The sequence below is a fragment of the Phascolarctos cinereus genome, unplaced genomic scaffold (genome assembly GCF_003287225.1).
Source record: "Phascolarctos cinereus isolate Bilbo 61053 unplaced genomic scaffold, phaCin_HiC Scaffold_4;HRSCAF=312, whole genome shotgun sequence".
NCBI lineage: Eukaryota > Metazoa > Chordata > Mammalia > Diprotodontia > Phascolarctidae > Phascolarctos > Phascolarctos cinereus.
The window spans coordinates 95,564,667-95,708,845 of NW_027555847.1; the positions used below are offsets into that span (position 1 = coordinate 95,564,667).

General features: G+C 42.9%; 1 protein-coding gene and 1 long non-coding RNA gene across 2 annotated transcripts; one reads left to right on the forward strand and one right to left on the reverse strand.

Moving 5' to 3' along the window:
• The first annotated feature begins 272 nt into the window (after nucleotides 1-272).
• On the forward strand, nucleotides 273-73,176 carry PLXNB1 (plexin B1). The gene is given in 39 exon segments (XM_078152471.1): nucleotides 273-378; nucleotides 18,463-18,523; nucleotides 23,447-24,589; nucleotides 26,727-26,909; nucleotides 27,246-27,374; nucleotides 27,936-28,036; nucleotides 28,516-28,648; nucleotides 29,507-29,663; nucleotides 29,925-30,033; nucleotides 30,743-30,851; nucleotides 31,777-31,861; nucleotides 31,864-32,606; nucleotides 32,885-33,010; nucleotides 33,711-33,833; nucleotides 34,301-34,394; nucleotides 34,760-34,926; nucleotides 35,099-35,250; nucleotides 36,216-36,321; nucleotides 37,305-37,441; nucleotides 44,222-44,398; nucleotides 44,568-44,751; nucleotides 49,125-49,367; nucleotides 50,125-50,292; nucleotides 50,376-50,524; nucleotides 51,021-51,121; nucleotides 51,245-51,462; nucleotides 52,665-52,843; nucleotides 54,333-54,399; nucleotides 55,247-55,393; nucleotides 57,198-57,366; nucleotides 57,589-57,692; nucleotides 57,789-57,873; nucleotides 58,073-58,245; nucleotides 59,405-59,565; nucleotides 59,828-59,975; nucleotides 69,211-69,275; nucleotides 69,469-69,544; nucleotides 70,974-71,048; nucleotides 72,239-73,176. Coding segments are annotated over 37 exon segments (6,585 nt in total). The 5' UTR covers nucleotides 273-378; nucleotides 18,463-18,523; nucleotides 23,447-23,452; the 3' UTR covers nucleotides 72,344-73,176.
• LOC110216968 (uncharacterized) lies at nucleotides 4,228-14,884 on the reverse strand. Its single transcript, XR_002326929.2, has 3 exons — nucleotides 14,764-14,884; nucleotides 12,710-12,796; nucleotides 4,228-4,297 (listed from the first exon to the last, which is right to left on the reverse strand). It is a non-coding gene; the product is annotated as an uncharacterized LOC110216968 (long non-coding RNA).
• Nucleotides 73,177-144,179: the final 71,003 nt, after the last annotated feature.

The following is a 144,179-nucleotide window of genomic DNA, read 5'->3' on the forward strand; positions in this document are numbered from 1 at the left end:
CTGGGGAAGGGACTTGGGGGTGGGGGTGGGGGTGAGGGTGTCTCTGTTCCTGGGCAGCCGGGGTCTGGAGGGAGGGAGGAAAGGAAGGCGCAGAGCCCGGGGGAGGACGCGGCTTTGTCTCCATTGTTCCTGGAGGTGAATGCGCCGGGCCGTGGGGGATGGGCGGGCGCAGTTTTCCGCCCCTTGGTCTCCGGGTAACAGCTGTGGCTTCGCCGGATCCACCTCCGGGGGCGGGGGTAGGGGAGGCCCGCGCTGCTCTGGGGCTCGGCTCAGCCCAGCTCAGCGCCGCGCCGCGCAGCGCCACTCGGCTCGGCGGAGCTCGGCTCAGTCCCGCGCAGCAGAGGATTCGAGCGCAGTGCAACGGTGTGCAGTGCAACGGTGTGAGTGCCTCCCTCCCTCTCTGTCTCTCTCTTTCGGCAGTTGGGGCTCGAGTGGTGAGTCCATGCGTCTTGCGGGGAGGCGGGGAATCGAAACACCCCGGCAAGAGTCCCCGAGTCTCCTGAGGTGGGGAGCCGGTATCCCTAAAGATAGCTTGGGGAACAGACTACTTGGGCCGCTTTGGGCTTTCTGTTGTGTGGATCTCCCACCTGGAAGGGGAGAGCTCTTGATCTGAGGACTGGCGGTTGGGCAGGGTGCTATTTTATCGGGGGAATTTTGCACCGAACTTCTCCGGTGGAAGAAAACTTCAGGGTAGTTTTGATTGGGAGAGGCGGGAGGCGGGATCGACTCCCCCTGAACTGGAGCTGAGTGCCCCCTCCCTCCGCCCCCGGGCAGCCCCTCCTCTCCCCCACCTCCATCCTCACCAGCCAACAGCCTTTCCCTCCCCGCTAGGACCAGATAGGGTCTTTACCCCTTGGTCTCTGGGAGTGGTATGCCTCTACTGAGGAACAGTGGAGGTATACCACACCTAGGAGTGTGGAATATGCGGGAGAGGAGGTTCGGGGTTGAGCACCCTGCCTAGGTCCGAGGAGGAGTGGGAGACTGGATCGTAACTCTACCTTTTCGATCCCACTAAATTCAAACGCTCTCAGGATTGTGATACCTCCCCCCCACACCTTAGTTGTGACCCTCTTCCCTCCTGCAGAACATACCCTAGATTGTGACTCCTCCTTCAGTACTCATACAGTAGATTTGATTTTGACACTCCTCTAATATGGACATCCTTAATGTGACCACCCTCCTCAACTCCCCCTTCTCCCTTCAGTATACACACCCTGGAGAGTGACACTCTTCAGTCAACAAACTGGATTGTGTCACCTATACCACCAAAACACATATCCTGGGTTAGGATCCTACCCTTCCCCCCTAGACATAATCTGAATTGAGACCTCTCTCTCTCCAAGCCTCTAAATGCTCCGACCAGAGTGTAACCCGCTCACATTCTGCTGTTAATGAGTAACTGGTCAGCTCAGAGACAAGGGGAGGAAGCAGTTTCCCTGGCCATTCCAGTGAAAGCTGGTTTCTCTTGATTGTGGCACCCAGGGAGCCAGTCAGGTGTAGGGCACCACCTTGGGTACAGGCTGGGGGAGGGAGGGGCTGGAGGGACAGGGACCAACTCAGGGTCTGGGCCTCTGAAGAAGGGGAGTGGAGTTCCCTTGCTAAGAGAAACCTCTCTGCACCCCTATCTCAGCCTTTCACGTCTTGTCTCCTTGGAATGGAGAGGAGGAGGGCTAAGCCTGGGCTCCCAGGGGAGGGAGGGGTGTTATCTGGGGGCCGTAGCTCTTGGGCATCTCCCTAACTGGTGGGTGAAGAAATCGTACTCCCCCTGGTGGATGAGATGGGGAGATGGCCTGGAAGAAGTGGGGAGCCCTGGAGTGACATAATCTGGTGCCAATTTTGACATTGTTGGAGAAGGGATTTCCTAGCTAGTTCGTTGGGGAGGAGTAGTGGTATACCAGTGGGCCCAGTTGGAATGTTAGGGTGCAAGGGGTAGGTAGGCCAATTAGGAGGCAATAGGGGCTTTGAAGAAAGTTTGGGGAGACTGAAGGACTTGCACTGCTCCCAAGTCTAATTTGTGTACAGGTCAAATTAACAGACTCTAGTTCATGGTCACTAATTAGTAAAACTTTCTGAAGTCACCCAGATCCTCCACTTGATCTTCGACTTTCTCTCTGTCTCTTCCCTTCATCCCTGTGTTGTACTCCCCTCTGTCTTCTCTGTTACTATGCTTGGCACACACTAAGCACTTAATAAATGCCTGTTCATTCTCATTCATTCTTCCCTGATTCTCTCCATATTATTTTCCTTGTCCTTTAGTCTTTCCCTCTCTGTCTCCAACACCCTGTCTCCAAGACTCTTGCCTGTTTCTGGTTTTTGTCCTTAGTGGGGAGAGGTCTATAGGGTAAGCAAGCCATAAGTCCTGGGAGGAAGCTGATGATAGAGAACAGAACAGGACCAGTCTGTCCTCTCCAGCCCCCTTCCCCTAGAGTCACTCTATCCATGCAGACAGCTCCTGGGAATCCCTTGGGAGGGGAAAAGAGAACTGATTGGCTCTCCAGGGTCAGTAGAGGAAAGGAGGGAGGAACATAGATGATGGGGAGCAGCTTTGGACCTGCCCTGCTCAGGAACCCTTTTCGGTTCCCAATTATTCCCTTTCCATTGGCCCTCTGGCCCCCTCTCCCCACCAGTGCCGCTGAGTGAGAGAAGTAATAGTTCAGGCCTTTCACTGTGGCACAGGACATGAGTTCTTTGAGGAAGCTCCTGCCTGTTCCTTGAACTGGGCAGCTATGGCAGTCAGCACCCTCATAACATTTCTGGATGCAGGGTGATTATCTTCTGTTGTGTTATATTATTATGGTTTATGTGGGCATCTGCCTCCACTCTCTCTCTGACAAACACGCTCCCTATCTGCTCCAGATGCCTGTGATATCTATTTGATCAGCCTTCTTGAGTTCTCATCTGCTTCCTGCTGGGAAGGTGGGGGGAGAGATCGGAATGGCAGAATACAGGGTGGGAGAAGAAGGTGCTAGAGAGAGGAGAAGAGCAGCTGAGCTGCAGGGGCAGTGCAAATCACATCCCTGGGGATTCTATGACCTTAGGTTCATCTAATACCCTTCCCCAGGTTCTGGCCCCATTAACTAGTCAGAGAACCAACTGTAACATTCTTTGGGGAAAGCCCCATCCATGCCTTTTGTTAGGGAGAGGTGCACTTGAGCTTTGAGGTACCTTCTGAGCTTGTCTGTTATCAGGTCTGTGTTGTAGGCATATCCCTGCAGTCTGTAGGGGTGGCGCTTTGCCAAGATCTCTCTCCTAAGGCTGCTGTCCTCCGAGATTGCAGTGAAGGCTGTTGGAATCTGGTGCTTTGGCTTAAAATAAAGCCAGAAGCAAGCAGCGCATCCAGACATAGACTTCCTTCCTTTCAAACTAGGAACTTTAGACCTCTAGATTCTCTCTGGCCAGTGGTGTCTTGCAGTAGTTTCTGGAGCCTGTGGGATCCTGGGAGAGAAGACATCCCTTCTTTGCCTTTCCCCCAGTCTGGTTCTGAAAATGACCCAAGTCAATGGCATGGGAAGCAGGAAATTCCCATATTCTCCCACAGTGAGATGGATGGGGGTAGAGGGAAGGTTTCAGGCAGCCCCTACTCACCCTTTTCCAGCCCTCCTACTCTCCATCCTCCCTTCTCAGTTCTCACCCCCACATCCTCTCTTCCATGCCACTCATTCTCCCCCCCTCCACCTTCATCCTTCCCCCCACCCGCCTGGGGCGGATAAACAAAGGCAGTGTTGTTCCCGCTCCCACAGAGCTGCCCTGTTCTCTCCACACTAAAAATGGAAACCCCTGAGCTATTTTGGGAGCAGTGCCCAGGCCGGGCCATGGCCTACTGCCTCCCCATTCCCACCCAGCTTGGTCCCCACCCCCTCTTTCCCAGCTCCTTCCTTCTGGGGCCTAGGCTCAGGGTCCAGCTCTGAGTCCCTCCCCTCTGGCCTCTTCCGTGTACTGACCCTTGCCTGCAGTGCTGTTCTCTGACTTGATTGGGTCAGGGGGCAGGGAGGATTGGTTAGTGGGGCGAAGACTTGAGTGCCAAGGTCATCACTGCCTCCTGATTGTTACTAATACTGGCAGCCGGTCTGGGGGGTCTCAGGAGCTGTGCCCTCTTGTATTTTCTCATATGGGAGACAAGAGATGTCTGAGTACACAGAAGAGCTTTTCTAAATAGGCCTCCCCAGGACACCGGAGAAACCTCTGCGGCTTCGCTGCTGTTCTCTTGGACTCTTGCTATCTGAGACAGACTGACCCCCTAGCCCACCAACAGCATACAGGGGAGACTCCCCAACCTCCAGTCACTCACGAGATGAACCTGTTGGAGCCAGACAGAACAATGAGAAGTTGAAGACTGAGAAGATTCAGGAGCTCCACCCCTACTCAGGCCCCTAATTATCTCCCTCATCCCCCACTCCTTCTCTTCTCAGCTCCCAAATCCCTGCAACGTCCCCACCCCCCTCAGAGCTCAGTTCTCTAATACCTTAGTCACAACTTTATTGAGACTCCCTCTGTGGCAGAGATTCTTAACTTGGGGTCTTTAAGCTTGTTTTAAAAATATTTTAATAACTATTTCAGAACAATTTGTTTCTTCCATGTCTTATTTTATACATTTAAAAACATGATTCTGAGAAAGGTTCTACCAGTTTGCCAGAAGGGTCCATGTCATAAATAAGAACCCCTATTCTATAGGCAACCCTGTGCAGAGTGCCCTGGAGTAGACACAAAGATGTGTCCTTGGTTGAGGAGATGACTAGAGATCAGTACCAGAGAGTAAATAATCTCCTCTCCTACTACTCAACATTTTTCTTTACGTATGACCTCCAGTACTTCTGACCCATCCCTGTTCACCCATTCTATTTTCACCACCCTGGTTTCACTTTCCTCTAGACCCAGATCATACCATGGGCTGCCTTTAATATTTCACTATTTGTTATCGTAGTGTGCCTTGATGTTTTGAACCTGTTAATCCTCATCAGTGGGTAACCCCTACTGTCTATTTTCTCTGCTGCTTTTAGGCTGAGGGGCAGTAGTCAAATTAAGCTAATTTTACCTACTACAAATTGATGGCACATAACCCCAGCTGGGCCCTTGCTTCTATTTGATAGAGAATTCAACAAACATTTTAAGTGATTTCTAGGAGCCAGAACCCGTTCCAGATGCTAATGATACAGAGAAAAAAGCAAAAGGAATTTATATTCTACTGGGAGAAACAATGTGTTTACAGATAAGTTAACGTAAGCTACATACAAAATAAAAACAAAATTTTTTTTTTGTGGGAAGAGGCACTAACAGCTGAAAGAAAGACCTTTTGTAGGAGCTGCTGAACCTTTGAAGGGAGTTAGGGATTCTAAGAGGTGAGGGTGAGGAAAATGAGCATTCCAAACGTGGGAAACAGCCTGTTCATAGGCAAGGAGGGGCAAGATGGAATGTCCTGAAGGAGGGACATGAAATAGACCAGTTTGGATGGAGTGCAGTGTGTATTTGGGGGAGTAGTGTGTAATTAGCCTAGAAAACATAGGCTGGAGCCAGCTTACAAAAAGCTTTAAATGCCCAGCAAAGAAGGTTTCTACTTTATCTGAAAGGCAATGGGGGAGCCACTTAAACTTCTTGAGCTGAGGAGTGACCTGGCTGGGCCTGTGTTTTAGGAATATCAATTTGTCAGCTGTGTGGAGGATGGATTGGAGAGGGGAGAGACTGGATGTAGAAGAGACCAGTTGGGAATCTATTGCAATAGTCTTCATATAGGACAGGTGATGAATGCCTGAACTAGTGTGGATATGGCATGAATGGAGTGAAGGGGATAGATGCAATTGGTGTTGTGGAGAAAGAAATCAAGGTAGGCTTGTTAACCAATTGGATCTGGGTAGCAGTGGGGCTGGAGAGGACGAGAGGGAAGAGTCCGAATTGGCTGCATCTCCTTCCTCATTGCTTTTGCCCGGGCTCTCTCTCCTTGCCTAGGATGTCCTTTCTCATCACCACCCTCCATCTCTTAGTTTCCTTCAAGTAAGGATTCTTTCAAGAGGCCTTTCCTGCTTCCCCTGAGTTGTTAAGGCCTCTCTCTAATAACCGAATGTGTATATCTATATACATGTGCACATATACATATACATATATACACATGTGTAGATATCTCCCTAATAATCTGATATGTGACTATGTATGTATATACATATATAGAATATTACAGCATATGTGTATATATATTATATATATGTCCTATGTTTACTCATCTATGAATAAGTGCCTCCCTAGTAGAAGGTAAGCTCCTTGAGGGCAATACCATTCTCACTTTTGTATCTGTATGCTTTGTGCCTAGCACATGACAGGCACTTGCTGGATTGAATTGTGACCTCTAGGTTGTAACCCTGGATTACTAAAATACTGGTGGTGCCCTTGAGAGAAATGAGGAAGTTTTAGAGGAAAGGAGGATTTAGGGGGAAAGAAAATTGGTATCATCTTGGATATATTGAGCTTGAGATGATATCCGACAGATGGTTGGAGATTTGAGAACGGACTTCAGAACTGAGAGGCAAGCTTGATGTGTAGATTTAGGAGTCATTGGCTAAGATATTAGCTGAACCCATCGGAACTGATGAGGTCACCAAAAGGAGGGAGAATATATAGAGAAAAGAGAAGAGGACTCGGGTAAAAGGGCCTTGGGATACATACCAGGGCTTAGATGTGGGTGATGTTTTCACAAAGGAGACTAAGAGGCGTTAGTCAGACGGGTAAGAGGAAAACCCCTACAGAGAAGTCACAAAATCCCGGGGAGGAATTAGTGTCCAGAAAGAGGGAGTGTTCAAGAGTGCGAAAGACTGAGGAGAGATCAAGAAGAGTAAAGGTTATTTAAGAATAAAGAACTCATGGTAACCTTGGAGAGATCACTTTTTTTTAAAATGTTAGCTGATACCTTTTATTTTTATATTTACATGTTAGCTGCACTTCTGATTATATTCCTATAAACTATCCCTTGTAACAAAGAATAAAGAAAAAAAGGAAAAAAAAGAATTCAAGAAAACTAAGCAACACACGAGTACCGTAGTCTGACGGTACATGCAATGTTCCACACCCATAATCCCCCATGTCTTCAAAGAAGGAAGGTTTTATATATATAAAATATATATAATATATATTTAATCACTTCTCTGGAGTCAAGCTTGCTTATAATAATTATAAAGTATGGTTTAATTTTTTTTGTTCTTTTCAAGTACATTATTATGGTCATCGTGTATATAATTTTTCGCATTCTCCTTCCTTTACTCTGCATTAGTTCATATAGGAGAGAGCAGTTTTAGTTGAATGGTGAGGTCAGAAGCCAGATTAAAAAGGTTGAGTGAGTGAGTGGCAGGTGAGACAGTGGAGACAATAAATTTACGTAGATTTTTTTTCTAAGAGTTTGGCTGTGAAAGGGTGACGAGATCTACAACAGTGAAGTTTTTGGGAGATTGAGCCTGTTTGTAGACAGTAGGGAAGGAACTAGTGAATAAGGAGAGATTGAAAATTAGGGAGAGAGGGGAGATGATTGAAGGATCGAGTTGCTTGATGGGATGGGATCAAGGGCAGAAATAGAAAAGCTAGAACCTAGTAAACAGAAGGGCAATTTCTTCTTTGAGGATGAACAATAGAGGAATGAAGGATTATGCCTGTCAATATTTATTAAGAACCTACTATGTACCAGACACTGTACTAAGTATTGGGGATATGAAGAAAAGCAAAAAACAGTCTCTGCTTTCAAGGAACTCACAATCCAATGGGTGAGACCATATAACAACAGCTCTGTACAAATGATATATCTCTACCTATGCATATATCTTGTTTGAACAGACAGATATTCTCTCTCTCTTCTTCCCTCTCTCTTCTACATATACATCTATTTCTATGGACTTTAGATGAGATGCAAAGGAAGCCAAGAGGTAAAGAAGAGGAAGGATAGAGTTGTAGACATGGGGGACAGCCAGTGAAAATGCCTGGAGGAGGGAGATGGAGTGTCTAGTTCAGGGAACAGGAAGAAGGCCAATGTCATTAGATCGCAGGGTATGGAGGGGCGTGGGAGGAAATAAGATCTAAGAAGACTGGAAAAATAGGAAGGGACCAGATTATGAAGGGCTTTAAAAGCCAAACAGGATTTTATATTTGATTCTGAACGTAATAGGATGTCCCTGGAGTTTACGTTAATATAGTGAGTGATGAAGTGTAGAATTGAAGACCAGAGGAAGCTCAGTTTTTCCAGTCAAGTATAATGCACAGTTCTGAGAGGTTTGGAATAGAGATGTTAAACTCCCTGCTCCCAAAACTCCCTAGTAAGACTGAAACCAAATTAAAACATAATTGGGAAATGTTTAACCAAACAAATAAAAATACAATACAACATAGATAATGTTAATTTGTGATTTTCTAAGTTTGACACCACTGTTTTAGAACACACCCTGTGGGAAGTCAGTCATGGAAAGGTGAAAGTTTGTCATGCAGCAGTGAGGGTCCAGCTGAGATTATATAACATAAATTAGCAATGGACTGAGGCAGCAAAATAATATGACCAGTTTCATCATTCAACAGCACATAAGTAGGAGTGGAGAAGGTGGATTGGGGGTAAGTCAGAGTTGGAATCTGAAAAGGGATGTGGGGACACTGCTAGGACAAGAGGACAAGGGACTCAAGGCTAGAGGTCAGGGTGCAAAGTTCAATTTGTTAACTATAGGGCTAAGATTTTGAAGGCAGACAAGTGAAGCCAGAGGAGACAAAATGAACTGGGAGAGCAGCGGACAGTGGAATAGCTGGAGGTTCTGATGAGGACAGAACATGGGTGAGGGGTGAGGCATAGGGAGAGACAGAAGGATTGGAGGTTATGCTCAGATAATTTCAGGGCTATGCATAGTGGAAGTGGACTACTTGTCCCCTGTGTGTGGCTAAGTAGAATAAAAGTGCAGACCAATGGACATAAAGAGTTGAAGAACTGGGAAGCAAGAGTCAGTGAAGGGACAGCAATATGTAAACTGAAGTTGCTAGCTATAAAAGCAGGGGTTGGGGTGGAGAGAAGACTGTGAGCCAGGTGTACTTCTTGAGAAAGGAGCGAGAATGATCTGGGAATCATTACAGAACATCCACTAGGATCTGGAGAGGGTGATAAATCTGGATGTAGTGAACCTCAAAGGAGATGATGCTGAATGATGGTGGCAGAGCAATAGGGAGGGGGCGGTCTGGAAGTGGCAATGAGGACTGAGAACTCTGCTTACTCTTCTTGGCTGTTTTGTGGGGCAGGAGTGAAGCAACATATACTACTGGACACATTAGCCAGGATTGCAGTGTCTTTTGGAAGGAGCAAGGTTTCCTTGATTGCAAGAGGGTGGAAGGAGTGTGAGAGGAAGGGTTTCAATAAGAAAGGAAGGGGAGGGTGGAGTGGGGTAGGGAGGGATAGGAATAACATGATTGCATAAGAGGGGTCAGAAAATGGTAGTAGAGAAAGCATGCTTTTGTCTAGGCAGTCTATGACTAAATTATGGGGATGTTGAGTGGAACCATAGGGCAAGAGATAGTCATATCACTCCCAGTGGCAATAGTACTGTTAATTTGAGTATCATTTCCTGAAAGAGAAGGGAAAAGTGGGAATTGGAGGGGTAGGGCTTGATCTTGGTGGTCAAAGGGGCCTGAGACTGGGTCTTAGCTGCTTATAGAGTAGTGAGTCATGGTTGAGTATTCTCACCTTCCAATCATCAATTGGGAGTAGTTCTGCCCCATGACCAGCTCCAATATTTAAATAACTATTTCCTCTTGGGTATGTGTGTATGTGGAGGTGGCTTAGGGGAGGGGGAGAGGATGGGCAGGTTGGAAAAAGTTGATCCTTCTACTCAATGCCCTATCTCATTTCCTCAGTGATGGTTCCAGACCATTTTTTCTCTACTCACCTTCCTCATCTCCCCTTATATCAAGTGGTATATCTGTTTACTTAAGAAGTTTACTGAAGACTGGATTCCTTCTTCCATTTCTCAACATTTTCCCACATCATCATCCATTCCTCTTTCCCTGAAAAAGTATCTCTATTTCTTGTTAGGGTTGTACCCCCAATCCCATTTCAACCTACCTCTTAGGATCTTGTTGTAGTAGCCATCCCTTCTATTTTATCCATCTTCAGTTTCTCCCTTTCTACTGGTTCCTAGCTATCTGCAGGCATGCCTAGATCTCCCCAATTCTTTAAAAAAATTCTTTTTGTTTCTTCTGCCATTCAGCTACTATCTGCCCTATCTCTTATTTTCCCCTTCACTATGAAACTTAAAAAACTTTGTGCCCAGTGTTCACCCTCTCTTCCTCTGGTTTCTACTTCTACCATACTACTGAAATTGCCTCTCTAAAGTCACCGATGGCTTCCAATTCCCAAATCAAATAAAAAGCCTTTTCTCAGCCTTTGGCATTGTTAACCACACTGTCCTAATGGGTACTCTTCTCCCTTGGCTGGAAAGACACCTAAATCTCCAGCATAATGCTGCTATTTCTCTAATCTTTTCTTCTGTCTTCTTCTTAGCCTCATCTTAATTCTCATCTAGATTTTGTTCTTGACCATCTTTCTTTCAATATTCTTTACCCTGACCATGTCATTCATTTCTATAGTTTCACCTATCACCTCTATGCACAGGAATTATAGGAATACAACTACAAAGCACTCTTTACAGAACTAAAGGAAGACTTAAATAATTGGAGAGGAATTAATTGTTCATGGTTGGGCACTGCTTATGTAATAAAAATGACAATACTACCTAAATTAATTTACTGACTCAGTGCCATACCAATTAGACTACCCAAGGATTACTTTATTGAAGTAAACAAAATTACAACAAAAGGAGGAACAAAAGGTCAAGAATTCTAAGGGAAATAATGAAGAAAGTGGGAAGGAAGGAGGCCCAGCAGTTCCAGACCTCAAAGTAAATTATAGAGCAGTAAATCAGCAAAATGATTTTGTGGTGGTTAAAAAAGAGAGTTGATCAGTGGAACAGGTTAGGTACACAAGATCAGAAACAACTGAACACAACAGTATAGTGTTTGGTAATCCCAGGGATACAAACTGCTAGGTTAGAATTCATTATTTGACAAAAAGTGCTAAAAAAATTGGAAGGCATGGGCGAAATTAGGCTTCTATATGATGCCATATTCCACAATAAGCTTTCAGTGGCTTCCATGACCCATGTATGAGTCATATAATAAATTAGATGAGAATGAAGGAGATGCTTTTCACAACTATGGATAAGGAAGAATTGACCAAACAAGAGAGCAAGGATGAAAGGAGATAAGCTGTACAGTTTTTGTTTCCATAAAATTGAAAAGTTTGTACACAGACAAAAACAGTGCAGTGAGAATTAGAAGAAAAACAACTTGAAAAAATGTTTGCACCAAATTTCTCTGGTAAAGGTTAATATCCAAGATCTATCTATCTATCTATCTATCTATCTATCTATCTATCTATCTATCTATCTATCTACCTGCCATTCTTTAATGGATATATTGGCCAAAAGATTTGAGCAAGCAGTTCTCAAAGGAGAAATCTAAGCTATCAATAACCATATGTAAAAATACTTCAAATCACTAATAATAAGAGAATTGCAAATTAAAACTGAAGTGCTACTTCATATGTCTATCAGTTTGGGAATGATTACCAAAAGGAAAACAACAATTGTTAGAGAGGCTTTGGGAGGATAAGCCCATTAATGTACTGTTGGTGGAGCTGTAAACTGGTAAAACCATTCTGGAAAGTAATTTGGAACAATAACCCAAAAGTTACTAAATTGTTCATATTCTGACCTAGTGATTGCTGTTGTTCACTTGTTTCAGTTGTGTCTGACTCTTTGTGACCCCATTTGGGTTTTCTTGGCAAAGATACTGGAGTGGCTTGCCTTTTTCTTCTCCAGGAAACTGAGGCAAACAGAGTTAAATGATTTGTGCAGGGTCACACAGCTAGTAAATGTTTGAGGCCAGATTTGAACTCAGAAGGCTAGTCTTCCTGACTTTCCTGGCACTTTTGCACCACTTAGCCACCCAATGATTAGCTATAAACATTAGAGAGATCAAAGACAGAGGGAAAAGACCGCTGTGCACAAAAAGTATTTATAGTGACCCTTTTTTTTCAGCACACAACTGGAAACAAAGTGGATAAAAACTCACTGGGGAATGGTTGAATGAGTTAGAGCAAATTATTGTGCCATGAGGGATGAAAAGTTTCAGAGAAACCAAGGGAGACTTGTATGAACTGATGCAGAGTGAAGTAAGCAGAACTAGGAGAACGATTTATAAAAATAACACAACATTATAAAGGCAAGTAAATGAGCAACTGATCAATGAACCAATCTCTGCTCTAGAAGGCTGAGCACAAAGTGTGCTTCCTTCTTTTTTTTTTATGTGACAGGTTGTAGATGCAAAGCAAGACATGCATTTTCAGACCCAATGCAATGCAAAATTCTTTTTCTTGACTTTATTTATTATTAGGGAGGTTTTTATTTGGCAGGGCAGAGTTGTGAGGGGGGAGGGTTGTGATAGTGATGCAAAGAAAGAAAAAAGAGCATCAGTGAGATAAAGATACAAAGAAGAGAACATAAGGCAGGTCAGAAAGGGACATAGACAAGTATGGCATTGTTGTGTTTTTTATATGTATATATATGTATGTATATATACATACACATACACACACATAAATACATATATGCATCTCACTATATATCTATATATCACTATAGAAAACTATTACCTTTATGTAGATGACCCCAGAATTTCTCTCACTCTCCAATTCTGTGTTCCAGATCCACATCTCTAACTTCCTATGGGACACCTCCTCCTGGAAATATGACATGAACCTGTAACTTGACAGGTCCCAAAGCAAACTTATTGTCTTTCATACTAACTTTGTTCCTCCTTTTGTTTTAACAGTTTCTGTGAGTGGCCTGATCATTCACTCAGTCAAAACCATAGCTGTTCCCTCTCACCTCTCATTTCCTATTGGGTACTGTTGAGTATAGCCCAGTTTTACACATTCTCTTGCCTCCATCCATCCTCTCTTCTCGCTTTGCCATCACCTTAGTACAGGTCATATTACTATCCACCTGGACCTTCTTTCTAACTTAATTATTTTAATTAATAGAAATCCATTTTCTCTCACTCTATTTAAAAAAAAGAAAAACAAAACCTTTGGAACAAATATACATAGTTAAGAAAAACAAATTCCTATATTGGCCTTGTCCAAAAAATATGCGTCTCATTTAGCACCCTGAGTTCATCACCTCTCCATCAGGGGGTAGGTAGTATGATTCATCATTGATCCTCTGGAATTGTGATTAGTCACTGTGTTAATTAGAGTTCTTAAGTCTTTTAAAAGTTTGTTTGTTTTTATGATGTTGTCATTGTATAAATTGTTCTGGTTATGCTCACATCAGTCCATACAAGGTATCCAAGGTTTCTCTGAATCTATCCTTTTCATCATTTCTTATAGCAAAATAGTTTTCCATTATGTGTATATACCATAATTTGTTTAGCCATTACTCAATTGATTGGCATCTCCTTAATTTCCAATTCTTTGCCACCATAAAAAAAGAGCGCTATAAATATTTTTGTACATGTGGATCCTTTTCCTCTTTCTTTGGTTTTTTTGGGGGAAAAGGCTGAGGAATGGTATTTGAAATGCCTTCTTTTTAAAAAAAATTTTATTAATCTATTTTGATTTATCAACAATCACTTCCATATGCTTTTGAGTTGAAAATTTTTCTCCCCTTTCCTCCCCCCACCCTCTGCAAGACAGCACACAATCTGATATAGGTTTTACATTTACATACCCATTAAACATATTTTCACATTAGTGAAATTGTAAGTAAAAATTAAAACCAATAGGAGGAGCCCTCAGAAAGATGAAACAAAACTCAACAGAAGGTAAAAATAAGTGATAGCAATTCGACTTCCATAGTTCTTTCTTTGGATGTGGACAGCATTTTCCATCCCGAGGCCTCTGGAGATGTCTTAGATCCTTGTAATGCTGAGAAGGGTTCAGTTTAACAATATTAGTCATTGCATAACATGGCTGTTATTGTGTACAAAGTCCTCTTGGTTCTGCTCACTTCACTTAGTATCAGACCATATGAGTCTTTCCAGGTTTTTCTGAAGTCAGCCTGTTCATCATTTCTTATAGCACAATAGTATTCCATTACATTCATATACCACAACTTGCTCAGCCATTCCCCAATTGATGGGCATCCACTCAATTTCCAATTCTTTGCCCCCACAAAAAGAGCTGCTATGAATATTTTTGTACATGTGGGTCTTTTTCCCATTTGTTTGATCTCTTTGGGATATAGCCCCAGAAGTGCTATTGCCGGATCAAAGGGTATGCACATTTTTGTAGCCCTTTGGGCGTAGTTCCAAATTGTTCTCCAAAATGTTTGGATCATTGAAATGCCTTCTAAGGGCCCCTTCCCCACTTCTCCCTTCATCCTCCAATCCATCCTTCTCACTATGACCATAATGCCTTACCTTTGGAATAGGTCTGGTCATTGAATTCAATTTAACAAAAGTTTATTAAGTGCCTACTAGGTGCCAAGTTCTGTTATGTCTTTCCTTTGTTCAAAACTCTTCAGTGACTTCTTGGGGCTTGCCAAGTAAATCACAAGAGTCTTGTCTGACATTCAAGGCCACCTACAACCTAGAGCCACTCTCTTTTTCCAGCCTTATCTTATATATTTCTTGCCTCAGTATCTTCTTTGCTTCAGACCAACTGTGCCAGTATCTTTCTTCTGAGCATACCCTCTACTTCCTTACCTGTGTACCTTTGTTCAAACCATTCCCCATGCCTAGAATATCCTCTCTGTTCCCCTGCCAGATTTCTACCCAGTCTTCAAAGCCAAACTCAGATGCTTAATGAAACATTCCCTGTTGCTTGCTGGCAATGAGCTTCCCCCTGGGGCATCGCATACCTAAGAGGCATTGTGGTGTAATGGGAAGAAGCTGCAGGTTTAGGAGTCACAGAGGCCTGGGCTTGAATCTTGCCTATCATGCTTACTAGTTGGGTGACTGTAGACTCAACTCTAGGTTTTTAACCTCTCAGAATTGTAGTGTACTCATGTCTAGAATGGGGAATAATAATATCGTAGTACTTACCTCCCAGGATTGTTAGGAGGACCAAATGAGACAAAGCATTTGGCAAACTTTGAAGTGTTCTATTAATGTAAACTACTATTTAAAAATATTGTTAATGTTTGTTTTCATATCACCTTCATTTCCCATACTCTTCTACTCTCCCCTAATCCGGAGAAGCATCTCTGGAACAAAGAATTAAAAAGAGAACCATGAAGTTAAACAGTATTAACTGGCATGTAAGTCAAGCCTGTCAGAGTATGCTGTGTTCTACCACCATAGACTCCCACTCATGCAAAGAATGGAGCAAAGTGCATTCTTATATCTCCTTTAGGGGCCAGGCTTGGTCTTATACTTACACAGTGTTCAGTTTTGTTGTTATTGTTGCTTATATGTACATTGTAGTAGGATTGTTTTTCTTCACTTTCTTCACTTCACGGCTTATTCACTTTTCAGTTTATATATCTTTCTATGCTCTTCTGTGTTCATATTTGTAGTTTTCATTAGCATGGTAATATTTCTTTTTTTTTTTTTTTTTGGCTAGGCAATTGGGGTTAAGTGACTTGCCCAGGGTCACACTGCTAGTAAGTGTCAAGTGTCTGAGGCCAGATTTGAACTCAGGTTCTTCTGACTCTAGGGCCGGTGCTCTATCCACTGTGCCTTCTAGCTGCCCCCACACACAGTAATATTTCATTACATTCCTGTACCACAGTTTATTGATAAACACCTCTTTGTTTCCAGTTCTTTGCTAATACAAAAGTACTGCTACAATTATTTTGGTGTATTGGATTTTTTTTTCTATCTTTGACCTCCTGGGGCATATGCCTTTTAGTAGGACCTCTGGGTCAGAGGGCACAGATAATTTAATCACTTTTTTTTATTCATATAATTCCAAATTGCTACCTAGAATGGTTGAACCAATTCACAGCTTTATCAAGAGTATGTCAGTGTGCCTGTCTTTCCACAACCCTTCGATCTTGATTATTGCTATCTTTTGTCGTGTTTGCTGATATGTTGGTTGTGAAGTGAAATCTGAGTTGTTTTGATTTGCATTTCTCTTAATAGTGATTTGGAGCAGTGTTTCAAATGGTTGTTAATAATACAAAATTCTTTTGAGAATCATTTATTCATATTCCTTTTTAAAGTCAGCTATGATTAGAGTGCTAGGTTTTGAACTTTCTAGTATACTTTTCATAAAATATTTTGTCATAGAATCATAAATTCTCAAAGTTGGAAGAGAAAACAGAAATAATCTAATCCATAATCCCTATCCTACCTGATAAGGAATCTCCTATTTGATTTCCTTGGCAGATTGTTATCCAGACTTTGCTTGGGGTCCTTTGTTTTATTTTTTCTAATTACAAGTAAACAGTTTTTAAACATTCATTTTGTAAAATTCTGAGTTCCAAATTCTCTCCCTCCCTCCTTGAAAAGGCAGGCAATATGATATTGATTATACACGTGCAGTCATGTAAAACATTTTTAGCCACATTATAAAAGAAAATAGAGACCCCTTCCCTCCCAGACCAAGAAATAAGAGTAAAAAAAAAACCCAGTATTCTTTTTTTACCCCCAGTATGCTTTGATCTGCATTCAGAGTTTATCAGTTCTTTCTCTAGAGGTGGATAACATTTTTCATAAGTCCTTTGGAATTGTCTTGGACCATTGTATTGCTGAGAATAGCTAAGTCATTCAAGCTGATCATTGCACAATATTCCTGTTACTGTGCTCAATGTTCTCCTGGTTCTGTTCATTTCACTTTGCATCAGTTCATCTAAGTTTTTCCAGGTTTTTCTGAAACCATCCTGCTTGTCAATTCTTATAGCACAATAGTATTTCATCACAATCATTTGCCACAACTTGTTCAGCCATTCCCTTGGGGTCCTTTATTGATGGATTTAGGAGTACAGGGATTCTCTCTTATCTAAGCTTTATGTTTCAGCTAAGGTCCAATAGAAGTCTCTGCACATAATAGTCATTTAATAAATGTTTGTTGAACAGATAAAAGTCTTAGAATGGCTCAGTCTTTTAAAGCAGTAAGCATTCTGAGAAGAGAAAAGCTACATATGAGTGTGCTGTATTGAATGGTAGATGAGAAGAACAGCATGGCTGGGGAGAAGAAGTGGTGAGAGATCGTGGGTATAGTCTGTTGAGGCTGTGAAAATCATGCAGAAGAAATTAGATTTGATATGATTGGTAACAGGTAGCAGCTGAAGGCATTTGAGTCTGAGACATAGTGTGGTGAAAGCGATACTTTAGGAGTATTAATGAAACCGCCACAGATATGCAGGCTAGATTGTAGGAGGCAGAAACTAGGGAGAAGGGAGGCTAGCTCGAAGCTCGAAGGTCATTGCCCTTGTCAGTATCTTGTAGCCATGGTTGGGATGCCATGGGACTTGAAAACTGAGGGCTCACCCTGATGGCATGGGGCTGGCATACCAAGCCCCTAGCTAGCCTCCTGGTGTTCCTATTCCCAGACTCCTTCTCTCTGATCACCTGTTCTAATTCCCTGCTTTCCCTTTTTATAGCTTGCCAAGGCTATAGAACTATTTCCTGGTTCTGTCTTCTCTGTGGGGTTTAGTTTCCCCTCCACCCCTCTCTCCACCCCACAGTCCAGACCACAGACTTAGACTTATTAGGGCTGGGATTCTTAACCATGGCTCCATAGTCTGAACTTGGATGGGGAAAAAATTTACATCTTTATTTTCATTAACATCTAACTGAAATTTAATGTTTTTTTTTTTAACTTTTGCAAAAACATTATTCTGAGGAGGGCTTCACCCAGGTCAGGGGTCCAGGGCACAGAAAATGTTAAGAGCTCCTGGACTAGGGCATCTCTTAATCCCAGAACCCATACTGGGTTGAAACCTGCCTCCTTCTCTATTTTTGATTAATTTACCTTGGGCTTTCTCCCCTAGAGATGCCCCAAGTATCTGCCCCCAGGGCCCTGTAAAGGTTCCTTTGGGGGCAATGGAGGAGAGTGTAGGGAAATTGAGAACTCTGTAATTCCATGGTTCTCTTGCCTGGTAGGTGTGGGGAGAGGGGAGGCAGTCCTGGAGTCCTGGGAGGGTTGCAGTAGCCTACTCTGGAATGCTAGTACCCTGCTCCCCTCCCCCACCCCCACCTCATTGGAATGTGTGTAGTGGCAGTCCTCCAAGCTAACTTCGCAGCCTCTCAGCCCTCTGTGGGGACAGTGAGGGGAAGGCCTGAGCACAGCCTCCTGTGAACCATAATGACCTTACTAGGGGTGGGGTGGCCCTGCTCCCTCCCTCCCATGTGCGGTGTTGGGATAACCTTCAAGCGTCTTCTCCATCCTTGCTGACACTGGCAGGGAGTGGTGTTGTAACCTCAGCTTTTCAGACTCATTATGTGTTCTTTCTTCAGCCCAGGTGACCTGATCCATACTGGCCATGCTGCTGTTTGCTTGCTTTGCCTGCTGTACCAGGTAAGTCCAGCCCATGGCTGCACTTGACTTTATGTAGAGGGTCTGAGTTAGTGGAGCCCAGAGGCAGAACTCCCTAGACCTGTATTTGTCTGCTGTGAGAGCCAGAGGTCATGTATCCTGAGGGGAGCTGGAAGGGTAGCAGTCCCCTGGGAGATCTGAGGGTGTGTGTTCCACTTAGAGAGCTGGTCTTAGTGTTCTCTAGGGGAACTGGGAGCTAAGGGGGAGATGAAGAAGGTAATGTGTACCTGGGGGAAAAGGAAGAGTAGTATACTTTGGGGGAACAGGGAGAGTAGTATTCTTGGTGGGAGCTGCTGTTCACTGGGGGAGTTGGGTGCTGGTGTTCTCTGGGGAAGCTGGTGTTCCCTGGGGGAGCTAGGAGCTGGTATTGCCAGAGGGGGAGTCAGGATTGTGGTTTTCCTCAGAGGAGAGGGGAAATCGTGTCTCCTGGGAAAAGTGAGAGGCAGTGTTTATGGGGACTTTATGTACTTCACCAAAGTTCTGGCACTACTAAGCTCTAGGCCCCCAAATGTTCCATCATCTGTCACTAAATCATTGGCCTGCCTTCCTGAGCTCAGCAGGTTCATTCCTTTGCCAGCTCTCCCTCTTTTCTGCTTCCCTCTCCATCTGACAGTGGTCTATTCCTACTACCCCTAAGCCTGCATTGTTCTCTTTGATCAAATCTCTATCCATTGATCCAACTGATAGTCTTCAGGACCTGTGATTATTTACTTTCCCACACTGGGTCACTGGTCATGGTTAACCAGACTAAGCTCCGCCTGTCCCCCTCCCTCCCCCCTCCCTCCTGTTCAGCCTCTGCCACAGCTGGGCCGGATACAACATGTCCACATCCTTGTCCCTCTGTCCAGGAAACATGTCAAGTTGTGGGAAGGCTGGGGGTAGGATGCCTCTCCCTCCCCTCTCCTCCCCTGCCCTCTTCTCTGAGCCTCTTCATGCGTTTTATCCTGTTCCACACCTCCTGGTGCCCTGATGTGGGTCCTGGTTGTTTTTGTTGTTTGCTTTCCTGCTCCTTCGGGGGGAAGGAGGGTGAAGTGTTTCTCTGGTGCTTCTGTCAGGGCTTCCTCTGCCTCCCATCTCCTGCCTCCTAACCTAGAGAAGGGAAGGGGTAGGCCAGTACTGGGAGTAAGGATCCAAGGTTCTGATTGTAGAAGTTCCTTGGGGTCATCTTTCCATCCTCTGCCTCCAGGCAGGATGACCATACAAACTTGTGGCGGAGTCCCTTTGGTTTGATAAGTTTCCAATAAAGGGCTTGGTTTGGTTACCTATTTTTAGTAACATTTGCTACCCTTATCTCTCACTAGTTCTTCCTTCTGTGTAACCTAAATTCCTACTTTTTCAGGAATTCTTGTATCCCAATATTAGTATTCCTAGTATTGAGTCCTCTCACCTCCCTTTCCCTGAAAACAAGATGAAATGACATCAAACCAAACCTCTTGTAGCAAATAAGCATAGTCAAGCAAAATAAATTCCCACATTGGCCATGTCTATAAGTTCATGTTTCATTCTGAATCTTAGTACATCACCTTAATGTCATTTTCTTCTTGTTTTGACCTGAGTTAGAATATTCATCTTCTCTAAGTCCCTTGTCAAGAGGAAGACAATCTTCCAATAATCTCTAACTTTTCTCAGACTAAAACATTTCCTCCTTCTTCCCTCCTCCCCTCTTCTTATCTCCCACTCTTCAGCCTTCCTTTCCTCTCTAGATGTCCTTGAATTCTCCACATTCTTGGGCTCTGGGAAGTCTCAGGCTTCTGACCATGATTTGACACCTACTCTGAACTTCCCTCCCACCTCCAACTCTAGTTCTCCGTTGCTTTTGGGGTGTCCTTTCATTCTCCATATACTTGGACATGTCAGGGGAGACCCTGGGCTTCTGGCCATGACTTATTAACTTATCTAATTCTAAACCCAGACAGCTGATCACAAGGATCCTGATTTTTTTTTCTCTCCTTCTTCTCTAGTGAGTACATCCCTATGGCCTTGCCCCTGTTCTTACTTACTTATTCAATTCAATTAACTTTTTTAAGGGTCTGCTAGATGTATAGGGGGCAGCTAGTGGTGCAATGGATAGAGTGTCAAGCCACAAGTCAGGAAGACTCATTTTCCTAAATTCAAATCTGACTTTGGACACCAGCTGTGTGATCCTAGGCAAGTCACTGAACCTTGTTTACTTCAGTTTCCTCATCTGTATACATGAACAAGAGAAGGAAATGGCCAACCACTCCAGTATCTTTGCCAGGAAAACCCCAAATGGGGTCATGAAGAATCAGACATGACTGAAATGACGGAATGACAAGATGTATAACATCATGCCACTGTGGTAGGCAGGCCATGAATATTCTAAGACAAAAAGTAGACAGTGCCTCTCCTCAAGTTTACGGCTTGTTTTTGTGTGTTTGGGGGAAGCAACCTGTACATGGCAAAGCAATCTGAAGGTGTTGAGAACACAAGCAACTGGGAAGACTTTCGCAGATGTGATGGTACCTAACTGAAGCTTGGAAGGAAGATATGGATGCCAAAGGGTAGAGATGAGGGAGGAGTCCATTCCAGGCATGGGGAACAGCTTGCCCGAGAGCACAGGAATGTTGAGATGGGCAGCAGCTTAAAGTCTAGCCCCACTGATCAAGGGCATGAAGGAGAGTAATAGTATATGAGGATAGAAAGGTAGGTTCTAGCTATCTCTGGAGGGCCTTAAGCCAGTCAGTTGGACCACAAGCATTTATGAACCACTTACTATGTGCTAGGCACTGGAGATAACAAAGAAAGGTCAAAAATCCCCTGTCCCTCAAGGAGCCTTCATTTTAATGGGTGAAACAACTTATCTGTATCTAGGTACATACAAAAGTTATGCATTGTATATGAAAGTAATCTGAAAGAAGATAATAACAGCTGGGGGAACCAGGAAAGCCTCCCAACACAGCGGGGGAATTAGAGCCGAGTCTCAAAGGAAGTCAAGGCACAGAGGCAGAGCAATATGGGCATGGGGCAGCCAGTGAAAAGCCATGGATATGGGAGATGGAATGTCCTGTTGGAAGAATTGTAAGTAGTTCAGTATAGATGGGTCATCAAATTCATGGAGGGGAAGTAAGGCATAAGACGTCTGGTAAGGCAGAAAGGGACCTGGTTATGAAGAAATTTAAATGCCAAACCGAGGAGTTTATATTTATTTCTGGAGGCAAAAGCCATTGGGGCCCTGTGTGCAGGGATGGTGGTGACATGGTCAGACCTACTCTTTAGAAAAAATCACTTTGGCAGTTGAGTGGAGGAGGGCTTGGAGTAGGGAGAGACTTAAGGCAGTAATCTTGATGAGAGGTGATAAAGGCCTGAACTAGAGTCAAGGCTTTGTGAATGGTGTGAAGGGGATGTATGTAAGAGATGTTATGAAGGTAGAAATGACAAGATTTAGCAGCCAGGCAGAGGAATTCATATTTTTTTCTAAGAGGGGCCATAGGCAACCACTGGAGGTTTTTGAATTGGGGAGTAAAATGGTCCTTTGGGTGACTTTAGAAGATTTTTGTCAAGGATGGATTGGAGAAGGGAGGGACCGGAGATGGTAGCTTGGGCATGAAGTGATGAGGATATGAATTAGGGTGATGCCTATGTGAATAGAGAAAAAAGGAAATGTATATAAGAGTCATGGTAAAATCAATAGGACTTGGCAGTTGATTGTGTCTAGGGGTAAAGGAGAGGAGAGAGTTAAGGAAGAATATGAGGTTATGAAGCTGGGTGACTGGAAGAATGGTGGTGCTCAGCAGAAATAAGGAAATTTGGTTTGGGTGTTCAGGGCACCATGAAGTGTGATCAACTCTGCCATTGTTTTTAGATGGGTATGTCAGCATACTTCTCTATGGCCACAATGACCATCCCTGTATCCAGACCAGTAGTGGCTCCTCTTTGACTACTATACTCTTCTATGTGTGCAGTTTCTCCTATCAGAGTATAAGCTCCTTGAGGGCAGGGTCTGCCTTTGCTTTTGTATTTGTATCCCCAGGGTTTAGCACATTGCTTGGCACATAGCAGGGGCTTAAAAATACTTTTTATTCATTCGTTTGTGTTCAACTTGAGATGGCAGTCAGTGATCCAAGTAGAAATGTCCAGCAGGCAATTTGCAGGCCTGGAGTTCAGGAGAGAAATGAAGGCTGGATTTATAGATTTGACTCAGTGATGAAAGATTCTGGTTGAAAAGCTAGAGAAGGTCTCTAAGCAACAGATGGACTCCTAGAGAGGATAATTGCATCTGCATAGAGATGATAATTGAATCCATGGAAGTGGATGAGGTCACCAAGGAAGGGAGTATAAAGAAAAGGGTCCAGGAGTGAGCTTTGAGAGACACATGTTTAGGGGAAAGGAGATTGCTGATGGTCCAGTAAAGGAGACTGAGAAGTGGTCAGACAGTTAGGAAGAGGACCAGGAGAGAGAGAAGCTAAGGGAGGGGAGAGTATCTTGGAAAAGCTGCAGAGAAATGGAAGAGGATGAGGACTGAGAAAAGGCCAATGGACTTAGCAGTTAGTAGATCTCTTTGAGAGAGCAGATTCAGTAGAGTGATGGGGTTGGAAGCCAGATTTTAAGGCACTGAGAAGGGAGAGGGTGAGGAGAAAGCTGAGGTAACAGTGCTTATAAATATCCCTTTGTAGGGGTTTGCTAGTAAAAGGAAAGAGAGATTCAGGATGGCAGAAGGGAATGAAATGAGATTAGGGAGAGATTGAAAATGAATAAGTGGGTGTGATCAGTGAGAAAGACCTGGGAAAGGTGAAATCAGGGCCCAAGTAGAGGGCTTAGACCTAGGCCCTTTCCCCATAGGCCTCCTTATCCAGACTAATTGATCTCTCTCTCTTCTTCTTCCTATCTGCCTCCCCTCTCTCCTTCTTCTCTGTCTGTCTGTCTTTCATATTTTACTCCTCTCAGGTGACCATGCTTATCCTTGGCTCAGCTCTTCTGCAGCTGCTCTGGGCTGTGTGTGCTCCAGCCTCTGTGATGCAACAGTCCACTCTCATCTCTTTCATCCCCAACAACACTCGCCTTCAGCATCTGGTCAGGGACCCAAGCTCAGGGACCCTCTATTTGGGGGCCACCAACTTCTTGTTCCAACTGAATTCAGAGCTCACGCTTGAGGCCACGGTGTCCACAGGGCCTGTGCTGGACAGCAGAGACTGTCTGCCCCCCGTGTTGCCTCTTGAGTGCCCACAGGCCCAACCCACGGACAACCCCAACCAGCTGCTGCTGGTGAGCCCCCGTGGGCCTGGTGGAGATGAAGGGGCCTTAGTGGTGTGTGGGAGTGCACACCAGGGAGTATGTGAACAGCGACGCCTTGACCACATCGGGCAGCTCTTGCTTCGTCCAGAGCGCCCAGGGGATACTCAGTATGTGGCGGCCAATGATCCAGCCATCAGCACAGTGGGGCTGGTGGGACAAGGTCCAGCTGGGGAGCCTCTGTTGTTTGTAGGCCGGGGCTATACCAGCCGGGGTGTCGGAGGGGGCATCCCTCCCATCACAACCCGGGCGCTGCGTCCCTCTGACCCACAGGCTGCGTTCTCCTATGAGGAGACAGCCAAGCTAGCTGTGGGCCGGCTGTCTGAATATAGCCACCATTTTGTGGCTGCCTTTGCCCGTCGAACCAGCGTCTACTTCCTGTTCTTGCGGCGAGACCTGCAAGCCCAGTCCCGAGCCTTCCGTCCCTACTTATCGCGAGTCTGCCTGAGTGATCAGCATTATTATTCCTATGTGGAGCTTCCGCTGTCTTGTGGAGGGGCACCCTATGGCCTGGTCCAGGCGGCAGCTGTGGCTGTTCCTGGGATGGGGTCCCAGGGAGATGGCAGAGAGGTGCTGTTTGCTGCTTTTTCTTCAGTCAACCCTTCTGCTGCTGGTCGTGCCCCTACTGCTGGAGTCTCTGGGGCCTCTGCACTCTGTGCTTTCCCATTAGATGAGGTTGACCAGTTGGCCAACCGAACACGAGATGCTTGCTACACACGGGATGGACGGGCAGAGGATGGAACTGAGATTGCCTACATCGAATATGATGTCAACTCCAACTGTGCCCAGCTGCCTCTTGTAAGTAACCCTGCAGACCCTGTACCTTTCCCCCTCTGATGGGTGATTCTACTATCCCCTGGCCATTTCCTGTCTCTAAGACTCATCACAGGTTCCCATGACCTCCTAAGTTGTTGGGAATTGAGGGAGAGTTTTAACAGAGAATGTATTTGTTGATTGCTTCCTGTGTGCCCAGTGCTGTGCCAGAAGTTCTGAAGGTACAAAAGAAATGGTCTCTGCTCAAAAGAAACTGTCTAGCTGAGGTGATAAAGTACATGCACTTGAAATGGAGACTGATATCAGATTCTTGATAATGAACTGATGAGTTGTATGATACCGATAATGTGTGCTGAAATAATTCAGAGAGGGATGATGTTCGTATGAGCTGGAATAGGCAGAGGAAATATCATTGTGAAGGTGGAGCTTGAACTGGGACCTTGAAGAAGGTGTTGGATTTGTGTAGGTAGAAAAGGAGTGGGGACGGTATTCCACATTCCAAGGGTGAGGGGATAGGAATAGCATGAACAGAATGAATGTGGAGAAACAAGCCTGGTGTATCTATTAGGGGGATAGTTGGGGTTAGGGGAACAACTTAGCTGGTTGAAGAGTGTTTGTGTTGGAAAGAGAGGTTAGGCCTAGGTAGCACTGTAGTATGGACTGTAGCATGGAAGATCATGAACATTGGACTGAAGAGTTTAAATCTGGGCCTGTAGGCACTGGGGAGCCATCATAGGTTTTGGAGTAGGAGAGTAATGCAAGGAAAGTAGTGTTTTAGGGAAGATTTATTTGGTACTGTGAGTAGGACAGATTGGAGAGGAGGAGACCAGAGGTCAAGGAGATCAATTAGAAGGCTATCGTAGTAATCCAGCCACTAGTCAAGAAGCTGGACTAATAATAATAATAATAATGAGGATGATGATAACTATCATTTTTATGGCAGTTAACAGTTGGCAAAGCCCTTTCCTCTTGACAATCATCTTTCCTTTTTTTCAAAAAAAAATTTAAATTTTATCTTATTTTCAGGTCTACTTTCTTTCTCTCCCCATCTTCTTTCCCCTCTCCATTGAGAAAGCAAGAAAAATAAAGGCCATTACAAACACATGCAGTCAAGCAAAACAAATTCTGTCATTGGCCGTATTTAAAAAATGTCTTATTCTGCACTCTGAGTCCATTACCTCTCTATCAGGAGGTGGGCAGCATGCCTCATCAGGAGTCCTCTGGAATTGTGGTTGGTCATTATGCCACATTCCTTTTTCTCTACTGGGGTTGTGGCCTTGGAAATGGAGAGGAGGAGACTAATCTGAGAGACATTTGGAGGAAGAATGGGAAGTATAAAGGAGATAAAGAAAAAGAGAAGAGTCAAAATCAGCTTTAGGTCTTTGAGACTGAGGGAATGGTGGTTAGACAAGGGAGTTGGGGAGATTTGTTTTGGTAGGGAAGATGGAGTTTGGTTTTTGACATGCTTGAGTCTGAGGTGATGTTGGCCTGTGACTAGCTGGAAATAAGGGACTAGAACTTCAGTGATAGTTTTTGGGGGATCTGGAGATGTAGATTTGGAAGATGTCAGCACAGAGGTGAGAGTGAGAGCCTTAGGAGGGACCAAAGTCTCTAGGGGAGAAAGTGGGGCCAGCTCAAGTATGGCAGCATGGGAGTTCCATGGTAATGTGTACCACCTTCACTGTGTTGTGGGAGATTGGGGTGGGGCAGGGATAGTGGTAGGGAACCCTGAGATTCTTTCTTCATTCTCAAGTCCTAATATCTCTCTTTCCTTTTCCTTTCCACTTGGGGACTATGTTGAGGGTGGAGGTGGTGAGGATTGTTTTTGAGGGGATGGCTGTGGTGGTGGGAACCTTTAGCTCCAGTGACCACAATATCCTAGATTTTCCAAGAAGAGCCAACTTTAAGAAGAGAAAATACACTTTTTCATGAAGCTTTGCATAAAGGACATATAAATTTTTTTGGTTTGACCAATACCTTTATTTTAGGTTCAGAAAATATGGTTATGTCATCCTATAGATACTTAGTATCCTCAACAACTCTACCCACTCCCAGGGATGTTTAAGGCTGTCTCCGGCATGTGGAAGGAGCCACCTGGGGGTCCTGGGCTAGAGTGTGGTAGGAGTTGTGACCCCATCCTAACTTTCTTCCTCCTGCTAAGGATACACTGGATGCCTACCCCTGTGGGTCAGACCACACGCCCAGCCCAATGGCCAGCCGAGTTCCCTTAAAGGCTATACCCCTGGTGGAGTGGGCAGATGTCCAGTTAACAGCTGTGGCAGTCAGTGTGGAAGATGGACACACCATTGCCTTCCTGGGAGATAGCCAAGGGCAGCTGCACAAGGTGAGGTCAGGGACTGGGGACACCCATGGGAGAGTAAGGGTATATTGCTGTGTGAAAGAAGAAAATCTTGGGTTTCCTGATCCCTCTCCCTCTTTTTTTTTTTGGCTATAGTACTTTTCTGGGGAGCCTATTCTGGAATGTGTGATTTCTGATCCTGGGACCAAGCCCATATTCTTATAAGCTTCTGAGGCAGGGTATACTAGCTCTGATCCCTGGGACGGGCCATGTAACCTCTGATCCCAAGACTGGACCCCGGTGGTCTTTGATCTCTGATCTCTGGGTTTGGGGCTTACCCCTTTACAGTCCTTACCCTGTTCGCTATCCCTGATTATCCAGGTTTACTTGGGCCCAGAAGGTGACCATCGTCCTTATGCAACTCAGCTCATCCAGAGTGACTCAGCAGTGAGCAGTGACCTAATCTTTGACTGGGCCCTGGAACATCTGTATGTCATGACTCAGAACACAGTGAGTGATGGGACTAGGGCTGGGGGTAGAACTGGACCTTCTTTATGTAAGGAGTAGATATGGTGTAGCGGAAAGAGCATCAGACTTGGAGTCAGGACACTTCAGTTTGAATCCAGACTCTGATGCTTACTGGGCCACTCCAGGCAAGTCGCTTTACTAGTCAGGGCTCCAAATCCTTCATCTGTAAAATGGGGATAATATCCCACATCCAACCACCATCACAGGGTTTGTGGTAGAGGAAGTACTTGGCAAACCTTAAAATGCTATAGTGGTTTTTGTGATTATTTAGATCATGATTTGAATGACTCATAATGAAGATGATGCTGGGTGTGGGGAGCATAAAATGGAGAAGGGGAGGAGGCCCAGTGGGCAACATTTTTTTTAAACCTTTAAGTGCTATTGAAATGGAAATCGTTATGTCCCTGAACATGGCTTATTAGAATAGGGTTTGAAATAGGGGGTGGGGTGGGGTGAAGAAGAGTTCCAGCTAATTTGGGCCCTTAAAAGTGAATTTCCCTGGGGTGTCTGAGCTCCTTTGTGGTGACCACCTTGTTTCTGCAGGTAGTGAGGGTCCCAGTGGCCTCCTGCTCTCAGCATTTGAACTGCACATCGTGTCTGGCCCCCAAGGACCCCTACTGTGGGTGGTGTGTTCTTCTTGGACGGTCAGTGCCTTGGCCCTCTGACCCTTGTGGATTGCTAATGTGTATGGGAGTGGGATGGGGGAAGTCCCTCTCAGACACTAAGGGTCCCTGACCCTTGGAAGTTCTTCTGTGAACTCCAGGGATCCCTCTGATGATGCTCAGATAGATACCTTTCTATGGCCCCTGAAGATTACTCTGCCGATGCTAGAGATGCCCTAATATGTGGGTTTGGGACATGTGCTCAAACACCCGAGGCCCCATCCCCAGGAGGCTGAGGTAGAAATGTGCCTCGGACAGTCAAGTCCTTGTGGGGTCAGCTGGAGGAGATCCTTTCACTGCTGTGATGCCTGGAGGCCCCTCGCCCTTTGGAGCCCTCTGGAGACCCTTTGTGATCCTTATCCCTAGCTGAAGGCACTTAGGGAGTGATTGCTTTCCTCTCCATGACCCCTGTTGGCTGGTGGATGCTCTGTGACCCTCTGTGCTTCCTCTGTCTGGTCTAGGTGCAGCCGACGTTCTGAGTGCTCCCGAGGCCGGGGCCCAGAGCCCTGGCTGTGGAGCTTCAGTCCTGAGCCTAAGTGTCTACGAATCCAGTCTGTGAGTCCTGCCAACGTTAGCAGGGAGGAGAAGAGAAATGTAAGCCCTCAAGAGACGCGGGTGGGGGTGGTCTCTGAGGGCTCCAGAAGATGTGTACAGGGGAAGGGCTCCATGAAGAGAGGGGCCGAGGGAGAGACTCCATAGGCCGGGTCTCTTTGGAGAGCTCTGTGGTGGGGTAGGGAGTGTCTGCAGAGCATTCCATGAGGGCTTTTCTGGGATAATTTTCTCTTTTGGAGGGAGGCATATAGTAGAAGGCTCTGCAGGGGATAATCATGTGGGGACTATGCTAGAGGAGTTTCATGAGGTATAAGGATGAGTGAAGTGGTGTTTTCCATGTGGGATATGTTGAAGGGTCTTCCATGATAGGTATCTTGGGGAACCCTGTGGTGAGGCATATTCTGGTAGGGGGAGCTCTATGGATGGTGTCTGTGGTAGTACTCTATGGGTTGGTAAATGTAGGAGGCTCTGTGGGGAGTATTTATAGGGAACTCCATGGAGTTGGGTGATTTTCTTGGAGGAGATGATGGAGACCTCTTGCTGGAGGGATATCTGGCGGGTCATTGGTGACGTATGGGGACACTCCATGAGGAAGTGTGGGGAGTGTCTGTGGGAGGGTTTTATGAGGAGCTGTTTGTGACAGGCTTCTTGGGGAGTAATTGTGGGAATACCATGGAGGACATTTGTGGGGCTCATGAGGCCCCTTCCTTCTGTGTATCTCCCTAGTCTTGGAGGAGTAGAATACGTGTGGAGCTTTGAGTCTCTCGGATAGGGGTGTGTGTTTGTGTGTGTGTTGTGTGTTGTGTGTGTGTGTGTGTGTGTGTGTGTGTGCATGCACAGGGTGCGGTCCTCCCTCCTATATGCATAGCCTGATGTGCTTGTCCTGCCTTTGATTGGCAGATATTCCTGTCAATCTCAGATCTGCCTGTCCTACGACCAGATGAGTCATATTCATGTTATTTTGAAGAGTATGAGAGTCCAGCGGTTTGGACTGATGCTGGCGTGATGTGTCCCTCCCCGGACCCCAGTCGGACCCCTGCCCTGCAGATGGGTGCTGGTCAGTAGGGGAGAGGGGCAAGTTGCGACAGGAATAGGATAGGGAAGATTCCCCTCTTGGGGATGGGGGTGGCAGGGCCAAGGATGGGAGAAGCGGGTAGCCCTGGAAGGGGGCTGGGTCTATGGCTCGTTTTTCCTCCATCTCCTTCCCTCCTTTCTCCCTGTGCCTTGGGTCTTTGGTTCTCTGTTGCAGCAGAACCTGTGGGTGTGTATGAGTGTGAGTCCCAGGCCCTGACTAGAGCTCCCTCCCAACCCCTCACAGATCATGTCTTAGTGCCTTTATTGCTGAAGTTTGGGGAAGTAGTAATTGCATCCACTGAGTTCTCCTTCTATGACTGTGCTGCTGTGGCTGTGCTTCATCTGTCTACACCGTAAGTTCACCTGCCCTGATGTCCAGGCTTTTTAACCTTGCCACATTTCTCTACCCTGGTCCTTCCCGCCAACATCACCCATTATATTGTAAGTCGTTTGAGGATAGGAACTGTCTTTTGCCTCCTTATACATCCCTAGTGCTTAGCATGGTGCCTACCCCCCACCAGTCCCTGACCTTGACCTATCTTTCCATTCCCCACCATCCCTTTCCCATCCCTGACCCTGATCTATTCCTCTATCCCTAACCTTGACTCATCTTCTCCTATCCCTGATCTTGACCCACCCCCTTGATCCCTTCCCCTGACCAGAGACCTCCTTATCTCTGACCCCCAAACCCAGTTTCCAGTTGACTGATTTTCCTGACACTGGTCCCTAATCTTGACAAGCTGTTGGGTGCGGTAGAAAGATTCCTGGGCTGGGAGTTGAGATACCTGATTTTAGGTCCTCCTTCTGTGTGTGACCAGCTGTATGACGTTGGACATGTCACTTCTCTCTGACTCCCTGCTTTCTCATTGACAAAACAGGGATCGTCCTAACAGTCCTGTTTCCCTGATTTCAAATATATGTGAAGTGCTTTGTGACCACGAGTCTGCTGTCTCTGGCAGTACCTACCCTTGACCTGGCTTCCTACCAGCCTCCACATCAGCCCTATCATCATCACCCTTCATGTGCTCCTCTCCTCCCTCAGTATAATTTGCCTTGTCCTAGATGCCAGGCCTGTGTGCAGAGCACCTGGGGGTGCAGCTGGTGTGTGTGGCAGCATCTGTGTACCCACAAGACAGCCTGTGAAGCAGGGCCTATTGTGCACAGCCAGAGGGTGAGTATGACGCAGGAGGTATGAGCACAGAAAAGGTGCGTGCGTGCGTGCATGCCTGCATGTGTGTTTTAGGAATGGGACAGGAGATTTCTTAAAGAGTAGATGTTCCTGGGAGGGAAGGGCTCTAGGGTTGGATGTGGGAGGGAGAGAGTGAACCCTTGTTCCTGAATCCCAGTGGCAGGGAGAATAACATGTTTCAGCAACTCCTCAGGGCCCTCGCCAGCATTTCCCAAACCTTTATCCTCTCCATTCCATGGCATGCCCATGCCCACGCCCTTGGTCTCAGCCCCAGCTCTTGTGCTCTGCAAGTGTCCTGGACGGGAGGGTTGGGGGAACAATTCCCTGAATCCTTGTGTCTGTGCTTTGTACGTGTGAATGACTATGACCCTTCTGTATGTGACCACCAAAGAGGCTTACCTCTTTGTCCATGTGACTGCCTGTGATCTTGTGCATGAGAATGTGTTAGTGTTGCTGCCTGTGTGTGACTGTCTATCTGTTAATGCAGTTTCATTCTGCTCACGCTTGTGTGACAGTATATAGAATTGGGACTCCGCTCCTCACTGTGTATGAGGCGATACGTGTTTTATGCATGTTTTTTCCTATGGTGGTTCCACTTGGGTTTACTGATTTGATTTGTGTCTGTGTGTGTTCTGAAGTAGGTAGGTTGAACATGTCCACCAAGCCCTCTGGTTGCCTTCCTTTTGTGACACTTTCCTGGGGCCCCTCCCTTAGTCACTGATGTTCCTGGGATTGTGTCCTCCCTTAGAGAATTAACTAGATTTTTTTGTATGTTTCTCTTTTCTTTGGTCTCCTTATCTTTTCTCTGCAACATAAACCTACCTACACCTCTTGGCCTTCTCTTTTCCCGATCGTGTCCTTTGAGTGTGTCTCCCTCCCCCCTTCCTTCTCTGCTTCCAATCCCCAGCTGCCTTTGTCAGCCTCCTGGCCACTCCTCTCTTCGGTGGCTCCCACAGGGGATGTTCACACTTTTACCCTTTCTGTGCCCCCAAAGCTCCTGTTACTCCTGTTCCTAAACTTCCCCCAACAGAGCCTGGCACTCTCCTTGTGGAGTCCACTTCCCCCTCCACAGATCCCATGCCTCCCCCAACAGAACAGACACCTAGGACACCTCCCCCAAAGCCTGGGCCTCCCCTCACAGTCCCCATGCCTGCCTCCACGGCCCCTCCAACGACAGAGGCCTTTGCCTTTATACCTAGCACTGTTGGGTCAGAGGTGACTCTTGGTCCAGCCCTGGAGACCTCTCTGACGGAGGAGCCTAGCCATCTCCCCAGCATCTCTGTGGATCCTGGGATCATGGAGGGTGTAGGTGACACTGTCACCATAGTGGATGCCCCTGGAGCAGTGACCAAACTTGAGGACATTTTGCCCCCGGCCCCTTCGCCATCTCCACTAGGAGGGCAGCCCTCCGATACAACGGTTCTGACCTCTTCATCTTGGGACCTTGGTACCCTGGCCCTTTCCTCCTCTCCTCCCTGGGATCATGCTCCCAGCACTGGCCCCTCCACCACTTTCCCAGGGGTTGCTGGCTCCGAGGAGCATGCCCCTGACTGGCTGCTCAGAGAGGATGAACTGCCGGAGGCGGACGAGTGGACAGGGAGTGACGCATCGCCCTTCTCCACTTCCACCCTCCTCTCAGGTGACGGAGACTCATCGGAATTCGAGGGCCCCAACGCCCCCCACATCCTCCTCCCTGACCTCGACTACCAGTATGACTCCCCCGGGCTCTGGGAGCTGGTGAGGCTGAGAGCCAGGAGGGAGAAAGAGCAAGGTCTTTGGGGCAGGAAGAGAGGGAGGCAGGACAAGGGGGTGGGCCAGGGGCGAAGGGAGAGGATGCTGCCCTATTCCTTCCCTCCCTCTTGTCATCTGGGGTTTCTGTGGGAGGAGAGGAGATGGCCTGATGGCTTCCTTCAGTGTCTGGGGTTTCTGTGGGCGGAGGGAAGAAAGGAATGGGTGGGAGGGCAGGGAGAGAGAATGCAGCCCCACACCTTCCTTCTTTCTCTGGGTTTCTATAGGAAGAAGCAGTGAATCAGGGTCCAGCTGCGTGTCCTTGTGTGGAGGGTATTGAGGGCTCTTCCTTGCTGCCTGTCCAGATAGAACATGAACTGACCCTTCTAGGAAGGAATTTCCATTTGTACCAAGTGAGTCTTTGGGCCCATTCACTGGCTCTTCCTATTCCTGAAGCTAGGAAGCTAGGTTTCCCTAGGAAACCTTTATTCCTTGTGTACTGGGCCCTTCAGGTTCTGGGCATTGGTTAGAAGGAAAATTTGGCACCCTCTGCATCTACTGTTTACTGATATCATCCTCAATTTGGGGAACTGGAATAGTGTCAGGACCAGAGGCAACCACCATTTAGATCTCTTACAGTTTGGTCTAAGTCTGTCTCCTAAGTATGGCAGTGCTCCAACCACATTGCCATAGCCCCAGAAATGTTCTTAAGATATCCCAGAGATGTCTCTGAGGCCCTAGCAATGTTCCCAAAGTCCCAAAGGTGTCCTTAAGGCTCCAGAGATGTCCCAGAGGTCCTAGACATGGCCTGTAGGTCAGTCCTAGAGAAATTGTTTGGAAGCCTCTGAGACACACCTAAGATCCCAGAGCTATCTGAACTGTCTTAGAGATTCAACTCTCTAGTCCTGAAGAAGCTTCTACATTCCTAGAGTTGTCCCTAAAATTCTTATGTTGTGTTCGTGGCCTTATAGACACCACAGAGATGTCCTCATGCTACCTTAAGACCCTCCAGCTCTCTTAATTTATAAAGTAGTTGAGCAAATGTTTATTAAGCACCCACAGGGTGAGTAATCTTCAATAGTTATGTGCCTCAATTTTTTTTTTCTTCCCCAGGATGGGCTAGGGGACTATGAATGTGTGCTGGAGCTGGAGGGTCATATGGAAGTGACAGAAGCCAGAGTGGAGTGTGATGGGGTCACAGGTGCTCTCTGTCGCATCATCTGCCAGTTGCACCAGGTAAAGGAATTGGGGATCCCGAGGTGGGGTGTGTTTGTCACCAACCTCAGGCAGCTGGTTATTCTAATACACTGATCTCCATAACAAGGGGGCCTCCGTCTGAAGAGAGAGAGAGACAGCTACTGCTCTCAGAGAGTCTCTTCTCTCTGTACCCCCCCCCTCATTTCTTCAGGGTTTTTTTGGCCTTAGAGAGCCTCCATGTCTGAAGGAGACCTGGCCTGTTGACCTTGGAGAGACCCTCAGTCTGAGGGAGGATATGGTCTGTGACATTAGAGAGCCCCCCAAGTCTGAGAAGGACACAGGACCTTTGATCTTGGGAGTCAGAAAACATGGTTGCTGCTCTTTGAACATTTGGAAGCTAATACTCCTTGTTCTGATCCTCCTCTGGGTGACTTCTCCTACTCCAAGCTGCTGTCATTCCTTTCCTGCCTTAACCCCTTCTCTCCCACCTTTTCTCCCCCCTTCAGCTTAGCTATGCAGCCCCACAGCCCGAGTTCCACGTGCCTATGTTCTTGCGGAAGTCGGGAAGGCTTCGAATGGACAGTGCAGAGGGGCTTCATGGTGAATACTTGAAGGGTGGGGGGAGGATGTGTCATAGGAGGGAAGTAGAGCAGGTGGTGTCAAATTCAAATAGAAATGGTAGCCACTAAGCCGCCCGTAAGGATCCCCAGGAGCCACAAATTGATTTAGAAAACCCCAAGTTAACATTATCTCATGTTCTGTTGTACTTTTATTTATTTTGTTAAATATTTTCCAATTATGTTTTGATCCAGTTCAGGCCATTTGTGTGTCTGACATCTCTGGAACAGGGGATCCTCCAGTTCAGGGGAGAGGAAGGAAGACCTGGAGGAGGACAGGATGGAGAAGACGGGGGACTAGTGTCTCTGTGCTCCATTCACTGTGGCTATAATTCTCTTCTCTCTCAGTGACACTGTACGACTGCTCTGTGGGACGCCCAGACTGCAGCCTCTGCCGTACGGCGGACCCTCGCTACAGTTGTGTGTGGTGTGATGGCGACCATCCCCAGTGTGCAGCCCGTGAGGCCTGTGCTGAGGCTGAGGCAGCTCTGTGTCCTGCTCCCCTCATCCACACGGTATGTGGGTAACTGGATGCACAGGGAAAGAGCCTCGGGAGGGTTTGGAGTAGGGTAGAGGGGCCTTCAGGCTTGGGGACAGACTCTTAATCCACACCTCAGGGAAGCCAGGGGGGAGGAAAGATGGAGCGCAGGGTGTCGCTCTCCTAGTGACTGTGGTGTAACTGGACAGGTGGAGCCACTGACTGGGCCCGTGGATGGGGGCACCCGCATTACCATCCGCGGATCCAACCTGGGCCAGAAGCATCAAGACATTGCAGAGACAGTCGCCGTGGCTGGAGTGCCTTGTGTTGTGGATGCCCGGGAGTATGAGGTCTCAAGCAGGTATCCTTTTGTAGGGAACTGTCACAGGGAAGAGAGGGCACCAGTGCCTGCTGATGAGCTAAAAGCAAGGCAGGGACCCCAGGCTCTGCGGCTCTGCCTTCACGTGCTCCTCCTGGCTTCCTTTTTGTGGGTTGTAATCCCTTCTTGCTTTGGGGCCCTGCAGCCTAGTCCTCGCTGGACCCTCCTCATCACAAGGATGACGATGACCAGCCCTTGATTCTTACCTCTGTGTTAGGCTTGGCACCACTCTGTCAGCATCTCCTCAGTATCTCTGCCTGGTTGGTCCTGACTGCCCAGGCCATGCCACACCTTTGCTCCGTCTTCACCTTGGCCTCTGTCCTGAGTGCTAAAGAGAGAGATTCTTTCTTTTTGGAAGCCCTGGCTTCAGGCCAACCCACATTGACCTTTATCCATTTGCTTAGAGATTTCTCTGAACCCTGACCTCAGAAAAGTCCTTTTTTCTCTTCTGTCTCGGCTTTCTGTGGCTTGAGTATAGGCTAAGGGCTGTTCTGTTGGTTTTCATTTTTGAACCCCCAGTGCATGTAGTAGGTACTTAATAAAGATAGATAATAAAGCTAGAGCACCAAGACCTGAGTTCAAATTCAGCCTCAGAGAAGTACTAGCTGTGTGACCCTGGGCAAGTCACTTAACCACTGCCTGCCTCACAATGCTGTCTGTGACTATCCCATTCCATTGTAACACTTAGTCTGCTCAGATCAGTGGTCATCTTCATGATTACAATGAAAAATCTTTAAATCATACAAGGAAACATGAGGCAAATGATTCTCCCAGGGTTCTTTCAGTATACTTTGCTTGTGGGAGAAGGGAAGGAACTTCTCCTTTGAGCGCTAATTCCTGGGAACTCCTGTTGGAGCCCTGCACGAGGTCAGCAGGGGCAAGAGGGAGGTGACGTGAATGGTCTGGTGAATGGAGAGAGGACTGAGTGGACTGCTTGTCTTCCACAGCATTGTGTGTGTCACTGGTGCCAGTGGGGAGGAGAAAGTGGGTCATGTGACTGTGGAAGTTCCTGGTGGAGGACATGGCATCTCTGACCACAAATTTGCCTATCAGGTAGAGTGACCCTCTCCCTGCTCGCCCGAACTACTGCATTTCTCTTCCACCCTTCTTGTGAGCCTCTCAGGCCTCCCTCCCAGGCCCCTTATTCTGGTGGGGGCCTGTGCTCCTCCCTATCCTGTCTTCGTCACTGTCTGACCCCCTTTGATTATGTGTGTCTCACTCCTTTACTCTTCCCTTACTCCTTTGCCTGACTCTGTCTTCTTTGGTCTCTGTCTCTCTGTCTCTGTCTATCCACCTCTGCCTCTCTGTCTGTCTCTGTCCTGTCTGTCTTTGAGGCAGCTAGGTGGTACAGTGGATAAGAGCACTGTATCTAGAGTTAGGAACGACCCAAGTTAAATCCTACCTCAGATGCTTCCTAGCTGTGTGATCCTGGTCAAGTCCTTTAGTCTCTAATCATTTAACCCCTCTTATTCTCAGTTTCCTCATCTGTAAGATGGGAATAATAATAGCACCTACCGCACAGGATTGTTATGAGAACCAAATGAGATAACATATGTACTGTGCCTTGCAAACCTTAGAGCACTATATAAATGCTATTATATTATTAATTAATATTCTTATCATTATACTGTTATGTGAACATATTATTATTAATAAACACATAATATTATAAACTATTATTATGATTCTTATACCCTCCTCCCTTCTTCTCGTCTCCCCATGTTTCTCTTCCTTTTTCCTCTTGTTTCTGTATCTGTTTTTCTGTCTTTGTCTTTCTTCTCTTCTCTTCCTGGCTCCATGTATGTTTCTGTCTTGTTTTGTCCATCTACTTTTTTTCCATTTCCTGTTATGTTTAATGTCTTTTTGTTTCTTTACCTGTATTTTTTCCTTTCTTCTCCTATTGTGGAGAGAGAGAGAGAGATTCCTGTCTTTCCTTCTCTCTGTTAAGCCTATCTGTTTTCTGGCTCTCCCTCCCTGTGTGCCTCTCTCTTCCACATCTCTCTTCCCCCATATTCATTGTTTTCTGTTTTCCTCAGGATCCCGAGGTGAAGTCTATCTTTCCTATCCGAGGTCCCAAGGCTGGGGGTACGTATCTGACCCTTCAGGGTTCCAAGCTGCTAACTGGACGATTGGAGGACATTCGAGTGTTGGTTGGTGACCATCCCTGTCAACTGTAAGGGCTGTTTCGATACTTTTTTTTTTAAACCTCTCATTTCCTTCCATCACTTCCATCTTCCTAATTCTCCAGCTTCCTTTCCCCCCTCTTTCTATACAAAGTCACAGAAATTCAGAGTTGGAAGGACCTTTAGAAGTCATATACTGTAACTTGTACTTGAATGGGAATCCTCTCTTCAGAGTTCCTGACAGGTGGTTGCTCAGTCAGTAAAGCTTATGCCTAAAGACCTTAGAGGCAACTCATTTTGTCCTGTTGTTGGGAAGTTTTTCCTGACATTGAATTGAAATGTGCTCTTCTTCAGCCTTACCCATTACTCCTACTTCTGCCCTCTGAGGACAATTAAAATGAGCCTGATCCTTGCTACATTACAGTTCTTCAGCTCCTTGAAGACAGCTATCATGTTCTTTGTTAAGTTTTTTCTTCTCCGTGCTGAACCTCTTTGGTACCCACGGTTGATGCCCAGATGGCATGGCCTCCAGATCTCTAATTGTCTTTGTCATCTTCCTCTGGATCTGCTCCAGTTTGTCAATGTCCTCCATGAACTATGGCACCCAGAACTGAACAAAATGCTCTGGATGTGGTGGAGTAGACAGTCCATCTCTTCTCTTGTTCTTGGCACCGTGCCTCAGTTTATTTAGCCTCAGTTGTTCAATTTTTTTTATTGGGGAGAGGCAATCAGGATTAAGTGACTTGCCCAGGGTTACACAGCTAGTAAGTATCTGAGGCCAAGATTTGAACTTGGGTCCTTCTGACTGCAGGGCCAGTGCTCTATCCACTACACCAGCTAGCTGCCCCAAGCCTCAGTTATTCTGGGTCACATGATTAGTTTGTGTTGAGTTTACAATTGGCTAAAATTCCTAGATCCTTTTCACATCTAGCCCCTACTCCATCCTGTATTTCCTTATATAAATATTTCTTCTTTATGTACAATGTTACTCTATCCCACTTATCTTCTCTGTTCCTGTCTAGGAAAGTGTGCCCTTTCCTAGCCATATTTTAATCATGAGCCATTTCATCAAGGTTTTGGGATATCTAGAAGGTTGGATTTACCTCTTTGTACTTTAAGCTCTTTAGTTTTCCGTGTTCATTATAGTTTATTGCCCACAATTTGTGCATTTATAGATCTGAGGCCCTGGCTTTTATTGTTTCCTTTTTTTTGGGAGTATTTTTTTTTTAATGAATTGCTGGCATTCTTCTTCCTATGTCCTTCCTTCAACTCTCCATTGTATCTAGTTTGGCAGATTTTTGTGGGTAGTTTTGTTTGCCTTCCTCCATGTTTTAAAAAATAAATTTTTGTTGATGGCTTTTGTTTTTTAACATTACCATAATTTCTGCCAGAATCATTGCCCTTCCAGAGAGCCATCCTATGTGGCTATATTTTATCTTTTAAAATGAAGATCTGCCCTCTCTTCCTAACTCTTTTCCCTATCGAGAAAGCAAAAATCCAAAAATTTCCTGTTACAAAATGTAAGTTAAACAAAGCAAATTCCTGGATAACAAATAGTATTTTTTAAAGACAAAAGAAGGAAAAAGAAGGAAAAAAACACAGTGTAACTGATCAATACATCAGAAAAGTCAGAAAATATGTACAATATTGATTGGTTGTTGTCCTTTGTTCTTGAAGAGGACCAAAATAACATCACCATGTAGGGGTCAAGGTACAGGATGTCCAGTTATAGGTGATGAGACCAATATGGGCTTGGAAGGCTCTACCACTGGTCAGGTACAAATAGTTCGCCAGTTGTGGAACCTCCCGCCTCTGAAAAGGGCTGGGTTCTCTTTTGGCTCGTGTTTGATCTTCATAATAGTGTAATATTCACTTTTGATTTTTTTTTTGGTGATCATTCTTTCCACTTACATTGTTGCGGTCACTGTGTAAATTGTTTTCTGGGCTCTGCTCCCTTCACTCTTCATCAGTTCATGTGGACCTTTCCATGCTTCTCTTTATTCATTACATTTGTCATTTCTTACAGCACAATAATGTTCCTTTTCATTCATGTACCATAGTTTGTTTAGCTGTTTCCCAGTCAATGGGCATCTACTTTATTTCCAGTTCTTTGCTACCATAAAAAGTACCACTTTGAATTCCTTCCCCTACTTTTTTCAGTTTGGAGCCCTCTTAATCAGTTTAAAATACTCTAGGCAAACATATATATATTTTTAAATCAGTTAATCAGTAAGCATTTAATAACAGTTCTAGGAACTGTGCTCAGCACTGGGAAGACAAAGACAAGAATGAAACAGTCCCATCCCTCAAGGAACTTACAGCCTTTATTGGGTATTTTCCGTCCTTGACCAAGAATCCATAATTCCCATATTTAAGTCATTGTCCCCAAGTCCACTAATTTATTAGCCAGTTGTTCACTTTTCAATTCTGCTTTTTCAAAAAAAATTTTTTAAAATTAATTCATTTTAATTTATCAACAATCACTTCCATAAGCTTTTGAGTTTTAAATTTTTCTCCTCCTCCCTCCCTACTTCCCTCCCCAAGATGGCGCGCAATCTAATATAGGCTATACACATACATTCCTATTAAACATATTTTCACATTAGTGATGTTATAAGTAAGAATTAGAACTAATAGGAGGAACCATCAGAAAGAGGAAACAAAACACAACAACAGAAGAAAAAAATAGCAAATAGCATGCTTTGATCTGCATTCAGACTCCATAGTTCTTTCTTTGGATGTGGATAGCATTTTCTGTCATGAGGCTTTTGGAGATGTCTTAGATCCTTGTATTGCTGAGAGAGGTTAAGTCTGTCAAAGTCAGTCTTCACTCAGTGTGGCTGTTTCTGTGTACAACATTCTCCTGGTTCTACTTCACTCAGCATCAAAACATGCAAGTCTTTCCAGGTTTATCTGAAGTCTGCTTGTTCATCCTTCCTTACAGCACAATAGTATTCCATTACATTCATATATCACACTCACAATTATGATTACTATTCTTGTCTTTCTCTCCATTCTTTTTCCCCCCGTTTTTGCTTTTCTTTCTCCTTTCTCCTTTTCCCTCCTCACTAATGTTTTGCTTTTGACCACAGCCTCCCTCAGTCCTACTTCCCTTCTATTAACCCCCTCCATTTTCTTTCCCCTTTTCCCTCCTACTGCCTATAGAACATGTTAGATTTCTATGCCTAAGTGATTATATTATTCCCTTCTTGAGCCAAATCTGATGAGAGTGAAGTTCAAACAATGATCATCTCCCTTCCTTCTTTCCCTCTGCTGTAATAGGATTTTGTGCCTTTTCCTGTGATGTAATTTACCCTTGTCTGCCTCCTCCTTTCCTTTTCTCTCAGTACATTTTCTTAGTTAGATCAGATTAATTCACTTTCTTGGATCCATTTAACCCACCTGATTAGATTTTTTTCATCATTACATCAAAGTCAATTTATACCCAACCCCTTTATGTATACCCCTTTGGCATGGTGTAATAACAGTACAGTTCTCAAGAGTTACAAGTGTCATCTTCCCTTGTAGGGATGTAAACAGTTTGCCCTTATTAACAACATGTATCTTTCTGTCCCATTTGCCTTTTTATGCCTCTCTTGAGTCTTGTATTTGAAGATCAAATTTATTGTTGAGCTCTGGTCTTTTTATCAGGAAGGTATGGAAGTCCCCTATTTCATTGAATATCCATCTCCTCCCCTGAAAGATCATGCTCATTTTTGCTGGGTTCAGTTTTGCTTTTCTTTAGCCTGTTCATTGGCAGCAGTGCTGGAAACCCCAGCCATATTGCTAAAGACCTTTGCTTGCTTGCTGAGACTTCCTTATTTTTTTCCACTTAATGGTATTTTATTTTTTTTCTGATTACATGTAAAGATAGTTTTCAGCATTCACTTTTATAAGACTTTGAATTCCAAATTTTTTTCTCCCTCCCTCCACTCTTCCCTCCCCAAGAGAACAAACAGTCTGATATAGGTTATACATGTACAGTTATCCTAAACGTATTTCCACATTAGTCATGTTGTGAAAGAAGAATCAGAATGAAAGGGGAAAATCATTAGAAAAAGAAAACAAACAAACAAAAGAGAAAATAGCATGTTTTGATCTGCATTCAGACTCCATAGTTCTTTCTCTGGATGTGGACAGCATTTTCCATCATGAGTCTTTTGGAATTGTCTTGGATCTTTGTATTGCTGAGAAGAGCTAAGTCAGTCGTAGTTGGTCATTGCACAGTATGGCTGTTACTGTGTACAATGTTCTCTTGGTTCTGTTCACTTCACTCTTGCTGAAGACTTCCTAAGCCCTAGTGATGCTTCCCAGGTTCCTTCTGATTGTGTTACTTGTCTGTAACAAGTGAATCACCAGGCAGTGGGAAGTGGTCATCAGGTTTGACAAGCCTTAGGACACACTTTTGTCATATTCAGAATACAGAGACCCTGATAAGATAAGAGACTCTTCTGCTGTTTGTGTCTGGCTAACGGGGCTACCTCTGTCCTCTGCAGAGAGTCACCAGGTATCATGAGTTGTCTCTTCTTCTGACTCTTGTTGGGTTCCTTCTATACTTCAGGCGCCTGTGGAGCCATATCTTCATTCCTTGGAGCACTGGAAGCTTCCTCTTCCTTCAGAGGTCTAGCTGGATCCCTTTAGGAAGACATATATCTATTGCATAGCTCCAAAGTTATCCTTTGTGTCATAGTCTTCTACTCTGGACACAGGCTAGGATTTCCTTTCTGTCTTTTTTTCCCCTTCAAAGAATTTATTCTTTGAGGGAACACTGGCTTCCCTTCACTAGTTGCTCATTTGACCCTAATTCTAGCCATCTCTGCACTGAAGCACCCTTCTTCACACCCTCTCCAAGTTTCATAAAATCATCGAGTTCTGTTTGGACCAATCACAATACACATTTGAAACAATGCTTTTCTACTTAGTTTAGCTCTGCTTATTCACAGTCCTTTGGCTTGAGCTAATTTGGCTTTATTTAACAGAAGCCAAAATAGTTCTCTATGAATTAGTCATTTCAAGATAACAGGCCATTCTTTTGGTCCCAGATAAATTTAGTTTCAGGTATACATCAGTGACTTGGATGAAGGCATAGATGACATGTTTCATAATTTGTAGATAATATGAAGGGAGATATGGCTACTAGGCTCAGATGAATGCTATAGATGTAACATATCTGAATTTCAGCAAAACATTTAATTTTAGCCATGCTTTATAAAAACTTAAATTTAATGTTTTTCAATGAACAAAAGTCTACTTTCTCTCCCTCCCCAAAATAGAAAAACAAAACCCTTGTAACAAATATGAGTCAAACAAAACAAATTCTTGCATTAGCCATGTCCAAAAATACATGCGTCATTCTGAATTCTTGGTTTTGTCCATGCTTTTTTCATTTTCTTCCCTATAGGCAAGATGGTGAGGCTTGGACTAGCTGTTAGCATGTTTAGGTGAGTTCAGAACTAGTTGAATAACTGGTTTAGGAAGAAAAGGCCTAAACAGGACTTGATAACTGCCTTCCGATATTTGAAGGGAAGGGCTTTTATGTGAAAGAGAGATTAGGTTTATTTTTCTTGGCTCCAGAGGGACGAATTAGGAGCAATGGGTGGGAGTTACTGAGAGGCAGATTTCAGCTGTAGGTAAGAAAAACTTGCTGATGTTTGGAGCTGCCTCCTGAGGTCTTGAGTTCTCTGACATGTGTGCCCTCAAGGGAATGGTGAAGGCAGGATTTCTTGATTTGGGTGGAATGGGAGGACTAGAAGACCTCTTGAGTTCCCCCTAAGCATGAAATATTATGATTATATGAAGGGATCAGCAAAGGACTTGTTTACCTAATCTTGGATTAATAGAGTCTCCTTTGAAGCCTGAAAGATGTAAGTTTAGGACAAAGAAATAGATTTTACACAATGAGGAATACATTTATGGAATTTGCAATCTCAAAATGCAGTTAAACTGGAAATATTTTTTATTTTTGTTTGGACCTGTAATTTCAGTGACTGTTAAGGAGCTTCTCTTTAAGGGCAGCTAGGTGGTGTAGTGGATAGAGTGCTAAGCTTGGAGTCAGGAACACTCATCTTTATGAGTTCAAGTCTAGCCTCAGACACTTGCTAGTTATGTGACCTGGGCTAGTCACTTAACCCCATTTGCCTCAGTTTCCTCATCTGTCAAATGAACTGGAGAGGGAAATGGCAAACCACTCCATTATCTTTGCCAAAAAAACCCCAAATGAGGTCATGAAGAGTTGGACATGACTGAAAATGACTGAACAACAGCAAAAAAGGAGCTCCTGGTGTAGAAACTGCTTCCACCAATGGAAATCTGACATTCATTTGTTACTTTTGGATGTAGAGTTATCTGAGGTAGTTAAATGACTTGCCTATGATCACACAACCAATATGTTAGAGGCAGATCTTTTTGACTCTAAGACTATCATTCTATCCATGTTTCCAACTTGGGAAACATAACTAATTAAAAAAAGTTTGATTAAACCCCTGGATGATACAGCCATACTATGTTACTGAGGGAATCTTAGATACTTGTATGTGTCCTGAACCTGGATAATGACTCCAGAGATCCCAACCATGGCCTGGCGGGGCACTCCTGTTCTGGGTTTTCCCATTACAGAGGCTATAATTCTTACTCTTTCCTCTTTTCTCCTCTTCCTCCCCATCCCCCTTTCTCTCCTGCACTCCTCTACCTCTGTCACTGTTTCCTTGTCCCCTTCCCTTAGTTTAGCAGATTTATAGAATCTTTCTCCTTCAGAGCCTGCCATGGGATCAGGCTCTCGTTACCTTCCTTAAACCTGACCCAGGTTCTCTTTCTTTCCCATTGGCTCTCAGTTTCTCAGTGGCCCAGATGGAACAGCTGCAGTGTCAGACGAGTCCGAGTCCTGTGTCTGCGGCACTGCAGGTGGCTGTGTGGTTTGGGGGTGTGGAGAGGCAGCTGCAGCAGGGCCTCTTCCAGTACACACCGGACCCTAACATAACCTCTGCTGGCCCAGCCAAGAGCTTCATCAGGTGCCGGGCGTGGTTGGGAGGCAGGGCTCTTGGCTGGATGGTGGTGGTATGTGGGTGTGTGCGGCTGTGGGGGAGAGGGCTGGGAAGCTCTTGTGGCTTGGTGTCCATGGGGCCATGGCTCACATGGCTATGTTGCAGTGGGGCCGTGGCTCACATGGCTGTGTTGCAGTGGAGGGCGTGTGATCTGGGTCCATGGGCAGAACTTGGATGTGGTGCAGACGCCAAGAATCCGGGTCACGATATCAACTCAGGAGCAGCATCTGCGTCAGCGACGGGGGCTGGGCCGAAGACGCCGGATCGTCCCAGAGACTGGGCCCGAATGTTCGCAGGATACTCCATGCAGCACACGACACGTAGGTCATCTCTTGGCTACCCAGGTTCTCACTGTGTCCTGTTGCATTGATGTGACTGTATCTGTTATATCTTCTTGTCCCAGAAACTCATCCTAACACAGTGCCTTGCATGACATGTGGTCTCCCCTATCTGTCTTGGAGACTTTACACAGGATCAGTCTGTCTCCAGCCTCCCGAACACCTCTTTCTGTCCCTAGCTAACTAGGACTATGTACCTCTAAACCCCTTCCTCTAACACTTCATTCTCTTCCCAGCTGCCAGCACCTCAGTCTGCCTCAATAAATTTTTCAAGATTCATGTATTTTTTAATATAAATTTTTATTGATGTCTTTTGCTTTTTTTACATCACCATAGTTTTCTTCCTTTCTTTTTTTTTTCTTTAGCTAAGCAGTGGGGTTAAGTGACTTGCCCAGGATCACCCAGCTAGTGTTATGTGTCTGAGGCCAGATTTGAACTCAGGTCCTCCTGAATCCAGGACCAGTGCTCTATGTACTGCACCACCTAGCTGCCCCTTTACATCACCATAGTTTTCCCCAGTGTTTCCTTGCCAAAGAGCCAGTATTGTAACAGTATTTTTTTTTATATAGTATCTTTTTTTTTTCCAATTACATGTCAAGAAAATTTTTAGCATTCATTTTTACAAGATTTTGAGTTCCAAATTTTTATATGTGCTATCAGGTAAATCATATTTCTGTATTAGTCACAGCTGTGAAAGAAGAAAAAGATCAAAAGAGAAAAAACATGCAAAAGAATAAAGTGAGTTAAAAAAATATGCTTCAATCTGCATTCAGAGTCCTTCAGTTCTTTATCTGGATGTGGATAGCATTTTCCTTTGTGAGTCTTTTGTGCCTGTCTTCAATCATTGTGTTGCTGAGAAGAGCTGAGTCATTCATAGTTGATCATCGCACAGTGTTGCCTATACTGTGTACAATGTTTTCCTGGTTCTGCTCATTTCACTTTGCATTAGTTCATGTAAGTCTTTCCAGGTTTTTCTGAAATCTGCCTGTTAATAATTTTTTTATTGCACAATAGTATTCCATTATATTCATGTACCATAGCTTGTTCAGCCATTCCCCAATTGGTGGGCCTCCCCTCAGTTTCTAATATTTTGCCACCGCGAAAAGGACTGCTGTAATGCACATGTAGGTCCTTTTCCCTTTTTTGTGATCTCTTTGGGATACAGATCTAGTAGTGATATTGCTGGATCCGAGGGTATGCACGGTTAGGTTACCCTTTGGGCATAGTTCCAAATTGCTCTCCAGAATGCTCTCCACCAACAGTGCATTTCCCCACATTTTTTCCACAATTCCCAATTTTCCCACATCCTCTCCGACATTTATCATTTTCCTTTTTTTTCCCATCTTAGCCAGTATGATAGGTATGAGGTGGTACCTCAGAATTGTTTTAATTTGCATTTCTGTAATAAAAAATTATTTAGAGCACTTCTTCATATGCCTATAGATAGCCTTGATTTCTTCATCTGAAAACTGCCTGTTCATATGCTTTGACCATTTATCAGTTGGGGAATAGCTTGTATTCTTATAAATTTGAGTCAGTTCTCTGTGTACCTGTGTAGTTGAGAAATGAGGCCTTTATCAGGCATGCTTGCTATGAAGATGTTTCCCAGCTTTCTGTTTCCCCTCTAATCTTGGTTGCATTGGTTTTGTTTGTACAAAAGCTTCTTATTTTAATGTAATCAAAATTATTTATTTTACATTTCATAATTCTCTATCTGTTGTTTGGTCATGAATTCTTCCCCTCCCCATAGATATGACAGGTAGACTATTCCTTGTTCTTGTAATTTGCTTATGGTGTCATCCTTTGTGTCTAAAATCACGTACCCATTTTGACATATCTTGGTATGCAGTGTGAGATGCTGGTCTATGCTTAGTTTGTGTCCTATTGTTTTCTAATTTTCCCAACTTTTTTTGTCAAATAGTGAGTTCTTATCCCAAAGGCTAGGGTTCTTGGGCTTATCAAACACTAGGTTACTATGCACATTGACTACTGTGTTTTGTATACCTAATCTATTCCACTGATCCACCACTCAATTTCTTAGCCAATACCAGATAGTTTTGATGATTACTGCTTTATAATATAGTTTGAGATCTGGTATTGCTAGGCCACCTTTCTTTGTATGTTTTTTTTCATTAATTCCCTTGATATTCTTGACCTTTAATTCTTCCAGATGAATTTTGTTGTTATTTTTTTCTAAGTCTATGAAATACTTTTTTGGTAGTTTGATTGGTATGACACTGAATAAGTAAATTAATTTAGGCAGAATTGTCTTTTTTTTTTTTTGCTAGGTAAATGGGGTTAAGTGACTTGCTCTTGGTCAAACAGCTAGTAAGTGTCAAGTGTCTGAGGTCAGATTTGAACTCAGGTTCTGAACTCAGGTCCTCCTAACTCCAGGGTCAGTGCTCTATCCACTGTGCCACCTAGCTGCCCCAGAATTGTCATTTTTATTATATTGGCTTGGCCTACCCATGAGCAATGATATTTTTCCAGTTGTTTAGATTTAACTTTATTTGTGTGAAAAGCATTTTGTAGTTGTGTTCATATAGTTTCTTGGTTTATCTTGGCAGGTAGACTCCCAAGTATTTTATATTGTTTATAGTTATTTTTATTTATTTAGTGAGGCAATCAGGGTTAAGTGACTTGCCCAGGGTCATACATCTAGTAAGTGACAAGTGTCTGAGGCCAGATTTGAACTCAGATTCTGAACTCAGGTCCTTCTGACTTCAAGGCCAGAGCTCTTTCTACTATGCCACCTAGCTGCCCCTGTTTGTAGTTATTTTAAATGGAGTTTCTCTTTCTGTCTTTTGCTTCTGGGCTTTGTTGGTCATATGAAGAAATGCTAATGATTTATGTGAGTTTATCTTATATCTTGCAACCTTGCTAAAGTCGTTAATTATTTCAAGTAGTTTTTTAGTTGATTCTCTAGGGTTCTCTAAGTATACCATCATATCATCTGCAAAGAGTGATAGTTTTGTTTCCTCATTGCCTATTCTAATTCCTTTGATTTCTTTTTCTTTTCTTGCCATAGCTAACATTTCTAGTACTATGTTGAATAATAGTGGTGATAATGGGCATCCTTGCTTCACCCCTGATCTTACTGGGAAGGTATAACAGTATTTTTTCTAAGACAAAAAAAGAAAAAGAGGACAAAATCCATATAATTGATCAATACATTGAAAAAGTCTGAAAATATGTGCAGTACGCAACACTTGTAGACCTCCCCCTTTGCAAAAGGGTGGGCTAGGAGTGTCTTCTCACATCTCTTCTTTCAAGCCATGTTTGTTCTTTATAATTTTGTAACAATCACTTGATTTTTGTATGTGTGTGAGATTGTTATTTTGATTCACATCATTGTGGTCACTCTGTATATTATTTTCTTGGTTCTGCTACCTTCACTCTGCATCAATTCATGTAGATCTTCACATGCTTCTCTGTATGCATCATACATCATTTCTTATAGCGCAGTGATATTCCATTATATTCACGTACTTTGGTTTAGCCATTCCCCAGTTGATGGTTATCTACTTTGTTTCTAATTCTTTGCTATCACAAAAAGTGCTGATATAAATATTGGGTGTATATGGGGACTTTCTTCTTATCAATGGCCGCCTAAGGTATCAGCCCAGTAATGGGATCTGTAGGCCAAAATGTATGGACATTTTAATCACCTTATTTGCATAATTCCAAATTGTTTTCAAAAAATGATTGTACCAATTCACAGTTCTAGCAGCAATGCACCAGTGTGCCTATCTTCCCACAACCCTTCCAACATTGACTATTGCTCTCTTTTGTCAACTTCGTCAATTTGTAGGGTGTGAGGTGAATCCCCAGGGTGGTTTTGATTTACCTTTCTCCTGCTATTAGCAGTTTGGAGTATTCTTTCACGTGGTTGTTGGTTTTTTTTTTCCAATTCTGTTTCTGTTTGTCTATATCCTTTCACTACTTATCTGTTGGGGAGTGACATTTGTGCATGTTAAATGTTCACAGTGAAGATTGTGTGAGGGAGGAGAGAATTTTGGTCTGTATGTTTATCATGTGATCTGGACAAACTCTAGATTTTGCTCTGTTAGGTTCTATCTTGATTTTCCTGTGTAGCTGGAGCTTCCTGAGGGGATTGATGGCACTAAGAGAGGAGTCATGACTGCCTTATTAGATGAGGAGCTTCCCCAGGGCAGGGAGCACATCTTTTTCTGTATTCCCTCAGCACCCAGTTGGGTGTGGGGGCCCCCACACATAGCAGGTATTCAGTGTGTGGGCTTGGCGTGCTAGCTTGGAGGTACTGGGACTGAGTAGCTGAGGCAGATATAGTCCTGCTGTGTCCCTCTCCTCATTAGCCTCTTTTCCCTTTCTCTCAGTTTGAGGAGCCATGCCATATCAACTCCTCCCACCTGCTTGTGTGCCGTACCCCAGCCATCCCTGGGATCTCAGGTGGTACATGGGTCCAGCTGGAGTTTGTCCTCGACAATCTGCTCTTTGACTTTGCTACCCTGCATCCCACACGCTTCTCCTATGAGGCCAACCCCATCCTGAGGCCCCTCAACGTGGAGGACCCCTCCTCGCCGTTCCGACACAAGCCTGGGAGCGTGCTTTCTGTGGAGGTATCTATCCTTCCCTCACAGCACTGTGGCTTCCAGGGAGGTCATAGCAGAGATCCTGTTCCTCACTCTTCTTGCCTCCTGCTGGGTCTGTGATTCTTTTTTTCCCAGGCATCTCTGCTTCACTGCTTGTTCAGTAAAAAGAGTGCATTGGCCCTAGCCATGTGAGCCTACTGCCTCGCTGGCTTTGCTGAGTTGTGGGAGATAGAAGGACAAAGCAGAGACTTGAAGGCTGGTCATTGTGGGAGGGTTGTAGGAGCTGAAGGATTCCAGGAGCATAGAGGGTGGAGGCAAGGTTGTGAAGAGTTACGGTGTGGTAGGGTAAGAGAGAATCATGGCGAGAGAGGAATACAGGAATAGGAGGGAGAGACTGAATATGCAAGGAGGGGGCGGGGACCCTTTTGTGAGGTCTAAAAGTTTGAGATGCCCATTGACCTTCTATTCCAGGAGGAGGGAGGTGGAGCTGAGTGACTCATTCTCCCTCTGTTGCATGGAGAAGGAGTCCCGTGTTCCAGGAGAAGGGTGGTTTGAGGGACTCACTTTCCCTCCATCTCAGGGAAAGGGATCTGATGGAACCATTGTCCTCGCATCCTAGTGAGAGGAGGGGATTATTTATTTGCTCTCTATCCCAGGGAGAGGGGGAGTACTGATTTTGACCCAGTATTCCTATGTCTTAGGGGGAGGCAGGTCAGAATGACCCCATATTGCTCTTACTTGGGGGGATTCGGGCATCTTGAGTGACCCATTTTCTCTATCCCAGGGGGAGAATCTGGATCTAGCAATCTCTAAGGATGAAGTGGTTGCCATGATTGGTGATGGTACTTGCCTAGTGAAGACCCTGACACGGAACCACTTGTATTGTGAACCCCCTGCAGAGCAGCCCCCTCCTAGGCACCGGGAAGGGTTGAACTCCCTCCCTGAGTTCACAGTAAGTGGAGCATGAAAAGCTTTGAGACTTGGGTGGGTATAGTCAACAGCTGCCTGGACTTGGTGATTCTGTTCCTGGTGCAGGTGCAGATGGGCAACCTGAACTTTACCCTTGGCCGAGTACAATATGACATCGAGAGTCCCCTTGCCTTCCCTGTAGGAGCCCAGGTTGGACTGGGTGTGGGTGCCTCTCTCCTTGCACTTGGTGTCCTCATCATCGTCTTCATCTATAGGTGGGATACATCTTAGAAAGGGGACGAGGGAAAGGGAAGGAGAGGGGGCATAGGGGATCAGGGAGGTCTATAGTCTCCTTCACCCTCCAGTGACATGTTACTCATGTTCTTTCTTTCCCCCTCTGAGCGCTCTTCTTCCCACCACATGTTCTCTCTCTCCTTCTACCCACTTCATATCTGCCCACATGATGTTCGTCTTCTTTCCTATACATGGTCTCTATTCCTCTCCCCACTACATGGTCCCTAATTTCCTCTATTGTGGTACTCATTGTACGTTTATATTTTCTCTCTCTCTCTGTCTCTCTCTGTCTCTATCTCTTTCTGTCTCACATGCACACACACAAACTTCCCTTCCCTACCCTTCCCACACTTTCTCTTCCCTTTCCTTCCCACCTCCATCCCCCATTCTTTTTCTCCACTTTGCTCCAACCCCCCTTCTCCCTCCTTGTCTCTCCTCTCTTCTTTTTCTCTCTCCTGCTTACATTGGGGCTCCTAGGAGGAAGAGCAAACAGGCCCTGAGGGACTATAAGAAAGTGCAAATCCAGTTGGAGAATCTGGAAACCAGTGTTCGAGATCGCTGCAAGAAAGAGTTTACAGGTGACTTTCTTGCTACATTCCACCTCTCTTGACTGCACCTCTTTGTCACCTGAGCCCTGGTTCTCTTTCCCGACTCCTCATCCCACTCAGCCCTCCAGCGCCATGTATCTTCCTTTTCCACAGACTTGATGACAGAGATGACAGATCTTACCAGTGACTTGGTGGGCAGTGGGATCCCATTTCTGGACTACAAGTCATATGCAGAGCGTGTCTTCTTCCCTGGTCACCGGCAGTCACCCCTACACAGAGACTTGGGGGTACCCGAGAGTCGAAGGCCCACAGTGGAGCAGGGGCTGGGGCAGCTGTCCAATCTACTGAACAGCAAACTCTTTCTCACCAAGGTACAATCGCCTACTTTCTATGTGTTCCCCTTTCCAAGTCTTCCTTCAGTTCCCTTCTCTTCCTTTTGCTCCCCTTCCCTCTACTCCATTTCCTTCTTCCCTTTGTACTCTCCTCCCTTCCAATAAATATAAATCCTACATTTAGGCTCAAAAAATCAATTTTATAGATACAGGGTAAAGAACAGAGTATAGCTAGACAACAGATAATTTAGATGCACAAGATTCGGGGATTTTAGTGAATTGAGAGCTCAGTATGAATCAAGGGTCTGCCAGAAGAGCTAATGTGATCTTAGGCTGCACTATATAAGTACAGAAGGAAGGAGCTGATACTCTGGTCCTCAGGTCAGGCCAGATTGCATATAAAGTACAGTTATCCCCTCTACATCATGACTTTCCCCATTGTTGTTTTGATATATCTTGGGTCAGCATTAGAAATTAAATGGAAATTTTTTAGGAGTTTTGTGGAAGCTGCAGATGACATGTGACAAGGCCAGCAGATAATGCAAAAAAAGTTTAGCAACTCGGAAATGCATAAAATATATGCATAGTACTGTATAATATCAACATATTTTATCTTTTAATACCATAATAATTCAGACTTCTTTTCTGGTATGAAGGGAGGACCAAAAAAATTTATATGGATTTTCTGGATTGCAAGGGAACCACACCCCTAACCCATGCAGTGTGGAAGGGATGCCTGTGCTGTATTCGGGTCTGGGTACCATATAATAGGAACACCATTGACAAGTAGAAGGATGTTCAGAAGAGGGAAACCAGGAGAGGGAGGGGACTTAGAAACCATGTCATTCCAGGATCACTTGAAGGAAATGGGCATGTTAAGCCAAGAGAAGAGAATATTTGGGGGTGGGGAGACATGATAGCTGTCTCTAAGTATTTGGAAGTCTGATGTGTAGAAGAGGCATTAGAGAGGGAAAAGTTAGGAGGAGGAGGTAGAATCTGCAGATATGAGCTTAATTTAAGTAAGGAGAATCTTCTTGACAATGAGGGCTACTGTCCATAAATAGAATGAGCTGCTTCAGAAGGTGATGGTTTCTCATCAGTGATGATTTTCCAGCAGAGGTCACAGCTACTTAAAAATATTGTAGAATTCCTGCTCAGGTATGAGTTGGACCAGGTGACCTCTTGGGGCCCTTCCAACTCCGGACTTGTGTGACTTGACGATTCCTTTCCTTGATCCCCAGTTCATCCACACACTGGAGAGTCAGCGCACTTTCTCACCCCGAGACCGTGCTTACGTGGCGTCCCTACTCACTGTGGCATTGCACGGGAAGCTGGAGTATTTCACTGACATTCTCCGGACATTACTCAGTGACCTGGTGGCCCAGTATGTGGCCAAGAACCCTAAGCTCATGCTACGGAGGTCAGTGTTTCTGATGGAGATCTGGGACTGTAAAGGGTCTGTGTTGGGAAGGGAAGTGGGGGTGGAGGCTGGGGTCAGAGATGAGGCAGGAGCTGGGGATTGGGAAGACTGATGAGTGGGTTTCAGGAGTTAAGCCTGATGACAAGGACAAGTGGCTTCCAAAAGTTGGACATGAGTCAATGAGGTTTGTGTGCAGGATCGTGCCATTTACTATAAGGGCATTGAAAGGCAGAACAATAAGAGGGGCAAACATGTTGCTATAGGGATAGAGAGGGAGGAACAAAAGGTAAGAAGAGGCAGTGGGTATCTGGTGATCTCACTTATGCCTACATGCCCTGGACTTTTAAGAGGCTTCTTAATATTAGCATTTTTTAGCTTTAAGAACCCTGAGGGCTGGCAGGGTTCCTGATGGGAACTGATTCAGATAATAGTAACAGCTGGGGCTCCTCAGCTCCCTGCCATAAGGAGTAGTGGTGTGTATATGGGAAAACTGAGGGAAAATTGTGTTTGTCTGTTAGGAGGTCATTGGTGACCTCAGAGAGAGCAATTTTCGCAAAGTGATGGGGCAGAAGAATCCTCCTTGCAAGGGGCTAAGGAGGGATAAGGTCATGAGGATGGGAAGGAAATGTTTGCAAGGTCATAGGATCAAGCTCCAAAGGAGAGGCCTTAGAGGTCATCTTGTCCCACTCATTCATTTCCATCTGGAGGGAACCAAGGCCCTTAGGGATGAAATGACTTGTCCAAGTCCTCAGTGGGAGGAAGATGGGAGAGGGATTGAATAGGGTAGAAGGATAAAAGGAAGGCCTTTTCTTTTAGAAGGCCCTTGGGCATTTTTGTAAGCAGATGGGAAGGCCCTGGGGAAAGGGAAATATTAAAGATGCCAGGGGGAGGGTGGGACTGATGGATTAGTGCCTTGCAGGAGGTAGGAAGGATTAGGGGATGGAGGGTCAAGAAAGGGCAGTAGTTCTTGGAGTCCATTGAACCCTGATTACTGAACCCAGCTTCTGTTTGATACTGTCATAAAACAACCACAATAACCTAGAATGTGTGAAAGGCTGTTGGACTGGCATGTGTGTGTGGCAGGACTGCAGGGAATGTAATGGGAGGGGGCTGTCATGTATGACATCCAGTAGCTTTCAGGTCTCCTCTTACAGGAAGTCAAAGTGATGAACTCTGATATTCTCATTGATGTATGTAGAGTTTATTTTTCAGACATTAAGCTCTCTTTTCAACTCTTTAGTTTTTGAGTTTTTGTCCTTAGAACAATCTGTTTTGACAAGAGTTTGCTGTAAATTTCACAAAGACCAGACCACTATGTGTGCTGCTTGGGTCTGCACAGGTGACCTTGAGGCCTTTGGTGTTGATTGTGTTGACCGTGTTACCCTACTTCCTCCTCCCAAGGCACCCGTCCTGTGCAGGTGTTCCCTTCCCTACCCCAAAGGCTGCATTCTAGTCACATCAAGCCTCTTTCCTTTTTGCTTTCATCCAGGACTGAGACTGTGGTGGAAAAGTTGCTCACCAATTGGATGTCTATTTGCCTCTACACCTTTGTACGGGTGAGAATCCTTTGTTTCTTGGCCTGGGCCATTCAGCTAAATTCAATCAACATTGATTAAGCACATCTTATGTGTAAGACATAGTGTCTTCAGACTAACCCTGCGATCTGAGGGTCTGTGATTAACCCTGTGATTATTGAGGGCCTGTTACCAAGGTGATGTATCAAGGGCTTCTCTCCTGCCCCATTCCCTGAAGTTTGAGTTAGAATATCAGACAAAATGATGTAGAGAGTTGGGTTTGGTTTTTAAAATGAGCTTGGTGTATGGCCCAGAAGGATTAAGAAGGGATGAATTGTGAAGGTCGTCTTCATCTTTGTGATTATAGACACATGCTCCCCCATATCTCCTTGTTGGTGACCAGCATCCCAGGTCCCCTGCTTCCCTTCTTCCTTCTCCCTTGGTCAGAGCAAGCTTGTAGTTGATTAGATGAGAAACTCCACATTGGTAAGAGCGCTGGGTTTGGAGATGGAGAACATGGTTCAAATCTTGCCATTGTCATGACCTCTATGACATCTTTGGACCTCAATTTCCTTCTTTAAAAAATGAAACAGTTTGGATTAGATGGTCTTTTAGATCATTTTCAGCTCTAAGCCTATGATTTTATGATAGTGTAGGCCCATTTCACATAGGACAGGAAAAATGCAGGAAAAAAAGGGGCAGTGTACCTTAAACTAGGCTTTGGAGCTGGATTTTTCTGTGTCCCCAGCAAGGGTACTCATTTAGTCTCTGTGAAAGGTGGCTGCTCCTTCTATGTGGACACTGCCATTGCAGTGAAGTCCCCTCTGCCCTCTGTGTCTTCATGTACCACTCCCATTAGCCTGCGTAACATTCTGATCTCCTCCGATAGGACTCGGTGGGTGAACCCCTCTACATGCTCTTCCGAGGGATCAAGCACCAGGTGGACAAGGGGCCTGTGGACAGTGTGACTGGCAAGGCCAAGTACACATTGAATGACAACCGTCTGCTTCGAGAGGACCTGGAATACCGTCCTCTGGTGAGGGAATGCCCTGCCTAGTTCTCATTTTATCTGCTTTTGGGAGATGATTGGGATGTTGTGAAGCTGTAATCATAGGATTCTGGAAGGCCCTTTTCTCTTGTGAGGGGCACTCAAGTGAGTCATCAGAAGGAAACCGGGGAAATGGGCAGAGCTGGGACCTTGAACTAAGAAAGGCCTTAATAGTCACTGGGCTCAGAATGTTAGTCAGTCCTGCTTTGCCTGTGAGCTGAGAGCAAGAGAAGAAAAGGGGAAGGGGAGAGGGAATGCATAATAATTTCTGTAACACCTTCTGTATACCAGGCACCGTGCTAAGTGCTTTACAAACATTTCATTTGATCCTCATGGTAATCTAGAGAAGTAGGCCCTGTTATTATCCCTGTTTTACAGTTGAGGAAACTGAGGCAGACAGAGGTTAAGTGACTTGTCCAGGGTCACAAAGCCAGTAAGTGTCTGAGGCAGGGTTTGAACTCGTCTTTCTGACTTGAGGCCTAGTGCACTATTCACTGTGCTATCTAGCTGTCCATCAGGCAAGAAATTTGGTAGGTGGGTCAAAAGGGGAGTAAGACCTTTAACACAAGGGATAAGGGGTCTGTTTCTGGCCAGTGGAGGGAGCCGACATACCGTAGACAGGATCCTGGTAAAATGTTTCTGCCCTCGAGGTTACGTGGTTTAGACACTGGACCCAGCTTCTAATGTCAAGCCATAATTGAGAGAGCTGGTGCATGAACTTTAGGCAAAGAGATTGCAGGCGTCTTTCTAGGAAAAGGGAAGGATTCCCTGGACTAGAGTCACAGGAACTTATAGGAAATTGAAGATCAGGGGCTTGTGATGTCAAAGCAAAGTGATTGGAAGCCTTGGGAGAGGAATCTGTGGAACAAGAACAGAAAGATTCTTCCTCACTGAGGAGCCAGGGAGGGAAGGGAGGAAGGAAGCAAGGAAGAAAGGAAGTTAGAGAAAGAAAGGAAAGAAGGAAGGAAGTAAAGGAAAGAAGAAAAGAAAGGAAAAAAAGGAGGGAGTGAGGATTTGCTAAGCACTTTTTATAGTTGGGGAAAACGAGGACCTGTGAGGGTCAGAGTAGCAGCAAATCAAAGGTTCCACCTAGGCTACTTCCGGGCAGAGGGGTCAGACAGCTTAGGGAGGAGCCTGGAATCATAGGGGAGAGACTGGGGATCCATCAGCCTGGGCAGCAGTGCTAGCCCACCGCCTCTCCAGCAAGAAGTCTGGATCTTTGCTTAATCTCCATTCTCTGGTGCCTAGCTTAGACAGGAGGGAAGGGGAGCAGTACCTGGCCATCCCATGATGGCTAGATGCTCATGGTGGCATTCTAGGAACATAGATTTTGAGCTGGAAGGGGACCTTAGAGATCTGCTCCAAAGTGAACATCTAAGCCAGGGTGTGGACCCAGGCCTTCTGATCCAAATCTAGCACCACACTGTGGAAACCTGTGCTTTTCTGGGGGTTCAGGTGTTTCTTTTCTCTTCCTGTAGTTTCTTTCCTAACAAAAGATTCATTATGGAAATCCCCCATCCTTTTCTTAGTGAAACTTAGTAGCCAATTGTACACAGACTAGGTAAGGGAAATGGTCAGCCCCCAGGAGCTGGGGGTGGTGGTGGCAGGAAGGCCCCTCTCTTGCTGAGGAGAGCCAGTGGTCCTGGTGGACCCTCTGTTAGCGATGCAGTCAGCTGGTCATGTCGATCCCTTCACAGACTGACTCCTGTTTCTTCTTTATCACCCCGTGCCAGTCCCCTGGAGCCTTTGTGAAGGGACTGCTCGTGATCACCCCTTTATATGTCCTGTACAGACATTAAATGCAGTAACAGTGCCAGGGGTCGGGTTGGCAGAGTCTCCAGGCGTCCCTGTGAAGGTCCTAGACTGTGACACCATTTCCCAGGCCAAGGAGAAGATTCTGGACCAGCTATACAAGGGAGTGCCCCTTGCCCAGCGGCCAGACCCTGGTGCCCTGGATGTTGGTGAGGTGGCTGGAGGGGTGGATGCAGGGACAGGGAGGGATGAATTGGATTGCATTGCTCTCCTGCTGTAGGGACCAGGGTCTCCCCCAAAGTTGCCCTCATCCCTAGATGATGAGTTTGAGGCTCAAGCTGACCTGAGCCCTTCTCCCTGGACAGCAGCATGGGAGCTCTGTCTGATGACAGGGGGAGACTGAAGCCTGTCCCTTTCCACTCCCCTCGTAGAATGGCGGTCAGGGGTGGCTGGTCACCTCATCCTGTCTGATGAGGATGTCACCTCTGTGGTCCAAGGCGCATGGAGGCGGCTGAACACCTTGCAGCATTATAAGGTGGGAAGGGACAGGGGTTAGAGAACAAAGGTGAAGGCTGGAGGGGAGGGTGCTGGGGTTATTGGGGGGTAGAGGAATCACTAGCCCTGTCAACAGGTTCCTGATGGAGCAACTGTGGCCCTGGTTCCCCGCTTCAGCAAGCACATTCCCCGGGAAAACCAGGATTATGTCCCTGGAGAGAGTGAGTACCTCTCTTCTTCTTACACTAGGTAGCATGGGCATCTCCCCAAATCCTTCCTTGTCCCAAGGAGATCTCCAAGTACGATCCTAGATATCACCTCCCTTTAACCCCTGCCCACATGGAGGTCACTTCACCATGGAGGTTGGGAGGATCCCTTGTGGGACCATAGGCTGATCCAGATATGGGGTCCTTAATGCAGAAACCCCAATGTTGGAAGACATGGATGAGGGAGGCATCCGTCCCTGGCATCTAGTGAAGCCGAGCGAGGAGCCAGAACCACCCAGGCAAAGGAGGGGAAGCCTTCGGGGTGGAGATCGGGAAAGAGCCAAAGCCATCCCTGAGATCTACTTGACTCGTCTGTTGTCCATGAAGGTAGCAGTTACAATGGGGGTGTCATTCAGGGACAGATGGCATGGGCAAGTCTAGGGCTTGGTCAGAGATCGTGTAGGACAAGGGTAAGGGGACACAGTGCTAAATAAAGTCCACTCTGGTGCCTTGTTATGGACTGAAGGGAACCCTAGGTTCTTGAAGGCTGTGTCAGTCAAGTCTAAGCTTTGGGAGAGCCAGTCAAGGTTGAAAGCCTTGAATGTGATCTCTGTGATAGCATATGTATCTGTTGTCTGAAAGCCAGCCCAGTTAATAAGTCTTATAAGGGATGAATTTTTTGGCTCCCGCAGTTCTTAAAGACCATCTGGGGTGGGGGTAGGGGGGTCGTGATCTGAATCAGTGGAGGGACCCTACACTGGCAAAATCACAGGTTATTGAAGTGTCCCAGACAAGGGAGCCAGTTGTCTCATTTTTCAGTGGTGTGCTGGAGCTGCCTTGTACTGGCTCACGAGAGCTGATTGTTAAATTTCAGTGTGAGCATTTATGCCTTAGTAATCAACAAATGCTACAAATCAGGGCTTGGTTTGTTGTTTTGTTGGTGGCCTAGACTTAAGATAGTGGTGGAGAAAATATTAATAATGCAGATTAAACTTAAAAGTGTGCCAAGCATACATTCCTCTCCCTCCACCCACACTTGGTTGTTAAATATTTAGCAGCACACTCCTGCATGGTTCTTTACCCTGATCAGACCACATGCAGAGTATTGTGTTCGGTTCTGGGTGTCACGTTTTAAGGGAGGCCATTGACAGACCAAAGTGAGTCCCGAGGAGGGCAAATGGAAAGGTGGGAGGACTGCAGATTAGGCCTTCGGAGGATCAGCTGGAAGCACCAGGGAGTTTTCGCCTGGAGAAGGGAGGACTTGGATGACATGATAACTTTCTTCAAAGATACAGAGGGGTGTCATTTAAAAGGATTAGATTTGTTTTGCTTGGCCAGAACTGGAAGTACTGGATGAAAGTTGTTAAGGAGCAAAGCAGATTTCTGTTTATGCAAGGGAAAACTTTCTACTAATTAGAGCTGTCCGGGAAGTGGATTGGGCACAGGTTGGGTAGAATTGCTGTCTTCAGCCCCAGGCTGGATACTTGCTGAGGTCTCAGTGTCAGTCCAGGATTTGTTCTTTTCTTCTCCCATGATCCCTTTGCAGGGCACCCTGCAGACGTTCGTGGATGACTTATTCCAGGTGATCCTGAGTACCAGCCGCCCAGTGCCCCTGGCCATCAAGTATTTCTTTGACTTGCTGGATGATCAGGCCCAGCAGCATGGTATCTCAGACCAGGACACCATCCACATCTGGAAGACCAACAGGTCAGGGTGCCAGCTGGACTGAAGGGGTAGTGGCCATGACTGTCTTCTTGCCTGCCCTGTCTGCAGGTCTTTCCCTGAGGTTATGGGGGGCTATGTGGTGGACGAGCATCATTCCACGCCATCCGTTACAGTGAGAAGAAGTTCTGGCTAGAGGCTTTGGCCTGTGCTTGGGAGGGAGAGGACGTGGAGGCCCTGCAGGGTGGGGCCCAGCTACCCACAACTTGCCATTCTCACACCCTTCCTTGGTCTGCCCTGTCCACAGTCTGCCCCTGAGGTTCTGGATCAACATCATCAAGAACCCTCAGTTTGTTTTTGATGTCCAGACGTCAGACAACATGGATGCTGTGCTCTTAGTCATCGCCCAAACCTTCATGGATGCCTGCACTCTTGCAGACCACAAGTTGGGTCGGGTGAGCCAAGGGCTGAGGGTGGCCCAAGGTATGGGGATCAGAGGTATGAGGCAGGGGTACACGTCAGGCTGTTGTAGCACTGGGGTAGATGGAGAGAGAGAGAGAATCTTGGGGTGGGTGGGGTGGAGTTGGTGTGTGGGAGAAGGAGGTATGGCATCAGAGGAAGAGGTGTCATAAAGAATGGAGAAGTAGCATGGATTTGGGGTTGGTAATAAGAAAAAGAAAGGAGGTAGTATGGCATATAGATAAAGGCCTTAGAGTCAGAAAGACCTAGGTTCAAATCCTGTCTCTGATATGTATTAGCTGTGTGAACTTGGGAAATAACTTAATCTCATATTGTTCAAAGGAACTCTTTCAGGCTTTGTTACCAAGGAGTTCCTCATATGAATAGGTTTAGGGAATTTTCACACTGGGAGTTCTCTATACTGATAAAAATCACAAGCTCCAACTGGCATGCCCCCCTCCTCTCTAAAAAAAATGTGTTATGGGAAGGAATGAAGTATGTGGTGTGGGTGGGGAGGGGGAAATGAGGGTTTGGCATGGGGTAGAACTATGTTGATCATATCTTTTTTTTTTTTTTGGTGAGTCAGTCAGGATTAAGTGACTTGCCAGGGTCACAGAGCTAGTAAGTGTCAAGTGTCTGAGGCCAGATTTGAACTCAGGTCCTTCTGACTCCTAAGGCCAGAGCTCTATCCACTGTGCCACCAAACTGCCCAGATCATATCTTTCAAATAAAAAATGGAGATCATAGGATTTAGAGACTTAGAGATGAGACATTAGGGATCATCCGTTCTAATTCTCTAATTTTCCAGATGAGGAAACTGAAGCCTGGAGAGAAGTTAGATGACTTGTCCCAGTTCACAAAGGGAGCAAACAGCAGAACTGACCATTAAGTGCTCATATGTTTCATCTTCTCCATGTTTTTCTATAAATCATCGAGTATCTGTGTGACACGCAGGGGGCCTTCCTTGGGTCTCATTGTCCATTTTGTGGACTACATGACAAGCCCACTTCCTTTCTTTTCTGGCCATATCTGTCCTTGGTGATGCCTTTTATGCCACCTCCCATATATCCTTGGTAATATGCTATTGCCTACTTAGACCACCTGTACATCTTTCCATTGAGCTTTAGGTCACCTGCAGTTGTGATTCTTCTGATGTCATGTTGTTCTATGTTTAAAACCTTATAGCATCACTGAGGAAATATTGCTGATAAAAAAGCATCTTTAGGGAGACTTTTGGGATCATAAAGAGGACAACTGTCTTTATAGTGTTTGCTCTCCTTAGCCTGTTTGATTTTGAGCCCAGTTCATCACCCATCTTCACTGCTTGTCCAAGGCATCAGTAAAGATGGGCTGCCCACTCAATGGCAGATCATAATCCAGAACAATGTATACCAAATACATAGTACCTTATTTAAAGATAGAGTCTGAAGTAGAAAATCATCTGTGGAAACCTGTTTCCTTCTCATATTTACATCTCAAATAACCATGATATGAACATACTCAATTTTCATAAAGATGGGAAAGTACAAATGTGGATCATCAGTTGCTAATGTCTTCTTGGTCCCCTTTCCTTTGGTGTGATACTACTGTCCATAATCTTTTCTCATTCTTTTGAATTCTTTCCCACTTTGAGATAGCTTGAAAATGGATGTATAAGTGACTAAATATTGTGACAAATTCAGCATGCACTTTTTTCATATGTAGTTGTTTAGGACCAGCTGCTCTTCCTGAATTCATCTTTTTAAGTGATATTTCTACTTCTTCATTATAGAACATCAGATACCAAGGTGGTAGAGTCCAAATGTGGTGGTTCCATCCATCAATGATGAGAATAGACTCCAAAGAATTGTGAACAGATCTGTTCCAATATATGACTATTTATTACCCTTCTAGTTTCATCTATAAATGGTCACAGGATGATCTGGTTTAGTTAATTCTCATACTAATCGCATATTCCTTTCCTTGCTTTTCACTCTTTTGTGGGGCCAATACTACTTGTGATCTTCTGTCATCCTTTTTCATGTGTTTCATGTGTTATAGTTGGGCTTGCTTTCTAAACTGGAATTGTTTTTGGTGTCACGTATCTACTTGGCATTGAGATCAAGTATTCACTTGATTAAGGCAATCTGTGGGCCTTTTGGCCGCATCGTTATTGTGACTCTTTTACATTCATTAAGCCTTTCTAAGAAATTGTGCTAGTCAGAGTCAGTGTCTTTCATCCATTTCCCGTTTTTGAGAACCAAATAGGTCAGGTTGCAACTGCTGTAAGTGCACACTGTATTTTCTTATCTGTATCCTTTCTTCTAATCTAGTGATGATTTTGACCTTTGTTCTAACTTGTTAATGATCTGACTTTGTTCAGTGAGCTGATTCAGCTCTGATTCCCATTATAGGTAACCTGTTATTTCCCTGTCCATTAAGATACAAATTAGACAACATAGGTAAAGGTCTTTGCAAACTTTGAAGTGCTTTATAAATGTTAGCTCTTGTTATTATATAGTAAATTGAAAGTTTTGAGATATTGTTCAGTGCTTAACATGACCAGGCCCTTCTGACACACTTCTTAAATAAAGTGTTTGTGATATGTAGGCTTGAGGCTTTTGAGTAATCCATAAGCTTTTGGCCTTTTTCATTTCTTAATCCCAAACCATATTTTCCAATATTTCTTCTGTCCTCCCTGTTTCTGCCTTCACACTGAAGTTACCTAATAGCAGGGCATATGTTGATTTAATTCAGAGGATCTTGCAAAGTTCTTCCTGGAATTTCTCTGCTTGTTTATCCTTTACAACCAAGGTTGGCGCAACCTGTAATTATCTTCATGGTGGCCTTTTTGCTGATGCTCATCATAAGCATTTCAAGGTGAGATGAGCAAGGATTTCATGAAGTGATATTTGGGCACCTGGTGAAACTAACTCCACTAATTCCTTTAGTTGTTTCTTTAAGGAGAAACCACGAGCCATCCTTTCATTGGCAGCAAGTTCTTTCTCTTAGTTTTGTTTCTAGGGAGAATGTCAACATGGCTGTGGTTTGGTTCCTACAACAGTGTATCCAGCTCATTGGTCTCTGGATGAGAATCTCACGATTAAAGTACTGACAGTGTCTATGGACAAATATTTGGTCATGTTTGTTGACAGCCTAAAGAAAAAACCCTGATTCTTAGTCCCCTCTCCTCTCCCCTTTCACCATTCAGCCATTGTCTCTGGGAATCTTAAATTTCACGGGTCACCATGGCCAAAAAATTCATCACTTAGTGGCCAATCTGCTGGTTGAGTCTTTATGCACTTAACCTAGATTGCTCTTTGGGCAGCAGCCACGGGCTCCTACTGGAAGTAGTCCCAGCTTGGGTAAAGCTTGCTGGGGATGTCTTCTACTGGCATGCTTTCAATAACCTAAGCTCATCTCAATGCCACAGTGAGGTATGGAGTATTCACGGGACACAGGAACCAAATGAAGGGCAATTCTAAAGCAGTGAAATAAGATGTTGGGTAGTCTGGTATAGAACGCCATGTGAAAACGCAGACAAAAGGAAGGCTCCTTGAGGGGAAGTGAACTTGGAGTCACTTCTTGGAGGAAGAGATGGTTTTGTTTTTTTGGAGATGGGAGTAGGTAAGCAAAGGTACTATGCTGGGAAAGAGTAGATTGTGCAGAGATGGGTAAGGAGACTGAATTGCCCAGAGTTAAGAGACTGAAATGGAGAGAAATCAAAGATGTCTCTTCCTTCCTTCTTTCCTTCCTTCTTTCTTTGCTCCTTTCCTCCCTTTCTCCCTCTCTGTCTCTGTCTCTCTGTCTCTATCTCTCTCTCCTCCCTCCCCCCTTCCACTCCTTCCCACCCCAAGTGAAAAACAGACAAAGAAATAAAAAGAAAACCCTCATAATAAATATTCATAACCCAGAAAAAAAAATTCCCACTTTTGCCATGTCCAACAATGTGTACCTTATTCTGCATTTTGAGATCAACATCTCTCTGTAAAGAGTAGTAGCATGCTTCATCTTCATTCCTCTGGAATCATGGTTTTTCATTGCCCTGAGCAGTATTCTATAGACTTTCAAAGTTGTTTTTCTCTATAATGTTATTGTCTTTGTATAAATTATTCTCCTAGTTCTGCTCACTTCATTCTGCCTTGGTTCATAGAGGTCTTTCTAGCTTCCTTTGAAACAGTTCATTTTGCAATTTCTTATAGCAAAAGGATATTCCATCATATCCACGTACTATAATCCGTTCAGCTGTTCCCCAGTTGATGGCCACTCCACCCCCAGTTTCCAGTTCTTTGTACCACTAAAAGAGCTGCTGTAAATATTTTTGTCCATATGGGGCCGTTTCCTCTTTCTTTGATCTCTTTTGGGACAAAGGCCTGGTAGTGTTATTGCCAAAGACCTTTTCCAACTGTAAATTTCTGACCATTTCAGCCTTTCATCTTATGAGATATTCTTAGCATGTGCAAGGTCACAGGTTTGGGAACCAGTCTGTGTGTGTTAGTTCAAACTCTGACTGTGGCTGAGCTCTCTCAGGGAGGAATTAAGAAGAGAGAAGAGGTAAAGACCGAGAAATAAGCTTTGGGGAATTCCCAGGGTTCAAAGTCTGACGGTGGTGGCTGCCTTAGGGATGAATCAATGAGGGAGAAGAGCTAAAGGCCAAGAATAAGCCATGGGGAATTCCCAGGGTTAAAAGAGCTGGAGGAAGATGAGGAGACAGTGAAGGAAATTGAGAAAGAACTCCCAGAAATTCAGGAAGAATGCCAGGAGAGTAAAATATCCTGGAAGCCAAACAGGGAGAGGAAGTGTGATGAAACAGGGCCAGACATCCCTTTTGTTGTTGTCTCATAAATACATGTTGGAGACTATAAAGAGTTTCCATGTTCTATTTCTGATCACCGCTTGTGATTTCTAATATTCACCTCGGTGACCTTTCTGACATCTTGGTCTCATTTCCGGAGCCCTCGGCGTCCGTGTGTTCTGTTATCACTAAGGAGGTCGCCCTGTATTCTCCACTATTCTTAGAGGTAGAATGACATTGTGCTCCTACTCAGGACACATGTGATCTTGATGCTGACAATTGCTAGCCGGGTCACCACACTAGCAAGTCAGTTAACTTCTCTGAGCCTCAGTTTCCTCATCTGTAAAATGTGGATGATATTGAATTCTCTTCCCACCTCACAGGATTGTTCTGAGGAGCAATCTATGAAGCTTAAAGCTCTAGATGAATGTGAATTTACCATTATTTGGAATTCTCTCTGACCATAATCTCCTGTCCCTCCATCTCTCCCACCCCACAATCCTTCCCCAATCTGTTCTTTTCCCTTCTCTTGCCCTGTAAGTGCCTTGGATTATCTCTGTTCTCCTATTTCATTGTTCCTATTCTAGTCAATCATTTCAATTATGTACTGTTAGTTCTTGGATCCCAGGACTCCTTATCCTTTCATTGTTGTCATGCTGAAAACTGAGGCTTTAGAGTAGATTTAATATCACCTTCGAGGCAGGTAGGTGGCACAATGGATGGAGCTTTGGGTCTGGAGTCAGGAAGACTTGAATTCAAATATGGACTTAGACACATACTAGCTGTGTGACCTTAGGCAAGTCACTTGACCTCTGTTTGCCTCAGTTTCTTTAACTGTAAAATGGAAATGGTAATAGCACCTATGTTCTAGGGTTGCTGTGAGGATCAAATATGGTAATATTTGCAAAGCTCCTGGCACATAGTTGTTGTTCAGTTGTTTTCAGTAGTGTCTGACTTTTCATGATCCCATTTGGGGTTTTCTTGGCAAAGATACTGGGGTGGTTTGCCATTTCCTTCTCCAGCTCCTTTTACAGAGGAGGAAACTGAAGCAAATAGGATTAAGTGACTTGCCCAGGGTCACACAGTTAGTAAGTGTCTGAGACCAGAATTGAATTCAGGAAGATGAGTCTTCCTGACTCCCAGGGCTGGTGCTCTATCTACTGTACCACCTAGCTGCCCTGGCACATAGTAGGTGCTATACAAATGCTAGCTATTATTAACATCATCACCTTCTAGACTCCCAAGTTAGTATTTTTGTCTTCCCCCTTTCCTGGGAGCTCCAGTCTCACATTTCCAGCTTGCCTAATGACTTCCCTCCCTTGATGCCTCACTGGGACTTCAAACTCTTTATGTCTTAAGTTGTATTTCTCTTCCTCCTAGACCTGGCTCTTCTCCTAGATCTTCTGTTTTTGATGATGGCACCACAGTTCTCTCAGTTGTCCAGACTCAAAACGTGAGGGTCGTCTTTGACTTTTCCCGATCCCTCGTTCATCACTTTGAATCAATTTTCAAGTAGTCATGTTGATTCTCTGTTATATATCTCATTCATCTCCTTCTTTCTTCTCCCATTGTCACCATCCTCATTTAGGCCTTTTTACTTATTGAACAGATTATTATATTAGTCTCCTAACAGGTCTCTGTCACCAGGCTCTTCTTTCTCTAATCTTCTTTACATCACTACCTGAATTCCTTCCTCTTCATGTACTTTATATTCGAGTTAAATCAAATTAAAACGGTTATTTGATATTTTAAAAAAAGTTTTAATTTTAATTTTTTGTTTTTTTCCATCACCCTAGTTCCCTATGGTGTTCCTCCTCCTCTTCCTCCTCCTTGAGTCATCCTATATGACAAATAGTACTTTTATAAAGAAAAAAAAGCAAAAATCAACATAACTGATCGACACATCAAAAAGAGTCTGAAAACATATACAGTGTGTAATGTTTGTGGATCCCCCACTTCTGCAAAGAGAAGAAGATATTTTTCTCATATTTCTTATTTCAAGACATGCTTGTTTTTTATAATTTTGCAATATTTATTTTGGATCGTTTGTGGTCTTTCCATTTACTTTGTTGTAGTCATTGTGCATATTGTTTTCTTGGCTCTGCTTCCTTCATTCTGTATCAGCTCATGCAGATCTTTCCATGCTTCTCTGTATTCATCACATTTGTTTATAGCACATTAATATTCTGTATCTTGTATCACACTTTGTTTAGCCATTTCCCAATCTAGGGCATCTACTTTTTTTTTTCTAATTCTTTGTTATCACAAACAGTGCTGCTATAAATATTTTGAGGTATATGGGGACTTTCTTTTTTTATCAATGGCCTCCTTAGCTATTACTTGATCTTGTTCTACCTTCTTCTATCTCCCCTCCATGTACTGTGCCTAGAATGGACTTTCCTTCCATCCTCTGCCCTTGAAATCCTTCTTTGGCCTCAAGGCTCAGCTCAGATGTCATCTCCATGAGGAATAAATAGCCTTGCTTTCCTCCACCCCAAACTGATTTCCTATCTGGCCTAGATCCTATCTGGCAGTATCAGACACCTTCCCCCCACCTCCCTTGCCACTGTCTTCTTTTCTCTTGCCTCTCTGGTCTTTCTGCTGACCTTTTATTTTCTGACCTTTCCCTCCTAGAGGGAACCCAAAGTTCCCACTCTATTCTAGTCCTCAAACCCTCTCCCCACTTCCCAGTGATGGTAGGCAGGACCTTACTACTATCCCTACCCTACCCCCTTACCTACTGGGCATGGCTACCAGGATGAGCATGGAGTTAGCAACTACAATTCATCCCAGACAATGGAGGTCTTACTGGGCCTTGCCATCTATCCTTCCATGATGTTCTCTACGGCCCCAGGCATTACAGTCTTGACCTGCTAGTGCAACCTAATGACCTCTGAGACCTTGCCATCTTACCTACACCTGAGTCCTTAGGACCTGGGGTCCTTCCATCTGGCTGACAGCTGAATTAGTTTTTATATGTTGTCTTCTCTGGTTAGAATGCGACCTCCCTGAGGGCAGGAACTGTATTGCATTTCTATTTGTATCTCCATTCGCAGTGCTTAGCATAGCATATGGCATATAATGATAAACATTAATAAATGCTTTTTTTTCTTTCACTCATGAAAGCTTTCTCTAATCTGCCACCCTTTGTCTCCACCAGATGTGATCCATTATACTTATTGGGCCTTTGCATTGTAATCAAAATTAGAATATGGTTATTTATGTACATATCTCTTGGAAACACTCCTCCCCCTATTTTACTTAAGGGCAGGGATTACATAAGTTTCCATCATTGTATTTCTAGTGTTTTGCACATTGTAGGTACTCAATAAATGTTTTATTAATTGAATTAAATAAACCAACACCTTAAGAATATGGGGGTCAAATGACTCCTTAGCCCAGAAGAAGATCAGAAAGGAACAGAGAGGACTATGGCTGGAAGCTTGCCCCATTCTTGGGATGGCAGCCTCAGAACCAGGCTGGAGAGTTGGAGTGGGAGTGTGATGGGGGAGCCTCCTGGGGAGAGAAACCAAATAAAATAATAACCGATGCTCTTATAGTGCTCTGAGGTTTGCAGAGCTTATTCTCTCCTCACACTGGCCCTGTGATGATGTTACAGGTGGTAATTGTTGGGCCCATTTTGCAAGTAGAGAAGCTGAGAAGCAGATGAAGTGGCTTCTCCACGGTCACATCCTCTCGTGTGGGAGGAAGAATTTTAGCCCAGGTTTCTGCTAACTCCAAGCCCAGAGCTTTTCTCCTCTTACTAGGCTGCCTTTCGTGGTCATAGGCTCTCAGGACTGTTGGTTGAATGAATTTATGAATGAATGAAGGGACAAGCGTGCCAGTAACTGAAGGAAAATTACTTAAGGTGCAAGGCCTGATTACTAGAGCTTGAAGGGGTCAGATAGACTATGAAATGAGTGTCCCAGTTTGAGCAGGGCGGAAGCAGGGCAGAAGCAGACCGTGTGCGTTGGTCATTGGGTTCAGCCTGTGTGTTGGCTCCTGTTGCACTGGGATGTAGGTGTTAGGAAGTCATCAAACACAGGGCAAAGTTGGTACCATGTTTGACTGGGATTGCTTCAGTCATGCTTGCCTGTTGGGCTGTGCTCGCCTCTTTCTCCCAAGTGAAATTATTGAAGGGAGGAAAACATCAGAAGGGGGAATCTTGGTTACCAAACTCCTATTCCAAGGTCACAGGCTGGGGCTCTGAACTAGCCATCTTCCTGAAGTGTCCAAATGTAGTGGGGATGAATTGGAGGCTGAGAAGAGATTATTGGATGTGTATAGGAGAAGGTCATCAGTAGCTTCAGGTAAAGCAATTTGAGTGAAAAATAGGACAAGAGTCAGATTGCAGGAGGGCAAGGAGAGAATGGGTGCTGGACATGACCCTTTCCATTGGCATTCAGCAATGAAGAGAAGAGTAACTCGTTTTTATTTTCTTTGCTCCTGACGTCCAGGACTCACCCATCAACAAGCTGCTCTATGCCCGAGACATCCCACGCTACAAGCAGATGGTGGAGAGGTACCACTATGAGGATTGGGGGTTAGAGGAACTGGAAGTGAACCTACCAGTTGGGAGGGTAGGGATGGGCATGAAGTGGAGAAACATTCTGGAGAGCAGACACTGGAAGTATAGGGGTAGGGAATGGAACAAAGAGGGACCCTAGGGGTGGCCAGTTCACTAAATCACCTCTGTGGCTGTGGTCTCTGGGCAGGTATTATGCAGACATTAGGCAAACCATCTCAGCCAGCGATCAGGAGATGAATTCAGCCCTAGCTGAGCTGTCCAGGGTAAGGAAAATGTTTGACTCTTGTGGGGGGTGGGTTTTGTTCATCCCTGCTCTGGTGGTAGGGCTCTAGCCCTTTGCTGGTATGGACCTCCAGGCACATCTCCAAGGAACACTTCCTTCTTTTTTATGGACTTTGGGAATTGGCCCACCTGCTCCATTCTACTACTAGTTGTTTGTATTTGGGGTTTCCTTCCTTCAGGGTCTACTGAAAAACGGAATATAGTCTCCTGGTGTCTCCCATTTCCTTTTGTTCCTGAATCAAGCATGCAGCCCTTTTCTGAGTTTGCAAACATTTTTGCTGCTTGTCAGTGTGGGTCTAAAAGTCACATATGTGAAGAAAGCTACAAAACAAGAGATCTCCAAAGTTCTCCCTTCTACTCATGGTACAAGGGAAGCTTGGCTTGAGCTCTGCTGGGCTGTCTGCTGAATTTTAGAGGCAAAAAGCACCATAGAACTAAACTCTCTTTCCCTTTTCTTATCTTGTGTGCATGTGTGTAGCCTTTGACGGTTCATAGACAATGTTCACATCCATTAAAGCAGATTATTTCTCCCTTTTTACAAACGAGGAAACTGAGGCTCAGTGAGATTGTGGCTTGCCCAAGTTCACCAATTAGTAAGTGGTGTGTTTTGGACTTCTGACTTCATTAATTTTTTTTCAATTTTTTTTGCAGTGCTTTTCATTGGGTGTTCTAGCCCATCTCATTCACAGTTAGAAAAACAAGGCTGTGACTCGCCCAAAGTTACCTAGCCATGACAGAACAGGGACTAGAACCCATATCTCCTGACTTCCAGTCCAACACTTTTTTCCATTTAATCCAGGCCCCCATATCTCTTTCATTTTACGGGCCAGTGGTCCTTTTTAGGCTCCCTTCATGTGCTCCCCACCTTGTCATGGGGCAGCCAGTACCTGAGTTCAAACCTGGCCTTAGATACTTAGTAGCTGTGTGACCTTGGGCAAGTCTTTGTTTAAACTCTCCCTCAGTTTCCTCAACTGTTAAATAAGGATAATAATAGCATCTACCTCTCAAGGTTGTTGTGAGGATCCAATGAGATAATATTTGTAAAAAGTGCTTAGCACAGTGCCTGGCACATCTAGGCACTATATAAATGCTTATTCCCTTCCCCTTGTGGTCAAACATATCTGTATCGTACTTATGGCGGATCTTTGGGAATATCAAGGGCTGAAATGAAAACCATTTGTACTCCAGCAAAAACTGGAACTTGGCTACCTCAGCTAGCTTCCTTCACAAAGAGGGGGCTGTCCTAGGAGCTTCTGGCCACTTGAGGCCAACCTGGCTAACCTGCTATGGTCACTGGCCAACATGAGGCAAGCTCTTGAGGCCTGTGTGATTGTGTCTCCTCCTCCCTAGAACTGCTCCCTGTTCTGGCCTTGTCTCTGTATAACCTGAGGTTCTGATCTTTTCTCTTAGAATTATTCTGGGGACCTCAGTGCCCTGGTGGCACTGCATGAACTCTACAAGTATATCAACAAATACTATGACCAGGTGAGTATGTCATCCTCAGGAATGCAGGGATTTTGTCCGTGGGACCCCTAGTAAAGCACTGAGGGGCAGGGCTAGAAGGGGACAGGGAGCTGAGGTTCTTGGTGCCCTGGACCTCATGTGACTTAGGTGGGATCTCTGGCACTCTCAACCTTTCCTATGTCTTATGCACAGAAGCCCCCACTGATTAGTGTTCTCTTCTCCCACTACCCAGCATATCTCCCAGCAAAGGCCCCTACCATCATTCCCTTCTTCCACTACCCTAGTGCTTCTCCTACACAGAGGCCCCCACTGATTAGCATTCTGTACTCCCACTACCCTAGTGCTTGTCCCAGCAGAGGGGGGGATGTGACCATTGCTTCCTAGGGACCTGGCGGGAATGTTGGGGGTTGGGCTGGTCTGCTGACCACCCCCTTCCTCTCATCACTATGTGGAAACTTCACCTTGGAAGGGTCACTCCCTCATTCCCAGATCCTGCTCTCTAATCCTCGTCGTCCCCTCCCCGTGGGACTGGGATAGAATTTCCCTGCGAGGAATCAGATACCTTAGGTAGGCCTTCCTATCTTGTGGTCCTTTGTTGGGAAATTTTCTCCCACAGGCTCTCACCCATGTGTCACCCCCCTGGCCTTAACTTCAGGGAAGCCCATTTCTTTTGTGAATGTTTCCTAAACCTTAGGCCAGATGTAGGGCAGATGCCTTCTCTCACTACAGAGTTTTAGGAGTGTCTCCTTGCCTGCCTAGATGTCACTGCAGACACATTGTTTCCATGTCTGAGTCCCAAGCACTGCCTGACAGAAAATGAGCATCACCTCTTATGTGTGTGTGTGGGGGGTATTTGTGGCACTCCCACGTCCTTGGCACTTGTCTATGGACAGGGTTGGGGAGAGTGTGCCCAGGTAAGAGATGGTGGGAATGCTAAGGCATCAGAGAGGGTTTTCTAACAAAGACCTGACAGGGGAAAAATAGGAGTGGTAGCAACACATTTTGGTTTCTTGAACCTCTTCCCATTTTTATTCCCTAGAGGTCTGGGGTCTGTATTCCTCCCTGAGGGCTCTGGGTGATGTCTCCTTGGCCTACGTGTTCTCCAGTCCATTCTTGAGGGATGTCTTCTTTGAGGCCTCAAAGCTTTTAGTGATAGGCCTCTTCTGTTCTCCCCTGTTAAGGCTCTGTGTGATTTAGTCTCTGCCTTTCAGATCATCACTGCCCTGGAGGAAGATGGCACTGCCCAGAAGATGCAGCTGGGTTACCGGCTCCAACAGATTGCTGCTGCTGTAGAGAACAAAGTCACTGACTTGTGACCTCCCCTCACCGAGCTGGTCCTGACAGGCCCTCTCCCTTTGACCCCCATGGCCTGGACACACACCCTGCTATGGCCTCAAAAGCCTGGGAAGTGGATCCTCCTACCTCCCCCCACCGGGGTGGCCTCATACAGGATGAGGGCCCTGGTGCTGGAAGAAATGCTCTTTTGTGACTGATTTTCCAAGCAGAGTTTAGTGGGAGCAACAGGGTCTGGGCTTCCTGGAGCTCTGGCCACAGGCCCCTCAAGCACTATGGCAGTGGCCTCAAGCCACGTGTGGAGATCCCCTCTCCATGAGCTCACTAGCCCTGGAGGATTTTCCTTCTCTGTGCAGTACTGAGCTGGCCCTCTCAGCTGTTCCTGCTTGGACTGTGGATACAGAATCAGGGTTCAGTTTTCCCTTGGGGGATAGACAGGGAGAACAAAGGATGCAGCTCACATAGGATGCCCTGTTGGATCCTGTCATTCTGCTCTTCAAGGCTAAAGTCGAGGGAGCAGGGATGTGGTCCCATCCCCCTTCTCCAGCTTCCCCCATCAGCCCTGCTGGATTGTGGGTCCCCATCCTTTGTGATTCTGAATCCTCTCCCAGGATCCCCACAGACTGATCCCTAGTCAGGTCTAGCTGCTTCGGGCAGCAATCCTGGGGGTGGAGAATGGGGGAGAGGTGCCCATCCTGCCCATCCTCATAACCCCTTCTCCAGTGATAAAAGCCTGCCTCTGTTGAAAAGAAAAATTGGTATAAAGTCTTGATGAGGCTCTGACCTTGTGACCTAGTGATGTAACTGTAGTGGTGGCCCTGACTGACACCTGGTGATCATTAAAGGATAACACTGACCTCATGGAGTTGGGCTTTGCTTTTCAGGCCTGGTCCCTGCTGGGGGCAGCAAACCTCTGGAGGCCCCAGCTAGCCTCAGTGGGCGGCGCAGGGAGATAGATGTTCACATCCATCCCTAGGACGTGCCATGCATGCCTCCCTGCCCTGCGTAGTTATCTCGAGGGACTCATGGGACCCCACAGGGTAGCTTGTCCCCAAACCCCGTTGCTGTCTTCTGCTCCTTCAGGAGAAGGAAGATCAGTTAGAGTTAGCATGTTGGTGTGAAGTAGGAGGGAGTCTGAATTCTAAAGGTTAGTGGACTGCTGCAGACAGAGGGAAGGGATGCACAATGTAGGGATAACAAGGGGCAAGTATTGGGAGCTAAGTCCAAATTTGGCTTGGCCCAGCAGGTTCAAAGGTTTTTTCCCTTCTTTTAAAAATATGCAGTAGGCACTTGGGAACCACAAAATCCAATTAAAACTAGTGAGTGAAACTTCAAAACAGGAATAAAAAGGATATAAAATGTAATTCACCTGTAGTCATTGAGTCAGGAAGCAAAGGAAGAGACCAGTGAGGCAGCCGAGATCAAGATTTCGGATAGCTCTGGCTGGCCTCAGCCTAATCCTTTTATGGTTCAAACCTGGCTGTGACCACAACCAAGGCCTCAGCCCCTGAAGCTCACCCAAACTTCCACTGGAAGAATTAGTGCATTGGTGGAGGGAGTTTAGGTGGAGATGAGTGCATTTGTGGAGGAGGCAGGAAGGGAGAGAGTCTAATCTGGAAGTCACCAGATTGGTGGAGGTGAGCCTGTAATCCCAGAGTTAGAGGAATACAACATACTTGACCAGTGACCGTTCATAAGGCTTTTGGGGGCAGCTAGGTGGTGGTGTGGACAGAGCTCTGGGCCTGGAGTCAGAGAGACCTCAGTTCAATACAGCCTCGCACATTTACTAGCCGTGGTGATCCTAGGCAAGTCTCTTAACCTCTGGTTGCCTCAGCTTCTTCATCTGTAAAATGGGTATGATAATAGCACCTACCACCCAGGGTTGTTGTGAGGATCAAATGACATAATTGTAAAACGCTTAGCCCAATGCCTTGTACGTGGCAGATGCTTAATCACTGTTAGCTATGATTATTTTCTGAGGCAGCCCATTCCACCATGGGATAGATGTGTTAGTAAGTTTTTCCTTACATCAGGCCTAAATCTGCCTCTGTAAATTTCACCCATTGGTCCTAGTGGGGGGAAGGAGAACAGGGGTGGGGACAGTGGAAAGAAGGCTGGATCTGGTGTCAGAGGACCTGCGTTTGAATCCCAACTCTACTGCTTACTCCTGTTAAATGACCTTGTGCAAATCGTTTAACCTCATGGGCCTCAGTTTCCTCATTTGTAAAATAAACATGTTAGGCGAGGTGACCTTGTAGCTGCAAATCTAGAATTCTCCTCCTGATCTTTTCCATAGAGCAGTGATCATATCATAGAATTATAGATTCAGAGCAGGAAGGCCAAAAAGCTACTGTGTGTCCTCCCTGCCCCCTTCACCTTTCAGATGTTCTTTCTCATCCTGCCTCTTCCCCTGTCCAAATCTGGTGAAATAGCCCTAGTTTAAAAAATCCAATCATTATGGAGTGACCTCGAGGGCCTTCACTCATCCTGGTGACCCTTGTAGGTGTCCTCCCAGCTTACCAGTGTCTTCCCTAAAATGTGGCATTTAGAATTGGACACGGTATTTCAGCGGTGGTCCAATTAGGGCAGAGTAGGGGTGGGACTATGCCCTTGGAGGTGGTGTGGTAGGTACAGCGGAAAGAGCACTGACTCTGGAAGTAGAAGGCCTGGGTTCAAATCCTGCTTCTGTTTCCCACTCACGTGGCTTTGAGCTAGTCGCTTCACCTTTCTGGGCCTCAGTTTCCTTATTTGTAGAATGAAGGGGTTAGACTAGACAGTCTTAACGTGCCTCCCATCATTGTATCCATGATCCTACGACCTCCCCAGTTCTGGGTGCTGGACATTCGTTATTGTAATCTAAGACCATATTTGCATTTATGGGGCTGTCATGGCTCACTGTTGATACCTGTTGAATTTTCAGTGTGCTAAAATCCCCTTGGTAATTTGGAGGTGGCTAGTTAGTAGAGTGGATAGAGTGCCAGGCCTGGAGTCGGGCAGCCTCCTCTTCCTGAGTTCAAGTCCAGCTTCAGACACTCACTAGCTGTGTGACCCTGGACAAGTCACTTAACCCTGTTTGCCTCAGTTTCTTTGTCTGTAAAATGAACTGGAGAAGGAAGTGGCGAACCACTCCAGTATCTTTGCCAAGAAAACCCCAAATGGGGTCACAAAGAGTTGGACATGACTGAAATGACTGAACAACAAAACACCCAGATCATTTTTTTTTAACAAGGCGATTGGGGTTAAGTGACTTGCCCAGGGTCACACAGCTAGTAAGTGTCAAGTGTTTGGTCTGAGGCCTGATTTGAACTCAGGTCCTCCTGACTCCAAGGCCAGTGCTCTATCCACTACGCCATCTAGCTGCCCACCAGATCATTTTCACATGAAAAAATTGCAGCCCATTATTTCTGCCTCGTTCTGTACTTGTACAGTTGGTTTTTCAAACCAAATGTCATGGAGCAGTGTGGTCAGGTAGAGTGCGGTGGATTTAAAGTCTGAAGGTCTGGGTTTGAATCCTGACTTTGCCCCTTGATACCTATATGACCTTGGGTAAATCACTCAACCTCTCTGGGCTCTTAGGTTCTCCTGAAAAAGGAAGAGATTGGATTACATGACTTTAAGGATCTCTCCAATTCTAAATCTATGATCCTTAGATATATAAAAATTCAAATGGTTCTTTGACTAGGTAAGGTGTGAATTCTTTCTAAGCATTCAGATCACAAACCATCCATTATATATGACTTGTGCTGATGTCCCATGAGCTTACCACAGGAGCTATAACCAGCATTCTAGAGTTTGTCTGAAAAAGATCTGAGGGTTCCGGTGGTCTGCAAGCTCAATGTGAACCAACTGTGATATGATGGCCAAAAGAAGCTAACGTGATCTCCAGCTGATTAAAGAGAGGTGTTACTATTCAGAAATAAGAATGTCATCGTCCTACCATATTCTGCCCTGGTCAGAGCATACCACCAGACCACTGTGTTCAGTTCTGGGCACTATATTTGATAATCTGGAGAATGTGCAAAGGAGGGCAAACCAGAATGGTGAAGAGTGTTGAATCTATGCCATCTAAGGAACTGGGGATGTGTAGCATGGAGAAGAGACGAGAGGTGGTGGAAGAGAGATTAGATTACTTCTGTTTGGCTCCAGAAGATATCCTCTAGGGCCTCATTTCTGAATTTGTGTGTTCTTTACTCAGAAGGCAGAACTGGGAGCAGTGGCCAGAAGCTGTAGAGGCAAACTTTGAAGGGAAAACTTCCCTTAGAATTAGAGGTATCTGAAAGTAGAATGGCCTGCCTGGAGGAGGTAATGGGTCCCCCCCCCCTTCTCCTGTCACTGGAGCTCTTAAGAGGATAGATGACTGTTCTTCCACTTGTGTTGTTGAGGGAATTCTTTATGTGGTAAAGATGTTGGCTGAAGATCCTTGGATTTCTGGGATTGATTCTATCCTTGATAATTTCATGACTAGATCAAGATTCAGCTGGCAAAGATCTTTTTCTAAAAACAGCAACTACCAACAATACTGTTTACACCTAGTTCTAGAGGCCATAGCCTTCTTGGGCAGCTTCACTGAATACTGGGTTTATTTTTGATTAATTTGGAAGCTCTGTTATCAAGAAAGTGATCCAAGTCCTTGTAGGGTGGCCCAACTATAAGGGGCCATGAATCACATGGACTAGATCTCACTCTTTTTCAGCAGTCACCCCATTCTCTGATCAGTAGATCTCATGCTTGGGGAGAGATCAAGGTGAAGTACAAGAAACAACACCTATTGCTCTCTAGTATCCCAAATTAATTGCCTTTGGGTAATTTTTGTGGATATCTTTTCATGTGTCACCTTCTTAATTTTTGGGGACATCTTTTCGGGTGTTACTTCCCCTGAGCAGGATTAAGTAGGGCAAGTCCAAAATCTGGACTTTGACCCGAGATTGTAGTAAAACAGAATTCCTTAAATCATATTTTATAGGACTTACGTAGAAGGAAAGAGAGGCAGCATGGTGTCATGGGTAGAGGGGCCAGCCTTGGAATAGAGAAGACTTACCATTCAAGTCATATCTGCTTCTGATACATTGGTTCTGTGATTGTGGACACATTTCTTAATCTCTCATTGCCCCTGGCAACTCTAATGCTATAAGTTACAGATGTGGGGCATATCTGCATGCGTGGAAGGAGTTTTCACACTGGGAATTCCCTCTATTGATGAAATCACAGGTCCAGACAAACATATGAGGGAAATGGGAATATTCATATTCAGAAATGATGTCCCAGGGAAATTTAATGTCTAATATGTCCAATGTACCGTGCTGAGTGCTGAAGATACAAATGTGAAAAATGATATTGTCCCTGCCCTCAAGGAGTTTATAATCTAATAAAGCAGGATACACATTCACACAAATATGTGTGATACCAAGTAGGCTCTAGATCTAAGTAAGACAATCAGAAGTATGCATTTTTCACCAAGACTGAGTGGCATTTAACCTTTCTGACATAGCCCTTAACTGAATTTCCCCAGGCTAAGCCTAATCTTCTCTACATCAGATCTTGCATCCCCTGTCTGTGTGCTCCTTTTCTAACAGGAGGTGAGAATGGAATCTTCCCTTCAGAATATTAGGCCCAAGCTGAACTTGGAATTCCTTCACCTGGGATCTCAGGTCATTTCTTCCAACTCAGGTTTATTTTCAGCCCATGGGATGGTCTCTTGATGATGCTGGTGGAGTGGGGGTTATGGTGCTTCACCTATATTACTTCCTAATACATAGCTGACTCTTTTTTCCCTCTTTCTTCTGTTTAACCCTCTCCAAGGAAAACCAAGATACAGGGTTTCCCTAATCTCAAAAAGCTAAGAATTCAAATAGACACACAAAAAAGCAAACCCTTCCCTTTATAATCAAGATCGTCAAAGATCAGCTACTAATGAAGGACTGTAATCCGTATGAGTTGAGAAGTTCAACGTGAAGAAACAAGATTGGGTTACATACCGCCAGGTGTCATGCTCACAACTTCCTCTATCTTATTTATCTATCTTATCTATATCTATCTATCCATCTGTCTGTCTATCCATCCACACATATACATATGCATGTATATACACATACATACACACACATGTACACACATACATAGTCATGGGGTTGGAGATCACTCATTGCAGATTGAAGCAGGCACAGGCCTGCAAGCAAATTCTTTAATTCAGGGTGAATTCTCTTGTTTTCCAAGGGTTTCTCTCCCAGGGTATTTCAGCGTAGAGCTCTGGTGTTGTCCAAACTTAGTTATCTAAGGGACTTGGCAACAGCTTCAAATTCCTCTTCACAGACACAGAGGCACATAAGTAAATTGTGATCCTTGAACAGCCCTGGGTATCCTGTAGTTCCTTGGGTGAATATACAAATTAGGTTCTAGTAATAACCCTGGGTTACTTTTTGGTCAGTGTTGAAAAGCTCCAAGCATTTTTCTGAGCAAATAGTACGTAGGAAACTTTTGTCTATTGATACTGGCAAAGCCCCAAATAAACCGATGTCAAAAAGAAAAATTGAAAATAGTCCCAGGCATTACCCTTGTATCTGGGTTTGTCTCATGATCTGGGCTTTAGCAATACTGGCCAAAGGAATCTCGCCTCTGAGCCAGATCAATTGAAGTTGAGCCTTAAAAACCCTCGCCTCTGATCAAAAGGACTCTATGCTTGAAATCCGGGACTGAAATGCATTCCAAATGCTTTCTATGAGGACTCTGGGGGAGCTCACTTCCCTCCTCCCCTCCCCCCCGCGTCTCCAAATCAATCTCTTCCTGCAGAGGAGAGGGAGAGGAGGCAGGAAAGGAAGCTAAACAAGGAAGAAGTTTGTGATACTGGGTATTTGGAGGTATGGTGGTCTATTGTTATAATACGTTAGTGGGAGTGGAAAATGTATATTTGTATCAGAAATTAGCCAGTTATTAGGCAAATTAAATTCTGTGTAAAATCATACCATCTTAAATCTCAGGGTTAAAGACCATCTACCAGTTCAGTACCCCATGCCCCATCCTTTGCAGTATGATGCAGTTTCCCTAAGGGATGGTTAGCTAGCCTTTTGCTCAAATACCTCTAGTAACAAGGAGCTCACCTCTTTACAAAGTAGTTCATTTCATAGCTGGCTAGGTAGAATTGTCAGAATATTCTTTTTATTATTGAAGGGAAAAATGCATCTCATGATTGCCATCAATTGTTCCTAAGATCTACCTTCTAGAGCAGCACAGAGCATGTTTACTTCTACTACAAAAGCCTTTAAATATTTGGAAACAGGTATCATCTTTATATTTTCTTAGCCTGATTTTGCTTTAAAAATTATTTTTTGTTTTGATTGAAACTTTCTTGGATCCTGGCCCTCTTCTGAGGGAGGCAATTGTTCTTTCCCAGGCCTGGTGCTTGCCCTAATTACTGGCACACAGCAACACTGTCCCTTCCCAACCCCCCAAACTCCCACCATCCCCTTTATAACAATTAGAGATGTGACAGTTATTGTTTGACTCCATGAATGTATGTCCTGCAGCTGACAATGGCAGAGGCTGACTGCTGGACTGGAAGACCCTCCACAGGGGCCTCCATAAGACCCCAGTGCTGCCCAGACGGTGGGCCCAGACCTCTGAGGAATTTTTCTGCCTGGTAAAGCACATTTGCTATTTGGAGGGATGCAAACTTCTGGCTGAGGGAGCAGTTGGAATTAGTGACCCTGGTCCCTGACTGCGCCTGGCATACCTCAGGGACTTCCCATGAGGCCATCAGAGGACCAGCTAGGATTCCAGGCCCATTGCAAATATTTCATGGACCTCTGCAATTTGGAATTCTCTTTGGCCTGAGCCAAGGTGAACTTTGCAATATCCCATTTTGTGGGACAAGCTGGCTCTGGGGTAGCCATAATGTGCTGAAAAGAACCCTCTATTGAATGATGTCAAGGGATTCCTTTGGGATCTCCTACATGCATTTCATGCCTCCCTGCCCACACCCCGGCCTTGTGTATTTGCCCTTGCACTTATAAAGCCTCTGCGTGGTGATGTGGATAGAGGGCTGTACTTTGGAGTCAGGAAGACCTGAGTTCAAATTTGACCTCAGTCACTTAATAGCTATGTAACCCTGGGCAAATGACTTAACCTCTTTCTGCCTCAGTTTCCTTAACTGTAAAATGTGGATAATAATAGGACCTACCTCAAAGGGTTGTTGTGAGGATCAAAGAGGTAATTTTTGTAAAAGTGCTTGGTACATAGTGGATTCTTAAAAAATGCTTTTTAAAAAATTTTCCTCTCCTTCCTCTTCGCCGTCTCTTTCTCCTCCCTCCCTGCAGTCAGGGCTGATGGTCGGTGCTCCATTCCTGCTAAGACGACAGTCCCTTCATTTACCAGCCTTGCAAGGGCCCAGGTCACAACTCTGATAGTATTCAACACTTTAGCATAGTAGGGGAAGAGTGTAAAGAAAAGAGAAGGGAGTCAAGAAAAACTAAAAGATGAGGAGAGGGAGAAAAGGGAGATGAGAGTTGATTGGGGAACAGAGGGCAGGAGAAGTCTCTAAGGAATTGGCTGAGTACCAGCTAGTGTCTTTCCCTCTAGGGTTACCTTGTATCTACTTTGTAGCTTGTATAGAGCTATATTTATCCGTGTTGGTGCCTCTGTTAGATTGTAAGCTCACTGTGGCCCAGAACTGCTTTTTTGCTTTTTCTTTGTATCCCCAGCAGTTAGTATAGTACTTGGCATATAGCAAGTGCTTAATGATTGCTTGTTGTTTGATTGGTTCTAATATTTTAGCCTAATATTAGCACCTTGAAATTTCTGGGTTTGTACAGTGCTCAGAGTCTGTGATAATGGATATCTTTAAAAAACAACTATTAAAAACATTAAATGCTCAGTTTCAAGAAGCAGCACCGTGCCAGATTCTTTGATGGCCCCGTGTTCTCATTGGTGTGAACACTTCTTCCACTGATTCACATTACAACCCATCTACGTCTTCTCATTCTGCATGATTCTTCTTTACGCTTTATAAATCCTCCAAAGAAAATTTATCCAACATTCTAGAGACCTTCCTGTGGGTCTTTTAATATTTCAAGGCTACCAGTATGGTACTTGGACTACCCATTTTTTATTCCACACTCTGCAATATAATGGATGTTTTTGGCCATGGCAGCCTATAGACCCCATGTCAGAAACATTATAGAAATCTAAAGTATACATATATTTACCAAATAATAATAATAGCTATTATTTCTATAGTATTTTAATGTCTGCAAAGTGTTTTCCATATATTATCTTTACAACCCTGTGAGGTAAGTACTACAGGTATTATCTCCATTTTGCAGAGGAGTAAACTGAGGCTGAGAAAAGTTAAGTAATTTGCCCATGGTCACACAGTTCATAAGTATCAGGATTTGAAGTCAGGTCTTCCTGATTCTTAGTCTAGTGTTCTGCTATCATGCTGCTCGTCAAAGACCATTGACCATGGATCATTGCCTTTTAACTCTGTTCAGTAGTTTTCAATTGTGTCTGACTCTTTGTGACACCATTTGGGATTTTCTTGGCAAAGATACTAGACTGGCTTGCTACTTCCTTCTCTAGCTCATTTTACAGATGAGGAAACTGAGACAAACAGGGTTAAGTGACTTTCCCAGGATCACACAGCTAGTAAGTGCCTGAGGCTGGGTTTGAACTCAGGAAGATATCTTCCTGACTCTAGGCCTGGCATTCTATCTACTGAGCCACCCAGTTGCTACCATGGTCCTTTAACTAGCACTCTCTTATTTATCTCTCTTGTAATATTTTGATTGGACATGTTGATTGCTTTTCAATAAACACCCTCCCAAATATCTTCCTTTTAAAAAAATCAAACAAAATCATCTTATATGATAGTTATGATTAAGAGTCCATGTATTGTTCTATTCTTATGGTTTATTATTTCTGAACAGAAATCAAATGTGTTTTAACATCAGTCATCTGAAACCACCATTGTTCATTGTATTTGACCTGCATTCTCTGGTCTTTTAGTGGTGTTTCCATTTACGTTATTGTTGTCATTTTGAATGTTGTCTTTTTTGGGTTTGCCTTTTCTGCTCTGTGTCAGTCTATACAAGTCTTCCCACGTTTCTCTGAATTCTTCGTATTTGTAATTCCTCAGAAGTCAGGAATACTATTATACACATATATTCCAATCTGTTCAGTCATTTCCCAATCATTAGGCACAGAATTTATTCCCAGTTTTATGTTACTATGAATCATACTATTGTGAATATTTGGGCACATATAGAGTATTTCTTTTTGTCTTAAAGGACACAGATTGTTCTGATCTGGTAAGACCTGTTCTGTATGGGCACTAGCGACAGTGCTGAAATAATCAAACACCATGCAATCTTTGAGTAAGCCACCAGGTGGCATATAAGCCCTGAACTACCAGCCTGAATCCCTTTTTATACCTTTGCTTAATGATTTTTAGGTATTCACGTAGTCTTCGTGGAAAATTCGTATTTTCAGCTCGCAGTTGGTATGGAGTTACTTTCTTCTTCTAGACTGGATTTTTGGACATCTCAAGATCTATAATTTTTATACTGGTTGGTGTCTTCTTTGGTTTCCAGAAATGGGGCTTTGAGCCAGGGCCAGATTCCAGTCTGGGCTGGGCTCTTGGGTGAAGTGGTCGGCCCTGCTTGGACTCACTCTGGGTTACTGGGGCTCCAGCAGTGATCTCTACCTCCTGAGGTCGCCCCCTTCCCACCCGGATATTTGAGTTTCAGAGTACTGATCTTCAGGGCTGTACATAGTATCTCAGGGAAACTTTGGGCTCCTTGGTTGGCCCAGTCTTTGTGTTGTGATGCCCCATGGGTCAATACTGCTCTCTAGTCTCCACGCACTGATTACCAACCTCCTGTAGTTTTCTAGAGAAGCGATCCTTTCGATCTGCTTTCTCTGGACCAAGAACCACATGTGTGTTTGCATGTTCTGGTGTTGACTATTTTGGCAACTCCCTTTCCTATTGCTCATGGGCTTCTGGATGACCTTGTGTGCATTTTTGGGGAGAAAGAAATCTCTTACTGTAGTTTCTAATTGGATTTCTTGATCATTATTTGGTTGAAGTGAATTTCAGGTTTTTGCTAGAGTAGGTATGTGGGAGCCTGCTTCTGTTTAGGGAGTTATCTTGGCTTGGAGTTTATCATCAACTTCATTAAGAGTCATCTCCCTGGCTCCCACCTCTCCCATATCAAAGTCATAAAGAGGGAAAGGAGAACCATTTTACTATATGTCATCCTTCACCCTGAGCCCTGGAAGGACATTTGTTTCTTTGATCAGTTTTTAGGTGAAAGTTTTCTGCTACCAGTGATGAACTAGGAAGGTGACCAGAGGGCCTCTTTGCTATCTTCTACATCATCACTCTGTGCTGCTTTCAGGGCTGAGATCACCTATCAATAGCACTGAGTGACCACCTGATGCAGGGGTGGGGAACCTGCAGCCTCAAGGCCACATGTGGCAATTTTCCTGTGTCCCTTTCTGACTTCTTCTGGAATGTTTTTTTTTAATGTTTAGATTAAATGAAATTTTTTTTTTTCAATGAGTAAAAATCAATGTTTTTCTCCCCTCCTTGAAAAAGAAAAAGAAAAAAACAAACCAAAACCCTGGTAATAGATATGCATGGTCAAGCAAAACAAATTCCTACATTGGCCATGTCCTTTTAGCATGTTTCTTGGGAAGCAGGCGACTCTCAGGGCTTTTACATGTTCTGCTCTAGCACAACATTACATGATCTCAGGGATCCCTTTACCTAATATGTCCCAGACAATTCAGCTCCTGATGTCTTGCATTTTCATTTCTCTCCATGACCTAGGAATGTTAGGAAAATGAAAGGAGAAACCCTGAGCACAAATGGCTACAAAGGGATGCCACAACCAATTAACTGTTATCTCCTGGGGGTTTAAACTCAGTAATAGCCAGCTCTCCCTTAGAGAAGCAACATAATAGAGTGAAACACATTGCAGTGTTGAACTTGGAGTCAGCAGAAACATGGTTTTGAATCCCTCCTCTGACATTTCCTAGCTGTGTGACATTTAACCTCTCAGAACCTCAGTTTTTGTAATCTGTAAAATGGGAGAATAGGTACCTATCTCACAGGACAGTTGTGAAAATCAAGTATATGCAAAGTGAAATAAAGTATGTAAAGATTTGTAAACCTAGGTTGCACAGTGGATACAGTGTTAAACTTAAAAGTCCAAATGAACTGAATTAAAATCCAGCCTCAGACACTTATTAGCTGTGTGACCCTGGACAAGTCATTTAATCTCTTTCAGCCTTAGTTTCCTCATCTGTAAAATTTGGGTGACAATAAGAACCCCTTCCTCCCAGGGTTGTCATGAAGATAAAATGAGATAATATTTGTAAAGCACTCTGAAAACCTTAAAGCACTATATAAATGTTAGCTGTTATTATTATTCAGCCTTAAAGTGCTACTTAAATGTCAGCAAACAGGGGAGTAGGGGTACCTTAGGCAGGTGATTGTTCTACTTTGTGAAAGGTTGCATCAAGGCTTCTCTTGGATGCTGCTGTTACTGGGGCTTCTGGTGTTCATGCTATATATATAAAGAGACTTTTGCAGTAAAAGGTTGATTTGAGGCTGGCACTTTTCCCCAGGTAGATGGATCGACCTTTTCTGTGGCAGAAGAATAATGCACAAGATGTTTACATTCCTTGTAAGCAGGGCCATGGCAGTTTTCATTTCCCATTCTTAGGGCAGAAAACCCACTGTTAAAAATTCAGTCATTTCTGAGTGTGTGAAACCCTAGCTCTGAACATACAAACACACACATATGTGTGTATGTATATGTATATTTCCCAAGTACATTGAAAATTTTTTAATATTCATTTAAAAAAATGTTGAGTTCCAAATTCTCTCCCTTCCTCCTACCTCTCCCCTATCCCTTGAGAAGGCAAGCAATATAACATCGATTATACATGTGAAGTCGTGCAAAACATATTTCCAGATTTAGCTCGGAACTTAATAAGTAAGCAAAGACCTTCTTGAATGGGTATTGGCATTTCAAAGAGGAGATTCATACTTTAGAGCATATAGGTAAAATAACGGTAGAGTTTATATTGTATTTTCAAGTTTGCAAAATGCTTTAAAAACGTACTTCACAACAACCATGTAAAACACTGTTAAGCATTATTATATTCATTTTACAGATGAAGAAACTGAGGTTCAGAGAAGTTAGATTTAGGTGACTTGTTCAAGGTCATGCCTACAATATGTAATAGGGACTGGATTTGAACTATGATTCTTTAGCTCCAAATCTCACGCTTTTTTCTACTGTACTTACACTGCCCCTCTTTAAATCTGGAAAATATGAAGAATTAGATAGGGAATAAGCCTGGGTCAGGAGTGTTCCTGAACACAGCCAGCAGGAAAACTGAATGAGAAAAAAACCCATCTTGATGGGTTTCTTGTTATAAGACAACGCTAAGGGGGCTATGTCCCCTGGGAATTATCTGGCTCATGAGGAAATTAGTAATTGTATGGCAAAGGGGTGTGTGCTACAGTTACCCAAAAATAACACTCAGAGATTTTCTAGGTATAAAGTGGAACATTTATTACTTTCTCCCGAGAAGCAGGTGTCTGCTTCCTCCAGCAGTCGGAGCGAAGTGAGGCAAGGCACAAAGGCCAGGACAAAGGTTATATAGCCCTAACGCAGAGATACCCACCCACCACTGGCTTTGAATTCCCATTGGACAGGAATTTCAGCCTTACAATCTAAAACGCGAAAATCTACCCCGGAAACAAGGAATCTCATTATAATACTACCAATCCTAGCTACTTTTTAGTAATTAGCCATTACCTAATGCTGATGTAACAATACAAGTCATGTGATTTCTAGGAACCTGAAACTTAGGCCTGTTGAGGCTAGTGTAACCAACCTTGAGTTTGTAACAGTCTAAGAAATTGCTACACTCAGTCCATCTGAGAGATCTCACATTGTTCACATTGTTTTACTCAGTTAGAAAAAACCAGAGTCTTGACAAAAGTTTGCAAAAGGAGAGATCTCTTCATTGACTTTCTCGAGAAAGTGCATCCCTATGCTGTCTCAGCTGCCCCAAGAGTTCCAAGTGCTCTTTGTTCAAGGCAAGACTACATAGACCGCAACGTAGCAACCCACCCTAACCCCTTTCCCGGAGGCTCATTGACTGAGCCTCAAGTATACAATCTATTCGTGTAAAAACTACCCCAGCAACAGAGAGAACAAAGAGGTATAGAAACTATGTTAGCACGTTCCCCTTTTCAGGGCCTCACAGTTTCAGCAGCCTTTTACCCAAGGTCATACAACCAGCTAGAGGATGAGATAGACAGGATGCTCTTATGGCTCAGGACTTTCTGCTAACACTATCTAAGAGCAGGGGAGGGAGAAGGCTAGGGGAGGGGGTCTTGTATTCTGAGGGGTCTCCACTTAGTGTTGGTACACATGTACCACTCAAAAGCAACACTACCAGAACCATTAACAAGAACTGATGACCCTTTGAGGAGGCTTCACTTCTGAGAGATCATCTCTCACGGGGGGATCCAGAGGAGTGAGTAGAGCAGAGCAGCTGGAAGATGGGGAGATGGGAGGAAGAATCAGCATCCATCCTGATTGTCATAGCTAGTCCGCAGGGGTGAACAAGTGGGGTACTCAGCTTCCCCAAGTGACTCAATAGTGACCTTCTGGGAGGTTGGGAATTGAATAGCCTTGGAGTATACTCTCTTTTCAGGGTTTCTGCTCCACTACTGCCTCTTGATTCTCCTTCTAGCTGTCTGACCACCCCTTCTCAATCTCTATTGCAGAATTATGATCAATGTCTGCTCTGTGGAATGTGGATGTGCTCCAAATCCTGGTTTCTCTGCTCGTCTCCCTTTTTTCTTCTCTCTCTCTCTCTCTCTCTCTCTCTCTCACATCAACTCCAATAGATATGGTCATATCTATGCAAATGACTCTTAGATCTATTTATGTTGTTTAGTTGCTTTTCAATTGTGTGCAACTCTTTGGGACCCCTTTTGGAGTTTTCTTGGCAAAGATACTGGAGTGGTTTGCCATTTCCTTCTCTGGCTCATTTCATTTTACTGATGAGGAAACTGAGGTAAACAGGGCTAAGTGACTTGCCGGGGTCACACAGCCAATAAGTGTCTGAGGCTAGATTTGAACTCTGGAAGATGAATGTTCCTGACTCCAGACTTTGTACTCTATCCACTGTGCCACCTTGCTCAGATCTATAGAGCCTTCCCTAGGCTCTCTCCTGAGTGCCAGTCCAGCATCAAAAAGTGCTTATTGGACATTTCCAACCCTCTGTCCTGTAGGCACCTCAACTTACCTTTTAAAAACATCTCATCTTTCTGACCCTCTTCTGCATTTCCCTATTTCTGTCAAGGGTCCAGTATCCTTTGAGTCATCCAGGTTTGCTACCTCACACTCATCTTTGATTCTTGGCTCTCAGTCACTACCCATATCTAAGCATAAATCACAGAATCTCAGAGTGGGTAGGGACCTCGGAGGTCATCTAGTCCAATAGTGGTTAAATCTCACTGATTCTCCCTCAGAAACATGTCCCACATAGGTTTTCTCCTCTCCCACTTCCGTAATCACCATCCTGTTTCAGTTTCTTATTACAGGCCCTGTCTTGCCTATACCATTGCATAGCTTCCTAGTTGGACTCTGTCCCTCTAGTCTCTCCCCTTTTGTGAAAGAGTCAACAACTTTAAGTTTTACAATTCTTTCCATAACATCTTGATCTTTGTAGTGCTATACACGTCATTATTTGTGTAAGCATTGGTTTTGCTTCTTATAATTTTGCAACTGTAAGTGCTGTCAGTATTACTTGCAATAGAATGTATCTATATGCATACAAACATTTATACATTGCTATATTAATAAATGAGAGACTGTATATCATAGTGGATAGAAAGCCAAGAAGACCTAGGTTCATGTCTGACCTCTGATACATACTAGCTATATGATTCCGGGCAAATTATTTAACCTCTCGGTGTTCTAGGTCTAGGTTCTTAGTGCTCCTAGACAGAGATTCTTTTTTTCCCCCCCTTTAAAAAATTAATTTTTAGTTTTTAACAATCACGTCCATAAGATTTTGAGTTTTAAATTTTCTCCCCCTCCTTCTTCTCCCCCCTACCCAAGACAGTGCACAACCTGATATAGACTGTACATATACATTCCTATTAAACGTATTTTCATATTAATCAGTTGTAAAGAAGAATTAGAACCAACAGGAGAAACCACAAGAAAGAAGAAATAAAACAGAAGAAAAAAAAGAGCAAATAGTATGCTTTGATCTGCATTCAAACTCCATAGTTCTTTCTCTGGATGTGGATAGCACTTTCCGTCATAAGACTTTTGGAGATGCAAGACAGAGATTCTTGAGCAAAAATTCCTGAAACATTTTTTTAGGTGGATGTTATATGGATTTTTGCTCAGGTACTATAGACTTATCTGTATTTTTTGTTTTTTGTTTTTTCTTGGCTAGGCAATGGGGTTAAGTGACCTGCCCAGGGTCACACAGCTGGTAAGTGTCAAATGTCAAGTGTCTGAGGCCGGTTTTGAACTCAGGTGCTCCTGACTCCAGGCCAGTGCTGTATTCACTGTGCCACCTAGTTGCCCCCATCTATACTTTTTCTGACAATGATTTCGGTACGGCCTTGAATTTCAAGTGAGTTTCACCAGTAAAATTACCTTTTTCCAATCTTCAGTGCTCTAATCTTTTTATTGTCTTATCTATGTATTTCTTCATCATCTCAGTGGTTAGCTTCTGTTTCATTGCTGGCTTTCTGTATATTTTTTCAGCTTTAATAATCCTATGCTATTCTGTGGAGGAATCACTAGCAACCCTTGTGGCTTTCAGCTCTCTGTGAAGGTATTTAATTATTTTCTGGGGATAGATTAGTCTGTTTTGTAGCAATAGTTCATTATTTCTTGGCATTGTTTTTGACTACACTTTCTTTTGAGCTTTGGTGTGACTTATTCTATTTCCTTGTAGCCTTAAATGATCCTTGAAATGTTTGACTTTCCCACACCAATAGCTGCTAATAAAATAGTCATTGAAGTGTGCTAAGGGCTACAACTTTTGCAACATTTCTTCACATTTCTATAGAGTTTTAAGATTGACAAAATACTTTCTCCACAATAACACTTTGAGATTGGCACTACAGTTTTATTGGCACCATTTTACAGATCAGGAAACACGCTCAGACTTGCCTACAAACTTATAGCCAGGACTCAAACCCTAATCTATTGCTTCTAGTCCAGGCCAGTGCTCCTTCAACTACATGTCCTTACTGTTAGATTGCAATCTGCTTCAGAAACAGAAACCCATAATTAAGATCAGGTGTCTGTGATTCAGATAAGCTACCCTAGACGCTGGCCTATGCTCTCTCTGTGTGTGTGTGTGTGTGTGTGTGTGTGTGTGTGTGTGTGTGTTTTGCCAAATTAGACACCAAGCCACAGATCTGTATCCAGTGCACAGCCTTTCACACACCCCAGGAACAATGCATTAACTCTCAAAATGTACTGCAGTCTCTGCATTGGCCTTCACTTACTGTTTGTCCTTGTACCAAAAGACATGATTATCATATATCATTGTGACCTCCCAAAGTCTGCATACTCAAAGGCACTCTCTCATTGCTCTTACACAAAAAATTTACACCTCTCTCTCTCTCTCTCTCTCTCACCCAGTCGTCTCTCCCTCCATTCCCTAGTATTTACTCCCTCCAAGCCAGCTTCCAACCACCCTTTGTCACATACACCAGCACTCTGCCTATCTCCAGATGCTGCTAAAGGCTCCTGGTAGAACTGTAATCTACCCTTTCCAGCTGCCCCTGGAACAGGGAGAGGTAGGAGGGAATCCTCTCAAGCAAGCTTCAGCACCTGCTGTTCCTTCTAGCCCTGTAGCATCTCCATTTCCTGACAACTGATTAATTTCTATCTCTATTGTACAGTGCCAGGAATCTCCCAACGAGCCAAAGGCTCATAAAGATAACCATGAATGTCAGTGTTTCCCGTAAAGGATAAGGGGAATAGTGAGCATTTAAAAACATGGTGCTCTTGCATGTATGTTCATGTGTGCGAGGGCAGAGTCATTTGTGGTGCTATGGCTTTTGTTAAAATGATTGGAGTTATTGTTCGCAACCTCTCACAGGCTGCCAAACTCAGATATGAAAGCCTTGCAGAAACTTATCTGTAGCAACCTTGGGAAAGGTATCCCTGGCAACCTAAAAGTAGTCACTTAGGTCAGAATTGCCTCTTACAGATAGCCCCAGGCAGGTTTTTCTCTGCCAATAACATAAACATGTATGTAATATAGTCAAATGCATTTAGTTAAAACTTGAATATTGAAAATGATCCCAGGTACGGGATATAGCAAACATTGTCCAGGGCTCCATGGGCAGAAGAGAGGGTACAAATTCCAAGGAAGGCATAAGATGCTGTCACAGCAGAGGAATTCATGAAGAATCATAGAATTTTGAGCTGGAGGGGACCTTAGGGGTCACCTGAATTATAATATGAGCATGAATAATTATGATATATAATAATTCATAGAGAGACTTCCTCAAGCCTGGCTTAGGGAATAGAAGGCCATCCTTGGAGTCAGCAGAGGTCTGGGTTCTAGTCCTGCCTCTGAAATGTTCTGGTGTCTGACCATGGATAAGTCATTTAGCTGATCAGCAATCCAGACAGCTAGTTGCCAGCCTGGAGTGGTGAAGGCTGTTTCTACGTTGAGTGTTTCTTATACAATGAAATCACAGGCCTAAAACATCCATATGTACATGTGTATACACACATATTTTTAAGTGCATATATTATGAATACACATCTAGTTGTTCAGCTGTTTCACTCTTAGTGACCCCTTTTTGGGGATTTTCTTAGCAAAGATACTGGAGTGGTTTGTCATTTCCTTCTCCAGTTCACTTTACAGATGAGGAACTGAGGCAAATAGGGTTAAGTGACTTGCCTAAGGTCACACAGCTAGTAAGTACCTGAGGCCAGATTTGAACTCAGGAAGATGAGTCTTCCTGTTTCCAAGCCCAGTTCTCTATCTACTGCACCACCTAGTTGCTACATGTATTAATGTAAATACCTCTGTATGTGTATACATACACAGATACATGTAAATATATTTGTAATTAATCAACAAAAATGTTTATTAAACACTTTGTGACTGACACTGGGCTAAGATACCAAAACAAAAATGAAATAATCTTTGCCCTCAAGGAACTTACATTGTATCAGGGGAGACATAATGTACAGGGGAGACATAATGTACATATATCAATACAAAGGTATTTTTTTGGGAGAAGACTCTAGCACCTGGGGGTAGGGTATGTGACCAGGAAAGGCTTTGTGTAGGAGGGAACACTTCAGCTGAGCTTAGGCATTCTAAGAAGCAGGAGTGAGGAGGCAGGGTCTCCCACACATAGGAGGAAGCCAAGACAAAGGCCAGTGACTGGACATGGAGTATTGTGTGTGAGAGACAGCAGGAAAACCATAAAGTGAGTAAAGGGGAGCAATGTATCATAAGACTGGAAAAGTGGGCTGGAATCATATGGTAAGAGACTATAAAGGTCCAAAAGGGGAATTTCTATTTGATCCTTGAGGCAACAGGGAACCATTGGAGTGAGAATGACATGGTCAAACTTTAGGAAAGTCACTTTAGTAGCTATATAGAGGATAAATTGGAGAGAGAGAAGAAGAGGCTTCTATAATGTGTGTGTGTGTGTGTGTGTGTGTGTGTGTGTGTGTGTGTGTGTGTGTGTGTGTGTGTATGTGGCACTTGGAGTCAGAAAAATTCCTCTTCCTGAGTTCAAATGTGGTCTCAGACTTACTAGCTGTGTGACCCTAGGCAAGTCACTTAACCAGGTTTGCCTCACTTTCCTCATCTGTAAAATGAACTTGAGAAGGAAATGGCAGACCATTCAAGTATCTTTGCTAAGTAAACCCCAAAATGTGTTATGAAGAGTCTGACATGACTAAAATGACAGAAAAAGCCCATTTTTTTATATTTATATATCTATCACTTTATGGTTTGCAAAACACTTCAGAAATATCTCATTTGATTCTTAGGACAACCTGGGGAGGTACATGCTATTATTATTGTTATTCCTATTTTATGAATATATTTGTGTGTGTGTGTGTATATATGTATATTTTACAAAGTGAATAGTAAATAATAATTTTAGTGGTGAAGTCTATCCCTGATAATTCTCATGTGGATGATACATGCTGCAGGTTGTCTGTATCTGAAACCAGGAAGGGGGATGCTTCTTGCTACTGGCAGGGAACCTGAGATTTGAGGCTCTCTACTACTCAGTTACCAGCTTTATACTGGCATTATTCCAGGTACTTTTGGAGATTTAGAATGGTGGGGGAGGGATGAGAAAGAAGTGGAAACCCGCTGTAGAGGAGCTTTCTGTACACCATTCCTGCCAAAGATCACTATCTTCCCTTACTCAGGGTGATACAGGTAGTAAATAGCAAAGGTCCTCTGGATTTGAACCTGTGTCTTTTGACTCCAAATGAAGTCCTTTTTCCTGTACCTCCACAGAGGATAACAATAGTGCAAAGAGGAGTTTATAAAGCACTTTTCTTTATAACAACACAGGTAGAAGGAGGTTACATGACAAATGTAAACACTGGAATACAAGGTAGAACTGAGACATTTAGCCTCTTTGTGCTCTGGGCAACTCTCAAAGACTATATGGCTTGGTCTCCATTAGCTGAATAATGAATATTCTGAAGTGGCTGCATCACTGATATTTATACTGCATGTTTCCACTGGGTTAGAACCAATCACCATAACTTACCTAATTATAACTTTGTATAGTGCAAATTCAAATACATGCAATCATTTCAGAGGATTCATTATTTGTACTAATTGGACCTTACTGTAAATTGCAGTAAAGACACTGTCTTGCATTCAGGGAGGGAGTTTCCTCATCTGGAAGTTTCCCATACTACATAACATACATCTTAGGATGGCAAGTCCAGGCTCTATCGCTATAAGGTAGAATGTCAAAAGTGCGTCTCAGCCATGTGTGCAAAGCATTGTTAGTACTGGGATGAGGATGGATCACTTCTGCTGGGAAGCCTCACTTTTATGAGATGGACCTTAGGGTTCTAATAGGTGGTGTAATTCAAGCATGTGGTTTAATGAAATTATATAGCATCCAAATTATAAGAATTTCAGATATATGATTTATTTTTACATCTTTGTAGTAGCCAGTGAAGAGGAAAAGGGAGATAAATATAAACATAAAGAAGAAGGGACTACAACCTACCTCTCCTACTCTATAGTTATTAATTTGAGACAGTTGTGACTCAGGAGTTCTTCAAGCTGTAATTTTCTTTAATGAATGTATCACTTATAGGTGTATTGATACTTTCTGAGAAACACCACAGTCACCTCCTAACATACCCCCTGCAATAAAGCAAAACTGATAAAACTGTGTGATGGTGTCTGTTAGGATAGGAATCATTTCCCATGTGAAGTCCCCCACCTCTATGATGAGAGAAGTGATTTTCATCACTGGTTCTCAGGGATCAAGATTGATCATTGCATTTAGTCTGAGTTTTGTTGCCTTTAATGTTGTTTTAATTTCTGTCATCGTAGCTATGTTTGGAAGGCAGCAGATAGAAAGTGAGCTGTGTAGTCAGGAAGATCTGGGTTCCAGTCCTGCCTCTGAAACTTCCTAACTGTGTGACTCTGGGCAGTCACTTAATCTCTCAGTGTACTGGGCAACTGAATATGACTGTAAGTGGCATAAGAACTGTGCATTTGCTTTGGCAAAGGGAGGTCTCTCTATGGTAGTTTCCTAATCTAGTTAAGGGCTGGACCAAAAAAAATGTCATTGCATATACCTTGGTTGTCAAGCAATTTGTTTTTAGTTTTTAAAACTATTAACTCAGTGCTGTACCAGATCTTAAATTGTATTATAAAGGAGTAATCATCAAAACTACTTGGTACTGGCTAAGAAATAGAGTGGTGGATCAGTGGAATAAGTTAGGTACACAAGACACAGTAGTCAATGACTATAGTAATCTACTGTTTGATAAACCCAAAGACCTTAGCTTCTGGGATAAGAACTCAGTATTTGACAAAAATTGCTGGGAAAACTGGAAAAGAGAATGGCAGAAACTAGGCATAGACCAAAATCTCACACTATATACCAAAATAAAGTCAAAATGGGTACATGATTTATATATAAAGGCTGATAATATAAGCAAACTGGGAGAGTAAGGAACAGTTTACCTGTCAGATTTATGGAGAACAGAAGAATTTATGACCAAACGAGATAGAGAACATTATGAAATGCAAAATGGACAATTTTGATTACATTAAATTGAAAAGTTTTTGCACAAACAAAACCAATGCAATCAAGATTAGAAGGGAAACAGAAAACTGAGAAAGAATTTTTACCACCAGTGTCTCTGATAAGGGCCTCATTTCTGTTTTAGGTTCCCCCCCCTTTTTTTTAAGGCAGTTGGGGTTAAGTGACTTGCCCAGGGTCACACAGCTAGTAAGTGTCAAGTGTTTGGTCTGAGGCTGCATTTGAACTCAGGTCCTCTTGACTTCAGGGCTGGTGCTCTATCCACTGGGCCACCTACCTGCCCCAAGGGCCTCATTTCTAAAATACATAGAGAACTGAATCAAATTTATGAGAATACAAGTCATTCCCCAATTGATAAATGGTCAAAGGATATGAACAGATGAAGAAATTAAAGCTATCTGTAGTGATATGAAAAAATGCTCTAAATTATTATTGATTAGAGAAATGCAAATCAAAACAACTCTGAGATACCATATCACACCTATCAGATTGGCCAACATGACAAAACAGGAAAATGATAAATGTTGGAGAAGATATGGGAAAATTGGAACATTAATGTGTTATTGGTGGAGTTGTGAACTAATCCAATCATTTTGGAGAGCAATTTGGAACTATGCCCAAAGGGCTATAAAAATGTGCATACCCTTTGACCCAGCAATAGGTCTTCTAGGGCTGTGTCCCAAAGAAATCATAAAAATGGGAAAGCCACATGTACAAAAATAATTATAGCAGCTCTTTCTGTGGTGGCAAAGAATTGGAAATTGAGGGGATGCCCATCAATTGGGGGAATGGTTGAACAAGTTGTATATGAATGTAATGGAATACTATTGTGCCATAAGAAATGATGAGCAGGCAGACTTTAGAAAAACCTGGAAAGACTTGTTTGGACTGATGCTGAGTAAAGTGAGCAGAATTAGGAGAATGTTGTACACAGTAACAGCCACGTTGCATGATGACTAACTTTGATAGACTTAGCTCTTCTCAGCAATGCAAGGATCTAAGACATCTCCAAAAGTCTTATGATGGAAAATGCTATCCACATTCAGAGAAAGAGCTATGGAGTTTGAATGCAGATCGAAGCATACTATTTGCTTTTTTTCTTCTGTTTTGTTTCATTTCTTCTTTCTTGTGGTTCCTCCTATTGTTTCTAACTTTTCTTTACAGTATGACTAACATGAAAATATGTTTCATAAGAATGTATACGTACAGCCTATATCAGATTGCATGACGTTTTGGGGCGGGGAGTACAGAAGGAGGGGGAGAAAATTTAACACTCAAAAGCTTATGGAAGTGATTATTGAAAACTAAAAATAAATAAATTAGTTAAAAATACTCAATCAAATTAATAGAGATGAAGTGAAAAGCCTGGATTAGAGAATATCTAAAAACAAGTACAGTATAGTAATCCATTTCTGGATCAAAATGAGATAATATATGTAAAGGGACAAGAAACACATGTCACACTTATGACTTGCCTGGTTACAATTTATTGTTATTAAAACAGATGGCCAGTCTGTGACATAGCCATCTGGGTCCCTTTTGCCCTGATTTGGGACCTGTCATAGTGTGCATGAGGTCCAAGAAGGAAGTTATCCTATATGCTAGGATTCTAGGTAGAGTGGCCCCAGAACTTTGGAGTTTGAACTGTTTTATACCCGGAAGGATAGTGCAAGCTGGAGCTTTACCAATGTAGCAATTTAAGGTAAATAAGCTCCAGGCACCTCTGAATGAGCCAATTAACAGTAAGCTAGTTAAGGATGTACTCTGGGTTATTATTCCTTGGTGATTAGCGATAACCTCTATGGATCCATCAGTCTCTCTGTTGAGTAACCCCACTCCTCTTTCTGTGAGAAGGGTCCAAATCTCGCCTGACCATTTAATATAGTTTTATGACTTTCAAGGATCCATAGTAACACAAATAAGGCTAATAAAGTCTTGCCAAGCTCTTGTACTTTGGGCATCTATTTTAATAAGAACTTTTTTTTTTATAAGTAGACCGGTATTGGATTTTACATAATTGGATGGATCTAAAGTGCTTAAAAACTGTTCTCTTCATCAGCTTCTGAGGGGCAGTGTGGAGTAGTGGAGAGAGAGCCACTTTGGCACTAGCAAGACCTCAATCCGAGGCCCTCCTCTGACCAATTCTGGCCATGTGACCCCAGGCAAATCACTTAATCTCTCTGTGCTCCAGCCAGTTCTTTTAAGATTATAAATTGCAGAGAACGTGCTGACCTGCATCATGAGGGGGAGTTTCCTAATCTGGGAATTGTCTATATCCATGAAATCATGGGTTGTGTCCCTATACTCTCAGCAAACCTGTTTTTCATAGATAATAAAGAGGTAGAATTTAAACCCAGCCTATATCCTGAATAATGAGATTTTATGGGATTAGTAATTTCTTTGTCTTTTTACTTGTGTTCTTCTATGGATACACTGTCTAATTCAGGGGTTCCTAACCTGTGGTTGGTAGTTCGATTTCAGGAGGTCTATGAATTTGGATGGGAAGAAAATTACACCTTTATTTCCACTAACTCCTAATTGAAATTCTCCATTTCCTTCAATTATTTACAGACCCTGTTGAGAGAAGGGGTCCATAAGCTTCACCAGACTGCCCAAGGGGTTCATGACTCCAAAAAGCTTAAGAACTCTTGGTCTAATTCACGGGGGGAGTCTGGGGGGAGGGGTAGTCTCTCCCTCAGTGCAGATCCCAATCCATTTATGCGTCTCCTGATCTGGCATGATTCTTGTCTGTATTCTTCCATAAATCCTTCATAAAGGATCTGTGCAATGCCCTGGAGGGCTTCCTCTGGGTTGTTTAATATTTTATGGATGTCAGTTGATGCTGGCTGTCTGGCTAGATGAGCCCTTTCACCCAGAAGGGTTAGAGGGAAAGTGCAGACAGAGACAGCGAGAGTGGATGATGAATATCCATGAGTGCCGCTCCTGACTCCAAAGGACTTGCTCTAACCCCGGTGTTTAATCTTATCTGCTTACCCTAGATTGGTGAATTTGTAAGAGGCACCAGTTCCCCTTTGTCTACCGAAGTATTAAATCTCACGTCCCTTGGATCTGTGGGCCAGCTGGTGGTTGGGCTATTGTCTGGATAGAGCTAACTTCCTGGGAGCAGTTATGTGGGCAGCTTCCTTTCATTAAGCCAGACAAAGACAGGGACTCAGTGGTCAGCAAAGAAGCAGATGTGTCTGTCTCCTCGTATCCCTTCTGTATGGGTGGCTACATTAATGTAGTTTCTACGTTGTTTGATAAATCCTATAGTTAGCTTAAGGTGTAACTGGGTGTAACTGTGACTGCATCTCCTGTCCTTGAAACCCTTGAAACCTCAGTCATTCAATAAACATTTAGTAAGCATCTGCTATGTGCCAAGTACTGTGCTGAACTCTGAAGATACAAGCAAAGACAAAAAAAAATGGTCCCTGCTCACAGTGTAGGGGGGGAGATAACACACGGACAAACATATACCAACAAGCTATATACAGCATATATTGGAACAGAGAGAAGGAGACAGAGTGAAGAGGGATTAGGAGTCTTTCTGGAGAAGGTGATTTTTTTTTTTTGCTTTTTTGGGTGAGGCAACTGGGGTTAAGTGACTTGTCCAGGGTCACACAGCAGAAGGTGGGATTTTAGCAGGGACTTGAAGGGATTGAAGCAGGGACTTGGGAGGCAATGAGGAGGGAGAGGAATCCAGGCCTGGGAGAGGGCCAGTGAAAATGCCTGGAATCTGGAGGTACAGCAAAGAGACCAGTGTCACTGGATTGCAGAGTATTTGAGGTTGTGGCTGTTGTTATTGTTTGTCCTTAGTGGTGGTGGGGTAAGAAGAGTGGAAAGGGGTGTGTATGTGTGTGTGTGTGTGTGTGTGTGTGTGTGTGTGTGTGTGTGTGTGTGACAGGTTATAAAGAACTTTGAACAGCACACAGAGGATTTTGTACTAGATCCTCGAAGGTCTTGATATAAATATCCCCTTCTCTTTCTTTTTAGCTAGTGAAGATAATGAACATGAAAGCACATAAGATTCCACAGCAACCTTAAGAGGTACGGTCAGGGCTTCTCTGTTGTCATCGCTTTCCTTTGCCTGAAAGACATACTGTGCAATAATGTTAAGTAAAGAGTTTCTTTACAGATAGTGCAGTAAGATGAAACTGACTATTCCAAGCCTGGAGACTTTTTAAAGCACAGCAAAGAGTACCTAACAAGTTAAATGGGTTTTTTGGAAATAGGCTACAAGAAGACTTGTAAGCAATTATTCCACTGTTCCTTTGAGGATCAGATTATGGACTCATAGCATAATGAGTTAGATTTATGCTAGCTTTTAATTTTTATTTTTAGCTCCAAATGTTTTCCCTCCCTTCATTCCTCCCCCATCCATCCAGAAGGCAAGAAACATGATACTCATTATACATATGAAGTTATGCAAAACATATTTCCACATTAGCCATGTTGCAGGGGGGAAAACCAAGAAAAAGAGGGTGAAAAAATATAGTGAAAGTGAAAAAAATGTGCATGCATCAGGATTTTTAAGGACAGTTTAGGAGAAGGGAAACCTGAATTTATTAAGCTCCTGCTATGGATCTGGTAGGGAAGCTAGGTGTTGCAGTGGATGGAGTGCTGGGCCTGAAGTCAGGTAGATTCATCTTTATGAGTTCAAATCTGGCCTCAGACGCTTACTAACTGTGAGATCCTGGACAAGTCACTTAACCCTATTTGCCTCAGTTTCTTCATTTGTAAAATGAGCTAGAGAAGGAAATGGCAAACCACTGTAGTATCTTTGCCAAGAAAACTCCAAATGGAATCACAGAGTTGGATGCGCCTGAACAACAGCAATGTTTCTGGCACTCTGATAATTGCTTTACAAATATTATCTCTTTTGGTCCTTACAACAACCCTGACAGAGAAGTGCTATTATTGTCCCACTTTTACAGTTGAGGAAACGGAAGGAGACAGAGGTTAATCGACTTGCCCAGAGACATATTGCTAATAAGTATCTGAGGCTGAATTTGAACTCAGGTCTTTCTAACTTCAGGCCCAGCACTCTATTCATCCAGGAATCTAGCTGCCAGAGCCTAGAACACTAGTCTGAGTCTAGAAAGGCATAATTTAATAGGAATAAATGTCGAGTCCTACATTTGGGTTAAAAAAATTGATTCCATCAGTAAGAGATGGGGGAGGCATGGTCCCTGTAGCAATTTGTTTGAAAAAGATCTTGGGGTTTTAGTGAACCACAACCTCAATATGAGTTTGTGGTGTGATAATGGCAGCCAAAAATGCTTGTCTGGGCGTGTTAACAGAGCATGTTGGAGTGAATAGTTTCCCCGTGCTTTGTCTCAATTCTAGATGAGCTAGAGAGAACCCAAGGAAGGCAACCAGTGCTTTGAGATCATGGCATGTGCAGACCAATAGGAGAAATAGTGGCAGTGTTCAGCCAGAAGAAGAGAAGACTGAGGGAGAACATAATAGCTGCATGCAAATATTTGAAAAGCTTTCATGTGGGAGATGGAGAAGACTTATTCTGGTTGATCCTAGAAGGCAGAACTGGGGTTAGAAACTGCGAAGAGGTAGGTTTAGGTTTAATGTAAGGAAAGCCTTCCTAATGAATCAGAGCTCTGCAAAAGTAGGCAGGAGAGCTCTTCAGGCAAAGGCAGGGGGACGGACACTCATCAGGCATCTTGTGGATGGATGGATCCCTCTAACTTAGAGGTGCCATGATTCTGATGGAATTCCAATAGAAGGAGCTAGGTGGTGAAGTGGAAAGGCGCCGGGTCTGGAGTTAGGAAGACCTGAATTGAAAACTGGCCTGAGACATTTTGTGTGACCCTGGGCAAGTCACTTAACCGTGGTCTGTCTCAATTGCCTCAACTGGAAAATAGAGATCACAATAGCACTTATCTCAGTGTTGTTGTGAAGATCAAATGAGTTATCAGAGTGCCTGGCACCAATTAGGTGCTTAGTACTGTAAATGCTTATTCCCTCTAACCCCGCCACCCCCCCTTCTGCCCTCGCCCAAGAAATAAATTCAGGGGCAATGCCCTGTACTTCAAAAACCAAACTTTTTGAGGCTTTCTGGGTAATTTTATGTAGCGAGAGTGACACCTAGTGGTTGATTTGCCAATTTTTGGTAGTAAAAAGCTGAATTGGAAAATCAAATGAGATAAAGTATGGCAAATTCCTTGAAAATTGTAAAGCACTAGACAAATGCAAGGTATTATAATTATTCCTATAAAAGAGGAAGTTCCATTTCTATCACTACCAGTCCATGTGCGATGTTGCATGTGTTACTTAGCTATACATTATCTGTCTACTCTGGGCATTTTCATTGCCTGCCCCACTGTGCCTGGAATCCTTGCTTTCCTTATCTTTGCCTGCTGGCTTCCTGGGCTTCCCTCAAGTTCCGGCTAATATCCCGTTTTTCTGTAAGAAAGATTTAAGACTTCCTTGATCCCTCGTATTTTCCCTCTGTCGATTATTTTCAATTCATCCTATATTGAACTTGTTCATACATAGTTGTTTCCATGTTGTTTTCTCAGTTAGATGGAAATCTCCTTGTGAGCAGGGATTGGTTTTTTGCCTTCCTTTGTATCTGTAGTGCTTAGCCTTCAACATGGGCATACCATCTTGGGTGGTCCTATACCAGTGTCTCCTATGTCTCACAATTGATTCCAAAGTTCTTCAGAGGGCCTTCAGAATGTCCTTGTATCACTTCTTCAGACTACCATGTGAGTGCCTGCCTTGTGTGAGTTCTTTGTAAGTCTTTTAGACAAACGTATGTTTGGCATTCGAACAATGTGGACAGCCTGTTGGAGTTGCACTCTCCGCGGTAGAGTTTGAATGCTTGGCAGTTCAGCTTGAGAGAGCACCTCAGTGTTGGGTAAAGTATCTTGCCAGGTGATCTTCAGAATCTTCCTAAGACAATTCAAATGAAAGTGATTTAATTTTCTGGTGTGGCACTAGTAGACTGTTCAGGCATATAACAGGCATCTTCACAGCCATATAACAATGAAGTCAGCACAGTGGCTCTGTAAACCTTCAGTTTGGTAGGCAGCCTAATACCTCCTTTCTCCCATACATTCTTCAGAGCCTCCTCCCAAATATTGAGGTAGCTCTGGCAATGTGTGCATCAACCTCATCATTTATGTATACATTCCTGGAAAATATACTACTAAGGTAAGTGAGCTTACCCACAGTATTCAAAGTTTCTCCATGTTATGTAACTCAATGGTTCCATGTATGGATGGTGTGATTCTGTCTGGTGGAGAACCTCTGTTTTCTTGGTTTTAATTGTCAGACCCAAAATTAACACAAGCAGCAGAATTGATCCATGTTTTGTTGCGTCTCAGCTTCAGAGGCAGCACTGAATACACAACTATCTAAATAGTCATGCACCAACTCTCCCTCTCCTTTAGTGTTGGCTTGTAGCCTTTTCAGGTTAAATAACTTACCATCAGTGTGATAGCTGACCTTGATGCCATTTTCACCCTCGTTGAAGGTGTCTAATAACGTTGCAGACCATATGCTAAAAAGCACTGGAGCAAGCACACAGTCCTGCTTCCCTCCATTGAAGACTGAGAAAGCTAGAGAGCATTGTCTATTATCCAGAACCCATGCAAGTATGCTGTTGTGGAACTGATGTACAATACTAATGAACTTCTCCAGGCAATCAAATTTTGGTCATATTTTCCACAAGCCCTCATGACTGACGGTATCAAAGGCTTTCATTAGATCAACAAATGTTGTGTACAGGACTTCTGCTCCTGGCATTTCTCCTGGAGTTGTTGAGTAGCAAACACCATGTTGACTAATCCTTTTCTGAAGACACATTGGTTCTCGAGTAGATGACCATCTTTCAGGTGAAGGATCAGCTGATTAAAGATTCTGGCAAGAATCTTTGCCAGCAATGACTAAGAGACCCCTGTGTGGTTGTCATAAGAAAACGTGTTTCCTTTTCCTTTATATAGAAGGACAATGGAGGCATCATTGATGTTCTGGGGGATAACCTCCTCTTGCCAGATAACCCAGAAAATTTCTGTCAGCTTTTGTATGAGCAGTGCCTTGTAAGATCTCAGCTGGAATAGAATCAGTAGCAGGTGTTTTGCCACACAAGAAGAGCCTAATGTCATTCAAAACCTCTTCTTCAATTGGAGGTGTGGCTAGAGAGGAATTGACTTCAATTTGAGGCTAACCATCAATGGCTTCAGCATTGGTTGATAACAGTCTGCTGAGAACAGTATAGAAGTGTTCAGCCCATCTCTCAAGGATCATATTCTTATCACCGATTAGTATGGCTCCACCAGTGCTGAGTAGCTGAGATGCACCAAAAGTCTTTAATCCATAAATAGCCTTCAGGGCATTGTAAATAAAACATTTTGGATTGTAACTATCAGTTACTATGAGCAAAGCAGAATTTCGGTAGCTCAAAAGAAAACATGAGATGCACACATTTAGAGATATCTCCCTCCCAAATGGTCATATGGACTATTTGTACCTGACCTGTGGTAGAGTCTTTGGAGCTTCTCCTGGTATGATCAGCCATAGCTGGACACATTATATGTTGGCACCAACATTGTGATGTCATTTTTATCCTCTTTGAGCGTGAAGGACAAACGACAAGTACTTAGCCCAGTGCCTGGCACAGAGTAGGCTCTTAATAAATGTTTATTGACTGACTCTAGGTGTGCACACTTGCTTCACTGGTGAAAATCACAACCCCTTCTCTCCTCCTTGTCGTGCTTGATTCTCTTCCATGTTATTCAATGAAGCTTCAATAAAGACTCAGCACATCAAACGTGATGAAAGTCTTCCTCTAGTTTGTTTAACATCTTTGTATCTAAAGTTATTATTATTTTTTTATAATTTAAGGCAGTACTGGGACTATCCACCCCTTGTCTTTCATAGGCCTGTAGTTCTAGAGCTGGAGGGGATTTTAGAGGCCATCTGGTCAAACCCCCTTATTTTCCAGATGAGAAAATTGGGGCTCACAGAGGTTAAGTGACTTGCCTATAGTCCCATAGGCAGTAAACATCAGAGACAAAATTTGAATCTAGGTCCTAAGATTGCAGAGCTAATATTCTTTTCACTGTACCATGATGCCTCCTAGACTGACCACATTATTAGCCCACCTCCTTTTCTGATGTTATATATCCTCAATCATGTCTTATACATAACTTTTTGATAATATTTTTTACATTTCCTTTTGGGTCACAAGGAATTATGATGCCTCTAAAATTTTGGCATTGCATGATTCACTGCCATACAGCACTGCTGAGAGAATATCTGTATTAAAGAGATGTGTTTTTGTGGCACCACTAAGCCACCACCAATTTTTCAAATGTGATTCAAGTTTCTCTCTTTCTTCTGTTCAAATCTGGGCCAAGTTCATTGACTATCTGTAATGCCTTTCCAAATAGATGTTGATGCATTAGCTTAATGTGCTACAGGTCAAAATCTGGGCAACGTGCATTTTTCATCCACTTTGTTTTATAGTATGGATGGTTAATGTGATTCCTTCTCTCCTTCCCTCCCCCAATAATTATAGATTTCACTGAGGAGGCTGTTGTGGAGCTCATTGCCATTAGTACGATATAATTTGTGAATCAGAGCATTTGGAGAACCTTGACATTGAAAATGAATTCTTCATCTGTTTAGACTCTTCAGGACATTCTTGTCCAAGACACTGTTGGATACCTTATGTGAACTTGTACCTCCCTATTTTTTACCTCATTTGACATTAATACTCAGTGGATCATTGAACAAAATTATCTTCGTGATCACATTTGTCCCAGAGGCTTGAATACTTGTGATGTGGTAATTCCAGAAACACTGAATTAATGAACCTCTGAAATATTGCAGGAGTACTGCACAATCCAGACAATACTACCCAACATTTCTATAGTCTATACTGGATCCAAAAGGCCATCTTCTGTCAACTCCTCATATCTGGACAAGATTGCAATGTCCCCACTCCTTGGTTCTCTGCAAATGACAAAGGAACATGAATGCCATAATAATAATAATAATAATAATAATAATAATAATAATAATAATAATAATAGTCAGGGAGCATCATCAGTGAAGTGAAGAAAACACCAGTCACTGAACTTGAAGACAATAGAGACCTGAGTTCAAATCCCACCTCTGACACGCTCTAACCCTGGCAAGTTAATCTTGCTAAGCCTCAGTTTTTTCATCTGTAAAATGGGGATAATACTATCTGTAGCATCTACCTTAGTGGGTTGTTGTGAAGACCAAATGAGATAATCTTGTACAGTCATTTGCAAACCATGAAGAACTATGCAAATGGTTGATGATTTTTATTTTGGAGGCTGTAACAGTGTCTTATATAGCTCTGCTTCCATTTACTGGCATTGGGGAGGAAATGGGAGCAGCTGTCCCAGGGAAATGGCTGAGTCATTGCCAAGTCTGCGCAATTTTTCCACCTCTTCCATTGCATCATTATATGGGATGCCCTCATCTCTCCCCCTTACCATTACCTTGCTGATGAGTCTCTTGTGGTGCTCACTTTGAATGAATTTTCTGTTGGACGAGGTTCTTTTCACTCTTAGAGCAAACTTGGGGTCTGGTGCCTTCTCCATTCCCCAGTTACATTAGCATAAGGAGGGTTCCCCACCCTCAGCTGGGTAGTTATGTGTTTTCTACAATTGCATTTGACCTGGTAAGTGCCCTTCCCATTCCCATGGGGATGCCCCTACCCTCCTTACTTGCTTTGCCCAGTACTCTGATATAGAAATAATTCCTAGTTTACTAGAGCGATGTGGAAACTGGCTCTTACCTCGCCTGTCAAAAGAGTCTCTGTCCTGCCCATTCATAGGGCTGTTGGGAGGCTTAAGTAAGAAGGGGAATGGGAGGGAACAAGAATTTATGTAGTGTCTACTATGTGCCAGGCACTGTGCTAAGCATGTCCACAGATGTTATCTCATTTGATTCTCACAAGGACCCTGGAAGGTAGGTGCTGTTATTATCCCCAATTTACAGATGAGGAAACTGAGGCAAACAAGAGAGAAAGAAAAAAGGGAAAGTGTATCAATCCACAACCAATCAATCAGTGAACATTTATTAAGTTCCTATCATGTTTCAGGTACTTTGCTAGGTCCCAGGGATACAAAAAAATAAAAAGTCCTTGTCTTCAAGGAGCATATATTTTTATCAGGGGATATAACATAAATAAATAAGTATACATCAAATATATGCAAAAGAAAATATATGGTAATTTTTTTTGGATAAATACACTAGCAGTTGGGGGGATCAAGGAAGACTCTTTATAGGAGGTAGTACCTGACCTTGAATTTTGAAGGAAACTAAGAAGTCTAAGGGGTGAGTGAGGAGTGAGTGAATTTCAGGCTTGGGAGATAGTGCAAGAGCATTGAGATAGGAGGCTGGGTGTTGAGTGAGGAACAGCATGGAGCCCAATTTGACTGATGTAAATGAAAGAGTTGCTGTTGTTCAATTGTTTCAGTTGTGTTTGACTCTGTGTGACCCCATTTGGGGTTTTCTTGGCAGAGATACTGGAGTGGTTGCCATTTCCTTCTCCAGCCATTTTACAGATGAAGAACTGAGTCAAATAGGGTTATGTGACTTGTCCAGGATCACACAGCTAGTAAGTGTCTGAGGCTAGATTTGAACTCAGGAAGAGAGACTGGTTGGAGTTAGGATGAAAAGGACTAAATAATGAAAATATTTTGATAATCATCGCAAAGAATACTGGATTTAGGGGCAGCTAGGTGGCGCAGTGGATAGAGCACTGACCCTGGAGTCAGGAGGACCTGAGTTCAAATCCGGCCTCAGACACATAACATTCACTAGCTGTGTGACCCTGGGCAAGTCACTTAACCCCAATTGTCTCACAAAAAAAAAATACTGGATTTAGAGTCAGAATCCCTGGGTTCAAATACAGTCTCTGTGAGACCTTGAGGAGGTTATTCAGCTGTTCTGAGTCTCAGTTTCCTTCTCTATATAAGGATAGAATCGAATTACTAGACAAACTTGAGCTCTAGAGCAATGACCTTCTGCATTGTACAAAAGCCAATTGGCATAATTGTTCCATTTTTTAAAAATTATAGTAATTACTGATCTCCTTTAACTTTGGAATACTTGACTTTTTTGAATAATAAGTATAGTGAATGGCCTCTTTTCTCTCTTCCTCCTACAACTGGCATGGAGCTCTTCTTCTCCTGTTGCCATGGCAACCCTTGCTCCCAGGCGGCTGCTGCCCAGACACCCCTCCAGCCAAAGCCCTTTGCCAGACCTCCTTGTCCCTCCAAAGCCTCCAGGGACAAGCTCCAGGACTCACTCCATCTCAGCTTCTACCCAACACCCCCAAATGGGACAACAAAGCATTCAGCCTAATGTTTGGCACATTGTAGGTGCTTAATAAATGCTTTTCCCTCCTTTCCTTTCCCTGCCCTTGTCCACAGGATCCCAGCTAAGTGGGGCTCAAAGATGAGGTTGGGGAGGGTGATGCAGGACTCAGGTTTTGGGTTTTGGACACCACAGTTTAATTATCTTGCTCTCTATGGCTTTGCAAAGGCTGTCCCCGTTCCCCATGTCAAGAATGTTGTCTCTCTCACCTTTGCTTCTTGGAACACCTTTGCTTAAAGATTCAGCTCAATTGCTACCTCCTTCAAGAGGTCTGTCCTGTTTCCCGGTGGTTAGTGCTATATTCCCTCCTGTAGCCTCACCCCTGCAAAAAAATCACTTCTTATTTATTTCATATTTTATTCCTGTATTTTTCTATGAATATGGTGTATTCCCTTGCCCCTTGTGGGCAGCATTGTGTCATTTTTGTATTGGTGTTCCCAGCATCTAGCACAGTGCCTGACACATAGTAAGCACCGAATAAATGCTTATTGATTGATTTCTTGATCATGGTCTAAATGGCCTTTCACAAGTTGGGCTGGTAACATAACCTCAGTTTACCTTTTTCCATCAGAGAAGGTAATTTAAAAAAAATCGACTTCAACTGTTTCTCTCCAAATTAAAGATAAGGTTCATTTACAGCCAGGAGGCGGCTCTAATGAGCTCCACATCCTTTTCTACTCTCGACCTTAAGATTCAGCTGTGACGGTTCTTTAGGGAAAACCTTGAGGAAAAGTCAATGTTTCTAAAAACTGAGTTTAGTTTTTCTATCTTCACTTGTTAATTCTACTATCAAAGGCTCTGTAGCTTATAGGGACTCAGTAATTTAACTGTGAAATCAAACACTTTCCCCTTTGCTTTTATCTCCTGAGCCATGAAAGAATTTTTAAAGAGCATTAATTCACTTCTTATCTTTGTGAATAATAATGAATTATAGTTATATAGCCTGTCTCTTAGAAGAGTTTTCAAGAACTTGGTAGATATCACCCCAAGAATCCTCACAAAATCTCTCAGAAGTCGATCCATGGGAGAGCTGATCCATGAAAAGATGAAGAAATGAGCCCAAGAGAGCAGGTCAGCTGTGATTTCAGGAATAGAACTTGTCACGTTTTCCCCTTCTGTAGGACATCCTTTAAGAAAACCTGGGAAGGGGACCAGTAAGCCTTTGGACTTGTCATTGCCTTGTGGTGTAGTAGAAGGAGGGCTGAGCTTGGAATTCTCAGAGCTTACTTTCTAATGGGAAGGGGGCAGGCACAACACATATAGGGCAGTGTTAGCCGGGTAAGGCAGTGTGTCTAGGGAATTGTAGGAATTGTGAATGGAGCCATCGGCAAGTGAGTTGTCATTTCTTTTCCAGAAGTACTGGTAGTATTGATTTGATTACTGTTTTATGCAGTGGACTGAGCACTGGCCCTGGAGTCAGGAGGATCTGAGTTTAAATCAGGCCTCAGGCACTTAACACTTACTAGCTATGTGACCCTGGGCAAGTCACTTAACCCTGATTGCTTCTCCTCCCCCCAAAAATCTCCTAAACTCCCAGGTAGCAAGAGGTAGAACAGGGGTGAGAGAGTTAAATGCATGGTGGTGGTGGGGTAAATGGCAAGATGACCCAAGAAGTCAGGGAAAGATGTATGTAATGGTCAGGTATCAGCTAGATATTGTTGGTTAAGTGGATGAATGAAATAAACAAGCATTTATTAAGTGCTCACTATGTGCTAAAGAATGGGCTAAGAGATGGTGATAGAAACAGAGGAAGTAAGATAATCTCGGCTTTCAAGGTGCTCATATTCTTATGGGGGAGCCAGGATGTATAGAAGGTTTTAGCTGTAAGTCAGATGGAAAAACCCTATTGGGCTTAGGATGAAGTAGCAAAGTAGATGTTAATGCCTCTTCTTTTATGTCATTATTTAATTTGGTTTAATGTGTTTATTCTCATTCACTTGCCAATGAAGCTGAGGCTTCCAAGATGGCTTGCAAAGCTGAGTGGGTTAATTCACCCAGGGAGTGAGTCATGGACTCTGGTCTGCCTGTTTAATAAATACTTATTGACTGGTCCAGAGGTAAAATGATAATGAGTTAATTGCAACAAGCTTGGGAGATGTGTATCCTAAGAATTACAGTGCACAGACAGGCTCAGAGACATTAAGTGATATGTCCACGATCACACAGCTAGTATGTGTGAAGGGTAGAATTTGAATTTAGATCTTTCCTGACTCTGAGTGCAGAGTTCTGTTCCTTACCCCATGTTACCATGTGTGGTAGTGAGAGAATTGGTAGAAGAGATGGGTTAGCCACTGTCAGTGGTCTTTGAAAGACTGTGGAGAAGGGGAGATGTTTCATATCAAAAGGTGGAGTCTTTAAGCTATAGGCCAATGAACTTGACCTTAATTCCTGGTAAATTCTAGAATGCATTATTATAGCAAAAGGCTATGGGCATTTTCGAAGGGGAGTGGTGGCCAAAGATCAGAATAAGGGAATTCTAGAAACATAGCATGATAGCTGTCTCTAAGAATTTTAAGAGTTGTCACATGGAAAACTTGTTCTATTTTTTTTTTTGCCCTTTTGGTGAGGCAATCAGGGTTAAGTGACTTGCCCATGGTCATACAGCTAGTGTCAAGTCTCTGAGGCTGGATTTGAACTTGGAGTCTTCCTGACTCCAAGGCCAGAGCTCTATCCACTGCACCACCTAGCTGCCCCTGGAAAGCTTCTTCTGTCTGGCCCCTGGGGACAGAACAAGGAGCAATGGGTTGAAAGTTCCAGAGAGACAGATTTCAGTTTGATATAAGGAAAATTTTCATAATAATCTTTTCCCGTCAGTTCCCATTGCTGGAGCTCTTTCAGTGGAAACCAGATCACTACACATCAGAAATATTGTAAAGGAAATTTCTGTTCGGGGTGAGTTGCTAGATAGCCTCCAAGGTCACGAGAAGGAGACATTTTACTTATTCCCTTTAGGACCACTGCAGCAAAGCATGGTAGATAGAAGGAAGCAACTTGTTAGCATAGTGGAGAGAGTGCTGGGCTTGGATCCAGGAAAACTTGCTTTCAAATCCTGCTTCAGACACTTACTATCTGTGTAACCCTGGGCAAATCACATAATCTCTCAGTCTCAGTTTTCTCACCTATGAAATGGGGATAATAATAGTACCTACCTCTTATGGCTGTTGTGAAGCTCGAATGAGATAACAGAGGCAAAGTGCTTTGTAGACCTAAAAGTGCTATGTAAGTGCTATATTATTATTATTATTATTATTATTATTATTAAGTTGTAGAAAGGTAGACTGCAGTTTGATTTGCACACTAGGTTGCTAGAGGAGGTAATAGAAGGAATAATGATGTTTAGCCAGGAGAAGAAAAGACTTAGAGGGCAAATGATGGCTGCCTTGAAGTATTTGAAGGGCTGTCCTTTGGAGGAGGAGTTAGACTTCATCAGTTTGTCCCCAGGTAGAAGGTACAATAAGAAAACTGAAGCTTAATATAAGGGAAAAACTTCCTAAAAGTTGGAGCTGTCCAAAGGTGGAAAGGGTTACCTTGTCAAATAGTGGATTCACCATTACTGGCAGTCTTCCAACAGCTGGATGACTACTTGTTGACAAAGTTATAGATGGGATTCTTGTTTAAGTGCTAGTTGGACTAGATGCTCCTGTTAAGTTCCTAGTGGCTCAGATATTCTATGGTTCTGTGGGTAGCTCTGAACTCATGTTTAAAACATTATATGGGAAACATTTTTCTGTTTTTTGTTTTTAAATTTTTAGGCAATTGGGGTTAAATGACTTTCCCAGGGTCACACAGCTAGTAAGTGTCAAGTGTTTGGTCTGAGGCCAGATTTGAACTCAGGTCCTCTTGACTTCAGGGCCGGTGCTCTATCCCCTGTGCCACCTAGGGAGAATAAACCAGTTGTTCAGTGCTCCCCAGTAGAAGCAGATAGCCTAGGTAAGAAAACAAATAAGGAAAGCGAGTTGACTTATTTGATTGTTTTTTAGAGCAATACTAATCAATATGATCTAACATTATTAGTATCCATAATAGATTTTTAATAGAAAATAGTGCCATTTATATCCATGCCATGTGCAGCTCATCTGACATATAGTGAATCATTTGCTCCTTATAACCACTTTGTGAGGTAAGCTGATTAATAAAGAATCACAGAATCCAGGTTGGAATAAACCTCAGAGGTTATCTAACCGAACATGTACTTGTGAGGAATCCCTGCAAAATTCAATTACATTTCAATTCAATAAATATTTATGAAGTGCCTACTATGTAGGACATAGTACTGTGCTAAAATAAGAAAAAGAAAGACAGTCCTTTCCCTCAAGGAGCTTACAATTTAGTGGAGGAAGACAACACACAAAAGGAAGCTAAAAAGTGGGGGGAGCAGGGGCAGGTAGGTGGTGCAGTGGATATAGCACCAGTCCTGAAGTCAGGAGGACCTGAGTTCAAATCTGGCTTCAGACCAAACACTTGACACTTACTAGCTGTGTGACCCTGGGCTGTATAGAGTGTCTGCTGTAACCCCAATTGCTTAAAAAAAGTGGGGAGAGTAAAAGGAGGACAGGTTACCAGGGGGTACCCCTCAGGGGCATAATGTTTGATAAAGTTGAAACCAGGCGCAGCTACTGATGGAGCATGTAGAGTTACCTAGACAGTTCTGACAAGATTAAAGGTCGTTTAGCCTCCATTGAAAGACCTCCAGTGACAGGAAACCCCCAACAGTATGATTTTTAGTGATCTCATCATGCTGGTCACTTTCTCCTGAAAAGTTTTCAATATCCTTCCAAGGTATCCACAACTAATCATATTTCTCCAGATATAGCCTCATCATTCTCACATATCTTTGGTTATTGCCTCTTCAGGCCATATAAAATTTCTGGGATCTCTTACCCCAACTCCTATTCTCGTAGATAAGCCGAGTCCCTGGGACTTGGCCACATCTACCCCTCTGAGGGTTTAGGGCTATCTTTTCCTGATGGCATTAGCTCAAGCTCCCATTCCAGTGTGTTCTCCCCAATGTTAACTGCCAGTGATTAGCACCCCAGTTTCCTTTAACCTATTAACTTCAGTTAGCTTTCACAAAGGGATATTTACTTGGAAGATACAGCAAGAACAGAAGTAACAAAGCATTCCTCCTTTTACCCCCTTCACCCATCAACTGGAGGAGTCACTGTTTTCTTATCTATCATGTCAGTATCTGGAAAGAGTGGGATCATACATTAAGTAGATTCTATAAAACATTTGTTCCACCAAGTTCTTTTCCAAATGCCGTATAGCCTCTGAATAAGCATTCATTTTAGCTGCCACTGTCCTGGCAAATGAGAGTGCTCTTCAGGGCCTCTGGTACTATGTTACTTAGTCTTTCCCTCTGGCTTGGCACGGATTCTAGCTCCTGGACTTTTGGCACTTCTGACCTTTCTAAGCTTACAAAGTTGAGTCCATCTCCAATATTTCTTCACCTAAAACCAGAAAAGAAGGGACACAACAGAAACAGAGGTAATAGCCGAGCCTTTCGCTCTTGAATTCATGGTGGTGTTAGGTGAGAGAGGGCCAGAGACCCCTCTCTGACCTGGTGGTTCTCAGCCCTTGTCCTCCTTGCTCAAACACCAGCTGGGCAGAAAAGAGGAAGAGATCTGCATGTGTTGGTAGGTGACTTTGGAATGCAATCCATTTCAGGCTTTTTTGTTGTGCTCTGTCATTTTAATCATGATGGAGTCTCCATAACCCCATTTAGGGTTTTCTTGGCAAAGATACTGGAGTGGTTTGCCATTTCCTTCTTCAGCTTATTTTACAGATGAGGAAACTGAGGCAAATAGGGTGAAGTGACTTACCCAGGCTTAGCAGCCAATCAAATGCTGTCTTTTCACCATATGGTTAATGAACTAGAAGCAGTTACAGAATGCTGATGCTTCAAAATCAGTCAGCTGCCTATGCTCATAAAGATTGGGCTTGGCCAGTCCTCTGTTATTCGTGATTCCATGGAGGAAAGAAAATGTGTGGGGAGTAGATAACAATTAGCCCCCTCCTCCACCCCTGCCTCAGCCCTGACTGCCAGCCACGAACAATTAGAAGGTGTTAATAGTCAATGAACAACGACAATCCTGACATTTTTCAAAAATCAGTGACTGCCCATGTTCTCAGGGGGCAGAGTCTTACCAGTCAGATAGAGTTTCACATTTTAGCTCCTGGAGTGCTGCTTTTCAAAATCTGCTCACAGCAACATCTCAATAGAAAGACCCTACACGGATTGTATCATTTCAGCCTTCTGGTATATCAGATCATGTCATTACAGATTTTAGGCCCTCAACTCCCTTGGACAAAATATGCATTAGAAACTCGAACTACTTGTTTAGCGTAAATCCTCACAGCTCTTACCTAGAGAACAATGACTTTTTATTTTTGATGTAAGGAATCAAATAAGGGAAGATATAATTTCAGACTTACACATCTCAAGCAGCATATGGAGACATTAGCAGTAGGGGTTTTGACATGGTGAATGTTCCATTATATTTACAACAACAAATAAAATGATATTGATATTATCCTTTCATTTCTGAAGACTGTGCAAAAGGAATGAGGGACAGGAGCATAGACCTGAGAGAATATATTTCAGTAAATGAAAAATCATTTCATGTTTTCCGCTCCCTCTTTTCCTATATTGTACTCTATAACAATTTAGCTAGTGCATTTAGAAACAGAGCATACCATATGAAATATTACTTTAAAAGTACATTTTAGCAGAATTTAGCAATATTCAAAATTATTAATATAACACTATAAATGTTGTGTAAGTATAATGGTCAGACTTAGCCTAAGAGTAGAGCTGAAAAAAATGTACCTCCCTTTGCAGAGATGGGGCATTATGGATCTGAACTTTTGCACTTACTGTTAGACTGTTGATGTTTTGGGAGCTTGTAAAAATTATTTGTTACAAAGAGTGGCTTGCTCCTTGGGAAAAGGGAAGGAATATATTTGGAAATCAAGGTTATGTAAAAACAAAAGCTATTAATAATTTAAAACAGTCCCCAAAGTCTATATTTTCTAAATTACAGAAAGCAGCATAACATTGATGATGATTATATGATAATAATGTACAATCCATAGAAAGCTTTTCTCTGAGTCTTTTGTGTTCTGGGGCTCTCATCTTGCTTCTGTGTGGTGGGATAGAAAGAATATTGGCTTTGGAATAAAAAAAAGTTTTGTGTTCAAATTCTGGCTCTATCATTTATTTTCTGTGTGACTGTAGGCAAGTCACTTAACATCTCTGGGCCTCAGTTTCCTCAGCTGTACAATTAGAAGGTTGGGCTAGATGGTTTCTAAGGTTCCTTCCAGTTCTGATTTTCAAATCCTAAGATCAACATTCCCCCCTGGGTTAGAAAATAGGCATTTTATCTCTTATTTCATAGAGGGAAAGAATGAGAAATTAATTCAATTCAATTCAATAGATAATAAACACCTACTGTGTGCATGATACTGTGCCAGGCACTGGAGATACAAAAACTAAACTGTGATGGTCTCTGCTATTTTGTAGCTCATTTGTTTCAGTCATGCCTGACTCTTCATGAGTCATTTGAGGTTTTCTTGACAAAGATAATGAGTGGTTTGCCATTTCCTTCTCCAGCTCATTTTACAGATGAGGAAACTGAGACAAACAGAGTTAAATGATTTGCCCATGGTCACACAGCTAGCAAGTGTCTGAGACCAGATTTGAACTCAGGTTTTCCTGATTTCAGTCCTGGTGCAGCCACCTAGCTGCCCCAGTCTCTGCTCTAAAGGACCTTATATTTTATTTCAGAGACACTTAGAGGACACACAGGTATACAGCAAGGCAAATTGAGGAGAGAGCACTAATACCTTGGGGATGAGGGAAGGCTTAATCTTCTCATCAGCATCCCTCCTCCTGCCAATCCAGTACCTCCCGATTGGCAGTTGAGGTTCTAGTGTCTAGTTAAAAGTTCTTCAGGAGATTTGGCTGTGACAAATTTGTGTCCCAACCAGGAGAAGCCTTGACCTTGAGAACAGCTTGTGAGGCATCTGCCATCAACTGTCCACTGTAGAGGAATAGCTGTGTTGGACCCTGGGAGGATGCTGACAAAAATCTCACTCTCCCTGTTGTTAACTGACTATTAAAAAAAAGCATTTGATTTGACAGAGCAGAATGTCACCTTAGGGCCTCTCTTTCACATGTGAACATTGTAGAAGATTCCTTGAAAAATATGACAACAGAGAGAACTTTGTTTAATGACCATCTGAGTATCAATATCAGAAGAGGCATAAAACAGGGAGACACAGGCTTGTCAAAGGTATTCTGCAGTTATTCTCCAATTGATGGGTAGCCCCCTTCCCCCCAATTCTTTGCCATTATAAAAGGAGCATAAATGTAAATATTTTTGTGCATATGGGTCCTTTGCTCCCTTCTATGATCTCAAAAACAGATTTTTGTGTTAGTGGAGGTATCACTGGGTCTAACGGTATGCCCAGTTCAGTTACTTTTGGGGCACAGTTTCAAATTGCCTTCCACAATGGACAGCTCCACCCACAGTGTATTAATGTGCCTGCCTTTCTACAGTCTCTCCAACATATGTCATTTCCCTCTTTTGTCATCTTTTACATCTCTTCCCTTTCCTTTTTAAAGAAGACTGGAAGGAAAGTTTGTTTGTTTTTGGTAGCTTTTCATTTACATGGGTTCAATTTGCTTTCATGGAAAAGTCTGCTTATATACAACATTTCATTCTCACCTTTTTGTCTTCTTACAGGCATCCTTATGGATGGAATGCTCTTTATTCCACCTTTTAGAGCCTGTAGCTTCATCTAAAGCTCTGCTCAGGTGGCATAATTTCTGATTTCCCTAGTTAGCATTCTCTCCCCATTAACATTACTTCGTATACATTTTATATTAATTTGTTGTGTTTATGTTATATTCTCCAGTAGAATGTATGCTTTTTGAATGGAGAGAGTATTGTTTTTATCTTTGTACCCTGGTGCTTAACATGTTGGTTAAATAGATTTTTTGAATTATTCAATTAAAGAACAGCAGACTACTTTATATGCTGGTATAGAGGAGTAGATTAATACTATTGTAAACACTTACTGTGTGACATTTTTTGTGGGGAGGAGGGGAAGGCAGGATTGGACAATTAGATTATCTGAAGCTATTTTAAAAACAGTTTTACTACCATGTCTTTAAGAATTCTATTCACAACATTATATTTTGGGCTATTCTCTAAAGCTACATTTTCTTTTCTTTTAGAAATTTGTACCTGGTTAAAGAAAGATGATTGTAACTGTGGTCTGAAGTTCCATATTTCACCTCAAATATCTCTAATTGGCTCATGCTTGCGAGGAGTGTCTCCCATTCCTGCCAGACAAAACTATGAATTTTATCTGCCTTTCCACAGAGGTTTCTTTTAACCCAAGATCAGACTTGCACGGTGTGTTGGACATTTTTTTTCAAAGCATGTTTATGATCACTGGATTTAATATAACTCATTAGCTTCACAAACCTCAGCTAGAATCATGCTGAACAGCTTATTATCTCAGGAAGACAATGTTCTTTTAATTCCCTTGCTTTAGATTTGGGATTTCAGATTCTTCATAGATTTCTTCCTAGGATTTTCTCTCCTGTGAATACCAAGGGAGAGAACATGTTTCTTTTCTAAAAAAGGGAAAATGGATTCTTTTTCTCTGCCTCAATACATTTTTGATAAGGGTTATTATGCAAACAGAACGGAAACCCTACTCCTCCTGTCTCTGCCAATGTATCAGGGGATTGCTGCTTCCCTTAAGTTAAAGCTAGTATCTCGTCTAAAATGAAGAGAAAAAGTTCCTGAAAATTTTGGCCTTTAACAAAAGTTTATTGACTTAGAAGTGTTGAAATCCTTTTGGTTGAACAAATGGAAATACACATCTGTTGAAGAGGAACCTTCCATAGAGTTGTAACCTCTTTCTTGGCAAATTTTGAAGAGGACCCCAAAGAATCACTCTAACAGATCCTCTTACTTTATAACATTGTAGTAATTTAATTTATGTCAAATTAATTCTCCAAATGCTACTGGGTATCAGTTGCAAATTGAATTTTGGGAGTCATTACATTAGGTGGCAATGTGATTGACACAAGTTTAAAAATAGGAACACTGTAGCTTCCACTCCCAGAGAAAGGTTTTATTTTATTTTCTCTTTTTGATTTTAAGTAGAATAAGGAGTCAGAAAAATTTACTGGTTATGGAATGGTCTATGGAAAAAAAAACACCCCTGGACTTGGAGTCATAAGACCTGGGTTCAAATTCTGCCTCTGCCATCTATCATTTCTATGAATTTACTACTTCTTGGGCAAATCATTGTACCCCAATGGGCCTCAGTTTTCTCATCTTTAAAGTTATGAGGTTGAACTAGAGGACTTTAAGGTTATGTCCAGCTCTAAATTGATGACTGGATGATCCTAAACATGATGGATATAGAAGAATATGTCATGGGGCTCTTGCTGTTGAAGAAAATGCCCTGTGCCAATTCTTCCAGGACCTTGGTTATTTCATGAATGTCTGCTCTTTCAAGCAATGCTGACTTCAGTTCTTCTACAGCTTAGTGGAGGAGCTTTGGGGGTGGCTATGGCTGAAACATTCTTCATCCTGTAGCCACCCTCCTGATGAGAATTTACCAATTTAGTGAGGCTGGCCCTTGGACTATGCAGTTTGTCACTGGGTCCATACTGAAAACCTTTTCACCTTGGCTAGACCTGCCAGAACTTGAATTCCATAGCCATAGCTTTCAAGAACCCAGGGTTAATCTTCTCACTCTAATGAAGCATTGGAGTTGGGTTTTATTGGAGGTCAGGCAGGGGTGTGCTTGTAAATGTTTAACAAACAGCTCCTTGACAAGGAAACAAATTGTGCTTATGACACACTTAAAAGTTTAATCTGTACTGTTAACATTTTCTTCACCACTTTCTTAAGTCTGGGAAATCAATGGAACAATAAATCAAGCCTTGATTTGTAGCATTTGCTGATTTCTGAAGTGTAAATGCTCACAGTGAACATTTAATAATTGGCTTGATTTCAGGAGCTAGCTTCAGCTTCCATTATGTACCAGTTAATTAAAAAATGACATAGCCTTTACCTGATAGAGCCTAGAAATTGAATGAGTAAGTTGCATAGATTCAGTTTAAGTCCATAAGAATGTATTGAACACTTTGATGCAGTCAGGGTTTGCTTTCCCCTAGATGGAGTTGGGGCCAGGAGTCTCTGCCTTAAAATATACTTTCCTTATCAGTTTCCTGATGCCTGAAAGTCCTTCATATAGAGTAAAAGGAAAGTGTTTCAATCCACAATTGGAAATGCATTTTAAAAAACCAATGCCTGTAGCCTATATCACATTGCATGCCATCTTGGGGAGAGGGGAGAGGAGGAAGGGGGGGAAATTTAGAACTCAGAATCTTATAAAAGTGAATGTTGAAAACTAAACTAAGGAAAAAAAAAGCAAATGCCTGTGGGAGTGATAACCCAGTGACTTTAACAGTTTTCACACTGTTTAAGAACATGGCTGAGACAGTCACAAAAGGCAAGGGATTTGGACAAACAAGGGGACATGGAGTCAGATTGCTCTGAGCACCATTCTAATCTTATAACACACAGTTAACATTTTTAAAAATTAAATTTAAAGGATAAATTAAGCAGTAGTAGAAAAATATCAAAGCTGTTGAAACATTTTTTGATTTCTATGTTTTCATTCCAATTCTGTGATGTCAGTGTTTTATATTCTAAACCAATTTGCTTTACAATCGTTCATGTGATTTCATAAGGATGGACTTGTCCTGTTGGTTCTATTGTGGCTCCAAGATGGAGTGAATCTTGTTCCTCTTCAACAACAAGGTGAATGACTGACTTAAAAATACATTTCTTCAGAGCAAGTTTTGATGGGAAGGTTTAGGTAGGGGGCATGAAAACATTAAGGACCAGAAAGGGGAGCAGAGATGTAAGGGAACTTGATGTGTGCGCAATGAAGCTCACGAACTTCCTCATTAACCTTGTTCCTCTTCCAATTTGTCAATTTCTATAGAGAACACTGCCATTTTTCAGACCCCCAGGTTTGTAACCTCAGAGTTATCTCTGACTCTTTTCCTCCCCTCAACTCCCTAGATCCAATCAGTTTCCAAGTTCTGAGTATTCAATTTTCACAACATCTGTTGTATCAGTCTCACTCTCTGCTAACACAGCCAAAACTATAGGTCAGGCCTTCTTCCTTCTTTTCTGCCTGGATTGCTATAATAGCCTTCTAATTGATCTTCCTGTTTCTTGTCTCTTCTCTCCAATCTGTCCTCTACATAACTACCAAAATAAGCTTTTTAAGGCGCAGGACTCATTCTGTTTCTCCCTTGCTCAAAAACTCAGTGACTATTCATTGCCTAGAGAAGCAGCTAGGGTGATTCAGTGGATAAATTGTCGGACCTGGAGTCAGGAAGACCTGAGTTCAAAATAGGCCTTAGACACTTACTAGCTGGGTGAAGCTGAGGGGGTCACTTCACCTCTGTCTGCCTCAGTTTCCTCAGTTGTTAAGTGGGTATAATAATAATACCACCTACCTTGCAAGGTTGTTGTGAAGATCAAATGAGATAATATTTGTAGAAGTGCTCAGAACAATGTCTAGTACATTGTTGTATCATTTCTGTTTGGTTGTGTCTGACTCTTCGTGATCTCATTTGGGGTTTTCTTGGTAAAGAGACTGGAATGGTTTGCATTTCCTTCTCTAGCTCATTTTACTGTTGAGGAAATAGAGGCAAACAGGGTTAAGTGACCTGCTTAGGGTCACACAGTCAATAAGTATCCGAGGTCAGATTTGAACTCAGGAAGATGAGTCTTCCTGACTCCAGGCCTGATACTCTATCCACTGTGCCACCTGGCTGCCCTGGTACATAGTAGGCACTCAATAAATGTTGGTTCCCTTTCCTCCCAATAAGATAAAATACAAATTCCTTAGCCTGGCATTTTGGTCCCTCCATAGTCTAGCTTCTTTTGCTGCCTCATATCACACTGCTCTCCTTGAACTCTATGTTCCAGCTGAACTGGAACTGCTTAGTTGTTCCCCAGACATGACCTCCTGCCTCTGTGCATTCAGAAAAGCCAATCCTACTCACCTCTCTCCTTTAGAATCCTTATCTTCCTTCAAGGCTGGGCTCAGAAACCATGACCTTCGTTATAGCTTCCTTATGTATCCCAGGTGTTAGCAATCTCTCCATTCTTAGTTTTCTGAGGACTGCATTCATTTGTGCATGCATTGCATTTGCCCAGGAGACTATAAGCTCATTGAAGGCAGAGACTGTTTCCTTTTTGTCTTTGTATTTCTAGCACCTAATACAGAGCCATGCACATAGTAGGTCCTGTATAAAAATCTGTTGATTTGAAGTAAATTGAATTGATTCCTGTTTAGGTTTGAGGTAGAAAGATAATTTGGAAAATATTCATCATGATTATTATACTGGTGCATCATTAGAGGTGGTCATAGAAATTCATAGAATCATTAGAACTGTAAGAGATCATCTAGTGACCAGGGATGAGGAACCCTTAATAAAAGGATTTGTTCTGTAAAACTTGAACTCAGTCAAAGGGCTGCACTTGAGGGCCTAGAGGACCACATGTGGCCTTGAGGCTGCAGGTTCTCCACTCCTGAACCAACTACCTCATTTTACAGAAAAGGGAAACTGAAATCTAGAGAGGGGAAGGGACTCACCCAAGATCGCATAGGATGAGGACTGGAACATAGGTCTCCTGATTCCTCATCCAATGATGATCTTTCCAATTAAAATACAGCTGCCAGAAGATTCTGATGCCCCAATTCACTTAGGGGATGTAGCCCTTAAATCACATGCAATATGTTAGTTTTAACTCAAATTATCAGAGCGTTGTGTAGAGGGCAGAGGTAATTTGAGATAATCAAATAATTAAATCACCTCTTATTTTGCTGGAGGTCCAGAGATGTGGCATCTGGGCTTCTAGGTTTTTTAGTTTGTAAACTAGGAAGAAGAGGTACTATCTGCTAGATTCCTTTTGTTAATCCTACGTGGAGTGAATTTTAATGGCATCTCCTTAAAAATGCACCACGTGCCTCATTTTAGTAAATTCTTAGCCTGGACTATAGCTGGACACAATGGAAGGGAGTCACTTCTAGATGAACCAGCCACATCAATAACTCTAGTGGCTTCCAATTACTTCTTCCTTTCAATCCCTGCCTCTGGTCCTGGTTCTGTCCTCTGTAACCCCATAGGTTGTCTAATTGTCTAAGTCTTTCAGGTGTCTTTTTACATATCTCTTAAATCTTCATATTCCTATTCCCTTAACTGTAACTCATGGATTCAATATGCTTTACTTTTCTTGTCATTTTCTTCTGTGTATGCTATAATTTGTCAGAATCCTTGTTGCCCTCTTAAAATATGAGGCCTAGGATTGAATACAGTATTCCAGATGAGATCTGACCAGTGCACAGGATGGTAGGACAGTCATCTTCCTTGATCTGGACACTATACTTTTTTTTTTAATGCACCCTAAGATTGCCTTAGCCACCTTCACTAATGCATTACACCATTGGCACATATTGAATCAACTCATTTCTGGATTCAGAAGCATCATTTATAAGCCACTTCTCCTCCATCTTGTGCTGCTCATATAGCTGTCTTTTTTTTTAAACCCAAGTAGAAGGCTTCATATTTAATAAATTTCATGTTATTAAATGAAACTCCTTGCTTCAGGCTGTCAAGATCTTTTTGGATACTGATTGTGTTGTAGGTTTCTTATCTATTCTTTCCAGCTTTTTGTCATTCACATAATTGATAAGCCTGCCATCTTTACCTAAGTCAATGATCCCGTGGTTTCAACTATTACCTTTATTCAGATGGCTCCATTACCACGTCACCAATGGCCTGCCAGACACTTCTAAGGACACGATCTATAGGTATCTTGATCTCATTATGTCCAAAACTGAAATCATTATCTTTCCTCCAAAACCTGTTTTCCTAACTTCCTATTTCTGTCAAGGGCACAGTATTGAGGTATGAGTTGCCTTGGACACTTGTGGCCTTGGCCTTTTATTATTGTTGTAATCTAAGTTCATGCACAGTCTTTCCATGGGAATTTTATATGTATATAGGCTCATGTTTGGTAGTGGTAGAGGGAATGTTTTGGAACTACTCTTCTTATTATGGCATCTTAGTAAATGACTTTACTTTGAGCTAATTGTATCCACTGGCTGACCATAAAAGGTAAGCCCATTGGAGGAGGCTTATGAGCTATAGTTTTTGAAGTGTGGACCCGTAGGGCACCTTTTGAACTCGAACCTGGGAATGGTCATTCTCTAGGGAGTCAAATTGAGAAGCTGTGAGTGCTGAGTTGGGGAGGTAACCAAGAGAGGATGCTTCAAAAATATTGAATGGATGGGGCTAAAGGCCTATGCGACTACTAGTGAGCTACTTCTAGGGGTATATTGGAGTCAACTCTTATTGAGAGCCTGGTTGAATTTTCACTGTGAACATTTATATCTTGGAAATTGGCAAACACTACAAACTGGGATTTGATTTATTGTCTTGTTGATTGTCTGGACTTAGGAAAGTGATGGAGAAAATATTAGTGCAGATTAAATTTAAAAATATGTTTTATGCACATTTTTAAAAGAAAGCTGGTTGTTAAACATTTACCAGCATACCTCTGCTTACTTCTACAATAGAAGAGTCAAAAACTGACCATTCCTAAGTGTAGCCAGAACCATATTAAAATATAATTGGGGACTATTTACTAAAACAAATAAAATAATATGGAACATAGATAATTTTAATATGTAGTTTTCTAAGTCAATATGTTGTTTGCAGGGATACTCGTGTATGGTTAAGCTGAGTTTGACATCACTGCTCTATAATATATCTGAAATACGAACTCTATTTAATGTCAAGGGCAGCCAGGTGGTGCAGTGGATAGGATGCCAGGCCTGAAGTCAAGAAAACTCATCTTCCTGAGTTCAAAGCTGGCCAGAGACACTTACTAGCTGCGTGACCCAGGGCAAGTTACTTAACCTTGCTGAAGAAGGATATGGTGAACCACTTCAGTATCTCTGCCAAGAAAACCCCAAATGGGGTCACAAAGAGTCAGATAACGATAACTGAAATGATTGATCATCAACAAAAAATTTAATGCCGATGAAATAACTCAAGTAGAACTATGTTGTTGACTTTTGGTGTAGAACAGGTGTCCTGAGTGTAAATAGGAAAGATGTGGGGGCAGCTAGGTGGCACAGTGGATAGAGCATCAGCCCTGGAGTCAGGAGGACCCAAATTCAAATTCAGCCTCAGCCACTTGACACTTACTAGCTGTGTGACCCTGGGCAATTCACTTAACCCCATTGCCTAGTCAAAAAAACAAACAAACAACAACCACAACAACAAAAGGAAAGATGTAATCTGGCAAAGCCAAGTGAACACTGGTCTTGGAAGAAAGACGCCTGATTCAAATTTTAGTTCGTGCCATTTACCAGCAATGTGAAGTCTGGGAAGTTGCTTTGTTCTTAGCCTCATTTTCCTCCTAGGTAAATGGGGTAAAAATAATAATTGTGCCATCCTATCTTGCAGGGGCTCCATGAGAAAAGTGCTTTGTAAGTTGTAAATCATGGGCTGAATGTGGAATGTCATTTCTGCAATAGAAGGAGAAAACCCTTAGCTGATAGCAGAAAACACAATAACAGAGAGGTCTAACTTTCTATAGGCACAGCTGAGGGTAACAATGATCTAGGGTATTCACTGGCTCACAACTGAAGGGCCATTTGGGGGCTAGATTCCAGTTCAGCAGCAATTGGAAAAATCTCACCCAGGCATTCAATGTCATCAATTGGTGGAGATGCCTGAATCATTAGTGCCCCATCTTTGTGAGGCAAACAAACAGAGGGATGTAAAGATGGCCAATTACTGGCTACAGTCATTGTTATTTTTCCAACTGGCCTCAAACTACATGAGCCTGAAACAAATTGACATGCACCGGCTCATGTTTCTGGTCTCATCATTGATTAATTTCTGGATCTTCCCCTTAATCACGGAATCTCTCTGGGACCAGGACTCCAGCTCAGTTACTGTGTTGGCTTTTCCTCTTCAGTGCACCTTGTGATGAGACAATAGCAATCAGACTTGTTTCTCATCATTACAGGAAAGCACACAGCAGCAGAATTTCTCAGTAGTTTAGCCCCTAGTGGCATGCTGTGATTGGCAATACAGAATAAGCTACTAATGGGCGGGAAAATGAGTAGTGAAGGGGAATGTAGGAGAATGCAGGAGGAGGAGGAGGGGGGGAAGAAAGTGATGGAAAGGATGCAGTCTTTTAGTTTTGAGTAGTCTCCTGACTTTGTGGGGATTTTGGAAGAGACTTAGTTTCTATAAAAGGCATATTCTCACTCAGGGATTTGAAAGCTGCTACAGAAATGCAAATGATCTTCTGAAATTCTGGTAGATGGGGGAAGGTTCCAAAGAACTCAGAAGGGAATCCATAGCAGAAGGGGAAACAATAACTCCTGATATTCCTATACTCCCAGTGAGCTGCAGGTGGTTTCCAAGATTCTTAGGAGTTTCTCTTATTTGGGGAAATCCCTAAGAATGGCTAAAGGCCTCTAAAGTCTATGATATTTTCATTTTATGTTGGTAGAAGTGATAGAGAGTGGAAAAAAGAGCTCATTCTGGAGTCAGAGAATGTGGATTTAATCCCTGGCTCTGCCGCTTAATTCCAGTACAATTATTCCATCAATAGACTTTTCTTAAGTGCTTACTATGTGCCAGGCACTATGGTAAGCACTGAGGATACTAAAAGAGGCAAAAGATAGTCTCTGTCCTCAAGGAGCTCGCAGTATCATTGGGTACAACTTTGTATCTCAATGTCCTTGTTTGTAAAATGAAGGGTTTAGATTTAATGACTTGTGAGGTGCTTTTCAGCTCTAACATTCAACGATTTTCTGAATAGCTTCCTTCATATCAAGTGTTAACCAGATTGGGGCAGTGTCGCAAGAGGCCACTAGGGGACAGCCAAAATCAGGGATAGAAGCAGAGCAGCTGATGAGACTCATTGGCTGGGAGAGAAGCACCTCATGGGAAGCTGGCCCAGACTGAGGTCTAGTTTTAGTTCATAGAATGATAGACTTTCAGGGCTGGGAAGGAACTCAGAGGGCATCCAGCACAACCCTCTCATTTGACAAGGCCCAGAGAATTTACGACTTCCCAAAGGTCAAAATAATTTGCATAAAGTCTCCCAAGTCATAAGTGGCAAAGTCAAGATTCGATGGCTCCTGCATCCAGGGCTCTTTCCCTTACACTAAGCTGCTTAACATAGAGTGGCCTAGATGCATGGTAACCTTAGAGGGGAAGGCATTAGCAGCACGAGGGACAGGAAAAAAGGTTGCATTTGAGCTGTCTTGAAGGAGGCTGGGATTCTAAGAGGTAGAGGCCGAGGGAGGGCAACAATTCTAGGCATGGGAGACAGGTATTGGAGCATTGGGTGTGAGGACCAATAGGTAGGCTGTTACCGCTGGATTGTAGAGTGCCTGGAAGGGAATAATGCCTGTAAAGAATAGAGAGATAGGTAGATAGATAGAGAAAGAATTTATTAAGTACTTCTCATGTATCTCCAGGCACTCTCTTAAGTGCTGGGAATACAAATACAAATTAAAAAAAGACAATCTCTACTCTCAAGGAACTCATATTCTAATGGGGGGAAGACAACACATAAAAGAGAGCTGGAAAGGTGTGTAGGGGGAGCAAAGAGGGAGGAGCAGAGAGGCGGGAGAAGAGCAAGGGGAGAAGTGAATATGGATGGCCTGGACACCCTCTCATATGGTGGTTCTGGGCCAGAACTCCCCAAGCAGAGGAGGAAGCTATAAGAGTGGAAACCTTGGGGGCATCTAGGGGCTCGGTGGATAGAGCACAGGCCCTGGAGTCAGGAGGACCTAAGTTCAAATCCAGCCTCAGACACATGATACTCACTAGCTGTGGGACCCTGGGCAAGTCACTTAACCCTGATTGCCTCACAAAAAAAAAAGAGTGGAAACCTCTCTAGGGTAAGAAGGGAAGAGGTAGAATAGTCCAGAGAGATAAGAGCCATTAGCAGAGCCAGAAGAGAAGTGAACATACATAGCCTGGACACTCCCTTAAATGGTAGAAAGGGGCCAGATTGTGAAATGATAAAGGCCAAACAGAGTTTATAAGCAAAAGACTATATAGCAAATTAAGTGAAAAGAAAGTGTCCCCTCCACCATTAACACATGGGATACATTTTCCCCATAGGTTACCATATCAGCACTGGGGAAATGCACCCACAAAGAATATTTGTTACCAGAGAGCACATGGGGAGGGAATATAGGGAGGGAGCACATGGAGCCAGGTCACCTTACGTCTTTCATATAGCAGAGCTGCCAAGGTCCTCTGTTGATGTCATTGTTCTGCATTCTGCTGGGTACCACGCTTTCACTCTCTGCCGAGCATCATATCATTTCTACTGAGTACTGAGTCCCTGCTCTCTGCTGAGTCATCTATTCATTGCGTCATGTCTGTTTTCTCTTGAACATCTCTACCGATCTTGTGGACTCCAAGCTGTTCTCTTACCATCTGCTGGCTTTCAGCTATCTAGCTTTCTCTGGACCATCAAATGCTTTGTTCCTGCCCATTGGAGTAGAGTAACTAGTAAGTCTCTCCCTGATGAGGGAGGGGTAAAGCTGTTTTAGTATATAGCCTAAGGTATCACATCTAGCCAGGCTACTTATAAAAGCCAACAGTAACTAAAGGCTAAAATTGAGTGAATATTTTATTTATAAAATTGTATTTTATTTTTTTCAATCGGCAAAAATTCTTCTGATCATTTTTATTCTGGTGCTGACTCAAAGTCTGGCCCCAAACAACTATTTGACTTCTATAAAACAATTCTTCGAATACTTACATGCAGCTATCATATTTCTTTCTCCTGAGTCTTTTTTCTGCAGGCTCAACACCCCCAGGTTCTTCAATCAATGTAATGGTGCAGGGGTGGGGTTGGAAGGGAAATAGGTTTGCAATAAAAGGCCATGAAATGGCAAGAGACACTCATTGGTCAATAACCTCAGGCTTCTTGAGTTTGCAGGAACTATCAAACCCATCAGGAAAGAATTAGACCCTCACCAGCTTTTGCTGGAAGATAAGCAAACGCAGAGGGACCCTGGAGGCTTTACAATCTCTCACTTCTGTGTGTTTGTTTTTCTTTTTGAGAAGATAATCTGACAGTGGCTATTCTGAATAAAAACCCAGTGGGCCAGTGCTTGACACAAACAGGATATGGTTTTGAATGATCAGTGTAACAGCTTTTTCTTCCTTTTCCTTCCTTTATTTAACAGGAAGGTTAAAGATGTTTGTGAGCAGTGAGGCAGAAGCCAGCAGCCTCAGGAGGGCTCAATTACTTCATGTGTAAAATGAGGGGATTGGATTAGAGATTGCCTAAACTTCTTCCCAACTCTAAACCTATGATCTAATGACCCTGGTAGAAGAACAGAGAGAGATTGCTGGGATCCACTCATTTTGGACCTAGCCTTCCAGGCTAGAAAAAGACAAGGGAAGGCTTTCTGAAAGATGGGATCATTTACAACTGCTGTGTGGATTGGAATGGGGAGCCCTTCAGAGATGAAAGAAGGGATTTTAGCTTTCAAAAGCTGAAAACTACACTAAGACTTTTGGTATGCCCTGCATTTGTATTTTCTTTGTATATATTTTATATTTGTTTACGTATGTATGTGTTGTTTTCCCTGATAGAATGCTAGCATCTTGAAGGCAGGAACTGTTTTAATTTTTGTCTTTGTATCTTTAATGCCTTGCATGGTGCCTGGCACATAGTAGGTCTTTTTATTAATGCATTAAAGCATTTGATAATGCTTGCTGATTGATTGAATTAGTTCTCATCTGATTTAATTTTGAGATCCAAGTCATGTCTCTGCAATCTATTGGCTTCCAGATAACTCTTTTCATTAACTCCATAGAATTTTGTAAATAGCAACATATTAGAATAAGAAACATGTTACAATTATCTCTTAGCAACTCTAGCTTCATTCAATGCTCAGTTCTTGTGCCACCTCCTGTGAGAACCCTTTCATGAACTCCGTTGTTATTACTGCTCTCTTATTCACCAAATTATCCTGTATATAGTTATCTGCTTCAGAGGTAGCATAATATAGTATATAGGGTACTATCCTTAGAAATTGGAAGACCCGAGTTCTGGCTCATGCTAGCTGCATGACTATGGGCTAGTAAGTCACTGTTCCAGACACCCCTCTAAGATTATGTTATAGAGCCCCTTGCCAATCTGTGTTGGTAAAGGGAGTTTCTATGTCGGTAAGTGCTCTGAGGGTAGGTATTATTTTTCATTTTGTCTTTGTGTGACAAAATGTGGCTTAGCACACAGTATCTGATCCATAGGCAGTATGTTGGGTTGCACTAGACACTTTGAAGATACCTTGACTTTCTGTTGTATTCTATGTAACTGATTATATTTCATCTATCTTGTGGTACCTATGTGTCTTTGGTGGGGGTGTTCTTATCTCCATCTTACTGACCCAAGGAGACAGAATTGATAAACAAGGTTCTCAGACCCACACAGATAGTCAATGTCTAGAGGAAGAGCTAAGCTTGCAGCTCTGTTCTTGCTTCTAGTAGCCCAAAGTAGACTTCTTTCTGAAGTACCATTGTTAGCATTCCATTTTCTTTAATTTGACTCATTTTTTTTTGGAGGAAATTGGAGTTAAGTGACTTACCCAGCCTCACACAGGTACTAGATGTCTGAGACCAGATTTGAACCCAGGTCTTCCTGACTCCAGGTCCAGTGCTCTATACACTGCATCACTTAACTGCCCCTAATTATATTCTTAACTCTCATTGGGTCCATATTTTGTACAGGACTGTGGGTTGACTCCCTGGCATGTCACTGCTTAGGTCCTTTCTCAGTGCTACAGCTAGTTCTGGTTAAAATAAAAAATAGAGTAAATCTATTTCTTCTTTTACAGGGCAGCCCTTCCAAATATTTGACTACAGGGTGGAGTGAATGAGGGTAAGGAAGGAAGCAAGCATTTATTAAGCACTTATTACATTCCAGACACCATGCTAGGTATTTTATATGTAACATTTCATTTGATCCTCGTAACAACTCTGGGAGGTAGGTGTGTAATGACAGCGTTGGGCTAAATAACCTCTGGCATCCTTCTAGCTCTAGCACCTGGGAGGTGGGTGCATTCCCATTTTATAGTTGAAAAAACTGAGACAGACAGAGATGACATGACTTGCCAAGGGTCACACAGTTAAGTGTCTGAGGCAGAATCTGAACTCAGGTCTTTCGGACTTCCTGGCCAGTGCTTTATCTATGGCTCCACCTAGTTGCCTCTCCTTCAAATGCTTGAAAGATAGTGCTACACAGTCTTTTCCTTTGAAATGCAGTTTATGCATTGTTTTATGCATGGAGCTTTCCCCAGTCTCCCAGATTTCTAGTGCCCTTCCTTCAGAGGTGTGCTATAAGCAGCCTGAAGTCAGGAGAGTTAATTGTTGAATTTGAGCATTTACACCTTGAAAATTGTCAAATGCTACAAATTAGGCTTGATTTATTGTTTTGATGATTGCCTAGATTTAAGGAAGTGGTGGAAAAAATGTTGATAATGCAATTATTATTATTATGTTCTCCTCAGGACAAATTTAATAATATAGTCTGAAAATATCCCCTTCAACCCCCCCCCCCATACTAACAGGTTGTTAAACATTTATCAGCATACCCTTGCTTCCCACCCATAAGTACTTTGTATTTAACTATGTTGTGTATGTATATATATGTAGGTGTACATATATATATTTGTGATGTGTGCATTTTTGCATGTGTTTGTTTCCCCCTTTAGAATGTGAATTTCTTGCAAATAGGACTTGTTTCTTTTTTACTTGTATCCCTAGTGCCCACCACAGTGCCTGGCACATAGTAGGTGCTTTATAAATACTGGATGATTGATTGAAATTGCATTTCTGATGCTTCCTACCTGTGGGATCTTGGACAGCTCCTTTCATGTCCAGAGCCTCATTTTTCTCCTGGGTAAAATGTCAGGGTTGGGCTAGATAACCTCTGGCGTTCTCCCAGCTCTAGCTCTTTGACTCTGCCTAGGAGCTTTCTCTCTCTTACTTGATAGATAGCCCTTTGCCACTTTAAAGACAGGCCATGTTTTCTCCTGCTTTATCTTCTCGGCATAGAAGTTTTAAAGTTTTCATATGTTTTCTAAGATGTTGTGTATCTGATAGACCTGAGTAGGTCAGGAGCACTTCCCGTGGGTAGTTAAGAGTGATTTGTGGCCTTGTTTTTGTGTTTCACCATAAATTTGGTGGTGGCTAATGCATATTTGAGAAGACAGGTAGCATAAGCTCTTACTTGCCTTACCAAAGATGTACATTCCTCATAGCCCACATTGTTTTTCTGGAAAGGATAGTAAAGAGGCTGACAACCAGACTGCAAAAATTAGATGAATTACTTTTTCAATCTTCAGGAAGACAATAAAGCAGTCAGGGTATGGTTGGCTATTGTTCACCAATGAATGTGAATCTTAGCCTTGGTTCCTTTACCCAGCCTGAAAATAGAGTAGCCTGTCAATGGATATTTGTTTAGTAAAATGAATAGGTGAATGAAAAAAATGTTATTCCACATGTAAAATGGCATCACTAGTGTTTTGACTTGAGAGGCAACATGGTGCAATGGATAGAGCATTGAGCCTACAGCCCTAAGACCAAGGTTCAAATCCTGCCTCAGACACTGTGTGACCCTGGGCAAGTCACTTGATTTCTCTGTATCTCAGCCTTTTCTTCTGTAAAAAGAGAGGGTTGAACTCAATGGTCCCTAAAGTTCCATTTAGGTCCAAATCTATGATATTATGATCATTTAAAAAAAACTGGCAAAAATTTGTAAATTAAGAACAAAAAATGGTGCTAGTTTTGGTTGGTTCATTTCTCTATTATTCTCTGTTGCTTGTCATTTATAGACTTAGCAAAGTTAGATTAGCAAAGATAGCAGGATTATAAACATATGGAAAACGTGACCAGGAGAGTTAGATCAACTTTATGAATTCCCTTCTTCTCTCTTTACAAAACTGAGCCTGGGAGCTCCAGCCGCTTTTACTGGAGCCTAGATCCAGAAGCATTCAACATTCCACCACTGGGCTTTGATAGCTGATGACTCTTGGAACCACATGGTCACTCCCCTACATTTCTTTGGTCAGAGGGATCCTTCTCTAAGGACCTCTGAGAGAGAGAACCACATATTTTATAGCTACCTGGATGATTGAAGGGGTTCTCTAGGGCAGGGTCAAAGGATAAGTGGATTTTCCTTCCCTAGCAGTACAGAGCTAATGTCTTGTACATACCTGAGCTTAGTTCTCCCCAGATCTAAGACCTCTGGTCTGATTTGTCTGTACCCTTCTACCGGCACCAAATCTAAACTATGCTTCATCCAATAGTCTTGAATCAATCAAATCATCCTTCAATCACTGTTTCAGTGAGGTGTTGTTCATCTCCAACAAGCACTCAGACTCAAGGTATTCCCCATCCTCATCAAGGCTTGGAAGTGAAGTGGGAAGAGTGTAGGATTTGGAGTCAAGCTGGAATCTCAGATTAGCTACTTCTTGCTTGTGTGACCTTGGGTTAATTGTTTAACCTTAATGTTTTTTTTTTCACTTATAAAATGAGGGAGATAGGCTAGATGACCTTTAAATTTTCTTCTAGGTCTTCTAGACCCATGATGCTAAGATGTCAGTTGTCTCAATGGAGTATCAATCAATCTCCTTCCATGAGGAAATGTAATGAAAGTTGCAGATAAAGGTCTTATGCTTTAATCTTTTCAGATTTATCAGGCTGAGACAAAAAGAAGATAGACTTGTGGTTAATCAGAGGATCCTCTATCAGACAATTATTGGTAAAATATGAAAACAATCCACTTAACATTAATATTCAGTTGTTTACTTGAATTTGATAATTATCAATCATTTAAATGCTGGTGGTAGGGGATTAGTATCTTCCTGAATCCTGGGTCTTATATCCCAACAGCTGAAGTATTAATATTTGAACTCTATCTAGGTCTTTCAACCTCTGATATCAGCTCACTCTCTCTGTCGTTGTTGTTTAGTTGTTTCGGTTGTGTCTGACTCTTCGTAACCTCATTTGGGGTTTTCTTGGCAAAGATATTGGAGTGGTTTGCCATTTCCTTCTGCAGCTCATTTTACAGCTGAAAAAACAGAGGCAAACAAAGTTAAGTGACTTGTCCAGGGTCACACAGAGCTAGTAAGTGTCTGAGGCCAGATTTGAACCCCAGGCCCAGCACTGTATCCACTACACCATCTAGCTGCTCACTCTAATAAGAGGCAATAGCTTAGATACTAGACTTTTAGAGTTAGAGAAGATCTCAGAGGTAATTTAGTACCATATCCAAATGTCTAGTTCATACTTCCATCCAAAATGAATGAGTCTACTTTGGGGGAAAAAGTGGAGGATAATATATTTTTCAAGAGATTTTTTTTCAAAGCAGCCACAAGTTTGCCCTTTAGAAAGAACAAAATGGGAACAAAGGTTGAAAAAGAAGTTTAATTTGCTGTCTTAGCTTAGAGCAGTATTGTAAGTAGCAGCTTTTATGTCCAAGGCAATAAGTACAAAAAGGGTAGGGGGGGGCAGTGAGGTGGCACAGTGAATAGGGCATTAGCCCTGGAGTCGGGAAGGCCTGAGTTCAAATATGGCCTCAGACACTTACAGCTGTGTGACCCTGAGAAAAGTCACTTAACTCAGATTGCCTCCCCTCCTTCCCCCAAAATAAATAATGGAGTGGGAAGGGGAACTCATTACTGGGAGATCTTATCCTAGCATAAGATGAGCTTTTTCTGAGGAGATTGATCCTGGTGAGGTCATCTGGGAAGGAGATGGATGGGACAGGGTAGACTTGGGCCAGGGTGAAGCCCACTAGGGTGTAGCCATAAGGTAGAAGAAGCCCCTAGAGTTTCCTGTTGGCCTTGCAGGTAAGAAGACAGGGATTCAATGACTGCCTGTGACACATGCAAATTTTGTGATGATGGGTGAGTTACTTAACCTTTCATTGCCTCAGATACCTCTGAGACTATGTAAGTTACAGATCCGTGCTGATTTTTATAATTTATCCATCTTTTTTTCTGAAAAAACAGTTTTCCCTTTGTTTTTATGCCATGTTCCATTACCCTTAACCTTATTTCTCCCCAACTGAATAACAACAAAAAATAATTTATGCAAAGCCAACCACTGCAGTACGCACCTCTGCTATATGAACCACATTTCCCACCCATTAATTCCTACCTCTTTATTGAGTGGACAGTGTGTTTCCTTATTAGTTCTCCAGGGCTAAACTTGTTCATTGCATTAAGGAATTGTGTTTGTTCATCCCAGTTGTTTCTACGCTGCTGGGGAACTGCAAGTGCTCCAACTGCCCTCTATATTTCAGTACTGAGAGACAAAACCCTTTTCATTCTGCCTGGCTCTCATTCAGAGAACCCTGTGTTTCTCTGGCTAAACCTTTTCTTTGCATTTCTGTCATTCTCCTTTGCTGCAGTAAAGTCAGATTGGGGACCAGAATAATTAGGTGATCATTGGATGATCTTCAGCCAATCTAAATATTTGCTTGTATGCAGAATGAGTGATTTGGCATGTGAATTCTCTAGAATGGGGACTCCAACACATTTTCAAAAATAATTTCAGCTCCAGGTGATTTGACAGTCAGAACTGGCTTCTGTCATAAATGAAGATATATCATAAATGACACAGAGAATGCAAGACAAATGATTTGAGAAGATTGCTGTGGAATTCCTGCTTCTTTTCATCATGGTTTGGAAAATAATTTCCTTCACCTCTGAGGTTCTTCTAAGCACAAAGTAATTGATACAAGTATGAATCATGAGACCGGAGGACTGAGGGCTACATGGGGATAGTTCCTGTTTGCTTTGGCCTCTTTGCAAAATGAATCCTTTAGCAAGACCACTTCCTACCTTCCTCCAACAAAACCCTATTCGAATTCCTTTTCTCAATGTGGAGTTGACCTTATGGTTGCAAAGGTCACAGCCACAAGTGGTTTGCTCTCACTCATGCCCCAAGGATTATGGGGGAGAATCTTAGTTGTCTTATAGAAGACTTAGGTCTCAGGTTCTGGGAACTTTATTAGGAAACTCCCCTGGAAACTTGTTCCTTCCTTATACTCCCATATGCCAAATGGGGGAAGTACTAAGTCCTGCCACAGGACTTAGGGAGGACCCATGGACTCACATCTTCCTTGGCTGACTTGATACCAGTCAGCACAATTCAAAAGCAATGAAAGACATACTCATTTTAGGGGTGCTTCCTGGGGACATAGACAACTACACCTTTTCAACCCTAAAGCTTTACCCAGATCTGACTCCTGGTGAATGACCTAAACTAGCTAAGGGTCACAATCTTTTAGCTACCCTCAATTTCTATTGAAAATTGGTAAGAGAAGACTCCTTAAATGCCCCAGGCAATGCTGCTTCTATACGCTAATAGGACCTGCTTAAGGAATACTAGATTTCATTACTGGCTTAATGCGCCTTTTTTCCTGTGTTTGTCATGCCTAGGACCGTACGTAGAGCTGAAAGGAACCTCAGGGGCCATACTGGTGAAAGGGATGTGACTAGGGTAGTTTCTAATCAGTTTTCTTGGTAGTTAGGTGCTGACCTCAGAATCAGAAGGAATTGAGTTCAAATCCCTCCCTTAGACATTTACTAGGTGAATAACCCTGAACAAGTTACTTACCTTCTCTCAGATTCAGTTTCCTTATTCTCGTGTTTAAAATCTATGGTTAACTCCAGCTGACCTTTCCAGACTTATTTCTCCTCTTCAAGCAGCCTATATTTCAGTTAGACTTCACTTTGAGCTGTTCCGTGATCTAGCCATCCTATCCCTTTTCTCCTACTTTTGCTCAAACCCTGCTTCCCCTATTCCTGTAACAAACTGCTTCCTTATCCCCGACTTCTAGCATCTTAATCTTTGTTTAAGGCTCTACCCTGGTGACACCTATCTTGGGAGCCCTCCACAATTGACTTCATTATTAATATACTGTCCCTCCTCAAATTACCTTGTATAATCTATTGATCCATGTGCATGTCATATCTCCCTCCACTCGAAAGTGTATGTTCCATGAAGTGAGGGGTTATTTTTATATTGTTTTTGTATCCCCAGTGCTTAACATTAGTTCTTTGAACACAGACTACTTAATAAATGTTTGGTGAATTAAATTCGGTGAGTGTTTTTCTTTATGTCTCCGTGGAGATTCTCATAGTGTCAACAGTATTGTAAGGGGAAATGAGCAGGGGAGTTACCCATCAATCCAAGTTTGTTCAACTTGATGAAAATACAGGGCATGAGCTATTATTTGAAGGAAATTGAGGGGTCACTCTCCCTTTCATGGAATGTGAGCATACCCACTTTCCCAATACTTATTGGGTTTCAGATTTGGAGCTAATGATTATTGGCTAACTAGAAATCAGCAGCTGTTTCTTTCTGTCTCTTTAGTATTTCATTTTCCCCTCTGCCTCTGCTTGTATCTTTGATGTATTGCAAGGGACAGGAAGAGAATTTATCTTTTCCCTGCCTTATGTAGTTAATGGTTATTGGCAACCTTCAGCAGAAGTGCGCAGCCACGGTAGACATGAGCTTGCACATGACCCAAGAGGAAAGATTCTGAGGGTCAGCTTTCTCAGCTTAACATGGGGTTGTAGTGAAAGGTTTCCTGCAGAAGCATATGATAGAAAGAGTTGTGTCTGTTCACACTCAGCCCTTGAAGAGAGTCCCAGCATTAGAAATTGCCTTGTGGGTACTCCAAGTTTGAGGGTAACTAAGTTTAAGAGTTCACATGCTGGGCTTTCTAGAGAAAGATTTCCTGATATGATCAGCTTCTAGGAGAAAGAAGAGGACACTCAAGAGAGTTCCTGCGCAGCATCTTAATTGGAGAGCAAATCTAGAGAGTTACTTGTTCTGGTGGAAAGGGATTGCTTGTTCAGAAGCCCCAAGCTATTTTTATCTTTCATTAGGAATCTAAACATTAAAATGATATTAAAGTTCTGGAAAGAAATGTGTATTATCCTGTGAGAGAGAGGTATTTCACTGGAATGTTAGACTGGTAAAGATGCTCTAAGTGCAACCTTTAATTACAGCAATAGAAAGTTGTCTCTTGCTTCAGACACTTAATAGCTCTGTGACTCTGGGCAAATCACTTCATCTCTCTGAGACTGTATTTCCTCACCTGTAAAATGTGGATAATAATAGTACCTACATCACAAGATTTCTGAGGATCAAGTTACACAATGTATGTAAGGTGCTTTTTAAATTTTATAGCACTATATAAATGTGAGATATTATGATCAGGGTATCACAGATTGACAGATGAGGAATCTGAGGCTGAGGGGAGTTACTTCCCTCAGGTCACACAGGAAATGGCAGAGTTGAGATTCAAACACACATCTTTTTACTTCCAGTACAATTCTCTATCCACTGCACTACACTGCCTCCCATTTAAAAATGATATTTTATTTTTCCTTAATTACATGTAAAACAATTTTTAACCTTCATTTTAAAAAAAATTTGAGTTCCAGATTCTCTCCCTGCCATTCTTCCCTCCTTCTCCCTGAGATGGCCAGCAATTTGATATAGATTATACATGTGCAATCATGCAAAACATATTTCCATACATGTTGTGAAAGAAAACACAGGCCAAAAAACTCTCCCACAAAAAAATGAAAAATAGTATGCTTAGATCTGCATTCAGACTCCTTCAGTTCTCTCTCTGGAGGTGGATAATATCTTTCATCATGAGTCCTTAGGATCATTGTATTGCTGAGAATTCATTCACAGTTGATCATCATATAATATTGCTGTTACTGTGTATAATGTTCTCTTGGTTCTGCTCACTTCACTTTGCATTAGTTCATGTAAGTCTTTCCAGCTTTTTCCAAAAGCATCCTGTTCATCATTTGTTATAGCACAATAGCATTCCATTTCAATCATATGCCATAGCTTGTTCAGTGATTCCCCAATTTATGTATATTCCCTCAATTTCCAATCTTTGCCATCACAAAAAGAGTTGCTATAAATATCTTTGTACAAATAGGTCCTCGCGCCTTTTATTAAAAACCTCTTTGGGAAACAGACACAGTAGAGGTCTTGCTGGGTGAAAGTTTACACATAGATTTATAGCTCTTTGGGCATAGTTCCAAATTATTTCCAGAATTGTTAGATAAGTTCACAACTCCACCAATAGTGTACTAGTGTCCTAGTTTTCCCACATCCCCTCCAACATTTATCATTTTTTCTCTCATATTAGCCAATCTGAAAGGTGTGAGGTGGTACCTCAGAGCTGTTTTAATTTGCATTTCTCTGATCAGTAGTGGTTTAGAACATTTTTTCATATATGACTATAGATAACTTTGATTTCTTTGTCTGAAAACTGCCTGTTCATATCCTTTGATGATTTATCAATTGGGAAATGACTTGCATTCTTATAAATTTGAGTCAGTTCTCTACATATTTGGGAAATGAGGCCTTTATCAGAGACATTTGCCGTAATTCTCCCCCATTCCTCAGCTTTCTGCTTTCCTTCTAATCTTGGTTGCATTGGTTTTGTTTGTGCAAATCCTTTTTAGTTTAATATAATCAAAATTATCCATTTTGTATTTTGTAATGTTCTCTGTCTCTTGTTTGGTCATAAGTTCTTCCCTTCTCCATAGGTCTGACAGGTAAACTATTCTTTGCTCCTTTAATTTGTTTATGGTATCACCTTTTATGTCTAAATCATGGACCTAGTTTGGCATTACCTTGGTATATGGTGTGAAATGGTGGTCTGTACCTAGTTTCTGCCAAACTGCTTTCCAATTTCCCCAGAAGCTTTTGTCAATAGTGAGTTCTTGCCCTAAAAGTTTGGGTTTATCAAACACTAGATTACTACGGTAATTTACTGCTGTGTATTGTGTATGTAATTTATTCCATTGATCCACCACTCTATTTCTTTGCCAGTACCAGATTGTTTTGATGATTACTGCTTTTCAATACAGTTTGAGATCTGGTATGGTTAGGCCCCCTTTCCTCACCTTTTTCCCCCCATTAATTCCCTTGATACTTTTGATCTTTTATTCTTACATATGAATTTTGTTATTTTTTCCCCTGCAATTCCCTTGATACTCTTGACCTTTTTCTCTTCCAGATGAATTTTGTTATTATTTTTTCTGGCCTTCTAAAACAATTTTTGGTAGTTTGATTGGTATAGAACTGAATAAGTGAATTAATTTAGATAGAATTGTCATTTTTAATATATTGTCTCAGCCTACCCATGAGCAATTAATATATTTTTCCTGATTGTTTAAATCTGATTTTATTTGTGTGAAAAGTGTTTTGTAATTGTGTTCATATAGTTCCTGAGTTTGTCTTGGCAAGTAGATTTCCAAGTATTTTATATTGTCATAAATTATTTTAAATGGAATTTCTCTTTCTGTCCCTTGCTGCTGGACTTTGTTGGTAATATATAGAAATGCTGATGATTTATGTGGGCTTATTTTATATTCTGCAAGTTTGCTAAAGCTGTTAATTATTTCAGCTAGTTTTTTAGTTGATTCTCTAGGGTTCTCTAAGAATACCATCATATCACCTACAAAAGTGATGGTTTTGTTTCTTCATTGCCTATTCTAATTCCTTCAATTTCTTTTTCTTCTCTTATTGCTATAGCTAGCATTTCCAGTATAATACTTGAATAATACTGGTCATAATGGGCATCCTTGCTTCCCCTGATCTTATTGGGAAGGCTTATTTCAGATATTGCTTGCTGATGGTTTTAGATAATACTACTTATCATTTTAAGGAAAACTCTATTCCTATGCTTCTAGTGTTTTAAATAGAAATTGGTGTTTTATTTTGCCAAAAGATGTTTCTGCATCTATTGAGATAACCATATGATTTCTGTTGGTTTTGTTACTGATATGGTCAATTATGTTGATAGTTTTCCTAATATTGAACCTGTCCTGCATTCCCAGTATAAATCCCACCTGATCATAGTATATGATCTTTGTGATATATTGCTGTAATCTCCTTGCTAGTATTTTATTTCAAAATTTTTTTTTGCATCAATATTCCTTAGGGAAATTGATCTATAGTTTTCTTTCTCTGCTTTTGCTCTTCCTGTTTTAGATATCAGAACCATATTTGTGTTGGGAGGACTCTTTCTTTGCCTCTTTTCCAAATAGTTAATACAATATAGTAATTGGTTGTTTAAATATTTGGTAGAATTCACTTGTGAATGCATCTGGCCCTGGGGATTTTTCCTTAGGGTGTCTCCCATTTTATTTCTTCTTATTCTCTTTCATGTCCTATACCTAGCCCCCATAATTCCTCTGCCATCATTTTTCTGAGTCTTTTTCTTCACTATTTTATTTGCTTGACCACAAATGATTTATAATCAATTCACGTCAATGAATTATAGAAAATTAAACTCCCAAACCGTAGCTTTCTTCATGTATGTGTAAATATAACAATATATTATTTTGACCTTCAAATAAGATATACATGTGCAAAAATAAAACAAATGGAGGAGGTAGAAAGAAAATTGGGAACGAAAAAAAATCAGAGACAGAAATATCCATCAAACTAGCAAATACTACTACTGATCCTTCCATGAACCCAGCACCTGATGACAATAATGACCTTAAAGGGAAGGACTATATCCTCTCCCAGCCTTGCCAACATGTTTTCATGCCTCAGCCTTACTCATCTACCTTTGTACCTTTGTTGTTGACATGGAGTTGAAAGGTAACTTGCATGAGATTATTTCTGGTGATAGCAGGAAAATAGATGATGGATGAAGGATTGTCTTCCTTCATTTAACATTATAGTCCTAGGGGAAAGGAAAATGAAATGTAATGATCAACAGTGCTGCTTGACCAGTTTACTAGATGAATTATTCTGGCCTTTGAAACAGAACAACTGCATGCTTTTCATTTTTCTGATGTGTGAAATTTTTTTTAACTAGTAACATGAAATATTCATCTTGTGCATTTGGTATAATGTCAACAGTTTTCTAGTAGTCTTATTTTCCAACTGCAATGAGTTTCCATATAATATTTAAGATCCTGATACAAAGTATATAAGAAATAACTTTAGTTGGTCTATTTATAAGGCACTGTATGGGATTTCACAACAACATGGGAAACATGAATGGAAAATAATATTGTCACTTTGTGCATATCTTTTTAACTTAAATATCTTTATGCATAAAGGTTTTTTTTCCCCTTTCTATTTCTGCCCCATGGAAAAGAACAAAAAAAGGATCTCTTAAAGAGTGGGGAGCTGCAGTCTCTGGGGAATTGTTTCAGCAGCAGCTTGTGAAGGAGACGAGGAAGAAGATTCCTTTAGCTAAGTGCAAAAGCAGCCAATCTCTCTCCCTTTTCTTTGTGTCTTTCTCCGTCTCCTTTCCTCTCCTCTCCTCTCCTCTCCTCTCCTCTCCTCTCCTCTCCTCTCCTCTCCTCTCCTCTCCTCTCCTCTCCTCTCCTCTCCTCCTCTCCTCTCTCTCCTCTCCTCTCCTCTCCTCTCCTCTCCCTCCTCCTCTTCTCTCCTCTCCTCTCCTCTCCTCTCCTCTCCTCTCCTCTCCTCTCCTCTCCTCTCCTCTCCTCTCCTCTCCTCTCCTCTCCTCTCCTCTCCTCTCCTCTCCCTCTCTCTCTCCTCTCCTCTCCTCTCCTCTCCTCTCCTCTCCTCTCCTCTCCTCTCCTCTCCTCTCCTCTCCATTCCTCTCATTTTGAGCTCTCTCTCTGTCTCTCTCCCCCTCCCTCCCTCCCTCTCTTCCCCACTTCTCTCCCTCCCTGTCTACCTGTCTATCTCTCAGTCTCTGTGTCCTCTTTCTCTCTGTCTCTCTCTGTATCTGTATGAACAAATAATAAAACACACGTTCTTTTGGGGAAAGAAAAACAAAATTGAGAATAATTAGTCATTGTCATTGAGTGACACTTGCAAACATTCCTTGATTTAGAGCTCCCCAGGCAGATTCAGAAAACATTTTAATAGATATTAGTTACTGTGGATTGGAAGGTCATGGGAATACTATTAGGATAATAAGCAGTTCATAAAGGAAAAAAAAACATACAGAGACACAAAGAACACTTAAATTTCTTATGCAAGTAGAAAAAGGCTTAAGAGTATTAGACTCATAGATTTGGGGCTTGAAGAGACTTTAGAGGTAATTTTTCCTAATCATCATATTTTACATTTGAGGAAACTGAGAGCAAAAGATGTTACGTGACTTGCCTAAGTTGGCGAGATAAATGGTTTAAGCTGGTTTCAACCCTACATCCTCTGGCCCCAAATCCTGCAGTCTTTTTACATCAGGTTAGGCCAATTTTAGTGCCCAGTCAATGACATAGAAGCCTGCAGTTTATATGGCAAATCCTAGTACTGGACTTGAAGTCAGTAGCCCTGTGCTCTGAGAATGACTCTAGGACTAATTCATAGTGTGCCCTTAAGTAAATCTTTTCCCAGCCCCACTGGGTTCTTGTGGGGGAGAACATAAAAGATAGATGTGAAAACGTTGGGGCAAAGTACCAAGTTGAAAGTACCAAGCAGAAAATGAATAAGTGATTCCATAGTATTTGGGCATTTCATCCTATTGCTGGGGTTTGGGTTTACACAGTGAATTGTTGATCTGTGCCTTTAATGAGTCTGAATTGGAAGGGAACTCAGAAGGGTCAAAAGATTATCAGTCAAGAACTGAAAGAATCTCTGAGACCATCTAGTCCAACCCTCTCATTTTACAGGTGAGGAAACTGAGGCCTAGAAAGGTTAAGTGACTTGCCCAAAGTCACACAGGTAAAGTAGTATCAGAAAAAGGATCTGAACTTAGGTCCTCTGACCCCAGAGTCAATGCTTTTCTCACTTTAACCCCGTGTATATATAAGGTACCTATAAAAATTCCTGGCAAATGGTCATCAGCCTCTACTTAAAGACTCCCCAGTGACGGAGAACTCACTACCTTCAAAGGGGACAGCACTCACTATCAGGAAATTTTTCTTCTCATCGAGTCAAAATTTGCCTTTCTGTGAATTCCACCCATTCTCCCTAGTTTTACCCTCTGAGGTCCAGCAGAATGTCAGTCCTTCAAACACTTTAACCTGGAAGAGTCTTCTTTTCTCCAAGCTAAAAATCTCAGTTCCTTCAATCAGTCTTCCTGTGGCAAGGTCAGCAGTCCTTTCACCATCATAGTCACCCTCCTTTGGGTGCTCAGTCCTGTTTTGAGATACATACATCCAGGCTTGGAGGTGATTTTGTGAGTTCAGGAGGTCCAAACATCTTGTGTTTTCAGTTGGTGCTGAATTTTGGAAAGAGTCCCTAGTATTAGATGGGGATCTAGGAGGTAAACTCTGTGTGTGTGTGTGTGTGTGTGTGTGTGTGTGTGTGTGTAGTAATAGCAGTAGTAGTAGACCTGTGATTTCAGTGGTATTTGGGAACTCCCAATGTCGAAAATGTCGCTTGCAGCCCCACCCCCCAATCCTGTTAGCAATTTGTTTGTGTCTTTTAGTCTTAGAGAGTTGCCTAGGGGCAATAAGAGGTTAAATGACTTGTCTATAGTCTTATATCATGAGAGACTTGTGGAAGAGTCAGAGTGCTGGATTTGTAGTGAGGAAGACCTTTGACACTTGCTAATTGTGTAATCTTGAACAAGTGACCTAATTTTTCTAAGACTCAGTTTCTTCATCTGTCAAATGAAGGAGGGTAAGAATATCTGTAGTACTTAACTTCACAGGGTTGTTTTGAGGCTCAGGTGAGATCACATGCATAATATGTTTTGAGAATTTTAAAAAGTCCTACACAAATGCCAGTTTTTGTTTCTCACAAGCAAGACTTGAAATGTGCTCTTCCTGACTTCAAGACCAGCCATCTATCTACCACACTACACTGCCTTTTAAGAGAGAATATAAATATAAATGTACTTTGAAAGATAATAATTATTATTTATTAGATATCTGTTAGGTCATCCCTTTCCAGCTCTCCTTCAGTCATTTATTTGACAACATGTAAAGTTTCTCCAAGATGACAGAGAGAAACGATTTAATCTATCTGCAAATGTACAAAAAAGTAATGAAAACAAGCATGTCTCCTATTAGAGCATCTAATTTGCATTGGGGTTGTCTTTGTCTTTCCCCTGTGGTTTTCAAGATGGTGAATGCCTGTATTTTGTTTTTGCTTTGCTGAACCTCATTAAGGGGTAGAAATGACCTTTTAACAGGATCATGAGCATCTTTTTTTTGGTGTGTCATTGCAGAATACAATTTGATCTGGCAGTTTGGCTTTCCTTTTGAAATGTATTAGAAGAAAGTCCCAACAATACTCACTGACCCAGACTGCTGGAAGACACACTAGAGATAAACACAAACAACCCATCACGGTAGGCAAATGGTTCTGCTCTTGGACAGACTGTTACTGCTACTCCATGAAAGAAGTTGGCCAAGAAGCAAAAATGTCATGGCTTCATTAGGAATAGGGCTTCTCTTTAATGAATTTCACAAACAATTATCTTTTAAATCCTTAGTGCTTGCTATGTGCCACTCACTCACCTTTTGTAGCTTCCTGGCTATGCAAGTCATGTAAACTTACCACTTGCTTTTACTTTCAAATGAAGGAACTACTTGGAAAGGAAAGTGATTACATGCTAAGCAAGGTTGAGAAATGTCAGCATAGTTCCTGGAGCCATGAAAATTGCATTTGAGGGAAATAGCCCTCCTCATTAAAGTAAATGGGTAAAGAACCAGCAGCTCTTCTGAGCCACAGTGCTAAATTGGACTCCTTATAAATGCCTGAATTAAGGAAAACTTTTTTGCTGAAGGAAATGGAGTCAATTCAAAGCTGGATTTTTCAGACCAGTACAACCTCACAGTCTCAGTATTCAGGCACAGAGGAAGAAGTGCAGGGGTTTTCCCAAAAGGGTGTCTTCTGACAGATGCACATCATTATTAAGGTTTGCAACACCATTTGCTGTAATTATCCCTTATATATGTCAGTGATCCCATTATAGGTTTTTTTCAGAGAAACAAAACAGCTGATCTCCTTTATGAAA